At 50.5% G+C, this 125863-nt stretch overlaps 3 protein-coding genes across 5 annotated transcripts; 1 reads left to right on the forward strand and 2 right to left on the reverse strand.

Moving 5' to 3' along the window:
- Positions 1–7453: 7453 nt before the first annotated feature.
- LOC128337109 (sodium/potassium-transporting ATPase subunit alpha-2) lies at positions 7454–58432 on the reverse strand. Of its 2 annotated transcripts, none has more exons than XM_053277710.1 (23): positions 58169–58432; positions 40013–40117; positions 39529–39588; positions 37782–37985; positions 33571–33684; positions 31187–31321; positions 29841–29958; positions 28257–28525; positions 27090–27288; positions 26201–26310; positions 23879–24013; positions 21903–22092; positions 21572–21747; positions 19208–19344; positions 18765–18915; positions 17785–17953; positions 17317–17471; positions 16324–16447; positions 14674–14819; positions 13460–13590; positions 12133–12234; positions 10617–10708; positions 7454–8129 (listed from the first exon to the last, which is right to left on the reverse strand). In XM_053277710.1, the coding sequence occupies exons 1-23, from the start codon at positions 58256–58258 to the stop codon at positions 8101–8103; spliced, it is 3141 nt and encodes a 1046-aa protein (XP_053133685.1). In that variant the 5' UTR covers positions 58259–58432; the 3' UTR covers positions 7454–8100. The 2 variants fall into 2 exon arrangements, with proteins under 2 accessions (XP_053133685.1, XP_053133686.1); XM_053277711.1 differs by lacking the exon at positions 58169–58432 and adding an exon at positions 51334–51583.
- Positions 58433–79906: 21474 nt separating this feature from the next.
- IGSF8 (immunoglobulin superfamily member 8) lies at positions 79907–98556 on the forward strand. Of its 2 annotated transcripts, none has more exons than XM_053277999.1 (7): positions 79907–80262; positions 85198–85572; positions 87616–88095; positions 89397–89822; positions 92031–92435; positions 94131–94268; positions 94970–98556. In XM_053277999.1, exons 1-6 carry the CDS (start codon positions 80190–80192, stop codon positions 94244–94246), a joined length of 1875 nt encoding a protein of 624 aa, XP_053133974.1. In that variant the 5' UTR covers positions 79907–80189; the 3' UTR covers positions 94247–94268; positions 94970–98556. The 2 variants fall into 2 exon arrangements, with proteins under 2 accessions (XP_053133974.1, XP_053133975.1); XM_053278000.1 differs by lacking the exon at positions 79907–80262 and adding an exon at positions 81980–82134.
- Positions 98557–102415: 3859 nt separating this feature from the next.
- On the reverse strand, positions 102416–117390 carry KCNJ9 (potassium inwardly rectifying channel subfamily J member 9). Its single transcript, XM_053278001.1, has 3 exons — positions 117207–117390; positions 109039–110017; positions 102416–104790 (listed from the first exon to the last, which is right to left on the reverse strand). The coding sequence occupies exons 2-3, from the start codon at positions 109970–109972 to the stop codon at positions 104495–104497; spliced, it is 1230 nt and encodes a 409-aa protein (XP_053133976.1). The 5' UTR covers positions 109973–110017; positions 117207–117390; the 3' UTR covers positions 102416–104494.
- Positions 117391–125863: the final 8473 nt, after the last annotated feature.

Here is a 125863-nt window from a genome sequence, read left to right on the forward strand (position 1 = left end):
CCAGAGCACAAGAGGCTGGAGGCCTCCCACCCCCCTGCAAGCTTCGCGGGTCCCTCAGAGAACCCAGGTGTCCGGGCTCCCTCCCAAACTGAACCAAAGGAGGTAAACCTTCCAGAGATGCTGAGGAAAGCAAGGAGGATAGAGGCTGCAACCAGAGAAGGGGCCCGTGTTCACCCCTCTCCTCGGCAGCCCTTCGGAGTGAGGGAGATAATGAAGGGAATAGGGAGGGCTGGGGCTGGGGGGCTCTTAGGAATTGGGACCCCCAGGTTCTTTGAACCCATCTGCTCCATCATAGCGACACCTCTGGCTGCAACAATCCCACAACCCTGATAAACATGTGGTGGGCCTCTCCTTCTCCCAGCAATGACGCTCGCCTTTAAAATGTATGTGCACAAAAAGGGTGTTACGTGGACACACACACACACACACACACACACACACACACACACACAGTAAAGTAGCACTGCAACACGCATTGGGGGGGGCATAGCTCGGGGATGGGGGCCCAGCAGCTTAGCAGCAAGGCATCTACCTTGCATGCAGAAGGTTCCAGGTTCAAACCCAGGCTGGCAGCATCTCCAGGTAGGGCTGGGAGAGACTCCTGCTTGAAACCTCAGAGACCTGCTGCCAGTCAGTGCAAGGCAGTACTGAGCTAGATGGGCCAAGGGTCTGACTCAGTAGAAGGCAGGTTTCTATGTTCCCTGCAGTTTGCAAATTGGTGTCCCTCTGTGGACTAGATAATGCAAGCTGAATAAAAAGGGATGGCTGTTCTCCTTGGGCTCCCTTGCTTGTGGGCTTCATGGGGGCATCTGGCTGGATGCTCCTGGAAAGAGGGATATTGGACTAGATGGAGTCACCTTGGTCTGAACTAGCAAGGCAGTCCTATGTGTATCTCATTTTTATCCTGCATTAATATCCACCAAGGTGCAAATATTACAAGAATGTTCCAAGGAGGGCTGAGGTGAAAGGGTGTGTGCTTTGCTAAAGGGGACTTGTGGGGAGGCACACACACCTTCAGCAGTCTTTTAGGGGGGAGAGAGGCTGCAAACACGGTCGGAAGTGTCCCTCTCATTCTAAGTGAGGGCAAGAAGCAAGAAGTGTGCCCTCACTCGTAACTGACTTAATTATGTTGACGTAGCCAGATCTGTGCAGATCTGGCTGTGTAGCATCATCATATTGCCTGGCTGATTAAGCAATCCTTCATCGGCTGAGACCACCCTGTCTGTGTGAAGAAGCGAAAGGACTTCTTCACACAACGCATAAATAATTTGTGGAATTTGCTGCCACGAGATGTGGCGGCAGCCACTGGTTTAGATGGCTTTAAAAGGCAATTATTTATTTTATTTTTATTTATTCTCCTCTCCAACGTGGAGAGGAGAAGATGCCTAGCAACAGCTATTAGGAGTGAGACTGAACCAGAACCTCCATGTTCAGAGGCAGTCAACCTGTCAAGGCTGAGTGCTGGAGGACAGACAGTGAGAGAAGGTGGATTGCCTTAGTGTCTTGCTTGTAAGCTTCCTAGAGACATCTGGTTCACCGCTGTGGGCAAAAGGATGCTAGCCTAGATGGGTCTCTGGTCTGAGCCAACAGGCCTCATGTTAGGTTCTTACAAACAGCCACTGAGAAGCAGTAAGGATGGTGAAGGGGTGGAAGGAGAAGTTTTTTTGGTGCTCCTCCCACCAATAGTGCTATTTTTGCACGACAACCCAAACTCACACTCAGTCTCCAATTGTTCCCAGACAAACTGTATAGGCCCCAAAGCGGCACGCCACGCCCCTGCCTCTTAGGTCTACTGTAAGTTGCCACATTTGACAGCTGCCTAAAGGATGTGCGTGAATATGGGCACTTTTCAAAACCCTCCTTTTTTGGACTGGGAACGGAATGCATGTTGACAGTAGAGCCTGGCTGCAGTTTGGCGGATTTCCCCCCTAGCGGTTTTTGCAGAGTTCCTGCCACTCCACACAGGAGAGTCGTCCTGTTGGCCAAGAGGGGCCTTCACCAGACCACAGGAGCTGCATCGGGCCATGACTGTTCTGGAGAGAAAGGGGACCCCAACAATGCCACCAGAGAAAAGAAGGGACGCTCTCCATTTGATGCCCTTCACATCTAAACCCAGAGGCGCATATCACCCACTCTGAACTCTAGAGATGATGCTAGGGTTTGACTGAGCCATAGAGAGAGCACCAACTTAGCCAGTCAGCTCAGAAGCATGGGTGCCGGAGAAAGGATATGAAGATGGGGCTTTTCAGCACCATATAGATGGCTGGAGAGAAGCACCAGGAAAATGAGTGAAATCCATTCATGCCGTCTACCCCTTCAAATGCCTGGACATTTTGTATGCTGGCCATCGCTCAGCAGCAGAGCATCTGCTTGGCACGCAGAAGGTCCCAGGTTCGATCCCTGGCAGCATCTCCAGGTCGGGCTGGGGAAAACGCCTGCCTGGAACCTTAGAGAGCCCTTTGCTGTGGGGGGTCGTTCTGTCCTCTCCCAAATGGCTGCAGGTACGCCTTTGCTCATTTCGCTGACGGAGTTCTCATTTCAGTGATCAATCCGTTTCCCGGCATCACTTCGGCGTGTGTATGCTTTTTTTTGGCAGCAAAAGCCAGCCCCTTTAGACGCATCATCTCTCTCTGCCTGTCTGTTCTGCTGTTTAAATGCGGGAGCGTTTTTGTCCGGGTGTGTTTTGCGGAAGGATCAGCCGATTTCAGATGATGTAAAGAGCAGAAACGGGACTGGGTCCTCCTTTGCACATGACCACAAATGACTCCAATTTCTTCTCTTGTTTTGGTGTTCTTGGTGTCATTAATTAATTAATTACACGTATATCCCATCTTTCATGGTGGAGCTCTGGTAATCCTCCACCTGTTCACTACCAGACCAACCTAGCATTAGGCCTCTGATATCTTTAGATCATGCCCTGGATCTGTGTGGACCACGGAAGCCCCAGTCTTTTTCACTCGTGTGTGGTTCTCACTTGTTGAGAGTGACAAAGTTTGCATAAAACTGGTAGGGATATGTCTGGATTTTGAAAAGCCGACACTGTTAAAGGAATGGGTTGGTGGAATGCCAGTGCTGCAGTGATCTCAAAGGCTGCTTTCTCCAGCATCTTCTTTTGAGGCAGGTTTAACAGCTGCACTCATTGCCACATGAACAATGGATGCAACATCATAGGCTTCCGAGACACAGGCCTTCCCTGAGGAGCCATCCACACCCAAGAGGACCCATAGTGCAAGGACTTTGCCAGCAAAAGGTTCAGTCATTGGCTGCAATTCCCTCCATGTGTGTGTGTTTTTTAAAAACTCGGATGTATCCATCATTCTGAGTGAGAGCAAGAAGCATTGCCCTCACTCTGAATGGACTTCATGATGTTCCTGATTTTTTTATTTTAAAAAATTCGTTTTAAAAGGTCTTGGGTGGCAAGGCTAGCAAAGCCTCCGGAGAGCTACTGCCAGTCAGACAATACTTGGCCAGATCAACCAAGAGTCTGATTCCATAGAAAGTAGTTTTACATGTTCCCAGTTCCTGTGTCCAACCTAATCCTTCTGCTCTCCTATCCAGAGTGGAAAGTAGGTTACATGCTTTGCTTGCTCTCCGATAATGCAATGCTGGGACTCTGAGCTCAGTGATAAATGTGGACGGAAAATATTTGCTGACGTTTTGTTGGAACTCTTGCCTTGGTGAGTTCTTGCTGAGCTGCTGCTCCTGGCCACCCCTGCCTCCCTGCTAGCCACCACCTTTCCCACTCTACCCCCCCCCCACCACCACTCTGCCAGCCTTGTTATTCTCCTGGTGAGTGAACCCTTCCATGTGTTAGAGAGGGAAAGCATTTGGCCAGCGACACCCTGCCATGTGTACAAATAGATGCCTGTCGCTCCTGATTTATAACCTCCTTTGCGAGGTGCTCTTGGGATGCATGAAATAAAAGTTGTGTCTCCTTTAATCTCTCATTGGACGCCACTGAGTTCTGCACCTCCTTTTACCCATCGGATGGATAAGCAGGCGATGCCCTTCATCATGGAGGCTGGTGCATTTCAGCCGGGGAGTAACCAAGACTGGGTTCGGAACGTTAGACTCAATCACGTAACCTGCCTTGCGTCTGAGAGGTGCTCTGTGTACTGAAAATCCTCTCGGCAGAGCTATGGCTTTCTGCTCTCATCTGACAACCATGCTACCAGTCCTCATTGTGGAGGGTACTAATACCTAGGCAATGTGTTGGGCCATGTCCATTCCGGGTTTGGCGAGGCTTAATTGGGCTCGAGAGTTTCCATGGATTTCCGCCCTCCTCCACCTCATTTCTGACAATGATCCTCAACGAGGCCATCCTTTTCTAAGTGGCCACCAGGACGTATTGCTCATGCAAAGAGTTTGCCCTACCTTGGAGTAGAAGCCAGAACCAGAGATGATCAGGGAGTGAGTGCAGCCAGCCCTGATCCGGGGCAAAAGGCTCACCTTTGCCTTGCTTTAGGGACCCCTGGGGCAAGGGGGGGGCACGAGAGGGAGTCCGGGCAGAAGCCAGGCTCGCCTGTGCGATTCCTGCTTGCAGTAGCCTGTAAGGCAATCTATGCCCGGGGAGTCTATTTTTAACCCCGCGTTGCAGTGCTGGCCAGGACAGCTGCTGTTATTTTAATCAGTGCAAAATGCCGACTCGGGCCTGACAGCTTAAGTGAGCTCTGACACTATTTCAGCGTTTTCTGCTGACCGGGAGCCTTATTTTTAAACTGCCTTCCTGGCTCTTCTTACTCCCATTAGCAGTGGGGGCAGTTGAACGCCATCCTGGAGCAACAGCTCAGAAGGTGTGTGGGGGGCATATGTTCATGGGGTGGGGGTGGAGGGTAGGACAGACATCTGTAGGGAAGGGAAGCTAGCCTGGCCCTGGTAGGTAGGGGTGTGCCAGTGGGGTGAGAAGGTGGAAACTGGAGGTGCTCTCGCTTCATTGCCCTCGCTTCATTGCCTCCACTTTCCAGTGTGGAATTATTGGCCCCATCTCGAAGGTCCCTCATTCATTTGCCCACTAATCACCATCCTTCCTGCCCAGCTGAAAGGGTTAGGGTGGAGACTTGGTCAAAAATTGCAAGGAGAACTCGTCCCTCCTAGGACTTTTACACACAGCAGATTTTACCGCGAGTTCACAGGGAGGATTTACTGCGATCTCAAAGTTGTCCCCCCAAACCGACGCAAATAGTGGATTTTTTAACCCTGGATATAAATTGGGCTGCTTCTCTAACGTGCAGTAAAAAGCCTGAATTGTGTGTGAACCGTTCCCCGATAACTCGCAGGGACTTCGGGGTAAATCTGGCCGATATGTGAATGATATCCCCTCCATTCCAGAGGAGATGCGAGTTAAGACTTCCAGATGACACTGACCACCTCAGCTGGTTCAGGCAGGCCCGAATGGTACTAGAGGCCTATGGACAAGTGGCAGAACCTGCCCTGATTTGGGGAACGGAGAAGGGGCACCTGGGTACAGCAAGACAGGGCAACGTACCAAAGGGGCCTTGAAGATGCCTCTTTGGCAGAGCTTCTGAGGCTCCCTCTCTTGCTAGCTTTGGCCGCCTGCCCTCCTCCCCAGAGAGGAGAGCTGGTCTCGTGGTAGCAAGCATGAATTGTCCCCTTTGCTAAGCAGTCTGTTCTGGTTTGCATTTGGATGGGGTGTGAGCACTGTTAAGATATCCCCCTTCAGGGGATGGGGCCACTCTGAGAAGAGCATCTGCATGCAGAAGGTTCCAGGTTCCCTCCCTGGCAGCATCTCCAAGAGAGGGCTGGGAGAGACTCCTGCCTGCAACCTTGGAGAAGCCGCTGCCAGTCTGTGAAGACAATCCTGAGCCAGATGGACCAAGGGTCTGATTTGGTATGAGGCAGCTTCTGATGTCCCTGTGTTTCTATCCCTTGCCCAGCCACACAGCAAGAGACTAGAAATCAGAGGGTGAGTACAGACTAGAGGATGCTCTTTGCACATGAGAAGAAACCCACACATGAGAAACCCACGTCAAAAAAACAAAGCGCTGGACTAGGTAGGCCTTGGACCTGACCCAGCACGGCTCTTCTTATGTTCTTAGCAAGGAAACCAGGACTGTTTTCCAGATTTTTGCGTTGCATGAGCAAACACAGCAAGGAATCTCCTTGTAAAGGAATGCACCCACAGTTGCATTGATTCTGGCCTCTTCCCTGCCCCACCTCTCCCTGCCGGCTTCATGAAGGCCTAGAGAGCTTTGCTGCTTCCCAGATCTATGGGGCAAACAAACCCCCTTGAGACAGTGCTCTACACAAGACACAACCAGATCTTTACAATTCCTCTAACTCAGGGCTACACAACTTTGGCCCGCCTGAAGATGTCGGACCACAACTCCCATCATCTCTGACTACTGGCAACTGTGGCTGGAGGTGATGGGACTTGTAGTCCAGCAACAGTTGGCAGTCCGAAGTAGTGTAGATCTGCTATAATAACGCATGTATGAAATGCTGTTAGTGATCCATCCTTTCTTCCACTCCCACAGAGGATTTTTAACCTTCCCCGGATATGGGAAGGGTAAAAGGTGGTTCCCTAATGGTGCAGTGGGGAAATGACTTGCCTAGCAAGCCAGAGGTTGCCGGTTTGAATCCCCGCCGGTATATTTCCCAGACTATGGGAAACACCTATATTGGGTAGCAGTGATATAGGAAGATGCTGAAAGGCATCATCTCATACTGTGAGGGAGGAGGCAATGGTCAACCCCTCCTGTATTCTACCAAAGACAACCACAGGGCTCTGTGGGCACCAGGTGTCAACACCGACTCGACAGCACACTTTAAAAGGTGGCTCATTGCTTAGATGAACAGCACTGAAGATTCAGATGAATTAAAGAACTCCTAGAGAAATGACTGTGGCCTCACTGGTTCTTGATATATTACTGCTTCTTGTGTATGAAATTAGTTATGTGCAAACACTGAAGAAAACCTTTGTTGAAATGCAACCAGGGTTTCTCTCTCTCCTTCGAGTACATGTATTGAAGCTGATATTTGTATGTTTTGATATGGGTGTGTATGTTTGATTTGTTTGTTATATAACAGACCAAACGTTTCTTCTTTATTTTTCTGTTTGCTCAGGTTATATTGTGAGTAACGGGAAGTTTTTAATCCTGCGCTGCAGTCTTCTAAAGAACCATCCAAGCAACTGGCCACGGCCCTATCTTGTGGCAGTAGGTTCCAGAGGTTAATTAGGCATTATAAATCCCATCAGGACCTTCCGTCTCCTTGGACTCTGCACTCCCAGCCTAATCTTGCAGACCCATCACAGCTCTCCCCTCCATTAAAAAAATTTAAAAAAATTGACCTGTATCTGTTGCATTTTAAAATTCATTTCACGACAGGGCTTTCCTTTTGGTTTTCAAGAGGAAGAGACCTTCTCTGCCACCCAGCACTGGAGGGACCCAGTTCAATTATTTCTCTTAGGAATGGAGAGTGAGGCAGTGGGGAGAACTGGTTAAATTACTTTTATTGCATCTTTCCCAACACATCCAAGGTGCCATATGCTTGCGTCTCCTGTCCGTGGAGAGAACGCCGAGGTGAGCGGAAGGGACACAGGCCAAGGGGAAGGGCCAAGATTTCACCCCTGCTTCTGGAGTGTGCGCGAGGCGGAGGAAATGGGCTCAGCCCCCTTTCTGCCCCCCTCTCCTGGTGGCTCTTTTGTCCCACGTCAGGAACTCCCCCCAGATGAGACCTCCTCTTTCTCTCTCTCTCTCTCCCACAAACAATGCCAGCTTGCCTGATCGCTCTCCCCATCCCCTCACCCTGGCCTTCTGGCTTCCCTGGTGTGGGCCTGAGCGTGTTCCCACTTGGCGGTCAGTCTCGCCGCTTTCTCCCCCCCCCCCGGCTCAGCAACCCCGTCCATGTGCTCCCCGCCCCCCTCCCCGCCCCAGTGGGGTTAGTGCCTAATGGTGAATGGTTAAAGGTGAGAGCTATGTGAGTAGAGTGTGCATGAGTGTCTGGCCCCACAGACAAGACTCTCCCGCCCCGCCCCGCCCTGCCCCGCCCCACGCAAAGTCGACTACAGGTTCTAAGGGATGCCCAGGAGGTTGGCCCACAGAGCAACAAGGAGGCGCTGACCGCACTGCCGCCGGCGGCTCAGTAGTAGGTCTCCTTCTCCACCCAGCCTGGCAAAGGAAGGGAGAGGAGAGAGGCTGGTTAGGGGGGTGGGGAAGCGGTCGGGGTGGGGGGCAGGAGAGGGGAGAGAGACACCTTCCCTAGCTGGCCAAAGGGACTGGCTGATGGTTGAGGATGTTGTTTGTTATCGTTGTTGTTGTTTTTAAAGAGAGCCTTGTGAGCAAGATGACAGCCAACAACCTGGATGGCTTGAAGAGGGGTTTGGATCACTTCATGGAGGAGAGGTCTATCAACGGCTACTAGTCGGAGGGCTAGAGGCCACCTCCAGCCTCAGAGGCAGGATGCCTCTGAGTCCCAGTTGCAGGGGAGTCACAGCAGGAGAGGGGGCATGCCCTCAACTCCTGCCTGTAGGCTTCCAGGGTCACCTGGTGGGCCACTGTGCGAAACAGGATGCTGGACTAGATGGGCCTGATCCAGCAGGGCTGTCCTTATGTTTTTATGTTTAGGGCATGGCTGAAAAAAGAAACGGAAAAACTCTGCAAGCCAAGTTGCAGGAACTGTGTTTTATTTTGTTTAGGAAACTCTGCAAACAAGATGGCAGGGGATTCTCTCTCTCTCTCTCTCTCTCTTTCTCTCAAACTCGACAGGCAAGACTGCCAGAAACGGCTTTTCTTTTTAAAAGAAAGCTCCGCAAGCAAGGTTGCAGGAGGTGCGCACTGCTCTCTCCTCCGAATTGCAGCCGTTAGAAATGAAGCTCCCTTCAATTCAGATTTTATAGTCTGGTGGCTATAGGTCACCTCCAGCCTCAGAGGCAGGATGTCTCTCAATCCCAGTTGCAAGGGAGCAACAGCAGGAGAGAGGGCATGCCTTCACCTCTTGCCTGTTGGCTTCTCAGGGACATCTGGTGGGAAACTGTGTGAGACAGGATGCTGGACTAGATGGGCCTTGAGCCTGATCCAGCAGGGCTGTTCTTATGCCCTTATGATTATCTGCCAGACATGCAGTTTCTTGCTCCTGTAAACCACTGTGGTTTCCACAATACACACAACCGATAGCTGGGTAATGCTCATTAGGATAACATCTAAAATTAATTCCAGAACTGTAACATCCAGTTTGCTTCCTCTTCCTTCCGTTTATTGCATATTTCTCTCTACTTTGCATTCTCTGTGGGCAGGTGTGGCCCAAGGTGTAGTGGCGCTCGGGGTGAGGTATCAGATGCTGCCAAGCCCCCTTCATAACCAGACCTTGCAAGCTTTGGAGGAGGGCACGGGTGAGGGGCAGGGAGGAGGGAAGGTTGCCAGCAGCCTCCCCTCTTCTCCACGTGTGTCTTGCAGGCTTTGCAAAGATTGCAAGGTTCAGGTCAGTCCCAAAGAGCTGCTTTGATCTCGATGACAGCAGGGTCATCTTGCCACCCTGCTGGTGCCCTTATAATTTGCCACCTAAGGCGAGTGCCTCATCTAGCCCCATGAAAAGGCTGCCCCCCCCCCATCTGAGTGTGTTTATAAAACCCTGCAACAAAAGCAATCTTGCTTTGATTGTACCTCTGTCTGCAAGGAGAATTTTGTGTTGTGTGTCACTAATGTACCAAGTATTGGAAAAAGTTGATACAAACGTATGTGCAGTCAAGAGCACTTGTTTTAGCACAGAAAAAAAACCACACAAAAGAAGAGCCCTTTGGGACTCGTACGGGACAACCTCATTAATCGTGGATTCACTAGCCGCAGTTTTGCTAGCTGTGATCAGGTAATAGACACCTGACCTCAGTATACGTGGGGCGGGGGCGGGGGGGGTTAGATCTGCATATTTGCGAGTTGCAGGGTGGCCGGAAATGACCAGCCTCCATTTTGACATAGCGAGCCATTTTATGGCTCATTCTTTTAGAATGGGCAAAAATTTGTGAATTTTGACTGATTTTTGACTCCTGGGGGCACATTCCTGGACTTCTAGGGACCCGTGGAGCACACTAGGCCACCCACCTCACATTTCTAGGGCCATTCACCCCCATTTTTTTAAAAAAATGGGCAAAAAATGTGATTTCCGGCTGGTTTTAAACTCCTGAGGGGCATTTATGGACTGCTGGGGACCCTTAGAGCACATTAGGCCCCCCCATTTCTAGGTCCTTTTAGCCCCATTTTAAAAAGGGAAATGTAAAAATAAAATGGCGATTTCCTTCTCCTGGAACCTAACCCCTATGATCCCATTGTGGTTTCCATATCCGCAGTAGTAGCGGAGAATGGAACCCCCACAAATACTGAGGTTCGCCTGTATGTGTCACCATGACAAGACTGCTTCTTTGCAGTGTTTTGCTCATAAGCATGAATAGCAGAGGGGAGGAGGAAAGACGTGAAGGGATGGACAGCTCTGGAAAACTGCACAGACATTTGGAAATAAAAATGGGAATAGCAGAGGCTTCCCAATATATTGGATCCACTGCTGAGACCACAGCAATTTGGATCGTCAGAATTTGGCGGACCTTTGGAAGAGAACCCTGGAAGTGTCCCTCTGTGACAACACCACAGTGGAAAGTGGATACTCACCGCCTGGATACCGACGGAGGAGGAGTTTCCGGACCTCATCATAGATGAAGATCAGCAAGCTGTATGGGAAGGCACAGAACCACCAAGTGACCCTGCAAAGGAGACGGGGCAGAGTTTTAGGGAGGCAGAGTGGACCAGGAAGGGACTCGGGAGTGGGAGGCCGTGTTAAGGAGGTTGCCAGGTCCACTCGGAGGTGCTGCATGTGGTGTACGGGTCCACACGGGCAGGGAGTTTGGGAAAGGAGCAACGTGACCTTGGGATGTCAGGGGACGCGGAGTGAGACAGTATTAAGGAAACATGCTAGGAGTTTATAAAATTGTGCATGGTTTGGAGAACGTGGATAGGGAGAAGTTCTCCCCCCCCTCCCAACACTAGTTCTCCCCCACTCCCAACACAGGGGTCATTCCATGAAACTGGACCCTGGGAAATTTAGGACCAAGCAAAAGAATGGCTTTTTCACACTGCGCATAATTCATCTGTGAAATTCTCTGCCATGGGATGTGACAATGGCCACCAGCTTGGATGGCTTCAAGCGGGGCTCAAGCCAGTTCATGGAGGCCGAGTATCAATGGCTAGTAGCTCAAATAGCTATAGATTACCTCCATGTTCAGAGACAGAGGCCTCCAAATACCAGTTGCAGAGGAGGGCAGGCTCTAATCTCCTGGTTGTGTGGTCCCCAGAGGCATCTGGTGGGTCATTGCATCAACCAGGGACAGGGTGCCGGATTAGATAGGTTTTAGGACTGATCCAGCAAGGCTCTTCTTAGATTCTTATTACTTGAATCAGAAGAGGATTAGGGGGAGAGGAAGATGTGGGGGCAGAGCATGTATAAGGCAGTGTCACCAACAGTTCTGCAGGGGCTTTATTTATTCATCACTACTAGTAGCAGTACGACGACGACGACAACGAATATTTATGTACTGCTTTTCAACAAAAGTTCTCAAAGCGGTTTACATAGATAATCAATCAATCAATCAATCAATCAGATTGTGAGCCCTGTCCCAAGGGCTCATAATCCAAAAAGAAACACAAGATAGGCGGCATCAGCAACAGCCACTGGAGGGATGCTGTGTTAGGGATGGAGAGGGCCAGTTGCTCTCTCCCTGCTAAATAAAAAGAGTCACCACTTTTAAAAGGTGCCTCTTTGCTCAGTGATTTGTATACTGCTTAAACACTTGGTTTCTATATCAGCAAGACGTTCTAAGCCTTAACCCCCAGGGGACACTTTAAAGGAGAGGGGAACACAGTAGTGTGGCGTGCAGGGGTGCAGATCCCCGACCCCGCCACCGGATAGCATTTGTGGAGTCCCCCCTTCATTTTACTCAACTCCACCCCCCCCATGCCAAACCTAATGACTCATCTATCTCCCACACAAGTGTCACTCCTACCCTCCGAAAAACCTTTTAAGTGAGGAGTTGCTCCTCAGGCTTCCACTCTGTCTGCACCACTGGTGGCGTGGCCCTCCCCATGACCCCCCCCCGGCCTGCCACCCCCCCTCCCTGGGCGACACACTCACTTGAGCGGGTACATGCGCAAAGCTACCCCCATTCCAGGGCAGTACGACAGGAAGGCGGCCAAAGCGGTCTCCTCGAGAAGGCCAAAGATCAGGATTTTGTTCCTGGGGGAGGAAAAGGAAGAACAGTTCACAAGGGAGGAGCAAGGAACGGCATCCCAGAGGTCCAGGATGGGGGAGAGATGCACATGGGCGGCGAAGACCCCCGAAGCAATTCCTCCAAACGAGGTGAGCGGGCCACAAAATGGCGGCAGAGGAGCTTGAGTAGAAGTGTGACCCACGGGCAGCCCCGAATGGAGGAGCCGAGGAGAATCCCTGAAACGTGGAGGGCAAAGCATCCTTGCCAGCCACCGTGAGAGGGGCCGGGGGAGCTTTGGCTCAGCAGGACTCATGGGACGGACCACACCTGGACCCCCCCAAGGTGGGCCGGACTGGGCAAGGCCTTGTTTCCTGAAAGGGCCACATGGCTCCTATAAAAGAGGGAGAGGCCCAGGGGGAAGGGCTGGGCGAGGGGGAATCCGGAGTGAGGAGGATAAGGTTATTCTCCCTCCTGGAGGAGATCAGTTAAAGCCTGCGGCCACTGCGGCAAGCTTCCCAGGTCTAGAGAGGGAGACCGCCGCTGCTTCCTGTGCAGTGACCAGGGGTGGCCAGCCATAAGGATTCCGGGGTGGTTGGGGTGAAGTTACAGTACCCCTGGGGTGCTTGGGAACGACAGCCACAAAAAGGGTTTGGGCCTAAGGGCAGGGGGATTTGTGCTTGGTCTGTTGAAGGCAATTAAGAGTTCTGTTGGAAGCATCGATGACTGTTTCTCTGTGGGCCTGTGCGACCCGCTGATGCCCCAAACCCTTTCGGTATTGAGCTGGCGGTGGGAGTGGCATGGATGTTCCGGTAAGCAAATGTCAAGGGATACACTTGGGGATAAGAAAACCCACCAGTTTCCCCTCTAGGCAAAGGTGGCTCCGGAGGGGAGGCAAATGCCCCCTTAAGTTAAGCATTTTGCCCCCTGCTTGCCCCATATTTTTGCTTCAGAAATCTAATATGTGGGACACAGCTTGCCCACACGGCATTTACACACTGTACTTCATACTAGGGTCTGAGATGTTGGGGTCATGATCGACAGCTCGAGGGAATCGTCAACCCAGTGTGCAGCAGCTGTGAACAAGGACGGCTTCCGTGCTAGGGGGTACTAGGAAGAGGACAGGAAAAAGACCCGCTTGTGTGGTAATAGCCTTCTGAAAAGCGATGCTGCGGAATGGCTGTGTTCAGGCCACTCGGAATACTGGGGACAGCACTTTCCTCCGTTATTTGAGAGTTGGCGAAAGGGACTCACTTCATGCCCTGCTGGAAGACGGAGTTCCTCCTGGTCTTGCAGATGATGAGGTCAGCCCACTGCACCACCACGATGCTGGCAAAGAAGGCTGTGTGGCAGGTGAACTCAACCACCTTCCGCTGCTCGTACGTCTGCAGGGAGTGAAAGCAGAAGAGACTCTCAGGAGACGGGGCCGAAGCTCAGTGGGGGAGCAGCCAGGGCCGGTGCGACTATTAGGCCAACTAGGCAGCTGCCTAGGGCGCAGACCGCAGAGGGGCGCAGAGTGTAGAGTGTCGATGTGTTTGTTTAGGGCGCAAAATAGTCTGGCAGCTGCTTTGCATGGAGAAGGTCCCAGGTTCAATCCCTGGCAGCATCTCCTGGAAGTGCTGGGAAAGAAACCCGCCTGAAACCTTGGAGAGCTGCTGCCAGGCAGTGTAGACAATACTGAACTAGAGGAACCAAGAGTCTGACTCAGTATAAGGCAGCTTCCTATGCTTTATGTAGATGTGCCCAACCTTTTGTGAAGCTCCCAAGTGGGGTGAAAAAGAGATGACCAACCTCTAAGATTCACCCCAGTTTCTGGTACTCCGAGGCACAGCTTTGATGGTTACCAGTTTGCTTTCGGGCTAGATTCAAGGTGCAAGATGTGATCTTTAAAACCCCACACAGCTTAGGGCCAGGGATCTCATCCACCCATATGGACTTGTCAGGACCCTCCATTCAGCTTCTCAGGCCCTACCATGGCCCCGCCACTAACAGAGATCCAGCTGGTGGGGACAGGGCCTTTTCAGTTGTGGCCCCTCAGCTTTGGAATGCCCCCTTGGAAGAGCTTCGCCATGCTCCCTCGCTCGAGGTCTTTAAGAAACTATCAAAGATCCATCTTCTTAGAGCAGGGTTTCTCAACGTGTGGGTCCCCAGATGTAACTGGACTTCAACTCCCATAATTCCCAACCAAAGGCCACTGGGGCTGGGTATTATGGGAGTTGAAGTCCAATAACATCTGGGGACCCACACGTTGAGAAACCCTGTCTTAGAGAGTCATTTTAACTTAGCTTTTGAAAATTTGGTTTTAGCTAAGGCTTGTTTTTACATAGTCCCAGCTAATTTATTATCGTTTTTATAGCATAATCGCTTTGCTGATTTTGTGAGCTGCCTTGAGTATACTAGAGGGACAGGGTATACATATTTTAAACGAATAAATAATCGCCCCCAGTGGACCCCCGCCCCCCACTCACCCACTCCTGGCCATAGCTGTCCTCCAAGTCATTCATGGAGCGGTCGTCCCAGTCCAATCGGATTCCCAGCAAGGTGGTAGGAAGGAAGCCGTTTTCAGCCAGGATCACAAAATAGGTGAAGAAGCCACCCAGAGCCTGGATCATGCCTGCGGAAAGAGGGGCAGAAGGTCAGGCCTCTCCGGGTTGACCTTGACCATTTCTTGGCAAGGGGAACTGGCATGCCTCCGCGGCTTGTGCCTGCTGGGTAGAGGGAAGGCAGTTTAGGAATGCACTTTTGTGAAGCAAGGCTTTGCTCAGGTAGTTCAAGAGCTAGCGAGGAGCTTTGATCGTGGAGTTATGTGTTGCTCTCTCCCCAGAGGAACCGCCAGGATTTCTGTTTGGCCAGAGTGACAGCCGGGCTGTTGCGTTATAAGTTCACATGCTTGTGAAATGAGGCGCATACATAGGTAACTTTAACAGTGGGCCAGTTTGGCTAAAGTTGGACAGGACCTTGTGGGCAGGAATGTAGCAGGCTTAAGGACGCATTCTTGCCTTGTAATTCTTTTCCCCCCTGGGCCTTGGATGAGACATCTGTTGCTGTCGATTTATATCTTTATGGGTCAAAAAACAGAATAAGGCAGCATCTTTTAGACTAACAAGTGTTTTAGTACATGAGCTTTAATGGGTTATAACCCACTTCCTCAGATGCAGGGTGAAAGCAAGGACGGTCCGGTACAGCAGGTGGTGGCAAACATTCTGTGTGCATCTTAAAAGGCATTTACCCCACGTCAGAGTGGTTTTACACATCGACCAGGTAGCACAGGAGAGAAATGACAGGTGACGTGTCTCTACTGTGTGCATAATCTCTATTCAAAGAGAGACTGGCCCAATCCAATTTCACTACAGGTTCTTGTTCTGCTATTTCGTGTTCCAAACGTCCTCCTGGGCTTATTTTCTTAAGTACAGCTACCTTCAGGCCTGTGACCAAACTTGGCAAAGTGACTTCCTAGGAGTCGGACCCGACGAGTAACAGCGAGTACCCAGGGACCCCGACAACCACCCCTTTAAGTTTCTATAAACTGTTATTACAAGCCAAGCAATGCTGGGTACTTAAAGCTATAATATAATATAATATAATATAATATAATATAATATAATATAATATAATATAATATAATATAATATAATATTATACAGTGGACCCTCGACTTACGAACTACTCGACATCCGGTGTTTTCGACTTACGAACGACAAAAATGGCTACACGCTTACGAATTTTTCGAGCTACGAACGGAAACCGTTGGCGGTTTAGATGCGGTTTCCTCGACTTACGAATTTTTAGATGAGGCTTACTCGACTTACGAACTTTTTTAAACCTCCGTGGGTGCGCTTTTCGACTGACGAAATTTTCGACCTCCGAACGGGCATTCGGAACGGATTAACTTCGTAAGTCGAGGGACCACTGTATATCACAGTACATAATATTATATAGTATATTATTATACATAATAATAGGTATATATAATATTAATCGAAATGTATAAAATTGACTGACACGGCATAGATCACATTTATATTTCTGCCTTTCATGTGGTGGGGCAGAGGCTGACTGCTGGGAAACAAACCTCCTCCTTGGACTGTTACGTGGGCTGCCGGCGGGCTGGTACTCACCGATCTGCCCGTAGGCCATGCTGATGAGGCGTTCATTCACCAGCTTGTCCGTCTTGGAGTTGCGCGGCTGCCTCTTCATGATGTCACTCTCCGCAGCCTCGTAGGCCAGGGAGATTGCGGGGACCTGAAAGAGGAAGGGGCCATGGTGGGTTGTTAACCAGACTGCTGATCTCAGTCGTGAGGACCAGAAAACTGGGCAATGGGAGGGCTGTTTCGCCCGGGGCCGTAAAGATCACACTGATGCCCCCATGAAATGACTTTTATTGTATTTATATTTACTGACTGACTACGTTGATATCCTATGCTTCCTCCAAGGAGCCCAGATCAGTGTATATGGTTATAATTATAATAATGGGTTAGGCTGAGAGAGAGATGACTGGCCCAGAATCAGCCAGTGTGTTTCATGGCCAAATGGGGATTTGAACTCGGGTCTCCCCAGGCCTAGTCCAAAACTCTAACCACTACACCCCATTGGCATTTATATTGCTCAGTGCTGGCGACAGATCCAAGGAACTGCTAGCGTTTAGATTTCCAAAGAAATGGGGGGACAGCCATTGGTACTTCTTTGTCTTAGCTTTTGATATGACTCTTCAGGTATTTCCTGTTGAGAGTCAGAATCCCTTCCTTTCCTCTTAGAGAGCAGATGGAAACATTACTCTCTCCCTCTATCTATTCATTATGTAGTTCTGTAGATTAGGGTTAGGTCTTTCCTATCCAAAGTGTACTTCACCAATAAATACTTAGCATTTCGTTCTAGAAGAATCTCCATGTGCCTTCTCTAAATAGCTGCAACAACTAAACTCTGCAGCTGCTTTGTAACTGGAGTGGGTAGCTTCTTTAGTGCTCTGCTAATTAATCTGGGGGATAAAAATTACAACCCCCAGCATTTTTCTAATGCTGCGGAGGGAGGCACGTTTGTGGAAGAGAGAGTTTCCCAAGATCCACCTGGAAGGAGACTTTATCCTTCCTCTGTGTGCGGTTGGCAATACTCACCATGTCTGTGCCCAGGTCAATGCACAAGATGGTGACGGTACCCAGGGGCAGAGGGATGTTGGCGATGATGAACAAGAGGAAAGGAGTGATCTCTGGAATGTTGCTGGTTAGGGTGTAGGCGATGGATTTCTTCAGGTTGTCGAAGATCAGGCGGCCTGCCAGACGGAGACCCGGGCACAGAGGAGGTTAGGAGGTTAGGGAGAAGCAAACCCCAGGGGATTAGTGGTCCGGCTGGATGCCAGCCCCACCCCCTTTCACCACAGGAACATCAGAAGCTGCCTTCCAGTGAGTCAGACCATCAATCCGTCTAGCTCAGGATTGTCTACCCGGACTGGCAGCGGCTCTCTAAAGTCCCAGGCAGGCGTCTCCCCCAGGCCTCTCTGGAGGTGCTGCCAGGGATGGAACCTGGGGCCTTCTGCAGATGCTCTGCCACTGAGCTACGGCCCCATCCCACCAGCGGGCACCCACCTTCCTCCACGCCGGTGACAATGGAGGCGAAGTTGTCATCCAGGAGGATCATGTCTGCCGCCTGCTTGGAGACATCGGACCCGGCGATGCCCATGGCAATGCCAATGTCGGCCTTCTTCAGGGCAGGCGAATCGTTCACCCCGTCTCCCGTCACTGCCACAATGGCCCCCTAAGTGGCAGGAAAAGGTTATAGGCATGTTGGGAGGGGGTGTCACATGACCTCTGGCGGATGTCCTGGGTGCTTAGGAGGACAGGAGTCTCCGGGCAAGGCGAACGGAGTGCCCTCTTTCATCCTGTGGCGAGGGTGGGGAGAGGGTCCTCCGGTAAGGCTGGGCCCCTCAGCTGCCCAAGTCACCTGATCAAGGCCTTCAGTCCTTGATCACCTAGAAGGACGGCCCAAAGGGACCGCCCCTTCCAGCGTTTGGCTTCAACAGATGAGCCTGGGGTCCTAATATTGTGGGACAGAGACAAAATCCTCTCTCTTCTCTATCCACTTTATTCATGCTGTGCATAATCGTATGGTCATGAATTCAGAAGGCTTAAAAAGAAAACTCGACCCAGACCATCAGTCTGCCTGTCAGGGGTTATTTCACCCGAACCTCCAAATCCAAAGACAGTCTACCTCTGCATATCTGCTGCCGGGGGAGGCAACAACAGGGGAGAGCTGTTGGCCTCCTGCTCTACTTGTGGGCTTCCCGGAGGCATCTGATTGGCCACTGTTGGAAAGAGGGATGCTGGACTAAAAGGGCTCTTTTGGCAGTCTTACAAAAGCTGCCAGTAGGGATATTACAGAGAGTTTCTTCCCTATCAGGGCATAGAGTCAGCTTCCCAGAGAGGCTGCGGAATCTCCATCCTTTCTTGGACATCCTCCAAGAGAACACTTCTGTCAAGGAGGTCTTTGATTATAGGATGCTGGAGGAGGCTCTCTTGGCTCTCTGTAGCTATGACCCTATGACCTAGAAGAGCAAAGTTGCTCCTACCTGCCTCTGACAACCTTCCACAATGATGAGCTTCTGCTGCGGGGAAGTGCGGGCGAAGACAATCTCGGTGTGGTTCTTGAGGATCTCATCCAGTTGCTCAGAGGTCATGTCCTTCAGGTCCGAGCCATGGATCACACAAGCCTTGGCTTCCCTGGAAGCCGGGAAGGGAGAAGGGTGTGGTGGTTTGGGGAACCAATGAGGTGCTAAGCAGCTGCGGTCAGTGTCTCCCGGTAACAGGGATTCCCCGATATTGCTGATGGAAACTCCCATCACCCCATGCTGCAATGGCCTTTGGCTGGGGATTATGGGAGTCGTAGACAAGACAAGCCCTTTGGCTCATAACCAGTTGCGGCCGATGACGTCTGGGAACCGCCATTACAGGAGACCCCGGTTGTGGTAGAGGACAGGTGTGGAGCGGCTGAATGTTTAACAAGCAGGCCTACCTGGGATTGACCTGGTTGACGGGAATGTTGAGCCGCTCCGCAATGTCCTCTACAGTCTCGTTTCCCTCAGAGATGATGCCCACCCCCTTGGCGATGGCCTTGGCAGTGATTGGGTGGTCTCCGGTCACCATGATCACCTATGGAAAAGGGTCCGAGGCAACAGTAAGGACAAAGCAGGCAACCCATGTCAGACGTAAGTGAGGGAAGTCAGTGGTTTGGGGTTCTTATGGCTAGTAGGGATGAGCCCGGACTGGTCCGGAGGCCATTTTGAAGGCCTCCGAACCGGTCCGGACTTGAGGGCGGTCCGGCGGTCTGGCACTGCTGTGGGGGGCTCTTTAAGGCAGGGGAGGGTGTATTACCCCCCCTGTGTTTCCCCCACCGGCACCTTCGTTTAGTAAAGCTTTTGGGGCAGCAGGATACCTCCCTGCCGCCCCTTCCCCCAGTCGGTGGCAAAAGGCTTCACAAAGCCTTTTGCGCGTGCGCATGTCATGTCCCCGTGTCACGTGTGTGCACGTGTCGCAGAGACGTGACGTGCGCGCTGTGCGCAGGCGCAAAAGGCTTTGTGAATGTAGTTCCGTGCACATCCCTAATAGCTAGCAACTCCCTCCGGTGCAGCCTGAGTGGATGCATCCCGATACCCGCGGTGTGCTTCTTAGCTCGAGAGCTGCATGGCTCGGGTGGGGTGGTGACTTGGACCCTGCCATTGCTGCAGACACAATGCAGGCTTGGGCAACACGGTTCCCCCTGTGATTGCATCCCTCTGCGGCGCAGACCAAGGGAGATGCGTTGCACATAAGAACGCTCCTGATGTAGATTGGGAGCTGAAAGTAGGGCGGTTCACAGACCCTAAAGTATGAAGGAGACGAGGCCTACCCAGTTTGAGGAGCTGGGAGAGCTCCCGTTTTTTTGCTGGTGTGTGAGATAATAACAAGGTCGTCAACAGGGAGCTGGATCATCTGTCAAGCTCCAGCGGGGGAGGGCAGTTTTTCTGCCGACCTCATTCAGAAACTGGGGACAGGATCTGGGTAAGATGTGCTTGTCCTCCCCAGCTGGGGCCCGACAGATGATCCAGCTTCCCGCCTCCAAACCTGTTTTCATCTTACACATGATCACAAAACGGGAGCGCGCCCAGAACCCCAAACTGGGCCCGGATAATTTCCTACCCAGTTAATGGTCGCATGAGCTGTCCTATGATCTTGGGGAACCCGAGTTCCAAAACCCGTGTTTACTAACCTTGGCCCCCCATGTTGTCCTGCCCTTGTGTCGTCCTGCCCTTGTGGATCAATGTGACTTTTGAGTATCTGGGTCTGAGACACCCTAGCTGGGTTGAAGCATTCCATGGCAATGTGGGCTAGGAAATTTCAGGACGGGTTCTCACGATTGACAGATGGGAGGAGAGCTAGTCTTGTGGTAGCAAGCATGCATTGTCCTCGTGGCTAAGCAGGGTCCACCCTGGTTTGCATTTGGATGGGAGACTACATTTGCGTGCACTGTAAGAGATTCCCCTTAGGCGATGGGGCCGCTCTGGGAAGAGCACCTGCCCGCTTGCAAGCAGAAAGTCCCAAGTTTCCTCCCTGGCATCTCCAAGGTGGGGCTGAGAGAGATTCCTGCCGGCAACCTCAGAGAAGCCGCTGCCAGTCAGTGTAGACAATACCGAGCTAGAAGGACCAAGGGTCAGACTCAGTATATGGCAGCTTCCTATGTTCCTAAGATGTGTGCTCCTGAGAAACGTTCGTGTGTCGGCAAAAACCGAGGTTGGAGGAGGGGGCAGTGATCGTGTGCTAGCCGCAATCTAGGTTGGATCCGGAGGCAGCCAGGAAACAACGTGTCCCCAGCACTGTATTGAGGGTGTAGGAAAAGCACCCTCCGGCCCTGTCCGGCCCAGATTGCGGCTAGCACACGATCACTCCCCCTTCCTCCTACCTCAGTTTTTGCTGACACTTGAACATTTCTCAGGAGCACACATCTTCGGAATATAGGAAGCTGCCATATACTGAGTCTGAGCCTTGGTCCTGCTAGCTCAGTATTGTCTACACTGACTGGCCTCCGTTTCTGCCAAGACATGGCCGGTCCTTGGGAGCGTGATCAGGGTTTGGAGCCGTAAAAACAAGCCTCCGGGCTCACATGCTCTCCTCACTCCCCTCCTGGTCCGACATCCTGTCAACTAACAAGCTACGGTTCTCTGAGTCTGGGCACACAACAGGGTACCCTGGTTTGTATCAACCTGCGAAAGGAAGCTTTCGGTGATGGTCTCCTCCCCTTGTGCACGAATTGGAGAAGGGAGTGCACGAGCTCAGAACTATTGTTTGGAGCAAACGATGGCTGTTTCCTGTGTTCCCAGATCTCCATCCACTGAGATGTTACCTTAATCCCAGCACTTCGACATTTCCCCACGGCATCTGGCACGGCGGCTCGAGGCGGGTCGATCATGGACATGAGCCCCACGAAGCAGAGGTTGGTGATGGGGAAGTTGACTTCGTCCGCGTCGAACTTAAATCCTCGGGGGAACTGGTCTTCCGGGAGGTAGACGTGACAGAAGCCTAGGGGTGTCAGAGAAGGTCCACTGAAATGGCGTTTGCAGGCCTGGACACCCACCTTCCTCCAGTATCTGAACACTCTTGCACATTTCTTGAACATCTGGACCATTCCACCTCACAAACCCACCCTCCACCCTCCTGTCCTCCAGTTTCCTCACCCAGCACTCTTTCGCCGAGCCCCCCCAGTTCAAGGTAAGCATTCTGGAAGGCATCCCGCATCTCCTCGTCAAGGGGAACTTCTTGTCCTTGCAACAGGATGCTGGAGCAGCAGTCCAGGATCCTCTCGGGGGCTCCTTTCATCACTAGCATATAGCCATTAGGTTTTTCTTCGACTTCATGGATGGACAGCTGGGGGACAGAAGGGACATCATAGTGTGAAGACAGAACCGTACAGCGAAGACAGACATAAAATAAAAAGAGAGCTATTCTGGCTTGTATGAAGGAACTGCATGAGGAAGACAGAACCATATGGTGAAGACAGACATAAAATAAAAAAGAGAGCTATTCTGGCTTGCATGAGGAAGACAGAATCACATGGTGAAGACAGACATAAAATAAAAAAACAGCTATTCTGGCTTGCACGAAAGAACTGCATGAGGAAGACAGAACCACATGGTGAAGACAGACATAAAATTAAAATAGAGAGCTATTCTGGCTTGCATGAAGTAACTGCATGAGGAAGACAGAACCTTATGGTGAAGACAGACATAAGATAAAAAGGGAGCTACTCTGCTGCATGAAAGAACCGCAGAGGAAGACAGAACCATATGGTGAAGACATAAGCTAAAAAGAGAGCTACTCTGGCTTGCATGAAAGAACTGGAGTGAGAGTGAATACAGATGTGATGTAAAAAGGAATCCTCAGCAGCAAAGTGAGCTCAGCTTTCTCTTCGCACACTCCAGCAAACTTAACACGAGCTTAGCCCATGCTCATGCTGCCACCCCAAGTTCGAATAGGCTGACTGATTATATTTTTAAAAGCTCTGTATTAATTTCCATGCATTTATCCATTATTTTGTTGCCATATACATTTTTTTTTTAAAAATTATTTGCAAAAACGTTCCAGGAAATGGAAAGGGAGGTTTCATGGTTGATGTCACAGGCACTTGCCAATCAGCGCCATCCAAAACTGGATTTTGGCGCAAACTTGCAGAACGGTGTCTTTTTTCCAGAATTCGACCCTGGAGAGGAAAAGCCGTGTTTGGATCAAATGTGGTGAGGGCCCTTCCAGACTGGTTTCACTAAGCCGAGCCAAATATGTTTATCTTTACTATTAGGCTGTGCTATGGCGCCCTCTTGTGGATCCCCCCCAGCCCTACTCATGCAGTAAAGGCATGCTAAATAGATGTTTTTAACCTGATTCAGACAGCTGCCATGGGGGAAATCATGATTAGAGGCTCATTAATCCAGATCTTGTTTTATGGACTTCTTCTTTGGCATAGATTTTGAAGATGTCAAATCTTCAAAGATTTAGTTAGACCCTTTTAAGCTTTAGCTGAAGCAAAATATTATTTTATTTGCTCATTCTATATTTTTACCTCCACAGGATCCCTACGGTGGCTTACAAATTCTGAAATCCTGCAGTGCAAATACAATCCGAAACATATACAATACCCTTTACTTGTCTGATGGGGTGCTTGCCCCGCTTTGGAATCACCCTTGGTGGTAGAATATCTGCTTTGCATGCAGAAGGTCCCAGTTTCAATCCCTGGCAGCATCTCCCGTTAGGGTCGGGAAAGACCCCTGCCTGAAGCCTTGGAGGGCTGCTGCCAGTCAGTGTAGACGATACTGAGCTAGGTGGACCAATGGTCAGACTCAGTATAAGGCAGCTTCCTATATACCGTAATACATACAAAAAACATGCTCTTTCACACTGGACACGGATTGTAGTGTGCTTGCCCCAGAGTTCAGCCCACTGCGGTATATGCAAAGCTCCAACTGCATGCTGCATGAATCTCTGGCCCCATTGCCTAGGCGAAGCAGTCAGGACTACACCAAGATGGCTTCATCTTGTCCAGCATTCTGTCTCCCATAGGGGCCAACCAGACACCTCCAGGAAATCTACGGTCAAGGCCTGAAGGTCCACAAGCAAGGCCTCTTTCTCAAAGGGCTCTTATCCCCCAGCTCCTACCAACCTGGTACTTGTTGGTGGAGTTGAAGGGGATCTCTGTCACTTTGGGGTTCTTTTCCCGCATCTTCTTGACAGACCCACAGGACAACTGGATGCACTTCAAGAGGGCGGACTCAGATGCGTCGCCGGCGGTGTCCCTCTGACAAAGAGAGAGGTGAGGAGAAGGTGGGAAGGAGACAGTTGCAGAGCATTGCTTTATTCTTCATGTGTGTTAAAAGGGCTGCATTCACACAATCATAAGGATCCTGGTTAAGGCTCATTAACCAGGTTTAATGAGCCTGGTGGATCTGATGATGAGAACCCAGACTTTCAGGGCAATCCGCCAAATCGCTCCAGTTAATCAGCATTTAACCAGGATACATAACCAGGGTCCTGTTAACCAGCATTTAACCAGGTTAATTCTGATTAATCAGCATTTAACCAGGATAGATAACCAGGATCAGGTTAACCAGCTTTTAATCAGAATCCTGGTTATCTATCTTGGTTGTCCATCCTGGTTAAATGCTGGTTAACTGGAGCAGCTCGACCAGTATTGTCCTGAAATTCTGAGTTCTCACAACCAGCTCCGTAGGACTCACTAATCCTGACTAACTCTTTAACCAGGATCCTTGGGATTGTGTGAACCCAGCCAATGTATTTTACTTCACCCTACTTCTTTGGACAAGTAACTTGAAGTGCGTGACAGGAAATCAAATAAAGCCATACAAATGCAACAAAGAACACAGCAACAACAATAAAACCCGACTCATCAAAATTCAAACAATCAACAGCAGGGAGGGGGAAAAAAATCAGTGCCAACAATGATTTATGTCAGCTTAATTCAAAAGTTTCTAAACATCTTGGCCAGGCCTTTTAAGGTCTACTGTGAGGGAGCCAAACGGGCCGTCCGAAAGGTTCCCTGTTCCTAACAGAATCACACTGAAATCCGGTGGGTGGTGGAATTAAAAACCAGAGCATATGAGAGGGTATTCACAGAAGAAGTGGTCCTTCACGTCGCCAGGTCCCAGGCTTTTTAGGGCATTAAAGGGAAGATCTGGTTGAAAGCAGTTGATTGGGCTTAGCAGCTGCACAATTAAAAACTATACAGAAAGACAACAGCTGGGCAATGCTTATAAAGATGCCAGGATGAGACACCCCAGGTCAAGGCCTGATGCATAGGCATTGGGGGTGCGGTTGTTGCACCCCTGGATTGAACCGGTCCCACTGAACTAAACCGCCCTGAGCTATTTTGGAAGGGCAGTATATAAATCAATCAAACAAACAAACAAACAAATAATAATAATTCAATGGGGCTAATTCCCAGTAACCGGGTGTAGAATTGAAGGCTCCCCCCACCCTGAAAAAGTCCTGCGGATATCCATGGGTCTGGTGTTAGGGGCATTGTTCACACCCAGCTTCTGCTTCACAGCTGCAGGACTAGTTTCATTCCAGAACTTGCGCCAGGGGGAAAAGAGAGAGGAATGTTCAGGCTGAACATAGTGAGGGGCCTTCCAGACCAACTCTGCTGTTAGTTCTCTCTCTCCCCCAGACACACACTCTCTCTCTCTCTCTCTCTCTCCCTCTCTCTCTCCCCCCTCTCTCCCTCTCTCTCTCCCACCCCCTCTCTCCCTTTCTCTCTCCCACCCCCTCTCTCCCTCTCTCTCCCCCTCTCTCCCCCTCCCTCTCTCTCTTCCCCTCTTTCTCTCCCTCTCTCTCTCCCACCCCTCTCTCCCCCCTCTCTCCCTCCCCCTCACCCCCCTCTCTCCCTCTCTCTCCCCCACCCCTCTCTCCCCCTCTCTCCCTCTCTCCCCCTCTCTCTCCCTCCCTCCCTCTTCCTCTCTCCCTCCCCCTCTCTCTATCCCCCTCTCTCTCTCCGTCACCCCTCTCTCTCCCCCTCTTTCTCCCCCACCCCCTCTCTCCCCTCTCTCTCCCTCCCTCCCTCTCCCTCTCTCTCTCCCCCCTCTCTCTCCCTCCCTCCCTCTCCCTCTCTCTCCCTCTCTCTCCCACCCCCTCTCCCAGGGACCTCAGCTAACATTTTCCACGATGACATCTTTTTGGGGCAAGTAGCAGTGGTGCAGGCCACCTGGCAGTGACAGGGGAAAGGGCAGTGTCTGAGCTGGCAAGGGATGTGCGCAGCACGACCAGCAAGGGTGAGGGACGAAGCACAGAAGAGGTGGGGGGGGGCACGGAAGTAGCAGGAAGGTGGGGCAAAGCCTGCAGCGGGGTGAGCTACCCACACGCTCCACCTGAGGCCGTCCCCTCACATGGCCCCATGGCGAAGCCGCCCATGCCTTCACACGCCCGCCTGAGGCTCAGTCTAAGCTCCCTGGGCACGAGGCCGGCATACCTTTGAGATGGGGATGTTCTCCTGCCCCGCTTTGAAGACGGCCCTGTTGCACAGGCCTGCAATGCGGGCCAGGGCTGTCCAGGTGGGGGAGCGCTTGTCGAAGGTGGCCCCTGGGAACAGAACAGTGGTGGGTCAGGTAAGCGATTGGGAAGGGAATGCTGCAGCTTCCGCCTAAATGAGTCCCTTCCTCCCTGGGAGGAGCTGGTGCAGATTTGGCCCTGAGGTGTATCTAGCCTCCCCTCTACAGAGCTAGGAGAAGCGAGGGGCTAACCCTCCCCCACTCCAGATCTCTCCTACATTCATCCCTCCTGCCAACAGCACTTCCTGGGGAGTGGACACAAGTGCTCAGCTTGTGTCCGCTCTGCCCTTCTGCCCCCACCAAAAATGATCAAGTAGCCAGAACCTTCTGATGGCCACCCAGGGTGGCGGCAGCAATAATGCCCTCCCTTACAAGACTGTTGTACACAGATAGACAGAACGTATGTGATGCTCTTTGACCATGTAGAAAACAGTGAATCACCTTAAACATTTATTGTCAGAAGGAAGTGCTACCAGACCCATTTGGAAGATGGGGCCGTAGCGTAGTGGCAGATCATCTGCTTTGCATGCAGAAGTTCCCTGTTTTCTCCCTGGCAGCATCTCTATGTAGGGCTGGGAAAGACCCTGGCTTGAAACTTCGGAGAGCCACTACCAGACAACAGGGAGCTAGATGGACCAAGGGTCTGACTCAGTAGAAGGCAGCTTCCTATGTTCCTATTAATTCCTCCCACAGTGCTCTCTGGACCCTAGATCATCTGTGCCTTGATGCCTGAGGAGGTGGTGGGTAGCGTGACCTTCTCAGCTGCACAAGCAGCTCTTAGAGCAGGTAAGGAGAGGGGACAGATCTCACCCGATTGGTCCTCGGTGGTGTCTGCTTCGTGGATCTGGTTGTCAAACCACATGTGGGCAACAGTCATGCGGTTCTGGGTCAGGGTACCCGTCTTGTCTGAGCAGATGGTGGAGGTGGAGCCCAGTGTTTCCACAGCCTCTAAGTTCTTCACCAGGCAATTCTTACGAGCCATGCGCTTGGCGGTCAGGGTCAGGCACACCTGCCATGGTAGGGGGAGGAGGAGAAGCAAGTGAGAGGAAGGGAAGGGAGTGTCTGGGGGCAGTGGCGACAAAAGTGATGATGGAGAACAGCTTTCACACTTGGGGACAGTCTTTAACTACTAGGAATATTTATATACCACTCCAAAAACTAGAAGTTCAAAGGTTCAAACATTTTGTAAGCTCGAAAATTCAAAGGTTCAAAAGTTTGAAGTTCCTAAGTTCAAAGGTCCAAGGGTTCAAAATTACAAAGGTTCAAAGGTTCAAAAGTTTGAAAGTTCAAAGGTTCAAAAGTTTGAAAGTTCAAAGGTTCAAAAGTTTGAAAATTCTAAGGTTCAAAAGTTTGAAAGTTCTAAGGTCCAACGTTCATAGGTTCAAAAGTTCAAGGGTTCAAAATTACAAAGGTTCAAAAGTTCAAAAACCCGAAGGTCCAAAGTTCAAAGGTTCAAGAGTTCATAGGTTCAAAAGTTCAAGAGTTCATTATTTCAAAGGTTTGAAAGTTCGAAGGTTCAAAAGTTAGAAGGTTCGAAAGTTCAAAGATTTGAGAGTTCGAGTTTTAAAACTCGAAGGTCCAAAGTTCAAACCTTCAAGAGTTCATAGGTTCAAAAGTTCAAGGGTTCAAAATTACAACAGTTCAAAAGTTCAAAGATTCAAAAGTTCAGAGGTTCGGAAGTTCAAAGGTTCAAAAGTTCAAAGGTTCGGAAGTTCAAAGGTTCAAAAAGCTCAAAATACAAATCGGAATGGTTGACATAGTTTACGTAAAAAATAAATCACAAGCATATCGGTTCCCTGTCCCAAAGGGCCTCAAATGAGTAGCAGAAGACGTGCCCCAATCATCTCTTGGACATTCATTTAATTCATCTGGTTTCTCTCTTGCTATTCCTCTGGGGAATAGCAAGACCCTGCTTTGTGTTTTCCAACTGCAGCCCACCCATGCGCGCACTTACTGGGGCCAGCCGGAGCACCTTACCGTCACAGTGGCCAGGAGCCCTTCGGGGACGTTGGCTACAATGATGCCAATGAGGAAGACGACAGCTTCCAGCCAGGAATATCCAAGGATGAGGGAGAGGATGAAGAAAGACATGCCCAGGAAGACAGCCACCCCAGTGATGATACGGATGAAATGCTCAATCTCCATGGCAATGGGGGTGCGGCCCACTTCCAGGCCGGAAGCCAGGGAAGCGATGCGGCCCATCACAGTGCGGTCCCCCGTCGAGATGACAATGCCACGGGCGGTGCCTGTGGAGTGGAGATTAAGACATGTTCTAACTCATCTCTTAAGTAGGGATGTGCGAACCGGTTCGGATCCGAACCGGTTCGGATCCGAACCGAACCAGGGGGTGGTTCGTACAAAACCAAAACCGAACCACCCCCTCCTGGTTCGGACCCGGTTCGGATCCAAACCGAACCGGGCGAACCGGTTTTGTGCACATCCCTACTCTTAAGCACAAGAATCTAAGAATGGCCTTGCTGGATCAGGCCCAAAGCCCATCTAGTCCAACACTTAGTTTCATACAGAGGCCCACCAGATGCTTTGGGAAGCCGCCCAACCTGGAGATGAAGGCATGCCCCCTCTCCTCCTGCTGCTCCCCTGCAACTGCTATTCAGAGGCCTTCATGCCTCTGAACATGAAGGTGGCCTATAGCCATCGAGACTAGTAGCCATTGAAAGATCTGTCTGCCATGAATTTAAAGCCATCCAAGCTGGTGGCCAGTCACCACATCTCATGGCAGGGAATTCCACAGATTAATTTTGCACTGTGTGTAAAAGTACTCCCATTGGCCAGTCCTAAATTTCCTGTCAATTGGTTTCATGGGAAGAGCCCTGGTTCTAGTGTTGTGAGTGAGGGGCTGGCTTGGTAGAAGGCAGCTACCTATGTAGGCCGGACTGGCTAAGGTGGAAGGGCCTGACCTCCACCTCTTTCCAGACAAGAGTTAGGAAATTGCTTCATACTGAGTCAGACCATTGGTTTATCTAGCTCAGTATAGTTTACACTGACTGGCAGCAGCTCTCCCAGATTTCAGGCAGGGGACTCTCCCAGCCCTACCTGGAGATGCTGCCAGGGATTGAACCTGGGCCCTTTTCATGCAAGCCACTGAGCTATGACCCTATCCCCTAAGGGGAATATCTTACAGCACTTGCACATGGTCTCCCATCCAACAGCAACACAAGATGGATCCTGCTTAGCAAAGGGGACCATTTGTCCTATCCCAAGACCAGCTGTCCTGTGGTCTGAACCACAGGAGGATTCTATGGTTGCCAGCCCTTGAGGTGGCCTTGGACCCTCTCCTCTCCTCTCTTAATCTGTGCCTGGCTCACTGTGACCCACCCCCTTGCTTCAGTCCCAGGAGCTCACCCCCTGTGATGTGGCAGAGATGGATCTGACACAGAGCCAAGCTAAGCTCTCAGGAAACGAGGGGCAGGGGACCCCATGTTGCTGTGGCTCTGGGGCAGCAGGGCCGAGATCCTGACTTTAACCAACAAGCAGGGGCGGATCCATTCTTGGTGTCAGCGCTGGACGCGGGAGTCCCCCGCCCCCAGTTTGCCCTGTCACCTTCTACACAATTGGTGGAGAAGAAGCAGATGTTGCGCGTCTCTAGCGGGTTATCGTGTGTGAACTCTGGGGAACGGGTCTGGGGCTCCGATTCGCCAGTCAGGGAGGAGTTGTCCACCTGCACAAGGCAAAGGGAAAGAATGCCATGAAATAGGTCTGAGATAGACGGCAGCTTCACACAACTGTTGGCTCCATAAGCTGGGAACCCGCCAGTAAAATGTCGGCCTGAGAGCCCACTTCCGGCAGGCATGACATTCGACTGCCCAGGTCTGGTTCCCAGGCCAGAGACGCAAGACATTCCCTGCACGACCTGGCTTTGCGAAATGGTCTGTGGGGGCTCTGCTCCGGGTGCCGACAATGAGGGAGGATCAGCTGTCATGCAGGCAGGGCAGGGCCTTCTCAGTTGTTGCCCCCAGACCCTGGAATGCTCTCCCGGTGGCCAACTGCTCCTCAGTCTCCATCACAATTTTTAGAAAGCATGTAAAATATTGACTTTTAAGCCAGGCTTTTATATAATTGTCTCTATTGCTGCTGCTTTGTATTTTGTATGGTTCTATTGTGCTTGTTTTAAAATCCTTTTAAATCTGGCCTGTATTTTTATATTCTAGCTTAATATTTTAACTGTGTGTTTTTTAGAGTCTTGTTTGTACTTTTGCATGAACCACCTTGAGATTGTTTTAATGAAATTATTAATTTCATTAATTAATTAATTAGTAGTTCAAATTAGTTCAGAAACCACTTAGAAACCACTCAGATTGTGCTGTCGAGTCGGTGTCGACTCCCAGCGATCACATGCCATGTGATTTTCTTGGAAGAATACAGAAGTGGTTCACCAGTGCCTCCTCCTGCGTAGTATGAGATGATGCCTTTCAGCACCTCCCTATATTGCTGCTGCCCAATGTAGGAGACTAAAGTGTATTTACTAGGCACAGTCTGGGAAGCACATCGGTGGGGATTCGAACTGACAGCCTCTTGCACTCTAGGCAAGCTGCTTCCCTGCTGCGCCACTGCAGCTGATAGAAACCACTAAAGGCCAGGTTAAAAGATGGTTTTTTAGGGCTCCTTCAAAGGCTGGTGAAGATCTTAAGCCTCTAATGTCTACAGGGAGTGCATTCCACAGCCCAGGAGCAGCTACAAAGAAGTATTAAGAACATCATCAGGGAACACAAACTTGAGAACTCTGTCATAAAAATATTCATTTATTTCAAAGAAGTCTACCCCGCCTTTCTCATACAAGTCCAGGCAGTCTTATGAGAATACAATTGTATATTTTTAAGGATATCTTTGCATCCTAGATGCATATCCTCCGTCCACAGAGCCTGGTTTCCTGTCTTGGCCAGCTTCACCTTACAGCCATGGGAAGAGATAATCCTCAAGTCTGCGGGAACCCGGTCTCCTCCTTTCACTTCCACCAGGTCTCCCACCACCACGTTCTCAGCGTTGATTTGGATCTTCTCTCCTTCCCGGATCACCAGGGCTTGCTGTGGACGAGAGAGATGAAGGTTACCAATGAACACCATAATGCAGCTTCATCCTACTCGGCATCCCGAAAGCAAAGGCTTAAACCTGCAGAGGCATGAAGTCTCCTCTGCACTTACAATCAGTATGTGAAAAGGCTGGAGACAGAGGGCTCTTCCAGATGGTAACTTAGCCCAACTTCAGCTCAGATTCCAATGGGAGATGTAACGAGGCATCCAGATGACGTTCAAGGACGTCACATAAGTTCCTAGCGCCATCTGCTGACAGGCTGCGAAAGAGTCATATCTTTCAATACTACCTTGATTCTAACTTGAAAAAGGCACAGCTTTTTAATGGATCATTAGCAGATGGCACTAAGAAGTGAGGTAAATGAACATCATGTGGACAGCTTGTTATATTTCTAGTTGGAATTTGCACTGAAGTTGGAATAAATAAAATTACCCTTCGGAGAAGAGCAGATTACATCTATACTCTTCGCTGGAAGAGTATAGAACTCTCTCAAGAACTATTGAGAGAGCTTGTCCTAAGGGTAAATACCAAGCAGTACTGAATTTGGCTTCATGTTGGGAATTGCAAGGAATTCTAGGGAAGAGTATAGATGTAACATTTTTTGCACTTTAAAGAGTGCAAAAGATGGTGATAAGTGAATGGATACATTCAAGAATCATTTTTATTTATTTTTACATTGATATTCCATTCTTCCTCCGAAGAGCTCAGTTCAGTGCACATGGTTATATTTATCCCCTCAACAACAACCCTGTGAGGTTAGGCTGAGAGAGAGAAGTGACTGGTCTAGAGTCCAGCCACCCAGTCAGTTTCAAGGCTGAAAGGGGATTTGAACTCGTATATCTCTGGTCCTAGTCCTTTCATGTGTTACTTAATATATTTTTAAAAGGCAGATAACCTACCCCCAAAATAGGAGGAAAACCCAAGCTGACAGATGAGCCAATGTTTGATTTTCTGGGATGCATGTCTATCATTTCGATTTGCAAAACTGTGTTCATAGCTGATGGGTGCATCCACAGCAATTTCCCCCTTAAATCCGTCTTCCACCCCTAGACCTTTTCTCCTCTGCTGTAGACTTGATTGTGAAAAAAACTTGGGTGCAGCCTATGACTGCATCTTGTCTTGGCCACTAGAGGGCAGTAAAGCACACTCAACCATTTTGTTGCTCCTTTTCCAGTTTTCACTGCCGGAATCACTCCAACAGAACTGCCTAAACATTTCTTGCAAGCAGGGGTGTAGCTATAATTGAGCGGATGGGTTCAAAGAACCCGGGCCCCCCAGCTTCTGAGGGCTCCCCAGCAACATCCCTCCCCTATTTTCTCACCCCTGCTTGCAAGCATCTTCAGTAGAAGTGTCTGGTGTTCAGCATCTCCCTTTCTAACCAGCAGGATGCATCACTCACCGTGCAACTGCCTTGCAGAAAACGGATTGCAACCTTTTCTTCCCCCTCCCTGTTGCTGGCCCAACTCTTGTGCTATTAAGAGCAGCCTGCCACACTGAAATTAAAAAGGTAATGCTTCCCCTTGCAACTCCATTGGCAGCTGAAGGCCTCGGTGTGCCTGAGGCAGGGTGTCAAATGCCATCCCCCTTGTATGAACCCACCTCCTCTTCTTTCCCCCTTTTATAAAAGCAGGGGGGCTGGAGGACATCTTACCAGCTGGCTGGTGCCCTAGTAAATTGCTGCATGGTGCAACTGCCTCACCTCGCCTTATAGAAGGGCCGCCCCGGTCTCTTTTGCATGTCAGGAAAGCCGTCACCTGCTCAGTTTCAACGAAGGAGCTGGTGTGTGTGCAGGATTGCTGCATTTTCTTGGTTTAGTTTCTGTTTATGGGCTATATGAGTACTCCCTTTGCGGTTTTGTGTTGTGCTAATGGTCTTTGGCTATGACCAATAAATTGCCACTACTTACCTGCTAGAGTTCAGCCTGTCCAGTTGCCACTCATAGGCACAAGAGCAAGGCCAGTGAGAACAAAATATGCCCGTCCTAAATGGAAGTGAACACCCCAGCACATCAGCATATGACCCTGCAGATGCAGGAGAAGCAGGGGGCAGGATTTCTGTGATCCTGATCTGTTTGAACTCAGGCCCGGCAGGATGGGCCCAAGAAAATGTGCTACCAAGTGTCCTAACCTCATGAATCCAGAGGGACGTCCCAGAATCCCCATCGGTGCTGCATGGCAGTGTCCCAACTGGGCCTTCTGTCCCATGCCATGAGATGAGAGGGGTGTGTGTGTGCAGATTTTACCTGAGGCACCATATTTTTGAAGGATTCCATAATTTTGGAGCTTTTGGCCTCCTGGTAGTAGGAGAAACATCCAGTCACTATCACGACTGCTGCCAGCACCACACCCAGGTAGAGCTGGGGGAGAAAAATGGGGGGTGAGAATGCTTGAAAGATCCAAAGCAGGTGTATAACCAGCAAATACTGCCAATAAATTATCCATTGCCATAACCCCCACCCCATAATTCCTGACATTAGGCACTCTATCTATCTATCTATCTATCTATCTATCTATCTATCTATCTATCTATCTAACATTTAAATGATGTAAGTTTTGGGCGGTATAAAAATATGTAGAATAAATAAATAAATAAATTTATATCCCGCTCTTCCTCCAAGGAGCCCAGAGCGGTGTACTACATACTTAAGTTTCTCCTCACAACACCCTGTGAAGTAGGTTAGGCTGAGAGAGAAGTGACTGGCTCAGAGTCACCCAGCAAGTATCATGGCTGAATGGGGATTTGAACTCGGGTCTCCCCGGTCCTAGTCCATTAGTTGGCCCATAACAAATTGTTCTCTGGGCGGCTTACAACACAACATCAATTAAAAACATACCACACATGAAATCACAACACACACACACACACACACACACCCAACAAATATAAAATACTATAAAATATAAAATATATAAAATACTGATTTTGGGGGGTTCAAAATTTTCCAGAGGTTCAATTTGCTCATTCCTCTTGCTTATCTTTGGTGATTTTAAAGGATTCCAAGTGGTTTTGGACCATTTTCTTGTATTTTTTTCTTTTATTTTTCAGTCTATTTGTGACCACAGTTCCCCTAACCCTGTTTCCCAATGATTTCAGTTGTTTGCCAACAACAAATTTGCCTATGGCGAGGTTTCGCCGGAACGGAACCCTTATGGTTTGCGAGGGAAAACTATATATAAAAAAGAGCTATGCAGACATCTATAGAAGACCTCCATATAACATATACTCTGAGAGGATGCTCATTTCTAGTCACACAACCTCAGGCCCTGAGGGGAGATAGTTTTTACTAGAAAGGTGAGGTGAAAATGTGTGTTCCAGAAAGGAAAAATGTGTATGTTTGTTTTTTAGGGGAAGCTTGCTGAATAAACATCAAGAAGCCCTTGTTTTTAAAGGGAAGGCAGTTTTCCTTGATTTAGGAAGGTTTTGTAAAGAGACAAGGGATTTTTCTTTGAAAAGAAGGCAATTTCTCAGGAACCTGCCCCTTAGTTTCACAATGGCTACATCATTTTCTCTTCATATGTGCACAAGGTGGCTATAAAATGTATTCAGAGGGAAGGCTAGTTTCCAGTCACAAGGCATCAGCCTCTACTCTTCAGTATCTCTTGCACACACTCCTCATGACTTGAGGAGAAATGCAGTTGCAGCTCAAGAACTCTAGACACTTGAGGCAAGGCACCAAATGTCACAACCCTCCTCCCTATTCCCTCTTCCCTTTTTAAAGCAGGGGGCAGGAAGGAATATTGCCACCCCACTAGTGCCTCAATAATCTACCGCCTGAGGCAACCACCTCTCGCCTCATTGAAGGACCGCCTCTGTGGTTCCTAGCAGACAAATGACCAGGTGCTGAGTCATCATGATAGGCATAGTTTGCTCCTTTTGTGGGGGGGTCTTTAGTACATAAAACATGTTTCAATAAACTTAACAGAAGCCTGGAGGGACAAGATATGTGCTGCAGAAATCAAAAGGGATGGATGAGGAACATTTTGGACGGCATGCTGGCCTCATTGCTCCCTGCCTCGGGGTCCTCAAGGGCTTCATTGAGCCCTGGGATTAATTACTCCAGACTAATTATTATTCCTTGGCTCTGCCCTCACAAGACCAGTTGTTGAACCTTCTACTCTTCCTTTCAGCAGTCCTTGGAAAAACAGACCTCCTTTACTCTTCTGTCTAGCTGTCCTGATAAAGTGTGTGATGTAACGAATGCCTATTAAGGCTACAGGCGCATGCGCGTCTGATTTCTGTGTGGAAAAGCACACCACACTTTGCACATGGATTAGTCTGGAGTCACTTTGAGCCCTGCACTTTCTGTTTCCTTGCTGTGGGAGTGCAAAGGAGTGTGGGAAAGTGTCCCCACCATCCAGACAGCCTCTCCTCCCCCCGCATCTTCTGCACAGATGTCCTTGGCAAAGACCATGTGCTGTTTATATCTCCATTAGAGTGGAGGTCTCTGCTGAACTTTCTGGCACCTCCAGGGACTTCAGTCCAGGAAGGGAAGGCGGGAACAAGCTCATCTTACTTCAGTCCTCGTTTATGAAACTGGGTCAGGCTATTTTGGGGTCTGCCCTCCGGGCAGAGAAAAAGTAACACCTCTTTACCTCTCCAGCTAGACTGGAATCTGCTCTGATCTGTTATCCCGACAACTGGGATGCTGTTCAGGGTGGAATCTACCTAAATCCCCCAGGTTTTAAAGTCGAAAGGCCTTCACAGACCACTTTAGGCTCTGTCCTACCTCATTTCTGCTGCCTGTGTTAGCGAGACCAAATCTGGCCATTATTTTCAAGGTAGAGAATGTGTGTTCAGATGTCCTGCTGCACCATGTTTCAGGGGCTACATCAAGCCCTTTTCACATGTTATGTTCAACACTCTTACAATCTGTGTGCAGCCTACACAGATCTGCTCATGGGTGCAGTCATTCACACGTTATGTTGACCGCTGGTACAGCAGTTCTTGTCTGTATCATGCATTTGCAGGGCCTGTACCCAGATTCACTTTTAAAATGATTGCAGGTACGGGCATTCACACAAAAACATGTACCGTACATGTGTACAAGCATCTGAATGCAGGTACAACATAATGTCTGAATGCAGGTACAACATAATGTGGCTTCTGTTTTCAATCCTTTCATAAATTAGGAACATAGGAAGTGGCCTTATACCGAATCAGAACGCAGGAACAGCCCTACGGGATCAGGCCCAAGGAAGCCCATCCAGTCCAGCATCTTGTTTCACACAGTGGCCCACCAGATGCCCCTGAGAAGCCCACTGGCAAGGGCATGCCCTCTCTCTTGCTGTTGCTCCCCTACAGCAACTGGTATTGTAAGGAATCTTACTGCTGAGGCTTTAGGCGAGGTTATAGATCTTTGGTCCTTCTAGTTCAGTATTGTCGGGCAGCGCCTTCCCCAATATTTCAGGCAGGAACTTTTCCTAGCCCAAAGTGGAGCTCCAGAGATTGAACCTGGGACCTCCTGCATGCAAAGCAGATGCTCCACCACGGAGCTACAGCCCCAGCCCCACAGGTGGTGTGGGTCCCCCATCCAGGCACTGACCACACCCAGACCTGCTTAGCTTCTGGCAATGTGGCTGTCTTGTGTGCCCTTAGACCATGCTCTGAGGTGGTCAGGCTAAGATGGCATGTCCCGCCCAGGGAAAAGGTCTGTGGGGCTACAGATCCCATCCATGCTTGGCCCAGGTAGCTTGCCTCTCCAGCTATTCTTGAATGACAACTCCCACCTGCCCCAGTCTGGGGCTCCATCATCTCCTACCTATATAGAACCCCCTGCCTTATACCAACTCAGACCCATGGTCCATCTGGCTCAGTACTGTCTACACTGACTGGCTGCTGCTCTCCAACAAGGCTCCAGGCAGGAGTTTCCCCCAGCCTGACCTGGAGGTGTTGCCAGGGATCGAACCTCCTGTCTGAACCTCCTGCAAGCAAAGCCCAAGCTCCATCCACCCCCAGCCCAGCATCCCTCCAGTGGCTTCTGTAAGTGTCTTATCTACTGTTTGGGGACAGGGAGCCATTCATTCATTCATTCATTCACCCTCCTGCAAGCAAATTCAATCTTGCAAATTCAATCCTGAAAATTCAATCATTCACCCTCCTGCAAGCAAATTCATTCAACCTCCTGAAAGCAAAGCCCAAGCTCCAGCCATCCCCAGCCCAGCATCCCTCCAGTGGCTGTGGCGAGTGTATTATCTACTGTTTGGGGACAGGGAGCCATTCATTCATTCACATCTATGTAAAGCGCTTTGGGAACTGTGGTTGGAAAGTGGTGATACGGAAAGTGATACGGATACGAAAGTGATGATGTGGTGATACGAAAGTGGTGATATGGAATCACCACTTCCGTATCACCACTTCTGTATTGGCGGAAATACGGAATCCGCCATATTCGTATTCCCCCACTGAGCGGACGGCCCCCTCCCCATTTCCGCCCTCTTAGGTGACAGGACTTACATTGTCGTTGGCGACATCCTCCTCCATTGCCGCCTGGATGCCATAGGCCAGGAAGCAGAGGACGGCCCCAGTCCACAGCAGGATGGAGAAGCCCCCAAAGAGCTGCCGACAGAACTTGACCCATTCCGGGGTGGTCGGGGGAGGCGTCAGGGCATTGGGGCCATCTTGGGCGAGGATCTCTGCCGCCCGGACATTGGTCAGACCCTGCCATTGGGGGAGAAGAAAGAAGCAGAGAGAGAGGGAAAGGGGAGGGCATGGAAGGAGGGACACCTGAGATCAGGCCTGCTCAATACAGCCCCCAAACCCAGCTGTTTTTGGACTACAACTCCCATGATCCCCAGCCACAGTGGCCAAGAGCCAGGGATTATGGGAGTTGTAGGCCAACATCTGTAGGAGGGCCGAAGCTGAACATCCCTGCTTTAGAGCAAGGTGGTGAAGGGAGGCATGTGCAAAATGGTGCTGAGATGGGCAGCTGAGGGGAATTAGCCATTCTGCTCAGTTTCATAGGAACGCAGGATTATTTTAAATGTTAAGCTGGTCTAAGGACCGTAATAAATTTACTTACTTACTAGGAACACAGGAAGCTGCTGTCTACCAAGTCAGACCCACAGGTCCATCTAGCTCAGGACTGCCTACCCAGACTGGCAGCGGCTTCTCCAGGGTTGCAGGCAGGAGTCTCTCTCCCAGCCCTATCTTGGAGAGGCTGCCAGGGAGGGAACTTGGGACCTTCTGCATGCAGGTGCTGTTCCCAGAGCAGCTCCATCCCCTGAAGGGGAATATCCTACAGTGTTCACACAGGTAGTCTCCCATTCCGATGTCAACCAGACCCTGCTTAGCAAAGGGAACACTTCATGGTTGCTCTTAAGTGAAGTCTTTCCAAACGGCATCCGCTACGCCATGGGCTTGCTTTCCAGCCATGCCCGTGGAGATCTGAGACTCAGAGCAGCTGATTGCCTGCCTGGGAGCCCTCGCTCCGGCATGTCCCAGGGATGTCACTGGGGGGGTGATCTTCCCTCTTTTTCAAGCAGGGGCACCATGGCAAAAAATCCTCCCCCACTGTGCTGACCTCCACGCAGCAGTTGCTCGCTGTAACAGGTATTCCCTGCTGTGTGTGGGCTACAACTCCCATCAACCTTAGCCAAAGGCCATTGCAGCTGGGCATGATGGGATTTGTAGTCAACAACTTTGGGAATCCCTGTTACAAAGGAACACTGCCGCACCGTACTCAGTGTTTGGAGAGTCCTTTAAGAGAGAAGAAGCCCTCTCTGAAGAGCTCTAGGAGGAAAGCACCGGGAAGGCCTACCCTTCCCAGCATTCTGTGCATGCCTTCCAAGATGGCGCAGGGGTAGGGTTGCCATATCCTGGCTTTCCAAATCCGGGTGCCTAATTTGCATATTATGTAAATTGGCTTGAAAATAATTCTTGAGCAGAAGAGAGACTGCATGTTTTGCTCCATAACTCCGTTTCTACTAGGGCTTAGCTTTTTTTTAAAATGAAAGCTGAAATCAGGCCGAATCTGGGTGGGCTAAGCAATCTGGGTGAGTTGCTTAAAATCCGGGTGAAACCCGGAATTCTGGGGGGCATGGCAACCCTATGCAGGGGCTCAGGAAGGCTCTGCTTCCCTTCAAGGAGCCCCGCCAGCACTGGAGAAGGCACTGCACAGTGGGAATAGTCAGTGCTGGGCTGCGGGGTGGGTGGGGGGGTGGGGAAGGCGGCCAGGGAGAAGGGAAACCATCAGTGGACTCACCCTGGACAGATCCACTTGATACTTCCTGCTGAGTTCATCCAGAGACAGCCTGTGGTCATCCTGCCAAAAGAGGAGGAGTGTCAGAGGGAGGCTGTTAGTGGCATGCGAGCGGAATGTCCTGGAATCTAATCCAAAGGGCATGAGGCAAGCCGAGGTGATGCATCCCTCCCCCAGATTATTGGGGCCTCTGGCCATGGCTTCCTGAAGGCCTGTGAAGCATCTCGGAAGAGCTCTGCCAGATCAGACCAGAAGCCCAGCTTCTTCAGCATCCTGCTTCCCCCATCCTGGCCCACTAGATGCCCCTAGGAAAGCGCACAAGCAGGGGGTGAAGGCATGCCCCCTCTCTTATTATTGTATCAGAAAAAGAGACCTTCTGAGATTATGGAAGAAGAGGTATTCTGAGATTATGGAACAAGAGGCATTCCCGTTAAAGTGGCTGTTCCTGCTTTTCACTCCAAGACACCCAGCCTAGGGCTCCTCTTACCAGGTTCACTTCTTTTTTCAGTTCATCAAGTTCTTTCTCCTTCTGCTTCTTCTTCCCCCCTCCATTCTCGGCAGTGGCTCCTGGTGGGGAGTACTCCCGTCCTCCCTAAGAAAAGAGCGATGGCATTAGGCAAGCAAGCAAAAAAGAAAGAGAGCAAGCCCAGAGCAGGCAAGCCTAGGGGACTCTCAACCAGCGCAGAAACCAGTCCAGTTTCCCCCGAGGTCTGTTCTTGCTCGAAGTCACCCCTATAATTGCTCTGCAGTCCTGACAGCACACCTTCATAGGGACATAGGAAACTGCCATATGCTGAGTCAGACCATTGGTCTATCTAGCTCAGTACTGTCTTCACAGATTGGCAGCGGCTTCTCCGAAGTTGCAGGCAGGAGTCTCTCTCGGCCCTCTCTTGGAGAGGCTGCCAGGGAGGGAACCTGGGACCTAGATGCAGTTCCCAGAGTGGCTCCATCCCCTAAGGGGAATATCTTACAGTGGTCTCCTATTCATATGCAACCAGGGTGGACCCTGCTTAGCTAAGGGGACAAGTCCTGTTTGCTACCACCAGACCAGCTCTCCTCCCACTTCAACTTTATTATTAATGTATTTGTTATTTATTTATTTAGTACATTATTTATATAGTGCCCCCTACCAGAAAAGTTCCTGGACGGTTCTTTCCGAAAACTTGAAATCCACACAATAAACTTATCCCTTCCTTCCTTACAACATTTCGTTTCAAGAAACAGTAATAAAGTCTACTTTTGAATTGCACATGTATTTGGGGTCGTTCCAGACATCCAGTCGGAACCGACACACACACTAGCAAAGCTGTGAGATTCAGGGTGTCTTGGCTGGCTTGTCTTGGGGTGGTGATGGAGCAGGATTTCTCCCTTTGGGGATGTGGCTGTAGCTCAGTGGCAGAACATCTGCTTTGCATGCCCGTCAGAGCAGGCAATGTTGGGCTATGCACCAGACTCCGATCGGTACGAAGACAGCTTGACGTGCTCTTCCAAAATATCCGAGCTATAAAACTGCATCTCGCAACCCCAGGGCAGAGCAGCCTCCGCAAAGCCTGTCGTGCCCCCCAAAGGGGAACCTGAGCGACGCCTGATCCTGGCTCAGGCATAGCGCTGCCGCTTTCATCTTCGCCATCTCTGTAATTATTGCTATCGTTGATGAGCAGTTGATCCTATCCGGCTGCTCAAATACCAACACAGGCTATTACTGTCATGGCATTTCTGGACGGGAGCAGACAGAGGGAGGGCTAGGAAGCAGTAGGGAGTTGAAAGGTTTCTCCCTACCTCTTCAAGACTAAAAGTGGTTGATGTGATGTGTGTTTGTGTACAGTATATGTGTGTCCACGAGCACACACACACACACCACAGCTAGTGTATCTTTCCAGTGGAAGAAGGTGGGAGCCAAAACGTCCTGCGCACAGCTATCATAACTCTTATAATTTATATTTATTCTTTTTGATAACTGCATCCTCCCAGGATCTATATAATACTTGTACTGAATGCTGTCTGAAGCTTTTAAAAATGCGCTCGCTCTCTCTCTCTCTCCTGATGCTCTCTTTAATATTTATATACACGATCTTGGATGAAGGACATCATCCCTTAGGGGATGGGGCCGCTCTGGGAAGAGCACCTGTGTGCTTGCATGCAGAAGGTTCCAAGTTCCCTCCCTGGCATCTCCAGATAGGGCCGAGAGAGACTCCTGCCTGAAACCGCGGAGAAGCCGCTGCCAGTCTGTGAAGACGATACTGAGCTAGATGGACCAAGGGTCTGACTCAGGATATGGCAGCTTCCTATGTTCCTATGACACTGTTTAATTCAGAATTTTATATGAAACATACACACTGGTTTTATATTGACAGCTGACTGGAATTCTAGTCGGGTGACCAAAAAATATTGATCACCCGGTGGGCAAACACAAAATATTCTTGGTTGAGCTTAAGCCAGACAAATGGTCTGCCCAGAATTAGCAAATATATGTCCACAACTGATGGTTGTTTATCCTTTACTTCCACCTCCAACTCTGCCATTGGGAACGAAGGTTGCAAGGTAAAAAGCTGGCACCCTTTATATGAAATGCTTTCTTGAGGAAAGTCCCTCTGGGCATCTTCCCTAACAGCTTTCCAGCGAGCTGCTAAAATATTTGTTCTCCCAAGAGGCCTGTGGCACTGCATATGCTGAGATTGTTGTTGTTGTTGTTATTACTTCATGCTGTTGTTTTTAATTTTTGCTTTCATATTTTCTTGGTAACCCAGCTTGGTAGTTGAAGGAACATAAGGCAGGGTAGAAACTGGTTGGATTATAAGATCTCCAAAGTCTCTTCTAATTCCTAAAATTCTAATATATATATTTTTGCTTTTTATAATAAAACTTTAAAAAATCTGACAGAGGCTCTGTGCTATTAACTCTAGCTGTGTGACAGGCCAAAATCTAGCATGGATCTTCATAGAATGGAGATGCAGTGATGGGAAGAGCTCTGCCTGTTGGATTTCTACCTGGCATGCAGCTATAACAGGGCGCTTCCCAGATTACACCCTAGAACAGTGTCACAATGTGTCTGTTAAGTATACTTCCATACTGCCTGTGTTGCTACATTGCAGTCCCTGCACTGTCAGCAAGGTGCCGTTCACATTTCCGATGCCTTCTTTCGGGTTTTATCTTTGCGTTACAGTACTACAACATTGTTTTAAAAAATAGCTGCATTTTCCCATTGTATAGGGTTTGCGCAAACTAGAAAAGACTGCTCCCCCTGCTGGTGGCTTTGTGTAAGACTTCTTCTTCTTCTTCTTCTTCTTCTTCTTCTTCTTCTTCTTCTTCTTCTTATTATTATTATTATTATTATTATTATTATTATTATTATTTACAGTAAGACAATCCTGCCAAACCGAAATAAACTACCACTGATCAGTGTGTAATCTGGAAAGCGCCCTGGTATAGAGGGAAAGGCAGAAATCGTAAATTGGATTTCCCCTTTGGGTCTAGGGATTGTTTGAGTATGGCCAGAATCCCTCACACCTCTGTGATTTAGCGGCTTGGGTGTTCAAAAGAGCCAAGAATGAAGTCCACCCCTTGTAGAAGGGCTTGCATTTGCTTCCTGCCTTGCTCTGTTGTGCTCAGTGTTTTCTCTCATTCTTTTCATCTCTGTGCAGAATGAGTTTTGTTCTGGGCGGCAGGATCAAGGCAGTGTGCACACACCTGCATTCAGAGTGGGGCCTTCCTGATTCAACCTGAGTGGGATCTAAAATGAACTGAATGGACATCCAAAAAACTTGTGATCCCAGCCAGCGTGGTGTAGTGGTCAGAGTACTGGACTAGGACTGGGGAGACCCGAGTTCAAATTCCCATTCAGCCATGAGACTTGCTGGGTGACTCTGGGCCAGTCACGTATCTCTCAGCCTAACCTACTTCACAGGGTTGTTGTGAGGAGAAGCTTAAGTATGTAGTACACCGCTCTGGGCTCCTTGGAGGAAGAGCAGGATATAAAATGTAGATGATGATGATGATAATAATAGATATTGATAACTGATATTGCAATCCCAGGGGATAGACAAGTCGGTGAAAAACAACTGGAGAAAATAACTAAATACAAGGACCTTCGGATTGAAAATGAGCGGCTCTGGAAAAAGAAAACAGTAGTGGTGCCAATAGCTGTTGGTGCCTTTGGTGCAGTACCAAAAGAACTTGAACACCATCTCGACACCCTGGGCGTCCATAAAATGACAACACATTACGATTACAATTAAATTAAAATTACAATAAAATTACAACACATCAACTACAGAAGGCCACACTACTTGGGACAGCACGAATACTACGACACGATCTTTAATTTTGCTTTAGTTATTCTAGACCCTTGGAAAGGGCCCAAGAATTAAAGTACCAAATCCAGTTAATAATATCGGGTAGACTGTGTGTAAATGAATGAATGAATGAATGAATAAAATAATGTGTGCACGCCTTAGTAGGAACACTGGTTGTGCTGCACTGGCATTGCCATGGCAAACACTGGCAGCTCCTTTTATACCGGAGAGGAAATGCTGCAAGGGAGAGAGGTCGTTAGCACTCTGGACATGTCTCACGCTGGCTCAGCGGCGGACCCCAAAAAGAGCTACAGAAAAGGGCTGGCAGCTCAGGAGAGAGAGAGGACGCTGTTCCAGGCCTTGCTTATCCAGGCCACTGCCCTCCATAGAAAGGGCCCTCTATTCTGCACAGGAGGAGGGGCTGGCCCCTCCCTCCTTCCTGCTGCCCGGGGATCTTGGCTTTGGATGGGTCTCCCTCTGGCCTCTGGCGACAGTGAGAAGCGTTTCTTCCCTGGCTTGAGAAGGGGCAGAGGAATTCGGACAAAGCTCTCCCCTCCTAGTAAAATCAATCGGGCGGGCTGTACCACAAGCAAACAGCAGGCTTTACCGCAGGTTCACTGTGAGTTTGAATTGGTCAAAAACGGCAACAGCAAAAAACCCTGACACAAAACGTGGATTTTTTCTTTTAACCCTAGACACAAATCAGACTAGGCTCTAACGCGCAAGGAAAAATCGAATCATGTGTGAAGTCCTCCCCAATATTTCCCACAGACTTCGGTGCTAATCCAGCCAAAGTGTGGATGCGCACCCTCCATTCTGAGCTAAGAGTCCCTTCTGGAAATGCTCCAGGAGCCAGAGAAGATTTCGCAGAGGATGGGTGGGCAGGGACCCAGCCTGTGGCACTCAAGGTTGCCGTCCACACTGTGCCACATTTCCAGAAATGGACCAAGCAAGACCCAGCTCTTCAAGATGAAGTCCCAGCTCTTCATTTCCAGTTGACTGTCTACAGTGTGCCCCAAAGAGAGAATTGGGCCAAGGAAGACCCAGCTCTCCAAGATGAAGACCCAGCTCTTAGTTCCCAGTTGACAGTCTACGGTGTGCCCCAAAGAGAGAATTGGGCCAAGGAAGACCCAGCTCTCCAAGATGAAGACCCAGCTCTTCGTTTCCAGTTGACTGTCTACGGTGTGCCCCAAAGAGAGAATTGGGCCAAGGAAGACCCAGCTCTCCAAGATGAAGACCCAGCTCTTCGTTTCCAGTTGACTGTCTACGGTGTGCCCCAAAGAGAGAATTGGGCCAAGGAAGACCCAGTTCTCCAAGATGAAGACCCAGCTCTTCGTTTCCAGTTGACTGTCTACGGTGTGCCCCAAAGAGAGAATTGGGCCAAGGAAGACCCAGCTCTCCAAGATGAAGACCCAGCTCTTCGTTTCCAGTTGACTGTCTACAGTGTGCCCCAAAGAGAGAATTGGGCCAAGGAAGACCCAGCTCTCCAAGATGCTGAGTCCTGATGGTTCAGAAAGCTCAGCCAACTGAGCCAAGCTGCGCAGAGAGGCATCACAGCATCCAATCAGGGGCCAGAGTGAGACACAGGAAACGAGCATGTGTCCACTACAGGAGCGGTGATAACTCCAGCACGCTGCCTGCAGCTCACATGAAAACTGTCTTCTCTCTCGGAGTGTGGACAGGGCTGGGCACATGGACTTTTGTGGGGGGTAGGAAGGCCGGATCTCGCTGTCCTCTCCCCACCCCCCCACCCCCCCACAGCCACGTTTCTGCACCCATCCAGAAAGGGATGGGCAGACAGGAAGCAGAGGGCAAGAGAGGAATGCAGAAACTTCCCCAGCAGTGCCAGCCTCGTAAAGCCAGTGCTACCATCCTGATGTGTTTTTTTTTTCCTATTTATAAATGGGGGGAAATGTGTAAGGGTCAAGTGAAGCAACCAGGGAGTCTATTCCTGCCTGGAGGTGAACTGAGGCCACAAGGCAAAGATTCACGCAAGAGGGCGAAGGAGTTGGGTCGCCCGAGGGCCTTAGTCTGGCTTTCAGGGGGACTAGTGGCATTTCGTCTCCCCTCTTCTCTCCCTGCCTCCCCACACCTCACCCCCTAGGTCTCTGTAATGTGACCCCTTGCAAAGAGCAGTTGTTCTTGGCAAAGGGGTGACTTTTTCCATGAGTGCCAGCGATGAGGTCCTCTTTATTTTCTGCTACTGAATAAACATCTGCATTTCCCTGGCCGGCTCTTGCGATCTCCACAGTCAGCCCGGAATCGACCAAGGAGCAGCAGCTGAGTCCAGTCTGGGAAGCTCAGGTCCCAGGGTTTTTTTTGAAGATGTGTGTCAATTCTGTATGATGAAACCAAATTACGTACACAGGAACATAGGAAGCTGCCGTATACTGAGTCAGAACATTGGTCCATCTAGTTCAATGTGGTCTGCACTGGCTGGCAGCATCTCTCCAGAGTTTTAGGCAGGGTCCGAGATTGAACCTGGGACCTTCTGCCTACAAGGCAGATACTCTGCCACTTAGCTACGGCCAATGCACAATCTATCTATCTATCTATCTATCTATCTATCTATCTATCTATCTATCTATCAGATTTGTACACCACCTCAAATGTTCGTCTCTGGGCGAAATAACATCAAAAACAAGTTAAAAACATGCCCCAAAACATAAAACAATTTTAGATAATTTAAAATCAAACACAGATTAAAAGCTAAACAATTTAAAAAGCTGAAAAAGCTTGAGTGAAGAGGTGGGTTTTCAAGAGCTTTTGAGATGGGGAGGATTGTATTTCAGTAGGGAGTGCATTCCACAGTCTTGGAGCAGCAACCGAGAAGGCCCGACCTCGAAAGCTGCCATTTCACTATTGGTCAGACTATTGGTCCATCTATGACTGTCAACAGCTCTCCAGAGTTTCAGGCAGAGGTCTCTCCCCGTCTGACCTGGAGATGTTGCCAGGGATTGAACCTGGGACCTTTTGAATGCAGGGCAGATGCTCTGCCACTGATCTACGGCCTCATCTTCAAAGGGGACTATCTCGCAGCAGACAGCGCTCATGTGTAGCGACCCATTCAAATGCAAACCAGGGTGGACCCTGCTTAGCAAAGGGGACAATTCCTGCTTGCTGCCACAAGACCAGCTCTCCTCCTTTTGTGCAAGAGCTGGCGGTATGGAGCTACTCAGGAACCCAAAGAGTTCTGGCGAAAAATCCTGCCCCTATCCAAACCGGATAGGTTTGGATAGGGGGAGACTTTGGTGCTAGAGAAGACTTTTGAGGAGACCATGGACAGCCAGAAAAACAAATGAATGGATCACAGAACAAATCAATCCAGAATTTTCACTCGAGGCACAAATGACCAGGCTCAAACTATCATACTTTGGACACATTATGCGAAGACCCAGCTCCCTTGAGAAGTCCAAAATGCTGGGGAAAGTTGAAGGAAAGAGAAAAAGAGGACGACCAGCAGCCAGGTGGATGGACTCGATGACGACAGCAATGAATGCACCACGGAGAGACCTTCAAGGCCAAGTTGAAGAGAGATCATCCAGGAGAGAATCTAACTATGTGGTCGCTAAGAGTCAACACCGACTTGTCCGCACTCACTCACTCACTCAGTCAATCAATCCAAACTGGAGGGAGATGTCTTCTGAATGGGCCAACCAGAAGCTTTTCTAGACAGCAGGCTTTACTGTGAGGCGTTAATGCAAACTCAAAGTTGTCCCCAAAACCTGATGCCAAAAGCGGATTATTATTTTTTCACCCTGGATATAAATCGGGCTACATTCTAATGCACAGTGAAAAACCCGAATTGTGTGTGAAGTGCTCCCCCATAGTTTGCAGGGACTTCGGGGCAAATCTGGCCGATAGGTGAATGTACCCCCTCCATTCCAGAGGAGATGCGAACCCTGTGTGAAAAACGCCCCACAGACAGTTCCCACTGGTGTATGCTGCAGAAAGACCTTGCCCAACCATTTCTTCCCCGTATAGATTGTGTGAAGAAGACAGTGCCCACAAAAGTGCCTGTCTTAGGACAGAACAGCCTGTCCCTGGAGACAATGGCCGTGCCTTGGCAGAACAAGAGATGCTGGAGGTGAGAGACAGTCTCTGGGAGAGGGATGAACCTTGTCCCCAGTGATGGAGTTGTCTGTGAATGGATCAAGGCTCCCCCTGAAGAAGGGGATGTCTCCATGACCACCCCAAAGCGGAGAGATGTTAGGAAAGAAGGTCAAGTCTATGCCTGCTTGCCTTGCCAGCGGACTGTCTGTGGCGAATGGGTCAGCTGAATCAGGACAGAGATCGCGTGTGGTTCTGAATCCCCACCGCGGGGAATGCCCCTGTCCACACCTGGGTTCTTTTTGTGCTGGAGCAGTATATGAGGTGAAACAGGGTTTGTGCAGCAGCACTGAGGTGGAACAGCACCCCAAACCTGCCAGTTCTTTACCCTGAAAGGGTTCAGTGCAGAGTGCACATTACTCCAGGGCAGAGATGTGGGTTTTTTGGGAAATTTTGGATTCCCCCCCCCGGATTCCCCCCCCCTCCTGGAAAAGTTCCCCATGCAATTCTCCCATCATTTGCATACAATTTGCATTATTTTGCCTTTTAAAAAACACACACACAAAAAAAAACACCACAATTTTCCTGATGCCCTAAATAGATTCTGATATGGTTGGGCATGTTCTTTGACCTTTTTATACTGTTTTAAAAAATCACTCCACCATATTAATTTCCCCTCACTGTATCACAAAATGTTTTCCAAGAAGCCAAGTAGAAACGTTAGAAATGAAAGATTCCCCATGCTATGGGGAATTTTCCAGAAAAAATTCCCATCCCACATCTCTGCCCCAGCAGGGATGATTCCTTCTTTTCCCCACTGTAGCCTGTGGCTGGAGATTCTGTACTACAGTAGATGACATTCTGCCCTTCTGGTCAAACAGAAATGCAGAAAACCTCTTGAGGCTTGGACCCAACAACCCTAAAAATGACACCAAAGAATCTTGCTTCTTTTGGAAGTTGTGTCTGTTATGGGGCAAGCAAGTCAGTTAACCTGAACTCTGTTGCACTAAAGTTAGGAGGCTGAAGCAGCCCCATAACCTTTGCCAATTCTCCCTGCATCCTTTCCCCTCGGGTAGGAAAGAAAATGGTACCCGTGATGGGCCAAGAGGCTGGAATTTCAGTCGCATAAGAAAGAGGGGCTGGTGGTTAGGGTAAGTAAGATGGGGATTGGGATGAGCCGCTCAATATTAGGAACTTCTGCTGACTCCTTGTAAAGTGCCAGCAAGTGGTATTTAACGCCTGCCATGCGTCAAGGCCTTTCCTTCAAGGATGTTTACGTTTCTCGAGCATATCCTTGGCGGGTGCAAATGCTTGAAACCCATCTGGCCTGGCTCAGAAGTTCAGAACCCAAACAAAGATTCCTTGCCGATTATATTCACTTTCCCAAATCGCAGTCTGAAAGGTTGCCCGAGTGCACAACTCCACTCCGGTTGGATTCTAGTTTACCAGTCTGATTTTTAAATCCACTTTGGACGCTGACATGGATTCCGATCCCCTGTGGAGGCAAGGTCTGTATAATCTCCCATCTCCTCGAAAAATATGGGTGCTCCACAGTGCATGGTGTGTTTATCACATGCACTTTGGTGTGTTTATCACATGCACTTTGCTTTCTCCTGTCCTCTATCCTTGAGTGCTGACAATCATTGCCAGGGGGAAAGATAAAGTGAGAGGTCCATGGATGCAGTGAAACCTCGTTTCGGAGGCACAGAGGAGGGTACACACATTTCCAAGAGGAGGAGAACTGGTCTTGTGGAAGCAGGCATGAACTGCCCCCTTTGCTAAGCAGGAACCACCTTGGTTTACATTTGGATGGGAGACTATGGGTTAGCATTGTACGATGGGGCAATTCAGGGGATGGGGCAATTCAGAGATTGCTCCATGGAAGAGCATCTGAGGCCCTATGGTTCACTCCCTGATATCTCTGGGTAAAGCTGGGAGAGAGATTCCTGCCTACAACCTTGGAGCTAGATAGACCAATGATCTGACTCACTATAAGGCAGCTTCCTGTGTTCCTATGTTCCAAGTTACTCAAAACCTTGCGCCAAGATTGAAATGCCTGATGAGGAATTTATGTGCAAGTTGGAACTCCGCACATGCCTACATTAGCTTCCCCCCATTTCTTTTATCTTCTGTGAGCCCAGAATGTCACAGAAAGGGCCAGGTTTAATAATAATAATTTTTTAACAGCATTTCATACATTATTCTTCCTCCTGACTAATGTCTCACAATTTCTGACAAATTTGTCTTACAACGGTGAGCAAGCAGATGAAGGCTTGCATGCTGGACGAGCCTGGGGAGCAGATTCGAATCTGCGTGTCTCATGCTCACGCAGGCAACCGCACATGCACAGCATGGCCGCACGAAAGCCGAGAGCGTGATGTGCCTCCATCAGTCGGGGTGGCAGGTTTCACCAGTGATGATGTCACGAAATGTTCAAAGTGAAGGCGACGAGATGCAAAGCAAGACCACACATACCTCGGCTGAACCCACGTTCCTGGCCAGACTGAAATCCGCAAGGGCTAAAGCAGTTCTCCAGAAACCCCCTCCTGCTAAACACAGCGAAAAGGATGGAGAAGGGGCACACGAGAGGACCAGCCAGTGAATTTCAGCGTCAGAAAGAGAATCCAACATCACCTTCAGTGGCACAGCGGGGAAATGCTTGACTAACAAGCAGAAGGTTGCCGGCTCGAATCCCTGCTGGTGCTATATCGGGCAACAGCGATATAGGAAGGTGCTGAAAGGCATCATCTCATACTGCGCGGGAGGAGGCAATGGTCAACCCTTCCTGTATTCTACCAAAGGAAACCACAGGGCTCTGTGGGCGCCAGGAGTCGAAACTGACTTGACAGCACACTTTACTTACTTTAAAGAGAACCCAGCTTCTGCGGGCAGAGCCACAGGGCCTCTGGGCTTGGGTCTGTGTGCAATTGTACAATAATCCACGGATGCGAGGGATTTTATAAGTCGCCTCGCTCCCTCCAAATGCTCCTGCACTGGCCGCACCCTAACAATCGACTTCTCCCAGCAGCCTTCCTTAGTGTGGCGATCGTCTCTCCTGGGCTGTTTTCCCACAGTCTGCTTTGGGGTGCCAGCAGGAGCTATGGAAAGAATTCTTCCCAGCCAAGTACAGCTCTGCTCTCCCCATGGGATCTCCAGCGGGGTGGCCCCGTCAGGCTGCCCAGCTGCACAAACAAACTTGGACTGGACCTCTTTCCCTTCATTCCTGCTTCTCTCTCTCTCTCTCTCTCTCTCTCTCTTTGAGAGGGGGTGGTGGTGGGGATTGGTCTCTTCTGCTTGCCTTTGCCCAAAGAACCCCAGAAACCGGTCCTTTCTGTTCCACAGTGGCACCCCCCTTTCAGACACCCGCAGCACTTCTGAAGGCCCCCAATTTAAACACACACACACCCCCAAAAAACACCCTCCAAAGAAAGAAAGAAAGAAAGAAGCTAGAGGCATCCGTACTTACCCCTCTGCCCATCTTGGCTAGAGCAGGAGAGGAACAGGATCGGGGTGGGGTGGGGTGGGGTGGGGATTTAAGAGAGCAGCAACAAACCCGGGACTTCGAGATTACATGTGCCGAATAGAGATGGGAAGGGACGGCTCCTGTCTTATCTTTAAATAGATTGCTGGTTTGCTTCTCTCCTTCTCTGGGCAGCAGGAGCACTTGTTGAAACAGGATCTTGAGTGGAGGGGAAACTCCTCCCTAAGCCCTCCTCCTCCTCCCCCCCCCCACATGCTTTCTCTGCCCCCTACCCAACCCTCTGCCTCTCCGCTCTGCTCCCTTCCCTCCCAGCCTCCAGCCACCGGGATGGTTCTGCCCACCAGCCGTCTGGGCTGTGCTTTTCCCTGGGCTGCACCCAGCCACCCCCATTCCCTGGGCTGAGAAGGGCTCCCTTGGAAACGTCTCCTTCAGCAGGATGAAAGCCCCTTTCTGCCCCCGAGGGTTGTGTGAGGGATGAATTCTCTTTGAATCCACTTCCGGAGGAGAACAGCACACACACACACACCGCTTTCTTGTGCAGAGGCCAGGCCATAAATCTGGGAGCTGCCATGATATGCCTGCCTGTCCAGGCACAAACTTTTAACAATGTGCATCTGTTCCTTCTCCGGCTCTGTTCCTCCCTAGCACAAGGCCTGAACTGCCTGCTGGGGGCTTCACGGAACGCACAGAACGCCGCGTCACACGGGCAGTCTGCCACTGGGGCATCTCGCCCACGGCAGTGGCCTCCTTGGACTGGTCACAGCCTGCAGGAGTCCTTCCCAGCCCGATCAGATACCGGACCTGGAGATACTGCCAGGGATTGAGCCTCGGAGGTTCTGTGTGCATAGCCTGTGCCTGCCGCTGAACTAGTTTGGCCTCACCCTCCAAAGAAGCCGAGGGACATGGGAAGCTGCCGTTTATACCAAGCCAGAGACCCTGGGTCCATCTAGCTCAGGACTGCCTGCACTGAACTGGCATCGGCTCTCCAAGGTTCCAGGCAGGCCTCTCTCCCAGCCCTACCTGGAGATGCTGCCAGCCCGGGATTGAACCTGGGACCTTCTGCATGCAAAGCAGATGCTCTGCCAGTGAGCTGCGGCCCCGTCTCCTAAGAAGAACATCTGACAGCAGACAGTGCTTACCGGTAGTCACCCATTCAAATGCAAACCAAGGCAAGCCCTGCTTAGCAAAGGGGGCAGTTGAGGCTAGCTACCGCAAGACTGACTCTCCGCCTCATCTGATTCTGACTCTTTTTGGAATCTTAGCCACGTGGGCTTGAACCATAGGAACATAGGAAGCTGCCATATACTGAGTCAGACCCTTGGTCCATCTAGCTCAGTATTGTCTACACCAGGGATTCTCAGTGTTGGGCCCCCAGATATTATTGGACTTCGACTCCCATAAACCCCAACCAAAGGCCACTGGGGCTGGGGATTATGGGAGTTGAAGTCCAACAACATCTGGGGACCCACATCTGGGAATTGTTGTTGAAGTCCAACAACATCTGGGAATCCCTGGTCTACACAGACTGGCAGCGGCTTCTCCAAGGTTGCAGGCAGGAGTCTCTCTCAGACCTATCTTGGAGATGCTGCCAGGGAGGGAACTGGGAACCTTCAGCTCTTCTCCATCCCCAAAGGGGAATCTCTTTCAGTGCTCACACTTCTAGTTTCCCATTCATATGCAACCAGGGTAGACCCTGCTTAGCTAAGGGGACAAGTCCTGCTTGCTACCACCAGACCAGCTCTCTTGGTCTGGGAGACCAGTGAAAGCCCAGCAGATCTCAGGGGCTTCAGATGGGGCTGTAAGCCAGAGGCTGGCCAGAATACTGGTAGCAGAAAGTTCACTCTGTTGTGCTGAGCAATTAGGCAGAATCTTGCCGGCACGTTTCTTTTTACGGCCTGATAGAGGCATACTTTTAAAAAACGGAAGTTGGAAAAGTAGGGAAGCCGCACAATGGAAAAGTTGGGAAAGTCCGCAAGCCACACAACGGAAGTGAAACAAAATGGATGCCTTCACACAAACGGTGTAAGGAAAGAAACTGCAGACTAGCCGGGTGAAAAGCACAGAACATTGCTCTCTTCAAGCTGAACAAGCAACCCAAATGTCCTCCAGATGCAGCCTTGGGCCGGCCGCTATCTCTCCACTTCCCCCTCCCATTTTCTTCCAAAGAAAGGGATCGGATTTGCAGTGACCTTTCTCCCAAGGTTGTGGCAAGATAAAGGACATTTGCCCAGGGAGAGCCTGACCCTCAGCGCAGCCGGGGTGAAGTAACAGAGTGCAAACAGACTTGATCCCACTTAACAGGGTCAAGAGTCCGGCTCTCTGCAAACGGGCAATTCTGGACGATGGCTGATAAGTTTGCAAGGCGGCAGGAACTTGGGAAAGCGAAGGGAGGCAATGGCTTGTTTCCGCAGGCCCCCCAGCTCATGATCCCTGGAGGAAGCTCGTCCGAAGGCAGAGAGAGGAGAAGGGGACGGACTAGAGACCGGAGACTAGCAGGTGGAAACAACAGCAAAGAAACCTGGAGGACCGATGGCGAAGATGGAGCTTCAACCAGTGCATCAACAATATAGGAATTAAAGCTGTAGGGATAACTTTCCTCTTGCCCATGAAAGCTGATACCACAAGCCAACGTGTTAGTCTGTAGAGGTAAAGTGTGCTGTCAAGTTGATTCCGACTCCTGGCGCCCACAGATCCCCTGTGGTTTCCTTTGGTAGAATACAGGAGGGGTTGACCATTGCCTCCTCCCGCGCAGTGTGAGATGATGCAGGGGCATAACTATAATAGGGCAAGGGGAGACAATTGTCTGGGGGCCCACTGCCTTGCCCCCCCCAGGCAAGTCACATGACTGACTCCCCCAGCCGCGCATCCTCCCGGGCATCCTTCGGTTGTATTCATCCTCCGAAATTGATGTGGGTATGAAGACCTGGAGCTACCAGAATAGCACGTCTTTCTCTAGTACCATTAAATGACTTGCATCGTCCGCAATTCACAACACCTTTTTAAAAATAATTCAGCCTCATTTAAGATTTCTTTTCTTCATGAGCTGAGCTTCAGTGAGTGGGGGGCATTTTAAAATCTTGTCTCTGGGCCCACTCCCACCTTGCTACGTCCCTGAGATGATGCCTTTCAGCAACTTCCTATGTCGCTGCTGCCGGTTATAGTACCAGCGGGGATTCGAACCGGCAACCTTCTGCTTGTTAGTCAAGCATTTCCCCGCTGTTAGTCTGTAAGGTGGTCAAAATATGTCCCTGGGTTTTTTGGCAACAGACTAAGATGGTGGTGACCCTCTGGGTCCCTCGCTCCAACCCGAGTGTCCAAAAGAGAGGATGGGTTTTAAAAGTGAATGATCTACTTTGTAATTCACGAGAATTTTCCCAGGGGAACGGCACAACAAATCCAACAAAGGGTGGAATGCACAATTTAAAACGTCCACAATGAAATCATAACAATTACTCCAGTCACAGGGAAAACTTAAAAACAAGCTCCCGGCATATTAAAGATTGTTAAACGCTTGACTAAATCAAAACATTGTAACAAGCATGCCGAAATGAACTTGAAATCAAACATTGTAACAAGCATGCCGAAACGAACTTGGACGCGATGGATAGATTCGCAGACACGGCACCATGAGCGAAAAAGCTCTGCTAGCTGTTGCAGAGTGTGGCCACCCGTGGCGGCAGCACTCATGATGGAGACTTGTGACTGGGGCAGCTCATATGGGAACAAATGGACACCAGTGAGCTGGTCCTTGCGGGATTAGACCAAAGTTCTATCCATTTGATCGCAATGGCCAGCCAAGTGCCTTAAGGAACACAGGAAGCTGCCTTATACTGAGTCAGATCATTAGCCCATCTAGCTCAGTACTGCCTACACAGGCTGGCAGCATTTCTCCGAAGTTTCAGGCAAGGGTCTTACCTGGCCCTACCTGGAAATGCCTTGGACCTGACACATTCCACATGCAAGCAGATGCTCTGAGCGACAGCCCCACCCCCTATGGGGAATATCTTACAGTACTCTCATGTAATCACCCATCCAGATGAAAACCATGGTGAACCCTGCTTAGCTAGGTGGACAATTCATGCTCACTGCTGCAAGACCAGCTACCTAATGGCACAGCGGGGAAGTAACTTGTCTAGGGAGCAAGAGGTTGCTGGTTCCAATCCCTGCTGGTATGTTTCCCAGACTATGGGAAACACCTATATTGGGCAGCAGCACTATAGGAAAGTGCTGAAAGGCATCATCTCATACTGTGCGAGAGAGGGCAATGGGAAACCCCTCCTGTATTCTACCAAAGAAAACCACAGGGCTCTGTGGGTGCCAGGAGTCGACACCGGCTCCAGGGCACAACTGCAAGACCAGCTCTCCTCCCCTGGGGTTCAGAGGCAGATAGACTACCCCTGGATATGGTGTTTGTTTCTATTCAGCTGTCATCATAGGTTATTGATAGACTATCCTCTAGCAGCCCTCTTTGGAAATCCTGGACCCTGGCCATATAGGGCTTTTTAGATATGAACCTGCGCCTTAAATTCAGCCCAGTACACATTGGTGATAGCAACCAGTCACACTGTTTTATGAGATGTCGAGGCTACTTAAATCCCATGCCTATTTATGGGATGGAAAGACCCCTATTTTGGGGTCTTTCCATACAGAGGCCTTTTCTGTGACCGTCATCTGGACCGCCTACAAAATCTGCTGTAAGAATCAGAGGTCACGTTGGAATAAACAAGAGCCTGGGGGAAAATAAAAAACCTCCTGGTTCCCCATTTGAAGGATAGAAGAAGAGGGGGAGAGGGGGAAAAAAGAGACCCCCACACCTTGGGAAACAAAGTCTCCCTGACTTTAATGAAAGTTGATCTCCCCTGCTGGTCTAGAGGGAATTGGCTTCGAGGTATGTGGAGCTGGGTTCTTTCTTTCCAAATCTCTTTTTAATATGTGTTTTTTGTTGAGAAAACAAGAAATCCCTCCAGTAATGAGTCTCTTCGGGGTAGGGGTCCAGGTTAAGAGTGTTCCATTCTTTTAACCACCATTCTAGTTAAGCCAGGAATGCCAGTTAAGCTTTTCAAGCACGGCTGTCCCCATCTCCACCCAGAAGTCCCCCAAACAGCTCCAGCGCCCTAATCACGCTCCCCCCGCCCCGCCAATATCTCAACAAAGCCTCTTCTTTATCGTGTGAGTAAAGTCCCACTTATCTTAGTTGGACCCCTCCCCGCAAATGCTCTGTTAATAAACACTTGCTGTGTTTCTTGCTTAAAGCACTTCTGGCGCCACGGCAGCCTCTCTGTTGGTGGATGCCCACAAAGCCAATGTTTACACTGTGTGGAAGCCTAAGCTGCTTTCAAACTGGATTAAGTGTCATGGCGTCCACTCCAAGGAATGCTGGGAGTTGTGGTTCTAGGAGAATGGGGGTGGACGTAAGAACATCAGAACAGCCCTGCTGGATCAGGCCCAAGAAGGCCCATCTAGTCCAGCATCTTGTTTCGCACAGTGGCCCACCGGATGCCGCTGGAAGCCACAGGCAGGAGTTGAGGGCATGCCCTCCCTCTCTCCTGCTGTTCCTCCCCTGCAACTGGGACTCAGAGGCATCCTGCCTTTGAGGCTGGAGGTGGTCTAAACCCTCCAACTAGTAGCCAATGATAGACTCTTCCTCCATGAAGTTATCCAAACCCCTCTTCAAGCCATCCAGGTTGTTGGCTGTCACCACATCTTGTGGCAGAGAATTCCACAAGTTGATGATGCGTTGAGTAAAAAAGGACCTCCGTTTGCTGGTTCTAGATTTCCTGGCAATCAGTTTCATGGGATGACCCTTGGTTCTGGTGTTATGTGAGAGGGAAAAGAATTTCTCTCTCTCCACTTTCTCCACACCATGCATGATTTTATAGACCTCTTATCATCTCTCCCCGCAGTCGTCTTTTTTCTAAACTAAAAAGCCCCAGGTGTTGTAGCCTTGCCTCATAAGGAAGGTGCTCCAGGCCCCTGATCATCTCAGTTGCCCTCTTCTGCACCTTTTCCAGTTCCACAATGTCCTTTTTTAGATGTGGTGACCAGAATTGTATGCAGTACTCCAGGTGTGGCTGCACCATCGTTTTGCATAAGGGCATGATAATATTAACAGTTTTATTTTCAATCCCCTTCCTAATGATCCCTGGCATGGAATTGGCCTGTTGGGGTGAAGAAGACAGTTTCTGTGTTAACACAAACATTAAAGCGAGGAAGGGGTGGCGGTGAAATTGTTTCCGGGCAGCGGCGGCGATGTTGACCTGCTGGTGGCACACGATTATAGTAATTCAGACCTGTTTGACAGCCTCCCCACTCCGTCCTTCAAGGGCCCAACTTATAGTGTCTCCCCCAGAGGCGTAACTATAGGGGGGCAGGGGGGGCAGGTGCCCCGGGCGCCATCTTTTCTGGTCACGTGGGGGGCGCCGCCATGACAAAAAATTTTATTATTAATTTTTTTTATTTTTTGTTAATACAAATGTTTCCTGCTCAGTGCAGCAGCGCTGCAGCAGTCAAGGGAGCGCGTCGGCACCCCCTCCCCCACGAGCGGTCCCTTCTGCGCCACCCGCGCCCCCCCATTGCTTTGCTGGCGCCTGGCGGCCAGTCAGTGGCCTGGCTTGGCGGCGGCGGGCGCTTGTGAGGAAAAACCTAAGTATAATGTAGTATGTTGGGGGGCGGGGGGGCGCCGGGGGGCGCCATTTCAGTGCTTGCCCCGGGCGCCGTTTTCCCTAGTTACGCCTCTGCTCCCCATATTTTCTCCCTCCCTCCTTCTGATGTCCCCCCCCCCAGGAACCACATTTTTCGGTCCCCTCCAAGCCCGCCCTACCTTCCAGCAGCAGGGCGAGAACCGTGCTAGGCACCTCTGACAGCATGTCGGCGGCTTCCGAGCTTTTCCTTTTACCACCTTCTTCGACATATCAGGGGTCGTATTCCTCGGGCCAGCCCCCTTCTCCGGCTCCCCTTGCTAGTGGCCAATGATGGCGCTTATGGAGGTGGGCAAGGAAGAGGGGTACAGATGATTGCGGGGAGGAGGCACCAGGGAAAGGAGGTTTGCTGGGGCCCCAGGGGAGCGGCCGCCTTGGGCCCTCCCTGCCCCAGACACGGAAATTCCTCCCAGTACTTTACTTTACTCCAGTACAGTACTGGAGTAAAGTACTGTAGGTGGACAGCAGGCTGAAGATTCCATTCATGGAATATACCAGCCAACACTTCAAAGGGGAAAAGACAAAGAGAGGCTCCACCCCCAGCAACCAATCACATTTCCATCTCTTAGCAACCGAGGCCCCTCCCCTAGCAACACAGGCCCCTCCCCTTCAACGCCGCTATCACATTCCGTGGTAACCGGTCCAGCCCTGTCATCTAGCAACCCAGGCCCCTGGTGCGATCACTCTCCCTGGCATCCGACCGTGCCCTGTTTCCTAACAAACTCCCGCCACCCAAAAGTCGTGCTATAATGCCCCTGGCAGCAAACCACGGTCCTGTCTCCTAGCAGCCAGGACCCCGCCTCCCAAAGTTGTGCCTGGCAATGAGCTCTGCCTCTGTTTCGAAGCAACCACAGTCCTGCCCTCCAATGCCTCTACCCAACCAGAAAAGGCCCCGCCCCCGACCGATGCTACAATGCCCTCTGGCCACCAATGGCAACCCTGCTTGCTAGCATGCAGGGCCCTGCCAACGTATCTCCGTCCACTAGGCCAGACTTTCCAAGTTGGCTTCTATTGAATTTTGTTTATTATTATTATGTTTATTATTATTACATTTATATCCCTCTCTTCCTCCAAAGAGCCCAGAGCGGTGTACTACATACTTGAGTTTCTCTTTCACAACAACCCTGTGAAGTAGGTTAGGCTGAGAGAGAAGTGACTGGCAGCCCAGAGTCACCCAGCTAGTCTCATGGCTGAATGGGGATTTGAACTCGGGTCTCCCCAGTCCTAGTCCAGCACTCTATCCACTACACCACACTGGCTCTCCAGTTACATCGTAGTTACAGTGAGGGAAATAAGTATTTGATCCCCTGCTGATTTTGTCCGTTTGCCCTCTGACACAGAAATGACCAGGCTATAATTGGAATGGTAGGTTTATTGTAGCTGTGAGAGACAGAATAACAACAAACAAACCCTCAAAAGCCCAGTGCCCAAAAGTCAGCGATGGATTTGCATTGTAGTGAGGGAAATAAGTATTCGATCCCTTCACAAAAGATGTCTTAGTACTTGGTGGCAAAACCCTTGTTGGCAATCACAGAGGTCAGACGTTTCTTGTAGTTGGCCACCAGGTTTGCACACAACCCAGGAGGGATGTTGTCCCACTCCTCTTTGCAGATCCTCTCCAAGTCAGAAAGGTTTTGAGGCTGATGTTTGGCAACCCGAACCTTCAGCTCCCTCCACAGATTTTCTATGGGATTAAGGTCTGGAGACTGGCTGGGCCACTCCAGGACCTTCATGTGCTTCTTCTTGAGCCACTCCTTTGTTGCCTTGGCTGTGTGTTTTGGGTCATTGTCATGCTGGAATACCCATCCACGATCCATTCTCAATGCCCTGGCTGAGGGAAGGAGGTCCTCACCCAAGATCTGATGGTACATGGTCCCGTCCATCGTCCCTTCGATGCGGTGAAGGTGTCCTGTCCCCTTAGCAGAAAAACACCCCCAAAGCATAATGTGTCCACCTCCATGTTTGACGGTGGGGATGGTATTCTTGGGCTCATAGGCAGCATTCCTCCTCCTCCACACACAGCGAGTTGAGCTGATGCCAAAGAGCTCGATTTTGGTCTCATCTGACCACAACACTTTCGCCCAGTTCTCCTCTGGATCATTCAGATGTGCATTGGCAAACTGCAGACGGGCCTGTACATGTGCTGCCTTGAGCAGGGGGACCTTGCGGGCACTGCAAGATTTCAGTCCTTCACGGCGTAGTGTTACCAATTGTTTTCTTGGTGACTATGGTTCCAGCTGCCCTGAGATCATTGACAAGTTCCCCCCGTGTAGTTCTGGGCTGCTTTGTCACCGTTCTCATGATCATTGCAACTCCACGAGGTGAGATCTTGCATGGAGCCCCAGACCGAGGGAGATTGACAGTTATTTTGTGTTTCTTCCATTTGCGAGTTATCGTGCCAACTGTAGTCACCTTCTCACCAAGCTGCTTGGCGATAGTCTTGTAGCCCAGTCCAGCCTTGTGCAGGTCTACAACCTTGTCCCTGACATCCTTCGACAGCTCTTTGGTCTTGGGCATGGTGGTGAGTTTGGAAGCTGAGTGATTGCTTGCTTCTATGGACAGGTGTCTTTTATACAGGTACTGTAACAAGCTGGGATTAGGAGCAATCCCTTACAGAGGGTGTTCCTCATCTCAGCTCGTTACCGGCATATAGTGAAAAGACACCTGGGAGCCTGAAATCTTACTGGTTGATAGGGGATTGAATACTTATTTCCCTCACTACAATGCAAATCCATCGCTGACTTTTGGGCACTGGGCTTTTGAGGGTTTGTTTGTTGTTATTCTGTCTCTCACAGCTACAATAAACCTACCATTCCAATTATAGCCTGGTCATTTCTGTGTCAGAGGGCAAACAGACAAAATCAGCAGGGGATCAAATACTTATTTCCCTCACTGTACATCGATTCTCTTTGCCAGGAACAAACCCTATTTCTTAGAACGTGTCTGTGGTCAAACTCTGTCCCCGTTTTGCCTTTATATCGGTGTCTGGATTGAAATGCCTATATTTGATCAAAGAGCGCAATAAACTGAACTGAACGGAACAGCCTTTGCAGGGGAATCTTGGTATCTAGAAGCGAAGTAGCTGAACGAGGGGCAAACATAGGTCTACTCTAGTGCAAATGCACGTCTATGCCTCAGAATACCAGTTGCAGGGGAGCAACAGCGAGAGACAGGGGCACGCCTTCACCTCCTGCTGTTGGACTTCCCAGAGGCGTCTGGTGGGCCACTGTGGGGAACAGGATGATGGATTAGAGCGGAGAAATAGTAGCCTTTCTTTGTCAGGTCCCAAATTCTGACCTGGTCCCCTGCTCAATGAGCAAAGGGGCACCTTTTAAAAGTGGCGATTCTCTTCTTATAACAGGGAGAGAGCAACTGGCCCCGTCCATCCCCAGCACAACATCCCTCCAGTGGCTGTTGCTGGTGTCTATCTTATATTTCTTTTTTAAGATTCTGAGCCCTTTGGGGACAGGGAGCCATCTTTATGTACCTATATCGGTAAACCACTTTGGGAACTTGTGTTGAAAAGTGGTATATAAATATTCGTCATATTCGTATTCGTCGTAGGACAAAACCCTAGTGACGAGACCCATTCCTCACCAAGCCTGCAACCCAGCTGCTGCCTCCAATATCCAACCCCCTCCTTACTCATCTTCCCTTATAAGTTTTACTCCAGTTTTAGAACAGACCTGTGAGGCCTCAGATAGCTCTCTCCAAACACACCCTTAAGATCTGGAATCTGCTCCTTCAAGATATGGGCCTGGTCTTGGCTCTCAGTTGGCTTTAGAAGGAATTAGATGCATTCTTGGAGCAGGGGAACACAGGAACACAGGAAGCTGCTGTTTACTGAGTCAGACCATTGCTCCTTCTAGCTCAGGACTGTCTACTCTGACTGGCAGTGGCTCACCAGGGCTTCAGGCAGGAATCTTCCTCAGCCCTACTGGAAGTTTTTCACACCTGGCTTTTAGTTCGCATCTCCTCCGGAATGGAGGTGTGCGTTCACATATCCGCCAAATTTACCCCAAAGTCCCTGTGGGCTATCAGGGAGCATTTCACACATGATTTGGGTTTTTAATCACACATTAGAGTATAGCCCAATTTATATCTGGGGTAAAAAAAATCCACTTTTTGTGTCGATTTTTGGGGGCAACTTTGAACTCGCAGTAAAGCCTCATAGAAAACCTGCGGTAAAACCCGCTGTCTGGGAAAGTTCATGGAGATGCCAGGAATTGAACCTAGCAGATGCTCCATGTTAAGCAGATGTTCCATGCTAAATGGAGCCTCCACAGTCAGTGGCAGTGGGCCTTTGAATACCTGTTGAACAGCAGAGCAAGGTGGTGGTTCTCATGCCTTTCTTATCAGTTTCCCAGAATTCTTATGTTGGACACTGGCTGGGAAAAGGATGCTGGACCTGTCTTGGTCTGATCCATCATGGCCGCACTTATGTTGCCAGGGGTGTTCCAGGACATTTTGTTGCCTGATGAGAAGGACAATGTGATTCACCCTTCAGCTATGGGTGGGTGTTCAGCATTCTCAGCCCTTGCTTTCGGGGCTGAGTCACAAAGCTGGGCAGAGGTGTACAGTAGGGTGTTCCTAGCTCATGTTGGGGAAAGAAGAAGCAAGAGAATAAACAGCACAGCATGCCTCCGTGGGTGAGGAACAGCAGCAGCGGATGGCGGGATGATGTAGACCTTTTTGTTCACTCACGCTTTTGTCTGTTTTGTGTTATGTGTTTTAACTGGATGTTGTTGTGAGCTGCCCAGAGAACAATTTGTTATGGGACAGCTAACAAAGAAAGTTGTTGTTGTTACAACTTCCATCGTCCCTAAGTATGTTGACTAGTTGGATTACAGCTCCCATCAACTGACCCCTTGTTGGACTACAGCTCCCATCAATTGACCCCCTTGTTGGACTACAGCTCCCATCAACTGACCACTTGTTGGACTACAGTTCCCATCAACTGACCCCTTGTTGGACTACAGCTCCCATCAACTGACCCCTTGTTGGACTACAGCTCCCATCAACTGACCCCTTGTTGGACTACAGCTCCCATCAACTGTACATCACCTAGAGATATGCAGGCAGTATAAAAATAAGATAAACAAAAGCAAACAAACAAATAAACTGAGCCCTTGTTGGACTACAGCTCCCATCAACTGAGCCCTTGTTGGACTACAGCTCCCATCACCTCTGACTGTCACTGTGGCTGGGGATTATGGGAGCTGTAGTTAGGGTTGCTAGGTCCAGATGGTGAAAAAAGTCAATATCCATCACACCAAAAAAAAGTAGAAATAGAGGACGCTTTTCACCCCCAAAGGCTCCATTTTGCATTAAATGTGCACATGGTATTATATATGCATATTTTGACAAAAATTGGGTAATTTGAGAATCAGTACAGCTCAACACTGTGAAGGTGATTGCCAGGAGCTTTCCCAGACGGCAGGCGTCATCACGCGTTTTCTGCGAGGCTTTACTGAGAGTTCAAAGTTACCCAGAAAAAAAGACCCCAAAAGCGGATTTTTAAAATGCCGGATATAAATCGGGCTACACTCTAACGTGTGATGAAAACCCCGACTCGTGTGTGACATGCTCCCCAATAGCTCGCAGGAACTTTGGGGTAAATTTGGCCGCTATGTGAACGCACACCTCCATTCCGGAGGAGATGCAAACTAAAAGCCGGGTGTGAAAAACTCCCTGGTGAGCTGTATGTCTACTGAGTCTGCTGTCAGTGCAGGGACTGATCTCTACGACTACAACATTTATATACAGCTTTTCAACAGAAGGTTTCACAGTGGTTTTCGAAGAAAAATAAATAATAAGATAAATAAATGATGGGGGGGGAGTCATTTGCCCCCCCCCAATAGTCGCCTGTCCTCTGTAAAAGTCCCTAATTGGCAACCCTAGTTGTACCAGGGCTTCTCAACTTTGGCCCTCCTGCAGATGTTGGCCGACAACTCCCATAATCCTTGCTGATTGGCCACTGTGGCTGGGGATTATGGGAGTTGTAGTCCAAAAACAGCTGGGGGCCTCAAAGTTGAGCAGCCGGGATTAGACTCAAGGGGTATCTCCTCAGGCCAAGAACATCTTTCGCAACTCATTCACTGAGAAACACAAGTACAAAAATAATATTGTATTTACCTGAATCCAAGACTAGGTTTTCCCCAAGGTCTTTGATGTTAGAAATTGGAGGAGCATCTTAAATTCCATTTGTTCCATTTGGGTAAATGGGTATAAACCGAACTTAATCTTTGTTTTTAAAGGGGTCGTCTTAAATTCAGAGTCCTCTTCTATTCGGGTAAATATTCTCCTTGGGCTTTCGTCCCTGGGTAGCAGGAGGTCTTCAGGCTTTTTCCATGGAGCGAGCGCGTCCTGGAGCCTTGTAGCTCCAGGAATTCCCCCGTGGAAATTAATCGGGCATTTAGTCTGTGCTGAAGCCTTACCAATCTTGCAAGAACAGCAATACCTCCTTGCAGCCTCTTACCATGTCTATCTTTTTTTGTTGTTTTTGACTGTCCAGACTGAGGGTTCTGTGTGACCCGGAAGCTAGCCCATTTGTGTAGCAGGTATTAATTAGCCCTATTTAAAAGGCCTGGCGTTTCAGTGGCTTTGTTCCTCATTGCCTCTCTGTCAGCGGAGCACAGCAAGGGACCTCTGCGGCAGAGGAAGGCTAATCAGGAAGATGTTGGTGACGATAATTTCCCAAGAGTAACTGGGTTCCTGGAATTAGGGTGTTGTTGTGGCCACAAATGGGGCCCTCTTCTGAGTGTGCAGTCGAAACTGGTAATGCCCAAAGACCCCCTAAGGATCAAAGCTTTGGTTTCCGGAGTTACGCAACTCCAGGGGCTGACTCCCCCAAGGTTGGTCCAGGGACCCGGAGGGGGAATCAAGGCAGAAAACCCGTATCTGTCTCTGCCACCCACTCTCCGGCTGGTCTTGTGTGTGCGTCTCTCTTTCTCTTTTATTTAGACTTGATTTCTCTTTTTCTCCCTCCAGCTTTAGAATAAATTGCTCAGTTTTTTACCTTGAAGACCTTTGGCAAAAATCTCTCACCTCCTGAGTTCCAGCTGCTTTGGAATTAACAAATACCAGCAAGGCCTTGACATTTCGGCCAGGGAGGCTTTGCAGATTGCTTGGCTGGGGGAAGGGGAGAATTTCCAAAAAGTCCTTCTCTGGATAGGCTTGCCGATTCGCGACATGAAAAATCTTAGTCTGGGGCAGACCTCCCTGGATCTGGGATGGAGGCAAAAGGAGGCCCTAGTGCAACCTGGTGGGCTTGTTGTGTTGTGTTGTGTTTCATTGTGTTTTGTTTTGTTTTTGCCCTTCATCCTAAGGCCCCAGGGCAGTAAACAATGTTAAAAACAATAATAATGTTTACGTTGTTCTGTATGTTCAATAATTGCTGGTTTATGACTGTAATAAATTCCATTCCATTCATTCATTCATTCATATTGCAATTAAAGCATCCTTAAAATAAAACAGGCACAGGTAGAGATGTGGCCTGGGGGGTGAGGGTAGAACTGGGGGGAAACATTTCCCCCCAGAAAAAAACAAAAGAAAAAACAAAACCAAGCTGTGTTTTTCAATCCCTCCCGCCATTTCCCCACCCCCACCACAAGGCCTTCACATCTCTAGGCACAGGCGCAGCAACAAAAAGGAGAGCCAGGGGCTACTAACTGGCCAAAATACCTGGATAAAAAGGGCAGTCTTCAGTCTTTTTGGAAAGACTGGGAGTAAAGGAGTCATATGGATCTCATTCAAGAACCAGTTCCACGGCCTGGGGGAAATCACTGAGAAGGCTCCGTTCCTGTGCTCTGGGGGCAGTCACTGAGTAGGCTCCGTTCCTCTGCTCTGGGGGCAGTCTCCGAGAAGGCTCCGTTCCTCTGCTCTGGGGGCAGTCACCGAGAAGGCTCCGCTCCTCTGCTCTGGGGGCAGTCACCGAGAAGGCTCCGTTCCTGTGCTCTGGGGGCAGTCACCGAGAAGGCTCCGTTCCTGTGCTCTGGGGGCAGTCACTGAGAAGGCTCCGCTCCTCTGCTCTGGGGACAGTCACCGAGAAGGCTCCGTTCCTCTGCTCTGGGGGCAGTCACCGACAAGGCCCCCTTCCTTGTGCTCAACAAAAGAGCTTCAGCAGGATGTGGGTATGTGGAACAGTGCCTTTATAATTGCTTGGTTTGTTTGGCTTTGTATTAATATGGGGGGGGGCCCTCTTTGTTTCAGCTGGCAAACCTCTCAGGAACTGAGTAGGTTAAAAAGCGTGTATCGGTGATTTTAAGATAGTGAGTCCTGAAGCTCACCCTGTGTGAACACTCATGTAAGTCCACAGACCTGGGGTAGCTTTTGCTTTAGTCTGCCGCTGTCCCTCGCTGCCCTTGGGACGGGGAGAAAAACACGCAGCTCCTGGTGGGCACACTCTTTGGTTGTGTTACTAAAGAGCAAGGGTGTTGCTAAAATTAGCAGTGGTAGGTTCATCCCGGGAGTCTGTTTACATGTCCCTCACTTCATGCCTGGCAGGCTGGCTTAAAGAGCCAGGTGAGATGGAGATGGCCGAGGAACATGAGCCCCTTAGGAGAGCACTACCAAGCTGATCCAGAGCAAGCTTTGTAGGAAGCTGCCATATACTGAGTCAGACCCTTGGTCCATCTAGCTCAGTACTGTCGACACTGACTGGCAGCAGCTCTCCAAGCTTTCAGGCAGGAGTTCCCCCCTGTCAGCCCTACTGCCAAGAAGTGAACCAGGGACATATGCTCTTAGGAACATAGGAAACATAGGAAGCTGTCGTATCCTGAGTCAGACCCTTGGGCCATCTAACTCAGTACTGTCTACCCAGACTGGCAGCAGCTTCTCCAAGGTTGCAGGCAGGAATCTCTCTCAGCCCTATCTTGGAGATGCTGCCAGGGAGGGAACTTGGAACATAGATGCTCTTCTCAGAGCGGCTCCATCCCCTGAGGGGAAGATCTTACAGTGCTCACACTTCTTGTCTCCCTTTCAGATGCAACCAGGGTGGACCCTGCTTAGCTAAGGGGACAAGTCCTGCTTGCTACCACCAGACCAGCTCTCCTCCCTGAGACCAGCTCCCACAAGACCTGGAAGCAAGTGCTGGGAACAGCATACATTTTGTCCAGTTGATAAGAAATCCGTGGAACTTGGTATATTCATGTTACCCAGGCTCTTGAATGCAGAACATTATGAGTACAGAATCCAGGTAAGGAAACACACATAAAGGCTGTTCACACGAGCACCCCTCCCTGAGCTGCGACCCCACCTATCTTACAGCTATCATGTGAGTCTCTCTCGGTCCTATCTGGAAATGCCAGGGAGGGAACCTAGAACATTCTACATGGCAGCAGGGAGGTGTTCTTCCCAGAGCAGCTCCATCTCCTAAGGGGAATCCCTTACAGTGCTGGCACATGTCGTCTCCCATCCAAATGCAAACCAGGGTGGACTCTGCTTAGCAAAGGGGGCAATTCATGTTTGCTACTGCAAGACCAGCTCTCCTTGGCGTACCAGATGCTGGGGAGCAAAACCGAGGGCCATGCACTGCTTGTTGACTTATCTTTGGATACTGTTGGGACAGCAACCTTTTGGTTGATTGCTGTCACAATAATAATTCACCGGACTTTGGGGATGGGGCCACCCGTAGCTCAGTGGGAGAGCATCTGCTTGGCAACACGCAGGAGGCCTGAGGCAGCATCTCCAGGTAGGACTGGGAGTGACTCCTGCCCGAAAACCTTGGAGAACCGCTGCCAGCCAGTGCCGACGATGCTGAGCCAGACGGACCAAGGGCCTGACTCAGTAGACGGCAGCTTGTTATCTTCCTTCGAATTGCCTTCCCTTGGGGACTACGGAACCCAATGGGTTGCTTTAAAAAGAAGGCAGATCTTGAGCTCGGGCGATTCAGTCAAAGGGTGTCAGCCCCAGTCCCAGTTTTGAAGCTTCTCTACATGGACCTCTAAAGTGCAGGACTTTGCCGGGGGGAAAGCTGGGAGCAGCAAAGCTCCTGGCCGTAAGCTGCCTCTGGAGTTGTGCCTGGCTTTTGAGCTGCTCTCCTCCTCTCGCCTCCTCAGCCTTACCGACAGAGCTGATGGCCGGCTCCCGCTTCCTACGGAACGGGCCCGCTGGCTGTACCGCCGGTGCCGGACACCAGCTGGAGTCCGATCCCCAGGGTTCCCGGTTTTCCATGCCGGAGAGATACTGGACCTCATTGTTGGGCTGCAGACCTGCCGTGTCAGCAGGAAAAAAGGGGAAAGGGAAGGAAACAAAAACAAAAACAAGAGGCCGTGCAGAGAGGCCAGGAATGGTTGCATAAACGGCTGCTGCGTCGCACACACATTCCCCTCGGCCGAGGCTGCCAGCAGCTCAGTGTGGACCCAATTATGACCACAGACCAGCTCTGTAGGGCCGAGGAGGTCCGTTGATGCGATTGGGGCACACCTGCGGAGATCAAAGCCCAGTGTGACCCCGGGGCAGGTGGACAAAACACAGCGGGGCCCGAGCTGTACAGCAGGGCATGTCATGCTCCTCGGACGAGGACCCCGGCCACATCCACCCCCCGCTGATTAACCCAGAGCCAGTCCAGCCTGAAAAGAGAAAGCAGGCGGGGATGAGTACACTGTGCCCTACAAGGTACGGGTACATACCAGGCCATACTGATACGTCCAAGAACTGGCCTTCTGGTCAAGTCAAGTGTGCCGTTGAGTCGGTGTTGACTCTTGCTGACCACAGAGCCCTGTGGTTGTCTTTGGTAGAATACAGGAGGGGTTGACCATTGCCTCCTCCCACGCAGTATGAGGTGATGCCTTTCAGCATCTTCCTAGATCGCTGCTGCCCGATATCGGTGTTTCCCATCGTCTGGGGAACATACCAGTGGGGATTTGAACTGGCAATCTCTAGGCAAGTTACTTCCCTGCTGCGCCATTAGGTGGTAGCAAGCGTGAGTTGCCCCCTTTGCTAAGCAGGGTCCACCCTGGTTTGCATTTGAACGGGACACTCCATGTGTCAGCACTGTAAGGCATCCCCCTTAGGGGGTGGGGCCCCTCTGGGAAGAGCATCTGCCTGCTTGCATGCAGGAAAGGCCCCAAGTTCCTTCCCTGGCAGCATCTCCCAATAGGGCTGGGAGAGAAACTCCTGCCTGCAGCCTCGGGGAAGCCGCTGCCCGTCTGTGCAGACAATACTGAGCCGGATGGACCAAGGGTTTGACTCAGTAGAAGCCAGCTTCCTATGTCCCTAAGGAGATGAGCTTTGGAGCACACAGGCCACAGCCAAAGAGTACAGTGTGTGATCACTAGCCCAGTTATCTTTGCTGTTTTCCACTATGGCAAAACATTCAGTGTGGGAGTCATTTCCCACTGTGCTGAACTCCACACTTGTCTCAGTGGTGGGAGGACCCTTAAGGAAGAGGAAGCCCCCTCTCTTAAAAGCTCTGTGGGGTGAGTGCCGAGAAGGGCTACACTTTTCAGCATTCAGTGCATGCCTTCCAGGGGCTCAGGAGGGCCCTGTTTCCCTCCAAGGAGCCCCAGTTCACTCCCTAGCAGCATCTCCAGTAGGGCTGGGAGAGAGATTCCTGCCTGAAGCCTTGGAGGAGCTGCTGCCAGTCAGTGTAGACCCTACTATGCTAGATGGAGCAAGGGTCTGACTCAGTAAGTGGCAGCTTCCTGTGTAATGACTTTTAGTCATAACTAAGCAGGACCTCCGTTTTGGAGGCAGTTTGTCTGTAAATGCCAACGGATGCCAGGGGCAGTGGGAATAGACTCTTGCCATCGGGACCTGCTTGTGAGTTCCCCAGAAGCCTTTGATTGGCCCCTGTGGGAAACAGGATGCTGGTCGTTGATGGCCCTTTGGTCTGACCCAGTGGAGTTCCTCCTGACGTCCTTATCAACCATGCTAAGGTGGAACCTCCAGGTTCAGAGACAGTCTACCTCTGAATATCAGTACTGCCCTGTGTGTGGGTTTCCTGGTTGGCCATAGCAGGAAGCAGGATGTGCAGCTAGACTGCGCTTTACAGTCTGATCCAGCAAGGATCCGTCAACTGCTATAGAAACAATAGGTATATGGGAACATAGGGTCCTGATTGCCTCACATAGCATAACACTGTAGGGTTCAGGGCATCACAATGGCTACGCCAGGAGAGGAGAGGCTGTGAGCGGCCCGTCATCCCTTAGGAACACAGGAAGCTGCCATATACTGAGTCAGACCATTGGTCTATCTAGCTCAGTATTGTCTACACAGACTGGCAGCGGCTTCTCCAAGGTTGCAGGCAGGAGTCTCTCTCAGCCTGATCTTGGAGATGCTGCCAGGGAGGGGACTGGGAGCCTAGATGCTCTTCCCAGAGCGGCTCCATCCCCTAAGGAGGGGAATCTCTTCCAGTGTTCACACTTCTAGTCTCCCATTCATATGCAACCAGTGTGGACCCTGCTTAGCAAAGGGGACAATTCAAGCTTGCTACCACAAAACCAGCTCTCCTTCCCCTTGTAAAAGGGGAACCCTCTAGCCACACCAGAAAAGCGGAAAATTACTTGTCTTTGCAAAAAAAACCCAACCCCACCTTTCTTTCCAAGGTTCTTTGCCCCCATTCTATAGAAAAACAAACCAGGACAAAGCTTTCCCCCCACTTCCTGCTTGACCCACATTATGAGACCTAAGCTATCCCATGGGGTGTGTGGGGAGGGGAGAGAAACAGGAGCTTAGGGGGAGCTTAATTGTCATTCATGGGAGGGAAATGCATGGAAAAAAGGAGGTGGGGGGAACGGGCAAGAGTCCTAATTTCAGGCCACCGTCCTTCATGTGCCAGAAACACATTTAAAGCAAAGGGAAGTTCTCCTTTGCCAAAGTCCTTGAGCTGTGGACAGAATCATAAGATGCCTCTCAGCTCTCATTTCTCCTCGGAGTCGGGGCATTTAAAATTAAGCACTTCCGAGCCCCAGACTGGGAACAGCTTGACTGGACTCGGGAGGAAGAAAAACAGGCATTGCCCACAACAAGCCCACCAAATCCCAAACGGCGCACTCAGAATTGGTACATGCCTCTGCTTTGGCCCAGGTGTATAGTGGTGTCATGCACGTTTCTCGCTGACTGGATCGCTTGCTCCGGCTTGCTCCTTATTATGCCCTTGGTGGCTGTGGGTTATAATCCGGGGGGGCAGGATCTTTTCCCAGGTGAGGAACACAGGAATCTGCCTTCTGAGTCTGACCCTCGGCCCATCTAGCTCAGTACCATCTACACTGACTGGCAGCAGTCAGTCCAAGGTTTCAGGCAGGAGTCTTCCAGCCTTACCTGGAGATTGAATCGGAGGGGGTTGAATCGGGGTTGAATCGGAGGGGGTTGAATCGGGGTTGAATCGGAGGGGGTTGAATCGGGGTTGAATCGGAGGGGGTTGAATCGGGGTTGAATCGGAGGGGGTTGAATCGGGGTTGAATCGGAGGGGGTTGAATCGGGGTTGAATTGGAGGGGGTTGAATTGGGGTTGAATCGGAGGGGGTTGAATCGGGGTTGAATCGGAGGGGGTTGAATCGGGGTCGAATCAGGGTTGAATCGGAGGGGGTTGACCTTCTCCATGCAAGCAGATGCTCTGCCACTGAGCAACAGCCCCATTCTCTAAGGGGAACATCTGACAGCGGAGAACGGCTCACGTGGAGTTGCCCATTCGAATGACACTTGCCTGTTACCTTGGAGAAGCCAAGGCAGAGAAGAGGTACATGCAAGGGTGGTATCGGGCAGCGTGCCTCAGAGTTCATGGAGTGGCCCGTGGGCTCTGCTTCGACAGGAGCAGAAACCTTCTGCCGGCAACGTTGGCTTGGGACGGAACTTCTCCAAACGGAAGCTCTCTGCCGGCGTCTCCTCTTCGTCTTTGCAGCCCCCAGCCCGAAAGAATCAAGCGGGCCGGGCAGGGGCATAGCTATAATGGAGCGAAAGGGTTCAAAGAACATGGGCCCCCAGCTCCTGAGGGCCCTCCAGCTTCATCCCTCTCTGTTTTCTTCATTATCTCTCTCACTCTGGAGGGCCGACAGAGGGAGGGATGAACACGGGCCCCCTCTCCCCTAGCTACGCCCCTGGGGCCGGGCCTTGGAGAGGAGAGCTGGTCTTGTGGTAGCAAGCATGACTTGTCCCCATAGCTAAGCAGGGTCTGCCCTGGTTGCATTTGAATGGGAGACTTGATGTGTGAGCACTAGAAGATATTCCCCTCAAGGGGATGGAGCCACTCTGGGGAAAGCAGAAGGTTCCAAGTTCCCTCCCTGGCAGCATCTCCAAGATAGGGCTGAGAGAGATTCCTGCCTGCAACCTTGGAGAAGCCGCTGCCAGTCTGTGTAGACAATACTGAGCTGGATAGACCAATGGTCTGACTCAGTATGTGGCAGTTTCCTATGTTCCTATGTTCTTGTTGGCTTCCAATGTTCTTTGACCTGCTCCCTGCAGAGTTGAGCTGGCTTAGTCTCCACAGAAACAGACCCGCGCACAGCCCTGCCAGTGAGCCAAGGAACGCCACAGCATCCTAGGCGGTCAAGGAGGAAAGATGGCCCCCGCCTGAGAAAGCTGCAGGAAAAGATCTGGAGGGATTGGGGCCATGAGATATGGGACAAAGAGGAACAGTCTGTCCTGAGGATTTCAGGGTAACGTCCGCTGTGTACGAGGTCTGCAGGCAGAACGGGGGAAGGGGGAAGCCCCAAATTTTATTTTTCAAAATGGGTATTCCGTCTTGTGTGAAACCGAATGCTGCTTCTGAGGCACAGCCTGCCAACCACTGATTTTTTGTTTTAAAAAATCATATTAGAAATTATTTATTGCATTTATATCTCCCTTTTCTTCCATCACGAAGCTGGAGACTCCATCCAAGTAGCAACCCAACCCAACCCTGCTTAGCTTCAGCATGTTTTCTCAGTCCAGGCCTATTAAAAAGAAAAGAAAAGTGGTTGATTAATGACAGATGCCTTCTGAGTCAACGAAAAACGGTCTTAATCTCGTAATCGAAGTGATCGACTGATTTAAAGGCTGCAGCCCTACACAAAACACACCCACACACACACACACACACCCCTAATTGGGACAGATCCTTCTTTTGACCTGTTTGTCAGTATTTCACGTGACACATACCAGTGCTGGCAATCAGTGGCACCATTCCCTGGACTGCAGGCTCAGGCAGGCAAGATTATTATGCCCCCAGCCATCACCATCGGATGAGCTCCTCAGGATTGATCTGGCAGGAGCATATAAGCACAGCTCTGCTGGATCAGGCCCAAGGAGGCCCACCTAGCCCAGCGCCCTGTTTCCCACAGTGGCCCACCAGATGCCTCTGGGGAGCCCACAGGCAAGAGGTATGTGTATGCCCTCTCTCTTGCTGTTGCTCCCCTGCAAATAGTATTGAGAGGCATTGCAAACTTTGCAGGCAAAGCCTCTCCTCGTACTCCTTTTGAAGCCTGCATGAAGCCCACGGAGAGACGTGGAGGGTGCTGCTAACCTTCCTTCCTCTCTGCCCCCCACACCACTTAGGGTCGGTTTGGAAAGGGGGCTAAGCGTAGCATTTTTCACCTTGCCTCGGGGCCCGTCACAATCCTTGGGCTGCCCCCTGCGGGCAGGGATATACGAATACGCTGAATATTTATACACCACTTTTCAACCCAAGTTCCCAAAGCGGGTAGATAGATAGATAGATAGATAGATAGATAGATAGATAGATAGATAGATGGTCTCCCTGTCCCCAAAGGACCCACAATCTAGAAAAGAAACATAAGATTGACGCCTGCCGCAGCCACTGGAGGGATGCTGTGCTGGGGATGGATAGGGCCAGTCGCTCTCCTCTTGCTACAGACAAGCAAACCGCTGCTTTTAAAAGGTGTCGCTTTGCTCAGTTAGCAGGGGACTGCTCAGTTTTAGCCTATGTGTGCATGTTGTAGGCACAACAGGGCTGGGTTTTTGGAGGGGCTGACATAAAGGGACACTGGATCCCGTGGGCCTCCTTTTCTCGGCGAGGCTGCAACCTTTCCAGATTTGGCGGCAGCTAGGGATGGCTTCGAGAGCTGGCTCGAAGCTCACAGAGGCCACTGGAGGCCACCCGAAGTCTTGTTGTCCCACATCGGCAACCCGGGAAACGGAACAAGGAGTGGGAAACGTATCCAATGAGCCTCGGAAGGAAGATGGATGTTTATCAGCACCGCTGCCCTCAACACCCGCAAAGCTGCGTAAATAGACGGTGCCGGAGCAGGACTGCCAAATCCTCCACAGGGAAGCCGCCTCGCCGAAGAGGCCAAGGCTGCCCGTCTCTGTCGGAAGGAACAGCAGCCCGCTGGGGCTGGAAGGGGGCCCCCTAAGCTGCAGGAGAACAGTGTGGGGCAGTTCTCTGATGCAAGAGGTGACCCCCCAAATTCAGGGCAGCCGGCAAGGAGGCCTCCACCCCGCCGTGGAAAGAATGCCGTTGTGTTATCCCAGATGGGGGAACGGCGGAGGACGTGACCCGGGCCGCACAGCATGTCGAGGACGTGGAAAGAAGAAGCAAGCAACAAGCCCCAAGCCCCATAGTCTCCTGCCTTCCCTCTTAATGACAGATTCACGTGGGTTGCTGGAGCTGGGAAGAACTCAAGAATGTGGCTGGGATCTAAGGTCACAGCCTCATCCCTCTGGAAGGAGCAGGAATAGGAGTAGAAGCACAATTTGGAGGGGGACGGGCCCTCAAGCAAAGGCTCCCAAGACGGGGTGCTTAGTTCTAGGTGCGGGGTTGAGTTCAGGAGTGCCATTCACTCTTCTGAGAAGGTAACGTGAAGCCGGCAATCCGCCCTCAGCTTCTGCTTTCCTTGCACTTAAAACCATCACATTGATCGATCAAGTTTTTCTGACGTTGCTGAAAAGACAATGACTACCCACTTGGAACGAGAGCGGGTCTGGTGGCAGCAAGCAGGACTTGCCCCCTTAGCTAAGCAGGGTCCACCCTGGTTTGCATTTGAATGGGAGACTAGAAGTGTGAGCACTGGAAGAGATTCCCCTCAGGGGATGGAGCCGCTCTGGGAAGAGCAACTAGGCTCCAAGTTCCTTCCCTGGCAGCATCTCCAACGAGACAGGGCTGGGAGAGAGACTCCTGCCTGCAACCTTGGAGAAACTGCTGCCAGTCTGTGAAGACAATCCTGAGCTAGATAGACCAATGGTCTGACTCAGTATATGGCAGCTTCCTATGTTTCCTAATGTGTTTAGAGCTACAGTCCCCATCTTTTTGTGAAGGCACTCGGCTTTTTGGATAGCGCTGAAAATGAGTACAAATAGTCATACTGAGATTGTAGTGATGCAATTCTCTTCTCAACTCAAAGCAGGAAAGCAACAGCTAGGAGCACTTCCGGACGTATTCTTTGTAGCATCACCCAATCTGGTTTTTGTTTTTTTAAAGTGCATGTTTTATTCTCTTGATTTTAAACGTTTCTGCGGTTAGGGTCTCTGTTAGGTTCATGGGGACTGTAGGAGGAGAGAAAGAGAGGAGGTTCTGAAGGACGGAATTTGAAGAGCAGGTGCTTAAAATGATGATTGCCTTAAAGTTCACCAGTGACTATTCCGGATTCAGGTTTTTGGGGCACCTGTATCTTTATCCGTGATGAAGAAGCAGCATTTTCAGGAAGTGAAGCTTGTCCTGCAGAAGAGAGAGAAGCTGCATTGACAGAAATTCTCTCTTCGGGCACTTAAGAGTTTTTGCATCTGACTGCCTCATTCCCATGCCTCAAAGCACACAGGGTTCCCAGCTACAGGAGTTTGTGTGTGTGTGTGTGTGTGTGTTTCCTTGTTAGACACTTCCCTCCTTCTTTACTGATTGCATTGGAGTGGTGGCGAGAAGCCAAACTCTGGCCAAGAGATCTACAGGGCAGTTGCCAAATGTTCCAAATGTTCCTCCCTCCCCGACTCTGAATTCAGCTCACGCTGGCGTTCTTGGGTATCCAGTGACTTCCCCTGGGTGGAAAGGAGGAGTCCTGGCGGGGGGGCAGAGCAAGCGAGCATGGTTTCCCTGGGTGGGAGGGGAGCGGATTCCGTGAGGGTCCGCACACACTCTCTCTTTGAGTCCCGAATTCCACCCCTGGCCTGCGTGGGCTCCAGGAATGAGCGGATTTCTATGAGAGCAGTGTCCACAATGCTTTCAGCCGAGCTCAATACAGCTGTGTTGTGGGGGGGGGGAGGCCTCATTTGGAACGGCTGCTTCCTCTGGGCTCCGGAGAGGCCGGCCTGGATCCTGCCAGGTGACGGTCAAAGCAACAGCATAGACTTCCTCCTCCGTCCTGGATGCCTTCTCACATGCAATGCTCCCTCCTTCGTGTGGAATTCCGGGCCAGAAGCTCGGAGGACAACTGGTCTTGTGGCAGCAAGCAGGGCTTGTCCTCTTAGCTAAGCAGGGTCTGCCCTGGTTGCCTATGAATGGGAGACTTGATGTGTCAGCACTGGAAAATATTCCTCTTCAGGGGATGGAGCCGCTCTGGGAAGAGCAGAAGGTTCCAAGTTCCCTCCCTGCCAGCATCTCCAAGATCAGGCTGAGAGAGACTCCTGCCTGCAACCTTGGAGAAGCCGCTGCCAGTCTGTGAAGACAATCCTGAGCTAGATGGACCAATGGTCTGCCTCAGTATATGGCAGCTTCCGATGTTCCTAAGTGCTTTCATGTTCTTCAAGCAGGGTGTGCCCCCCCTCCCCCGGTTGCTTGTTCCTAGCAATTGATATTCAGAGGTAGACTGCCACTGACCCTGGAGGGTTTGCACAACCCCAGAAATGGAATGGTGGAAGCACCGTCCTGCCAGCCACACAACTCTGCAGTTGGAAAAAAAGCAGATCCCTTGCAACTAGCTGATCAGCTGCAACTGCTGCCAGCCAAGAGAACCCCCCTCCACAGGGGAATCTATTCTTTTGGGGTTATGGGGACACATGGTGGCTGCTGTGGGAATTGCTGCCTCTCGAGCATGTGCTACTATGCATAGAGATGAACACTCCGCATGTTGTCAGGCGGGGCCGTTTTGCATGCTTCTCCCAACCTAGGCAGGACCCCACGTGTTAGAAGATGCAACATCTGAAAGCGGCTTTTCTCCTTCCCTCTTCTTTGAATTCTCATTTCTTGTTATTCCTTCCAAATTGAGCCAGTGCAAACCTGCTCACAGTGTTGCTCTTGACCAATTCGGAAACCCTTTGCCTGTTTATGCATCTGGTGAGTCCTCCTTCCTTTCAATATAAGAAATATACGGAGGAAACTGTCTGAAGCAGCCACACATGGAAGCATTTCTTAGGAGTCTGTGTAGTCCACGAATGGGGGAAAGTGTGTGTGTGTGTGCTGCTGCGAGAGATGGACATGGAATCCAACACCCCCTGATGCGGTGATGGCAACTAGCTTGGATGTCTTTAAAAAGGGCTCGGACAAATTCATGGAGGACAGGTCTATCAAGGGCTACTAGTCTACTAATCTAGGACCAGCAAACGGAGGTACTTTTTCACACAACCCATCATCCACTTGTGGAATTCTCTGCCACAAGATGTGGTGACAGCCAACAACCTGGATGGCTTGAAGAGGGGTTTGGACAAATTCGTGGAGGAGAGGTCTGTCAACGGCTACTAGTCTGAGGGCTATAGGCCACCTCCAGCCTCAGAGGCAGGATGCCTCTCAATCCCAGTTGCAGGGGAGCAACAGCAGGAGAGAGGGCATGCCTTCACCTCTTGCCTCACCTCGAGAGGAGAGCTGGTCTTGTGGTAGCAAGCATGACTTGTCCCCGTAGCTAAGCAGGGTCTGCCCTGGTTGCATCTGAATGGGAGACTTGATGTGTGAGCACTGCAAGATCTTCCCTTTCAGGGGATGAAGCCACTCTGGGAAGAGCATCTAGGCTCCAAGTTCCCTCCCTGGCAGCATCTCCAAGATCGGGCTGAGAGAGACTCCTGCCTGCAACCTTGGAGAAGCCACTGCCAGTCTGTGAAGACAATACTGAGCTAGATAGACCAATGGTCTGACTCAGTATATGGCAGTTTCCTATGTTCCTATGCCTGTGGGCTTCTCAGGGGCATCTGGTGGGCCACTGTGTGAAACAGGATGCTGGACTAGATGGGCCTTCTTGGGCCTGATCCAGCAGGACTCTTCTTAGGTTCTTATCTCTTAAGCGTAAGAAATGAGTTAGAACATTTCTTCATCTCCGCTCCACAGCTACCGCCCGGGACGGACAGGGACTACTCCGTGGTGGCACCGGGGTGTCTGGGAACCTTCTCCAGACACACTGGCTTGGAGTCAAGTCTGATGTCTTTTGCCATTTAAGAAACAAAACTGCCCAAGCCTTTTGACATTTGGCATAGCTAGTCAGTTGGGTTTGGGGTGACTTCTGCTGGATTTTAGGAGTTTATTTGCAGCCAAAGTCAGACTTCTACATGGGGCAGTTTGTAGGGATTATATGGTGTCTGATTGTATTTTGAGGCGTTCCTTTCATGGGACTCTGACCTAGGGGTCTTGCACTGAAAGGAAGGGCCACCAACCCTCCAGGGACAGCTGGGAGGTCTCCAGAAACTGGCATCCATCCCGACATGATTCTTGAAAGCAGTCTTGGATATTTTAAAGGCTCGGGATTGTGAATGAATATTGGGAGTGGGGGGAGAGGTGGGTGGGTGGGAGAATCTGTAAGAATTGCCTCTGGCAGAAAGGGCAATCCTACTGAAAGGTGGCCCGAAAATTGTACTAAGCCAATAAAATTAAAAGGACTATAAGAATAGCTTCAGTCAGATTCAGAATGGGCAATCCTACCGGCCTGACCATGTTATTCCGCAGATAAAATAAATAATGACATCCACTTGCCCCCGTCAGTGTGTGTTTTTCATTGGGCAGTTTTAATCTCTTCTGGAGGACTAAAAGAGAAAAGAAAAAGAAGCAGCATATTGGCCTTTTGAACTGGGTTTTTTCATTGCCACTTTAATCCAGTTTGAAATGGGCAGTCCTTTGACTTGGATCGTCATTTGGATATATTATGATGATATTTGTGCTTGGGTTTTGTTAGGGGTGTGCGTGCATGCATGCGTGCAACCAACCTTGCATGTTTTCAGAACGACGATGCCTCTGAGCATACACAGAGTCCTCACATTCCTGCCAAAGCGTGCCTGTGTCCTCCCTGCAAAAATGTTTGCCTGCCCCCATCGCTGTGTGCTTCTCGGTGGGCGGTTAAGATTTTCTCTCTTCTGGTGGACTTTTTAAGCCTTTTGAATTGAGTTCCCCCAGTTTGAAATAGTCATTCCTGCTGGATTGTCATTTTGTATACCTTCTGATGATATCTGCAGTTGATTTTTGTTAGCAGCATGGGTGTGTGTGAGAGAGAGCGCGAGAGAGAGCCGTGTGAAGTCAGAGGGGACAGAAATGGGCTGGATGGATGAATGGCCAGACTCTCTAAAATCTCGGCCTCCCTATTTCTTCTCCCAACCCTTCTCTTCTCTCTCCCACCTTCTTTGCTCAGATGCATTAAAACCTCCTCCCTCTACCTGGGTAATGTTCCGAGAGAGACACCCCTACGAACTGAGCAGAGAGACACCCTGTTAAAGTGGTGCTTCTCTTCTATTTAACCCGGGGAGAGCAACTGGCCCTATCCATCCCCAGCACAGCATCCCTCCAGCGGCTGTCGGACGCTGGGGTCTACTTCATCGGCTCTCTTTCTAGCGTGTGAGCCCTTTGGGGACAGGGAAACCACCTTATTTATGTATTATTTTTCTATGTAAACCGCTTTGGAAACCGGTTGAAAAGCGGGATATAAATCGCCGCCGTCCGAACTTGCAACCAGCAGCAGCCCGGCGAGTCTGCAGGCTGGAAATGCCTCTGAGCATGCGCAGAGTCCAGGCCTGCCTGCCAAAGCAATCCAGGGTCCTCCCTGCAAAGCCAGCCCCCGCCAGAGACACGCTCCTTTCCTCCCTCCTTCCCCGCAGCAGCAGCAGACATCTGCCTGGCAGTGGCAGGCAGGAGGCGGCGGAGGGGGGCCGCTTGCAGCCGGGGAGGGAGGCGTGGCGAGCCAGGGGGAAGCAGCGGGCTACCTCTCTCTGGGGCCGGGCGAGCGTCCAGGAGGAGCCGCTCTCGCTCCTGCTGCTGCTGCTGCTCCGGGGCGGCGCCTGCTGGCCCCGATCCGAGGAGGCGCCTTTGCCTTGCGCACCTCTCTCTCTCCATCCGCGCCGCGCCACTTCCACCGCCGCGGATCCCGCCATGGATGCTGCTACGGCCCGGGCGCAGCCGCCCCTCCTCGGCTTCCCTCTGCGGCTGCTGCTGCTGCTGACCGGTGTGTGTGCGTTGCAGGGCGCGCGCGAGGCGGCGAGGTGCTGTCCAGGGCAGGCAGGCGCTGCGTGCGCGGGTTGGAGGAGGGTGTGTGTGGAGGGGGGGGTCTTTCCCTGCAGAGCTGGCCAGGCCTGCAGGCAGCATGGGAGCGGGCAGGATTGGTCCCACTTCCTTGATCCTAGATTGGAGTCTCAGAGGAGGGAGGTGGGGGGCCCTTCGCCAAGCCCCACCCCGGCTCCCTCCCCCCCTTCCCAATTTGAGCCCGATCGCGGTCCCCCCTCTCCTTGCCCCCTCCCCAAAGCATCTGGAATGGGGGGGGGGCCGCTGGGATCCAAGAGCCGGGCCAAATCCTGTGCTTCCAGTGTGCTGGGCGCGTGTTGATGCTTTTCCTGGGCTTTGGCTGGCCTGGGCCACGTGGTGGGGTGGGGCAGGGGGTGGTGGTGGCTTCTTTGAATGCCCCCTTCTCACTGCCAGGCCCAACCCGAGGAGTGGCATCAGCAGCAGGGAAAATTCTGCCCTCCACACCCCCATATTTCCCCCCTGGTGGGGAGACTTGCCGGCCTCCTTGAAAACCCCTAAAGGATTGGGGGTGGGTGCGCTGATTGTCCATTTGTGCCTCCCGCATCCCTTCTTGCTCTCTGCTGCCCGGGTGTGCATGCAGTTTTTCACCTAGCTAGTTGCAAAGTGAGGGTGAGCTATCCCTTAAGATTGTGGGCAATTGACAGCAGCCCCCTGGGGAAAACAATCTGGGCGCTATCTTTGGTGTTTTTTGTTTCTTTGTTTTGGACACATTTCAAGGCTAGTGCAGTTTCGTTCCTGGCTCCATGGAGAGGCTTTTTCTTCAGGCCTGACTTGGCTGAGCTGTGGTTTTCGAGGGAAAAGCATTTCCTGACTAGGAGAATTTTAAAGCTTCAGAATGGGGATTTAAAAAAAAAAATATATATATATCAGAGTGGAAGAGAGCCGGGTATTGTCTTACCCTGGTTTGTGGAATGCAAAAGCAGGCAGTCACAAGATTTGTGGGCCTTCCAGATCTGGATGTCTGGTTTCTGCCTTTTGCAATCCCCTGATAACGTCCCCCTAATCTGAAACTGGCTTGGCGTTTTGGATCGACAGCTGGGGAGATGGGGGGGGGGTGAGAGAGGGACAGATGGGGGGGGAAAGGGAGGGGTGTTTGCTGGTGGCAGCTGGGGATATGTGGGGGAGACTGAACTGTAAGTGAAATCTGAAGGCCATATAGATAGAGCGCTGACTGAATACCATTCAGTATAAATTTGGGGTTTCTTTCCTCCATTTCTTTGGCAAGTCTCTTGGTTTTAGTTTTAGTGGGTTTTTTTTTGCAAACTCAGGATCCAGCTAGTCTAGCTTTCTGACAATGGATGCCTCTGGGAAGCCCTTGACACTAGGTTTCTGCTGCTGTCACTCCCTGCAAATGGCACTCGGGGGTAGACTGCCCTTAAACATGGAGGTTCTGTTTTGCTGTCATGGCTAGTCACCATCAAGAATACCGATTTTTGATTATAAATCTGCCGTAAGAAAAGGGGTTGGGGGACACTTCTGCCCCAAGCCGTTCCTGAATGCTGCTTTGCTGATGATATTGTGAACCGTATATAGAGTTCTGATGCTGCTTTGCTGATGATACTGTGAACCGTATTTCTGCCCTGCTCTATAGAGAAAGCAGGGCAGAAATATTTTAAACAAACAGGTACAATTTAAATAGGCACGGCTGCGTCTCAATCCTAACCATCTTTTATTTGAATTTGCTTTAATGAATAATTCCTTGACCATGACACCCAAGTGGGATACAGCCTTATTCATTGATTCCAAGAGATAATGGAGAGGAATGGAGTTTTACAGATAATTCCTGGGAATGTTGGTGAGGATTGCAACCTTTTAAATAATTTTTATTTATTTATCTAATTTTATATTGCGCCTGACTGACTCCACAGGCTCGAGGCGGTTCACAAAAATAAACACAAGAAAAACAAAATAAAACAAACTATTTTAAAAACAGCAATTGAAATTGCTGAAAATAATAATAATAATAATAATAATAATAATAATAATAATAATAATAATAATAATGTAAAAAATAAGAACATTCAGAGAGTACTAAAAGCCTGGCTGAAAAAAAATGTGTGTTAAACCACGGATTTCTATAGGGAGAGCACCCCACAGCCTGAGAATGAAATACTTCTTGGGAATAATGCTGAGCATTGCAACCTTGCAAATAATTCCTGGGAATGATGGTGGCGATTGCAGCCTTTTAAAGACTTCTCAATAAAACCCAGAGGATTGCTGCCTTCAGCACTGGAGAATCGGTTTGCAAAACACTCTCCGTTTGCAAGGATGACATCTTTGTTTCCCCCGGAGTGCGGCCGTGATGGACTGACCTAGATCTCGCTCTGGCCCATGCGCGACCCAGATACACACGTGTCTGCGTTCGCAGCCGCCGCCTTCCGGAGAAGAAAGGACCTTTGTGTTTTTCCACACTGCCGTCGGCTGCCCCACTGGGTGCTGTGTTTGTGCTTCGGGGCATATTGGCACGGGGGATATGAGCATCTCTGCGCAACCCTGCACGGAGGTATTCTCCTCTTCTCTGTACTCCTGCAGGGCTCTGGCTTCCCTCGCCCCCGGCCTGGATTTTCATAAAAAGGCTTATTTATTCTCCCTTGTTTTTCCCATTGGAGAGGATCTTTCCGCCAGTTGTTGTTGCGGAGGACGGGGGACACTAGGGAGTGGTGAGAGGTTTGTGCCTGCTGTTCTCAGAGCCTGGGTCCCCAGGCAGACTCATTTTGCTTAATGAGACTGTTGTGGAATTAACGGCTTTTTTCTTTCTTTCCATGGGCGAGAGAGGATTGATTTGATTCCCTGCATGAGCTGGATTGGAGTTGGGGCGGGGAAGGCCTATAGTTGTTTTTCTGGGGTGTGCAATTTTAAAAAAATGTACTAGACACACTATGATCACTCATATAAAAATCAAATAAATAAATGGGAACAGTGCACAGCTTAAACAATGCACAACTTGGCTTGAAGCAGGAGAAGGGTATCCACCCCAGCTTGTCAGGTCTGGGGCTGTAGCTGGTGAGGTCCCAGGTTCAATCCCTGGCAGGCTCTTCTTGTAGGGCTGGGAAAGACTTCTGCCCAAAACCTCGGAGAGCTGCTGCCAGTTGGTGTTCGCAATACTGAGCTAGATGGAGCAAGGGTTTGACTCTGCATAAGGCAGCTTCCTGCCACCTCTGTTGAATAGCTGTCTAATATTCTACGACAGTGTTCCCTCTCACAGGGATTCCCAGATGTTGTTGTCGACAACTCCCATAACCCCCAAGCAAAGATTGTTGCAGCTGGGGGTGCTGGGAGTTGTAGTCAACAACATCTGGGAATCCCTGTGAGAGGGAACACTGATTTTAGGGCAGTTATTTCCAGGTTTTTGCCCTTCGAGGGGGCCTTTCCCGCTGCCAGCATCTCTGCTGTGGAACCCCTAGTGTGTTGCAAAAGATTCCGGGGAATGTTCTGAGGTTGCACACTCCACTCAGACGGAGTGCTCATTGTCGCCCCAGATGAATTGATCATACCTGAAATCATGGCCAGCACTTCCTCCACAGCTGCATGGTACAGGCAGAGACGACCCTGATGGGGGCTAGTCCCCTTTCCAAAACCTACCCTTGCAAGCTGTAAAAATGGCCCAGAGGTGGGGAGAACTGGTCTCTGGGAAGAGAGCTGGTCTTGTGGCAGCAAGCATGACTTGTCCCCTTAGCTAAGCAGGGTTCATCCTGGTTGTATATGAATGGGAGACTTGATGTGCGAGTACTGCAAGATATTCCCCTCAGGGGATGGAGCCACTCTGGGAAGAGCATCTAGGTCCCAGATTCCCTCCCTGGCAGCATCTCCAAGACAGGGCTGAGAAAGATTCCTGCTTGCAACCTTGGAGAAGCCGCTGCCAGTCTGTGTAGACAATACTGAGCGAGATGGACCCATGGTCTGACTCAGTATATGGCAGCTTCCTATGTCCCGGTGAGGGCAGAAAGTTGCCCGTTTCTCTCTTTTTGTGCTTCTTGCCAGCTTTGCAATGAGTTTGAGGAGGAGCTTTCCCAGTAATCTGCCGCTTGAGGTGACTGCCTTGCCGTGCCTCGTGAAAGCGTCGCCCCACAGGTACAGGGACTCAGCAAGGATGGACAGGCTGTCCATCAGAAAAGCCATGACTGATCCTTCTCCTGGAGGCTCCTTATTGGGAAAACCCCATTTACTCCTGAAGAACCTTCTAGGATTGCCCAGAACTCCCAGAACGGGGAGAACCAGAGTTTAGGGCGCTTTCCAGATTAACCCTTACCCCAGAGACACTACGGACTGGCAAAGTGTGCTTCCGTATCGCCTGTGTATCGACATTGCAATCCCTGCACTGTCAGCCAGGTGCCGTTCACATTTCTGATGCCTTCTTTCGGGGTTTATTGCTGCATTACAGTCCTACAACGTTGTTTTAAAAAAAGAAAGCTGTATTGTCCCATTGTAGAAGTTTAGAAAAGACTGTCCCTACTCCCTTGCTGCTGGCTTGGCGCGACATCCTCTATTTACGGTTTCAATACGATTCTGTCTTACCATGTAATCTGGAAAGCACCCAGTAGAGGATTGACTGGGGGTCCTGTTCCTTTGGGGTGAATAATATAACCTATATTTAACACATTTTTTTAAGGGGGTTGTCTTGAGTTCAGGGTTGTCTTCGATTCGGGTAAATAGTGGTTTTCAGCAGTCAGCAAAACAGTGGAATTGTCCCAGTGCTTTCCCTGCTGCCGCCTTACATGACCTGTTTTCCAATTCTATCGAGTTGTTAAAACAATTAACCTAGGGCTTGGGGCTGATGTGCAATCCCATAATTTTGCTTGCTCGCAGGTGGCACGTCCCTGGCCCCCTCTCGCTAACCCCATGTCCTCTTTCTGCACAGCCCTGAGCAACGCAAGGGAGATCCATCTTCCGCCGGGGCCTTTGTACCGCGTGGAGCGCACGGCCATTTCCATCCCCTGCAACGTCTCTGAATACGAGGGGCCCACCTTCCAGCATTTTGAATGGTTCGTGTACCGCCCGGCGGCTCCTGACATCTCCATCGGCGTGATCAGTACCAAGGACCCCAAGTTCCCCTACGCCATCTTCGGGCCCCGGGTGCAGACAGGGGACGTGTCTGTGAGGCGGGTGCGAGGCGATGCGGTGGAGCTGCGTATCAAGGAGATACGGGCAGAAGATACGGGCATCTATGAGTGCTACACCCCCACCACTGACTCAAAATACCACGGCAGCTACAGCAGCAAAGTGGAGCTTAAAGGTATACCCGGCAGCCTCTTTTCTCCATCATTTCTTTCTTCTGTTGTCCTCCCAGATCAGGTTTTGAATGTAAGTAATAAGAACAGCCCTGCTGGATCAGGCCCAAGGCCAGCATCCTGTTCCACACAGTGGCCCAACAGATGCTTCTGAGAAACCCACAGGCAAGAGGTGAGGGCATGCCCTCTCTCCTGCTGTGACTCCCCTGCAACTGGGACTCAGAGGCATCCTGCCTCTGAGGCTGGAGGTGGCCTATAGCCCTCCGACTAGTAGCCACTGACAGACCTCTCCTCCATGAAGTTATCCAAACCCCTCTTCAAGCCAGGTTGTTGGCTGTCACCACATCTTGTGGCAGAGAATCACCACTTTTAAAACGGTCCCCTTTTGCTCAGTTAGCAGGGGGCTAGGTCAGAATTTGGGACCTGACAAAGAAAGGCTATGATTTCTCAGTGGCCGAGGCTCTCCACCCCACAGGGCGGGGAACCTCGAAGCAGCTTTTCGTTTCTCTTCTTAAAAATGTATTTAAATATTATCCTCTCCGTTTTTACAAATCCATAAATTCACAGTCAGTAATAAGGAAGGCAATAACACTTTTATCTTCTTCCTGACAGATGCCTAAATACGTCCTTATGGCACCAGTATAGCTGCCAGATATGCACTGTTCATGTGCTATTCTTTATTTTGGAAAATGCATAATAGGTCATGCAATCATTCATCAAGGTTTCAGGCAAGAGGCTTTCTAGCTACCCAAGATGCTCTTCCACCGTGCTCTGTATTTAGCTGCCTGCAGGAGGCCAGGAGCAGCCAGAGTCCCAACTTGGAGTGCGTTCTACAATTTAGGGCCACAACCAGGGTTCCCTCTAATGGGGACTCCCAGATGTTGTGGACTACAACTCCCAGAATCCCCAGCTATAATGGCTTTTGCTTGGGGATTCTGGGAGTTGTAGTCCACAACATCTGGGAATCCCTGTTGGAGGGCACACTGGCAACAACAGAGAAGGCCAACATTATTCCAACAAGTGGAAGAACAGCTTTTGTTTCCCATAAAGTCCCTTGATCTTCTTTAATTTTCTTCTTCCTTCCCCAAATCTGAGTACATTTCATGTAGCTCAACCGAGCGCAGATGCTCTTGAAAAGACCAACGTGTAGTTAAGCCCCTGACTTATCTGTGTCTGTGTGGCATGCAAACACTTTACATAACCTCGGACTGGGATTTATTGTAGCAACGGTGGTGATTTGGAGGTTGTCATCGGTGTCCTCCTCACCGCAGACGTTCTTGTATACGGGGAGAACTAAGTTAATCCCTTCAACAGGTGGGAAGAGCAGATGGCTTCGGAAGCCAGCTTTGTCGGCTAGCCAAGAGCTGGCAAGTGGATGCCCACTGGACCGGGCATTTGGAGGATGTCATGGGGAGGGGCAAATGGAAATGCTCATATGTGGCGTGGGCTTTTTTGGGCGGGGCGTAGCTCAGTGGAAGAGCATCTGTTTTGCAAGCAGAAAGTCACAGGTCCCCTCCCTGGCAGCATCTCCAAGCTAGGGCTGAGAGAGACTCCTGCCTGCAACCTTGGAGAAGCCGCTGCCAGACTGTGAAGACAATACTGAGCTAGATGGACCAAGGGTCAGACTCAGAATATGGCAGCTTCCTATGTTCCTAAGTTTAATGGTTTAATGGTTTTTTAGGAAGTGTTAATTGATGTTTATATTTCTATTTCTGTTTTAATTGTTATTGGTTTTAACGGTTTCTGTTTTAATTGTAAACTACCCTGAGCCATTTTGGAAGGGCGGTATAAAAATCGAATTAATAAATAAACAAACTCCCAAGTTCCCTCCCTGGCAGCATCTCCGAGATAGGGCTGAGAGAGATTCCTGCCTGCCTGCAACCTTGGAGAAGCCGCTGCCAGTCTGTGTAGACAATATTGAGCTAGACAGACCAAGGGTCTGACTCAGTATATGGCAGCTGCCTAGGTTCTTATTTGTATGTTGAAAATGGCCCCCGTTGAAATCTGTCAAGGACGGCCGCCGATCCCCTTTCTGTGTCCTCCCACAGTTATTCCCGACAAGCTCTCGCTTTCCGCTGCTTCTCCTTCCGTTGCCAAGCCCCATTTCCGGACCCACGGGGCCCCAAGGGCTTCCCCGCCGCAGGTGACGCTTTCCGAGAGCCAGGATCTCCAGCTGACGTGCAGCGCCGTGAGCGAGACCCGCCAGCACACCCACCTCTCCCTCTCCTTCGGCTGGTCTGCTCCCGAGGCCCCGACAGACCCCCAGCCTTTGCAGGAGGTGATCGGGGTGCGGCGCGACTTCGCCGTGGAGGCCGGCGGGCCTTTTGCGGAGCGGCACCGGGCCCGCGAGTTGTCCGTCGCCAAGCTGGGCGACCGGCAGTACCAAATGGTGTTGGGTTGGCTGAGGCCCGAAGACTCCGGGACGTACCACTGCACGGCCGCCGAGTGGATTCAGGACCCGGACGGCAGCTGGCAGCAGATCGCCGAGAAGCGGGTGGCGCTGGCTCAGCTCACGGTCCGGACCGTAGGTGAGTTGGGCTCGCTGGGAAATGTCCCCGGGGGAAATCTCCTCTCTGGTTTTTAGAGGGAGAAGCGTCTCTGGCACCGTCTTACCCGCCATTTTGCTGTTCAAAGGGGCAGATAGACACCTCCCGGGCAAGCAGCGTCCTTCATAGTCCTTCATAGGGAAGAGAGCTGGTCTGGTGGCAGCAAGCATGACTTGTCCCCTTAGCTAAGCAGGGTCCGCCCTGGTTGCATATGAATGGGAGACTAGAAGTGTGAGCACTGGAAGAAATTCCCCTCAGGGGATGGAGCTGCTCTGGGAAGAGCATCTAGGCTCCAAGTTCCCTCCCTGGCAGCATCTCCAAGATCGGGCTGAGGAAGATCCCTGCCTGCAACCTTGGAGAAGCTGCTGCCAGTCTGTGTAGACAATACTGAGCGAGATCGACCAAGGTTCTGACTCAGTCTATGGCAGCTTCCTATGTTCCTATAGTCCTGTGGAAGCAATGGAGGGAACATTCCGGCACATTCTGGCGAAACCATTCTGACCCCATAAGCTCTTGTAGCCTGACCTCTCCCAGCTATCATTGACGAAGGGCAGTCTCTCATAAAGAAGCACACTTTCTCAGTGATCCCCCCCATTCCTCCTTGCTGCCAGAATTTGTTCCAAACATTTCCCTCCTGCCTCAACCTTCTTCCTGGTTGTGGCTTCTCTCGCCTTCCTGCCCATAAAAAGCTGGTTCTTGGCTACCATCCTGGGTGTCGTGGGTCCTTCCGAAACCTGGCGGGCGCCTCGTCCCTTCTGGACAGCTCCGAACACAGGACTGGGGCTGAATCAACGTATGGCAGTAGCCACTTTGGTTTATGGGCCAAATACTCTTTGGCCCTCAGCAGACGGTCTGTCGAATTGGCTATGAAAAGGGTTGGCGAGCTGGTCTTGGCGGAAGGGAGCATGAGTTTTCTCAGCAGGGCCTGCCCTGGTTTGCATTTGGATGGGTGACAGCATCCATGCATGAGCACTGTCTGCTCTATCGTGTTCCCCTTAGGGGCTGGTGCTCAGTAGTAGAGCCTCTGCTTTGCAGGCAGAAGGTTCCGGGTTCAATCCCTGGCAGCATCTCCAGGTAGGGCTGGGAGAGACTCCAGCCTGCAACTTTGGAGAGCCGCTGCCAGTCCGTGCTGACAATACTGAGCCAGATAGACCAATGGTCTGACTCAGTATGAGGCAGCCTCCTGTTTCCTTATGACCCACGGAGGACTCCGTCTCCTTTGTCCAGCCCATTCCGCTGATAATCCGGCCTCCTGCTTTTCTGCCTCTGTGCTCTGCTTCCAGCCAGCCAGCTGGCCGTGTCAGTGAGCCCCGCCAAGGTCCGGGTCAGCTCCGGAGAAGCCCTGGAACTCCTCTGCAATGCCTCGGGCGTGGATCCGCCTCCTTCGCCCCACGTGGCCTACTCGGTGGGCTGGGAACTGAAGAGGGGAGCCGCCGAGGAGGGGCGTCTCGTGGCCCAGCTGGAGGCGGACGGAGCGGTCGCTGTGGGCCAGAGCTACACCAGCCGGGACGTGGGCAACCGACACGTCTCCCTGCAGAAGCTGGGGGCTCCCCCGGGCACCTTCCAGCTGCGGGTCGAGTCAGCCCAGCCCGGGGACGTGGGCACGTATCAGTGCGTGGTGCAGGCCTTTGTCCGCTCCCCTAGCGCGGAGCTGCGCCAGGTGGCCAGCAGCAGGTCTGAGGCCTTGAGGGTGGACATGAAATCGGAAGGTATGTTCCGCACGGCAGCGCTCGCTCGGGCTCCCACCGATTTCCCTATAGGGGTGTGTGTGTGTGATAATTAACCCCTGTAAACACAATTCCTGCTGCTAGACCAATTGGGCGAACTGTGATTGGGATTGCTGACTGTTGAGGGACTTCATCTGGAGGTCAGCCATTCTCCCCCCCGCCCCCGGCAAGCATAGAATTGTAGAGTTGGAAGGGACCTTAGCGGTCTTCTTCCCCTCTGCTCAGTGCAGGGAACTGCGACAGGATCCCTGACATCCCAAGCCGCCCCAAACCTCCAGCGAAGGAGGGCCTGCCACTGCATGAGGCGGGCTGTTCCACTGTCTAACAACTTTCACAGTTATGTGACCTAGACCCACTTCCTCACAATTTCCACCCGCTGGTTCTAGTCCTGCCTTCAGGAGCTAGTCTGCTCCTCCTCCAATATGACTGCCTTTCAGATATCTGAGGATCCTTGAGGCTCTCCTCTCTCCCCTTCGCCTTCTCTTCTCCTGGCGAAACAAATCGAGCCCCTTCGATGGCTTTTCATCTAATTCCTAGAACTCATCATGGTTTTAAATTGTTTTTGTCTTTTAGTTTTTTACTTTAGCCTGTGTTGTCTCATTGTAAGCCATTCAGAGCCGTAAGTTTTGGGCAGTATATAAATATGCTAAATCAACAACCACAGCTTGGTTTCCAGGCCTATTATTTCTTGTTTACACAGTCAGACAGGTGTTATTGATTGACTGGTTTGTTTTATCCAGACATCGGAGGCGTTCCCAAGGACCTGGGATGGCTGAATTTTATTATCAATATTGTTATTGTTATAGCTATCGTCGCAAAATATAGGCTGCTCCCAGTAAAGTTGCTTTTTGTAATTGGCTGGTGGTGATTTCTGTGGCCCCGATGGTGTTGAGGTGCTCTTCAAGGTCTTTTGGAACTGCACCCAGGGCGCCAGTGACCACTGGGATTATTTTGGTCTTCTTCTGCCACAGCCTTTCAATTTCAATTTGTAGATATTGCTATGTCGATTATTTTGACTCGTTTTCCTTTCTTCTCAACTACAGTTATGTCTGGTGTATTGTGTGGCAGATGTTTGTCTGTTTGTAGTCAGAAGTCCCATAATATTTTTGCATCTTCATTTCCAACAACTTTTTCAATTTTATGGTCCCACCAATTTTTGGCTACAGGTAGTTTGTACTTTTTGCAGATGTTCCAGTGTATCATCCCTGCTGCCTTGTCATGCCTTTGTTTGTAGTCAGTCTATGCGACATCATCATCATTATTATTATTATTCATTCAATTTCTATACCGCCCTTCCAGAAATGGCTCAGAATGGTTTACACAGAGAAATAATAAATAAATAAGATGGATCCCTTCCCTGTCCTCAAAGGGCTCACAATCTAAAAAGACACATAAGATAGACACCAGCAACAGTCACTGGAGGTACTGTGCTGGGGGTGGATAGGGCCAGTTGCTCTCCTCCTGCTAAATAAAAGAGACTCACCACCTTAAAAGGTGCCTCTTTGCCAAGTCTGGGTTGCCCTGCCCTGAACCTGTTCCCATTTCACAATGTCCTCCTTTAAATGTGGGGCCCAGAACGGGAAATACTTTTGAACAGTGTCTCCTTGGTGTTTCAGTGTCGCCCCCAAACTTTTTACACCCAGTGCCATTTTACGGGACACCTTCTCTTGTGGGCGAGAAGGAGCCTGCCAATTTCAGGGTGTTTTTCACATAGCAGGCTTTGCTGTAATAAATAAATCATCACCAATAACCGTAATGTAATAAATAAATAAAAAATACTGCATGTTCAAAGCTGTCCCCCCCCCCGCCAAAAAAAGACGCAAAAAGTGGATTTTTTTTTTAACCCCGGATATAGACCGGGCTACCCTCTTAACGCGCAATGAAAAACCCGAATCGTGTGGGAAGCGCTCCCCGATCGCTCGCAGGGACTTCGGGGTCCGTCTGGCTGATATGTCCCCTCCATTCTGGAGAGAGCTGTGTGAAAAATGCCCGAGTGTGTGGTGGGGACTAATCTACCAGTCTCAGGGGAGCAACAGCAGGAGAGAGGGCTTGGGCTTCTCAGAGGCCTGTGGAGGGCCACTGTGGGGAACAGGATGCCGGACTAGTCGAGAGGCCTCCTTGGGCCCGATCCAGCAGGGCGGTCCTTCAATTCTGGTTCTCTGAGTGCTTCTCTTGTTTCCCCCTCGGCAGCAGTGGAGCTCCAGGCCACGGCGTGGCTGCCCACCCCCACCATCTACCGCGGGGACACGGCCGAGCTGCTCTGCAACGTCTCCGTGGAGTCCACCCAGGCCGTCCACTTGGCCCTCAGCTGGTGGGCGGAGCTGCCCGGGCGGGAGGTGGAGCCGCAGGGCCTCGCGCTGGCCTCGGTGAGCCGCGAAGGCGTGGCCGAGCTGGGCCGCCGGCCGTCGGGCGGCCCGGTGAGCGTGGACAAGGTGGGCCCGCTGAGCCACCGGCTGCGCCTCCACGGGGTGCAGCCGTCGGATGAAGGGAAATACCACTGCGCCGTGACGGCCTGGATTCGCTACCCTGACCGCAGCTGGTACAGCGCTGGATCGGTGAAGTCCAACGTGGTCACCGTGTACCCCTATATGCAGCGTGAGTCACATGTTCGTGGGTGGGCTGAGGCAGCACGAGTCCAAGCGACACTTCTGTAGGGGCTCTTTAATGCTCCACATCAGCAGCAGTGCTCCCTGGAACAGGGGTGGCTGACTACAACACCCATCATCCTCAACTGCAGAGGGTTATTTCTTTCTTTCTATCTATCTATCTATCTATCTATCTATCTATCTATCTATCTATCTATCTATCAGCTTTGTATACCGCCTGATATGTATATCTCTAGGCGGTGTACAAAATGTAAAATATTTAGAAGTCACCAATTAAAATACACGCCGGTAAAAACAATAGAATAAAATTATTAAAAAGTTTTTTCAAAAATTACTAAAAGGATTAAAATTATTTCTAACTATAAGCCTGAGAGAATAGGAGGGTTTTGAGGTTCTTCCTGAAAACAGAGACGGAGATGCTCTTATTTCAGCAGGAAGCTTATGCCAAAGCCCAAATTTATTCTTTATTATTCCTTACTCCCAAATTATGGGAGTTGTAGTCAGCTTTATCTGGTAATCCCGGTTACAGGGAACATTGACCAGGAGCCATCTTAGGAAGAGGCATTCCTTCCCTCCTGTGTGGGAGTCAAGGGGAAGGCCTCTTTTGAAATTGTGCCTGCCAGCCGCAGGTTTTATATACACTTCCTTTAAAAATAATCAACCTATATTTGAGAAAAGAAGTGTTGCCCAATTAATCAAGAGAGGCCTTTTTGGTCAATAACAAAGGCCAACAAAAGCACTGTTTTTGATGAGGATAGTAATTATTAATTATAATACTTATTATTAATGATCGACATCCTAGCGAACGGCGTGCTTGCAGAAAGACCTAAGAACATAGGAAGCGGCCTTATACTGAGTCAGACCCTTGGTCCATCTAGCTCAGTATTGTCTTCACAGACTGGCAGCATTTCTCCAGGGATTCAAGCAGGAGTCTTTCCCAGCCTTACTTGGAGATGCTGCCAGGGATTAAACCAGGACCTTCTGCATGCAAAGCAGATGCTCTATCACTGAGCTGCGGCCCCATCCACAACATAGGAAGCTGTCATTAGCCCTATTCACATGTGTCCAGCACTCATACAAATGTACAGCGTACACAGTATAGTTTTTCACACATTATGTTGAACACAGGTACAGCAGCACACTTCCTGTCAGTGCATTTGAGGGGCATGTACTTTTCACTCTTAAAACCAGAGCATCAGAAGCTGCCCTATACTGAGTCAGGCCCCTTGGTCTATCTAGCTCAGTATTGTCTACCCAGACTGGCAGCGGCTTCTCCAAAGTTACAGGCCGGGGTCTCTCTCAGCCCTATCTGGGAGATGCAGCCAGGGAGGGAATCTTGGACCTTATGGATGCAAGCAGGCAAATGCTCTTCCCAGAGCGGCCCCATCCCCTAAGGATATTATTGTACAGTGCTCACTTTATGTTTAGCCTCCCATTCAATTGTAAACCAGGGTGGGCCCTGCTTGGCAAAGGGGACAATTCATGCTTGCTACCACAAGACCATCTCTCCTCCCTAAAAGAAGGTAGGAACAGCCATCCACACACAAACGTACGAGTGTTCAGACACCTGTACAGTCGTACAACCTAATGTCTGGATCCTCCTTCTCCTTTATTAGCTAGATTAAAGCTTTCTTGGTTCTCATACTGTGTCTGATCAGCCTCTTCTCTTCCTTCCTCCCGCCAGCCTTGGACACTTTGTTCATCCCCCTCGTGGCAGGCATTTCCAGCGCCCTTTTCATGGGCATCACCGTCCTTGTTTCAGTTACCTGCTGCTTCATGAAGAGGCTCCGTAAGAGGTGAAGGCTGCCGGTCCGGGCTGGAGGTGAGCAAAGGGGGCGGAATGAAGTCTAGTTGTGGGGCTGATGGAGAATAGGAGCTTGTTGGGGGAGAGTCGGCGGCATCCTGCATTCCTTGGCAACCTGCCCTTCACTGCATCCTTCATTCCAGCCAAATGTTTGTGGACGGAGAGAGACTGTTAGAACAATGCATTTTCCCTTCGCAATCCTCTGGGCATGTAGACCTTGAATATTCACCACATATTTGATATCCATATTTGGTTACTTCAGTATCACCTGACAGAATTGCTAAGCCGGCATGCAATGGCATTCAGTATCTGATGGATGACATGTAGTGGTATGTAGTATTTAACAGCTTGCAGACGATGAGATGTTACTATTTGATGATGGCCCAAATCGAAACAGCTAGAGAGACCGTTTCATCTTAAATTACATAAGGCATTCTGGATGCACATTTTGCTTCTGACGTTCTGTAGTTGGGATCTGGTCAAATCTGAAATGCTGCTGATACATTTTCCTTGGCCCCCCCCATGCCTCATTTATTTGGTTTGTCTCATTTTGAGTTCTCCCAAATCATGCACGAAATGGTCCCATTTGGGGCTGTACAGAGCTCTCCCATGCGTGGCTGCTCAGAAATCGTATTGGCCTGTGAATGCCCAGGATTTAATGTGAGGGAGAGATTTTCCACCAACTGACCTCCTCTTTCTTCCTTCCTTTCTTTCTGCAGGCACTTCCTCCATGGTTACTTCTTCGGCGACCCTGTTTTCTAATTGTTAAAAACTGTGATCTGCTTTGTCCTGCCTCAAACAACTCTCCGGGGGCGCTGGAAGCCTTCGCCCCTGTTTCCTCCTTGGATTGATTGCTAACTCTTGCCAGGACTCGTCTGCAGCCGGATGGGCTGGGGTGGGCGGGCTCCTAAGCAGAAAGCCCCCCCGCCCGCCCGCCCCAAGCTCTAGCTATTTGGAACGGCAGCGTTCTCCTCTGGATGACAAATGGCGTTACCCTTCCCTTTTGTTTCTGTAATGGAAAGTCCTTTGGTTGGCTGGTGTGTGCGTGGAGGGAGGCTAGACTCTCAGTCCTGGCATCTTTTTCAAAGACGGCTCTCAGTCCCAGGCGAAGCATTTTCTCTTGATGTGTGAGCACTGTCGGATCTTCCCCCGAGGGGATGAAGTTCTGGGAAGAGCATCTAGGTTCCAAGTCCCCTCCCTGGCAGCATCTCCAAGATAGGGCTGAGAGAGACTCCTGCCTGCAACCTTGGAGAAGCCGCTGCCAGTCTGTGCAGACAATACTGAGCTAGATAGACCAATGGTCTGACTCAGTATTTGGCTGCTTCCTATGTTCTTTCCTGTCCTCCTCCCCAGCCTGGTTGTCCACCTTTGGACAGTTTCGTTCACTGCCAAGCCCCTTACCCTCCTTTCCACCTTTTTCAGAAACTGAGCTGTATTTCTAGTTTAGGTGGAATCCATCCTTTTCAGGATGGTTAGGACACGGGGTGGGCGGGGTCGGGCGTCTCACTGGACACCTGAGATCCTGCCGAATGACACAATTCCGTGCGCATTCCATCCTCCCCCTTTTTAAAAGCAGGGGGTGCAGGAGGGCATTTGGGCACCCCGCTGGTGCCCCAGTAAATTGCCGCCTGAAGCAGCCGCCTCACCTCGCCCCAGGGAAAGGCCTCCTCCCTCTGCCTCTTTTTTGCAGAAGATTTCAGAGGTCTCCTTCAAAGGCGTCTCCCCCTCTGAAGCCGTGGTGAGCTGGTCAAGCCTCAGGTGGACGTCGCCTCTCAGAGGGGAGATAACTTGTGGCCCAAGTGCTTCGGGTTTAAGCAGCGGCTGGCAGCAGACCCGCAATCTACCGAAAGGGTTAGAGAACACGAGCGGGAGGCATAGCCCTGGGCTACCCAATGAGGAGGTCGTCGAGGTTGGCAGCCCCTAGATATGGGGGAGGCCACAGTAGGGAGAGAAGTGGGAGAAATCTCCATTGTGCCAAATGAGCTGGTGTGTTTGGGGGGGGCACAGATCACTGTGAGCTGCAGCCCCCCCGTCTCCAGAGCCCGGGGGGGGGGGTTTGAACCTCCTCCCCCCCCCCCCACCTCCCGGTCTTAGTTTCCCGGCAGCCGAAGCTGCCTGCAGGGACATTTCGGAGGCATCGCACTGAGCCGTCTTCGCAACGGGACCCGCCTTGTTGGCCCCAGCGAGGCTGATTCCTCCCCAGGCGCCAGGGACGGAGCAGAGAGACCCCACGGAAGGACCCTTTGGCCAGAGCTGGACTCGTGTCTATTTTTGTAACTCGGTTGCGGAAGAAGAGCTCTTTCTGCATCCCTGTTCCCCCAGCAGGCTGTGGACCCAGCTCCAGTTGTGAGTGTGATGCAGAAACCTCGGACACGGAAAGCCAGTGTTCGGGGCTGTTGCAGTCCTCTGGAAAGGGACACAGTGGTGTCACCAAAAACCGTGTGTGTGTGTGTGTGTATGTATGTAGACTTTTTTTGTTTACATCAGTGATGTAAGGACGTCACTGTCCTTATATGTGCATGTTTACATCAGTGATGAAGGCCCCATCAACTCTCAGTGTGGTTACCTAACTACATAATGTTCATGCCGCTTGTTTGGGCTGAAGCTGATAATACTCGGGATGGTTCCCCTGCCCTGACACCTTGTAGAGATGGCCCTTCTCGCTGTGCAGTGCTGTGCTTTGCCCAGCTCTTGGTGGGGGTGGGGGCTCCTTAAAGAATAATTATAATTAATTATAATTATTATTAAACTTTATTTGTTAGCTGCTCCATAACAAATTGTTCTCTGGGCGGCCCACAACAGAGGATGGATACATACAATAAAGACACACAACCCATTAAACCCTAACAGGCAAAAAAAAAGGTGACTACTAAACACAACACAAAGCAGCATCAAAAACTCATTTTTAAATTAGTTAAAAATCAGATAAAACCGGAAACGCCAAATTTGAAAACCCGAATTTAAAAGGCCTGGGTGAAGAAAAAGTTTTTACCTGGCGTCCAAAAGAATAAAGTGACAAAGCCAGGCAAACCTCGCTGGGGAGGCTATTCCATAAACTGGGTGCCACCACCAAGAAGGCCCTCTGCCTGGTAGCCACCTACCTGACCTCATTTGGCAGGGATACCTGGAAGAGGGCCTCCAAAGAAGATCTTAAGGTACGGGTAGGAACGTGTGAGGCAAGGCGCGCTCTCAAGTAACCCGGCCCCAAGCCATTTAGGGCTTTCAGGGTTAAAACCAGCACTTTGAACTGGGCCCGGAAGTGGACTGGAAGCCCGTGCAGCTGACAAAGCCCTGGCATGATATGATCGAAACGTTCGTCTCCTCTTCTTGAGCCCCTGCGCCATCTTGGAAGATGTGCACGGAGTGCTGAGAAGCCCTTCCCAGCGCTTTCCCCAGAGAGCGCTTGGGAGAGGATTCAGCCCCTCGTCGAGGGCCCTCTCAGCACTCAGACGAGTGCGGTTCTGTGCAGAGGACAGCGTAGTGGGAAATGGCTCCCCCATTGAGGTGGGGTGTTTTTGGTTTTTTTTGCCAAAGGGGCTTGGAAAAAAAGCAGAGCTCTCTGGTAAGATAGATAGATAAACTCTTGCAGTCTTTGACCAGTACAAAGATCACTGGTTTGCACTTTTTCTATCAGTGTGTCTTAGCATTTGTGGCAACCAGAAGCCATCTTAGTGAAGTTTGTGTGTGTGTGGATGGAGGCGTGCGTGCGTGTGTGTGTGTGTGTGTGTACCCCTTTCCGTCCCTGCTGCATGCAATTGACCGTTCCTGCAAGGGGGTGCCCCCTTCTCCTTCTCCCCTCTCAGCTGCATTGCTGCCGAAGGCGGCTAATGGAAGGAATGCGGGCCCTTTTCGGGGCAGCTGTCCCAGGCGATCAGCTCTGTGACACACCGGTGGAGACAAGCGGCAGACACCCAGGACCGCCCGTTTCGCCGGGCCGAGAATCTACCCAGAAACCGCATGGTTATTTTCTGACCGCCGGCGTTTATTTTTAGCTGTGTTCCGATACAGAACTCGGCAGGGGAAGGGGATGAAATCATGCCGAGTGGGAGGCACCGCCACATGTCCACGGGGATCTGTGGGCAGCAGGCTGCGCTCGCAGCAGCGGAGGCTGGCTGATGGCGTGGGCAGAACCTCGCAAGGCTCTCCTGGGCCTGTGGCTAGAAATATTGGCGTGGGGAGGAAAGCAACCACGACAAGATGCACTCAAGAGGGGCGGCATTGCCAGTCTGGTGAAGGGTGGTGGTTTACCAAGGGGTTGGATGCACATTTGTTCAACAATTTTAATAAAATGTAATTTTTCATACCATTGGACAGTGAAATGCTCAAGTGATTTTACCATTGAACCATTCAGTGGGGTGAAGGAAGGACAAATGTCCTTGGGCCCTTGATGGAAGAAGGGGTCCCACTGGCTCTTTGGGAGCTTGTTTTCTGTTCTCTCTCTCACACACACCTCTCCGAAGAAGGGTTACAAGGCCCACTCCAACTTTGCTGCCCCCCCCCAGAAGTCACCCTAGTGTCGGGGAGGATAGCATGTGGTAGCAGGCATATTACTGAGGGGGCAAGATCGTGGGGGATGGCTACAGCCAAGCCCTTTGGGAAAAGCAGGATGGAGAAAGAAGAGGATCTGGGAGACGGAGGATATTGACCATCGCAGTACAAGCACAATCTGGTCTCTCTGAGAAGCCCCAGAGACCAATCTGGCTGCTGCCTTTTGAACTAACAAGCTTCCAAACAACATACAAAGGCAGTCCCACATACAGCACATTTTCCGTAGTCAAGCCGAGAAGCAGTGAGCAGCACCCGTTTTGAGACCTTTCGGAGAGGAGAGCTGGTCTTGTGGTAGGAAGCATGACTTGTCCCCTTAGCTAAGCAGGGTCCGCCCTGGTTGCATATGAAAGGGAGACTAGAAGTGTCAGCACTATAAGATCATCCCCTCGGGATGGAGCCGCTCTGGGAAGAGCAGAAGGTTTCAAGTTCCCTCCCTGGTTTCTCCAAGATGGGACTGAGAGATTCCTGCCTGCAACCTTGGAGAAGCCGCTGCCAGTCTGTGAAGACAAATACTGAGCTAGATAGACCAATAGTCCGTATATGGCAGCTTCTTATGTCCCTATGAGATCATTATCTTCAAGGAACGGATGCAGCTGTCATATCAACCGCAGTTGATAGAAAGCACTCCTGAGGGTGATGGATCTAGCCACTAACTTAAAAAATATTAAAGAGTGCTGTTAAGTCGGTGTCGTCTCCTGGCGCCCACAGAAAGCCCTGTGGTTTTCTTTGGTAGAATACAGGAAGGGTTTACCATGGCCTCTTCCCATGCAGTCTTAGATTATTCCTTTCAGCATCTTCCTAGATCGCTGCTGCCCGATATAGGTCTTTCCCATAGTCTGGGAAACATATCAGTGGGGATTCGAACCGGCAGCCTCTGGCTTGCTAGACAAGTCATTTCCCGGTGGCTTAAAAATTATTAAGGCACTGCAAATGGCAAAAATAGAGATGAAAAGGGGACAATAATTTACAAGCACCAGAAAATTAATCCACCCTGATTATAAATAGAGGATGAATATAGATACTAGCTTTCTTTTAAGTCAAGAAGATTTACACAGAAGGTTTTTTTGCAAAACTGAGCCAAAGAGACGGACTTCCCAGTCCTTGGTTTGGGATGCTAATTGCTGAAATCTAATTGCTGGGCATCTTTTTGCCACAGGCAATATGCCTGCTGGAATTGCTGTTGCCTGGTCTCCACTGCCCTCTAGAGGCAGAGAAGGAAATAACAGGTATTATTTAATCTATTTGGGGAAAGGTCCAGCTTTTATCTGATCCACAAAAGCTTATGCTACCGTAAATGGGTTCGTCTTTAAGATGCCGCACGATCCTGCTGTTCTAGAAGAGTCACCCCTGTGACCTTGTAGCAAAAGCAGCTGAGAGACTGCAGTCGCTTTAAATAAGAATAAATGCTAATGAAGCTGGAGATTTCTCTCTCTCTCACTCAGTACAAGAATATGTTGCCTCAAATACATTAAGAGGACAGCAAAAGTGCTGGTTATTATATATGCAGATATTGGTGATAGTGGGAGAGGACCTCAGTGCAGTCAGGCTTCTAAATCACCTGTGGCAAACAAAATTCAACTCCAGGGAACCAGGCAGGGAAACTTTGCAAAAGTATTTTTATTTTAGTTTATTTATATCCCTTAGGAATATAGGAAGCTGCTTCATACCGAGTCAGTTCCTTGGTCCATCAAGCTCGGGATTGTCTGCTCTGACTGGCAGCAGCTCTCCAAAGCTTCAGGCAAGAGTTTCCCCCAGGCCTACTTAGAGATGCTGCCAGGGACTGAACATGGTATCTTCTACAAGCAATGCAGGTCATCTGCCACTGATCTACTGTGACCCCTTTCCACCTTGCTTTCCTGTTAAAAATTCAAAACCAATCTAGTAGCAAAAATTAAACTAAAACATCAACCATCCAAAATGAGTAAAGAAACCCTAACAGCTTTATCCAAGCTTTTGTTGATGGATGGTTCTTGTGTTCTCTGTAGTGGTGCTATTTTATTTTATTTTATTTTTAAAACTAGCATTGACTGGTTGATGTTTCACTTTGCATCTTGCTTTTGCTTTGCTTTTTGTTAAACTTATAAAAAGTCTCTCTCTCTCTCTCTCTAAGAGAGAGAGAGAGAGAGAGAGAGAGAGAGTATCTATAAATGTACACAGACTGTTTGTAATGGCACTGGCAAATTAAATTTAAATGTATTGCCAGCCTGACAGGAAGCTGAATAAACCTAGGGGTTTAAAAAGTGGTATGCCGAAAATTAAAATGTGAACAAAAGCGTCACTTGAAAATGAAAGCACAAGTTCTCATTCAGTGTGCAGCCTCTGTTCATGAAGGCGGAACGTGTTGCCGGCAAAATCAAAGCAAGGCGGTTCAGGCAGATATTCAGACTGGGTACAGTCCTGCTGAAAAACTGATTAATGGAGGCAAACACCAGTGTCTGATCTGCAGTTTAGAAAAGCAGCCAGAAAAGCCATCTCCTGGCAACCTTGTTTTTCTGCTTTCCAGCTGGAAATACCTAGCAGATGCTATTTTGCAGGTGTGTTGACTATGATCCGTCTTGCTCATGCGGCGGATGCTGAGGAAGTCACCCGTGGTGGACGTGTTTTGCTCTGGTTCCTCCTCCTCATTCACCTGCATTCCTCAAGCCCAGAAGCCAAGTGGGTGTTTCAGCATCTTCTCTCGGTTATCTCCTTCTTCAGCCCTCTTGGCTCTAATCTGCATCTCGGAGCCTGCTATAATTCTGCGTGGGCTCTGCCACAGCCTGATAACACGCTTTCTTGTCATATCAGCTTGAACTAGAGTGTGATCAGCAAAGCTTAAGCCCGAGCTAAGCTAAGGAGCCGAGGGCTTAAAGTGCTGGCTTAAAGTTAAGCCTCGGCTTAAGACCTTTGTGGGTTATCTGCCCTGGAGGGCTTCCCTCTTTTTTGGTTCTCCTCTGCACCAGAATTTGACGTATTTTGGGTGGCATATTCCTTGCAAGCCAGCCGGAGAAAAAAATTTCCTTATTTTCTAGAAAGAAGAAAGCACTGCCGTAGCACTTGGGGAAGAAGTGGAAAGTTCTCTCTGACTTTTCCAAGCTTTTTGGACAGCGTTTTGAACAAATAAGTACTGTAAATGCAGTGGAACTCAAATGGTACACAGTATTGCCTCCTAAATGTAAAAACAGGGAGCCTGGGTTGCAGGGCAAGGGCTAATTAAACATCTGGAGCATATTGATGGGCCATGCTGCTAGTCCTCATGGAGGTCGCTTACTCCTTTGCTTCCATCTGCTCAGAACTGGAGGATATGGAAAGGAGGATCAGGATCACCCCACATTTGATGCTGAAACCAGTGTTTGCCTTTTCTGTGGTGGCTATCATTCTAATGCAATGTCTACACTGCTTTTTATCCTGCACCAACATTCACAAGCAACACCTTCCAGGTTAAAAGGCATATTTGAAGGAATAAAGGGCAGATGCACACCACCCTGACCTCCATGGTGGGATAGAAACATTAATAAATTATTATAAAGAATAACAATATATAAATGCTTACACAAACGGGAGTCTGCAAATATATGCAGAGGCGTGTTGGGTTTGGAGAAGGTGGAGATGCTGTATTAACAACATTCACAGGCATACCCATTTCAAAACCTCTTTTTTTTATTAAGACAGAGATTGAGAGAGAGGGAGAGGGAGAGGGAGAGGGAGAGGGAGGAAGAGACTGCTCATGTGTGAGGAGATTGTGCAAGATTCAGGAACTGTGAGAAGAAGGAAAATAATGCATGTCACCACCATTTTGAGGGCTATCCAACCGACTTGCTCTGCCGTCTTATCAATTTGTTCCCTTCCCCTTGGCCGCTGCCTCCTGAGCCGAGTCCAGGCTAGAATGTCAACCTTGCCACGAGTTGGGCCCAGGCAGGCAGCAGTCAGATCAGGCGTGGAGGGTCAGCTGCACCCAACCAAACCATGAAACTGGCTTGATCCCGAGCTTTGTCAGTTCGTATCGGAGAGCCAGGCGCTCAGTGGAGCTGCTTTGGTGATGTGGGATTCGGCCCATGCTAAAGGAAAGATGGAGATCGGGGAAAGTATGCAAGGCTAGCGACTGACCTGGCTGCTAATTCATCTCCCCTCGTGCTGTCTCCGTGAATGGTGCAGAAACAGGGTCAGGAGAGGAACAGGCCGGAAATGTTTTATTCATTTCTTTAAATCGGGAATGGTGCAAGGGAGATTGGTGGCTGTGAATCCTCTGACTTCAGTCTCTGGATCCCAGCTAGCAGAAACAAAAGTGGGGAGCCCCACTCAGCAGTGGGGGGGGGAGCGGACTTCAGGAACCCACCCTAGTGCCAGGGGAGCGGGGAAGAGTAGGATGTTGACATCTTTCCCCAGAAATAATGTCTACCCTTTTAAGAATGATTATTTTTCTCAGAGGCAGGTTCCTGTAGTAGATTGTATCAACGGGTTAATTGCATGAGTTTCAGTTGACAGACTGATATTTCAGCTGACGGACTGATATCTTTCACTGATATTTTTTAATCGGTCAATATATTTCTCCAAACAGTTTACCACCCAGTTTGCGGCTGTAGGTGCCGTCTCTGGTCTTTGTTTGCCCCCGCCCCCAATTCAGCTCAGAAAGGGTCAAGCCACTCCTGAATCTGCCCAAGTGAGGAGCTGTCCAACAATCCAAGTCAGAGGAATGCCTATTTTAAGGCCGATCCATGTAAACGCTTTTCTCCCTGTGATTATGTGGCATTGGGCATTAAACCCCCTTTTTAAAGAAGGGATGGATATTAAGGGCTGTGAATCTTGTGGAGACTTCAAAATGTGCCTCAAACTCACCTCCCTCATCCATCAGGTGTTCTGAAGGCCTCTCAGAGCTTTCGGTGTGAATAGGACCATTGGAAGGACACGTCTAGAGAGTCAACGATGGACGGTTGACTTGACCACACCGAGGTCATCACGCCAAGGTGGTGGGGATCACCTTTTTGGCTGCCCCACAGCTGGAAGGAAACAGCATGCATGTGGGCAAAGAGGCCAGCACTGCATGGGGTAGGGGTGATGAACAGGGCAAGGGGTCAGACTAGACGAACTTGAAGGTCCGAAGAATCATAGAATAGAGCCATAGAGTTTGAGGATTCTAGAACTCATAGGAAGGTTCCATTCCAGCTCTAAAATTCTATGATTCCAAAAGTGGCAGCCTTCTCCTAACCTGAGCCCTTGATGCACTTTTTCTGTCCATCCTCTCCTGTGCCCCCACATTGCCCCAAACTTGCCCTACTAGTAATTTTTGTATTGCATATGTGTCTCCTCCCCATTCCTCTGTCCCCCCATCACTGACCCCTTCACGCCTTTCCGCAATCTACAGGCTCCCTCTTAAAATCCCGCCTTTGCCTATTTATTGCCGAAGCCCATTGCCTATCTGTATAGATATAAATATAAATATAAATATATATATATATGTAACGCGTGGGTGTTTTAGGAATATCCTCATAACTTCCACATTAAGAAACCCTTCTGCGTCGGCTCTCCCCAGCAACAGAGCAGTGGCCGCTATGAAACCCAGGACCGTCCATCAACTCTCCAGATCCCCAGTCTCTTGGTCACCCCTTGGCTTGATCTCTTGGTCACGTCCCTCCTTTTCTTCCCCGTCTCCACCTCCTCCTTCCTTGGCACGAACTGGGCTGGCTTCCGATCCAAGGCCGGCTTTGTCCACCTCCTGTTTAGACCTTGGATTCGCTCTCGGTGCTGGCGAGGTTACCGTTCCTCTCTTTGCCCCCTTCCTCCGCCTTCTCATCCAGCTGGCTCGGGATGGACCAATAGAGGTGGGCGTCCATGCGAGCCGTGGCCTCCGCCATCTCCTGGGCACTACAGCTGGGCGTGGGGACCTCGAAGGTCTGATGGAAGCTGTTGTAATCCACCTCGTAAAAGCCGTCCTCCAAGGAGAGGACAGACATGAAGCGGTGGCCCCAGAGGACCTCATCCATCAGGTAGGAGCTCCGGGCTTGACACGTCATCCCTGTGTGGGAAGCAGAGTATTAGAAATTAGAAATTAGAATAGCACAACCCATTGGGATTAAAAAAAAAAATTAAATGCTTTTATTAGTATTATAGGTAGAAACAGAAAGGTTACATCTCTGAGAATCCAACAAAACCAAACAAGTTTACATACAAGGTCTTATCCATCAAACCAAAACATAAGGAAAAAAAATACAATAGTATTGATTGTGTCTAAAAGGTCCAAAACTAGGCAACAGGCATCAGTAACTATCAATAAAGAATCTTGAACCCCTCAAGGGAAAACTAAAAAAGAAAAAGTCTACCTCATCATCATCATCATCATTACATTTATATCCCGCTCTTCCTCCAAGGAGCCCAGGAGTACTACAAGGAGCCCAGGAGTACTACATACTTGAGTTTCTCTTTCACAACAACCCAGTGAAGTAGGTTAGGTTGAGAGAGAAGTGACTGGCCCAGAGTCACCCAGCTAGTTTCATAGCTGAATGGGGATTTGAACTCGGGTCTCCCCGGTCCTAGTCCAGCACTCTAACCACTACAATCCTCCTACTGTCAGGCAGTCTAAAGAGGAGAGGACCAACCCAACTATGACATATAAAATAGAAATAGTACAAGTAATTCGAACGCAGAGCAAAACAATGCTCTGTGGTTTGAGCACCACAAGCTCAAAAAATGTTAAGTATTAATGATTAGATTCTGTATTCTATAGGAGAGAGAGTATAAGTTCCTGTGCTCTAATTTTATCCTACATCTGATTTGAGAGCTGTATAAATAATAATAAAAAAAGAAATTTATTCAAAAACTTTCATTGAGTGGGTTAACTGAGTCTTATTATGTGTATGTTTCATAAAATATGTTTTGTTATGTATTACTCTCCAATACTAAAAAATCTTGGATCTTCTAGTCTTTTCTGTCTCAGCTGCATTAAATGAGAGATATAGTATACTATCTTATATGTTAAGCTGATGGACTGAGAAAATCTAAAACAATCAAAGGACATCCATGATTCTAGCCAAACCAAAAATGAATTCAGAGAATTTTAAATTCCTTGTTCTATCAGATAACCCATTGGGATTTTAATCCATGAGCCACGTCCGCAAATTTTGGACACATTTTGGCAAGCAAGGCCTTCCTGATAGCTCCTATGAAGCTGCTTCCGACGGAATCAGACCCTTGGTCCAGCTAGCTCAGTATTGCCTGCACTGACTGGCAGGGACTCTCTGGGGTTTCAGGCAGGGCTCTTTCTCAGCCCTACTAGCCCCTGAAATAGGACCACAAATTTTAGACATCCATCCCATCTCAGGTACCATCTAATGCACAGCGGGGAAATGATGTGACTAGCAAGTCAGAAGTTGCCAGTTTGAATCCCCACTGGTATGTTTCCCAGACTATGGGAAAGACCTATATCGGGCAGCAGCGATCTAGGAAGATGCTGAAAGGCATCATCTCATTCTGCGCGGGAGGAGGCAATGGTCAACCCCTCCTGTATTCTACCAAAGAAAACCACAGGGCTCTGTGGGCGCCAGGAGTCAACACCGACTCGACGACACACTTTACTTTACCATCTCAGGGGACAAAAGCTCATAGTGGTTTTTGGCAACAGCTAGAGATGGAAAAATGAGTAACAGCATCGCTCCTCTTACAGCTTGCTTCTTTATCCCTGCCCCTAAATGATTAGGGTGCATTTTGGTGCAGAGGAGAGGGTCAGGGTATCAGTGAATATATTGCTGTACTCTCTCAGTGGAGTAATTTTGGGAAGACGTTCCTGCCCATTTCTGCAGCACCGCTTCCAAATGGACAAACTCTCTAATGGTAGATTTTTTAAAACCGGTCTTCCAAGACTGCTGATGGCAAAACATTTAGCCTGGCCATGGCGGGTGGGGAGGGAATCAACCAATCAAACTTTATTTCAGTCTCTGACCAGCAAAAAGAAAAGAAAAAAGAAAAGAAAAGAAAAGAATAGACAGAAAATCTTCTGACAGATAACCCCAAACTCTGCATGATTAACATATACAAATCCATCATAAACTTAAACCCATCGAACAAGTATTGTTAGACACTCACTTCGGTCTAATTCTCTTAGCTACCACACAAAATTTAGCCACTTTATATGAAACATCGGAATCCTGATCAGAAGATGAGGAGCCACAAGAACAAAAAAGCTTTCCTATACTTAGGGATATTTAATGTTGAAATATATAATATTTAATGTTGAAATATAATAATATTTAATGTTGAAATATAATGTTGAAATATTGAAATAAAGCAGCTTTAGGTTGTAAACCAAACATATAACAGTGAACAGACCCCACTTGCAGAAGCAATGCTGGATGTGGGATCTCCACATCCCTGACACATCCTCTCCCCACCCCCACCCCCAAATTTGCCTGGTCTCCTTTTAACACCATCTAAGCTAGTGGCCGTCACCACATCTTGTAGCAATGAGTTCCACAGGTTAACCTCCCACCATGTGAAGAAGGCCTTCCTTCTGCCTGTCCTGAATCCAGGGCCAGAGTTCTAATATTATGGAAAAGGGAGAAAAGGTTATCCGTGTCCCTTGCTCTGCATCATGCATGATTTCATAGGCCCTGAATATCTCTCGCTGTTATCGTCTGCCATTGCTTCCCAAACTCCAGACCACGGCTTGTGGCTCAAAAGCTGGTCATCCACTGCACACACAAAAATCTTCCCGCACAGAATCTCAGCTCGTTGCTGTGATGATGAATGTGGCACTGATAGAGAGGCTTATGTAACAGCACATGGGGTGCAAAGAGCAGAGAGGGGGGGAAGAGAGAGGGAGGGGGAGGGAGGGGGGAGGGAGGGGGGAGGGAGGGGAGAGGGGAAGAGGGGGGAGGGAGGGAGGGAGAGGGAGAGGGAGGGAGGGGGAGGGAGGGGAGAGAGAGGGAGGGAGGGGAGGAAGAGAGAGGGAGAGGGAGGGGGAGGGAGGGGAGAGGGGAAGAGGGGGGAGGGAGGGAGGGGAGAGAGAGGGAGGGAGGGAGAGGGAGAGGGAGGGAGGGGGAGGGAGGGGAGAGAGAGGGAGGGAGGGGGAAAGAGGGAGGGAGAGGGAGGAAGAGAGAGGGAGGGAGGGAGAGAGGGGTGAGAAAGAGAGGGAGAGAGAGGGAGAGCAGGGGAGAGAGCGGGGGAGAGGAGGAGGGGGAGGGGAGGAGGGGGAGGGGAGGGGGGAGGGGAGGGGGAGGGAGAGAGAGGGGGGAGGCTGTTCAAACATGCTTCTCTTTTGATGCCAGTAGGTAAACAGGTGTCAGTCGGTAAGAATCTTGGAGCCATGTGAGCAAAACACAGAAGTCCGATTGTTACTCGGGACTCTGGCTGGGACCCACCTGGGGGGCTGCCTCCTTGGTGTGTCTCCTCCGGAGAAACATTACCACTACTAAAAGTCCCTGGCGCATAGTATGAGCCAGGAAGGCCTGGTGGTGGGGGCGCAGCTCAGAGGTACAATCCCTGGCAGCATCTCCTGGGAGAGACCCTTGCTTGGAACCGTGGGGAGCTGCTGCCAGTCGGGGTTGACAGGGCCCAGCTAGCTGGACCAAGGGTCTGACTCAGCGTAAGACAAGGGCAGCTTCCTATGTCCCTGTGTGGGCGCGTGGAAAAGCAGACCCGGGGATGGGGATGGGGCTCCATGGAAGAGCATCTGCTTTCAGTGGTGGCACCAGAGAAAAAATGGAGGGGTGGCTCAGAAGGGGCAAAGTGCATTTGGGGTGGGCGAGCAGAGTCCCAAATATTAGATGGCTGGTGGTGGGGAAGCCACGTGGGGGGCGCTTGCCCCCCATGGATCCCTTGCGGAGTTGCCCTTGTCTACTTTGCACGCAGAAGGTCCCAGGTTCCGTTTTTGGCAGCATCTCCAGGTAGGGCTGAGAAAGACTCCTGCCTCAAGCTCTAGGGAGTTGCTGCCAGTCAGTGCAGACAATACTGAGCTGGATGCACCAAGGGCCTGACCCAGAATGTGGACGTTACTTATGGGGGCTGGGGCTATATCTCATTGGAAGAGCATCTGCTTTGCATGCAGATGGGCCCAGATTCAATCCCTGGCAGCATCTCCAAGTAGGGCTGGGAAAAACCCCTGCCTGAAACCTCGGAGAGCTGCTGCCGGTCAGTGCAGACGATACTGAGCTAGATGGACCAAGGGCCTGACTCGGTAAGGCAGCTTCTTTTGTGCCTATGGCTGCCCTTTGACGACTCCACAACAAAGATAAAAAGTGAGAGCCCATGTTCCGAATTGGCGAGACGTTACCTGTGGCCTCCACCATCCCTTCCAAGATGACGACGATCTCAAAGTCGTCCTTCGCCAGCTGGTCTTTGGAGACCTCCCAGAAGGGGCTGTGCTCATTGATTTCGTGGCTGATGATGAGAGGGGAGACCAGGAAGAGGCGGTCGTCGCCGGTCTCGAAGCCCACGTTGATGTCTGTCTGGTTGAGGGGGATGAACTCCCCCTCCTGGGTCTGCTTGGACTTGATCAGCTTGACCCGGATCGAGGCCTCCACGATGTGGGAGTTCCGCAGGTCCCCCACCCGGAACATGAGGCACAGGCGATCGTCCCTCAGCGAGATCACCGCGTGGGTGGAGAAGACCAGCGTCTCCGCCCGCTTGTTGGGCTGGGAGATCTTGACGAACATGCAGCCCACCATGAAGGCGTTCACCATCGAGCCCAAGATGGCCTGCAGCAGCAGCAAGATGATCCCCTCCGGGCACTTATCGGTGATGACTCGGTGCCCGTAGCCGATGGTGGTCTCCGTCTCGATGGAAAAGAGGAAGGCCGAGACGAATCCGTTCAGGTTGTTGACGCAAGGCGTCCAGGTACTGTCCTCGAGGTGGTCCAGGTCGCCCCGGCAGTAGGCGATGAACCACCAGATGAGGCCGAAGAAGAGCCACGTGATGGCATAGGCCAAGATGAAGACCAGCAGGCTGAAGCGCCACTTCAGGTCCACCAGGGTGGTGAAGATGTCGGTGAGGTAGCGGTAGGTCTCCCGCACGTTGCCATGCTGGACGTTGCACTTGCCGTCCTTCTCCACGTACCGCTGGCGCCCTCGTTTCTTCTCGGCCTTCTCGGGCTCCTCACCCAGGCGTTTCAGGGCCGCCGATTTGACCGGGCGGGAAGCGATCGGCGCCTTCGGTTCCGATACGGGGGTCTCGGGGATGGTGGAGAAGGCCGAGTTTTCTTTTGCCATGTTAGCACCTGTGGGGCCGGGTGCCCCAGAGCAGCTCCTTCAACTCTGTGGGGAGAGATGCAGCGGATTAACGAAAGGGGACAACGGGATATCGGGAGTGGTCTCATTCCGAGTCCGGCCATTGGTCCTCCAAGCTCAGTAGGGCCTACGGCAGGGCTGCTCAGCTTCGGCCCTTCTACAGATGTTGGCCTAGAACTCCCACAATTCCTGGCTATTGGCCACTGTGGCTGGGGATTCTGGGAGTTGTAGTTCAAAAATGGCTGGGGAGGGCAAAGTTGAGCAGGCCTGGTCTACACTGACTTGACTGGCTGGGGGTTGTAAATCAGCCACAGCTGGTGGGCCCCACTGCTGCAGAGAGTGGGGTGGGGAGGGGTGGAGTCTGAAAGAAAAAGGGAAAGGGAAAGGAAAAAATGGAGTGGTTCCTGAATAAACCCTTAGTCAAATCTACATAACGTTACTTGGCGTTTATGAGGGAAGCAGCTATAAAACAGAGCCTTGGGGATCAGGGAGCCTGTTTGTTTTTTTTACTTACATTTAGCAGGGGGAGATCAACCGGCCCTATCCAGCCCCAGCCCAGCATCCCTCCAGTGGCTGTTGCTGGTGTCTATATTATGTTTCCTTTTTAGATTGTGAGCCCTTTGTGGACAGGGAGCCATCTTTATTTATTTCTCTATTATTTCTCTATATAATCTGCTTTGGGAACTTCTGTTAAAAAGCGGTATATAAAATATTCATCGTAGTAGTCGCCATTTTGGAAGGGCGGTATATAAATCAAATAAATAATAAATAATAATAGTAGCAGCTAAGCAGCCAAGTTGCATCTTATGGATTTGCTATTTATTTTTTCTACATAAACTGCTTTGAGAACTTCTGTGGATAAGCCGTATATACACATTCTTCATAGTAGCAGTAGTAGTAATAATAGTAAAGTAAAGTAAAGTGTGCCGTCAAGTCGATTTCGACTCCTGGTGCCCACAGAGCCCTTGTGAAACTGAAAAATTCAGTTTCAGCCTGTGGATTTCAAAAACTTAACCATACGATTAATCCCTGCATCTAGGAGAGACTCCTGCCTGAAGCCTTGGAGAGCTGCTACTGGTCAGTGTAGACAATACTGAACTAGATGGACCAAGGGTCTGACTCCGTTTGACTCCGGCTTCCTATGTTGGGGACTGACCCTCGTTTCCAGATTACGTGCTGTTCAGCGGTAAAATGCTTCGACTTGGCAGGATCGTTTTGAAAACAGAAATAGCTTGCGCAACCCGCCTCCAACGGGAAAATACAGCTATTTTGTTTGTTTGTTTTTGCAACGCACATGCAACGTTGTGGGACTAAAACACAAGGGTAAAATCCGAAAGACGACATCAGAAATGTGAACGGCACCTGGCTGACCATGTTGAAACACAGGCAGTATGGAAGCACACTTAACGGACATGTAGTGACACTGTGGTAGCAGGTAGTCTGGAAAGCCCTGGTAGGAAAATCTGCCCTGGTAGGAAAAGAGCATGTGTGCCAGGAAGGGGAGAAGACAGTTTTGAATCTAACCAGAGAACAAGTCCAAGATTTCAGTCTGGCGCTTAGAAAAAGGTTAGAGGGGCAGCACTGGGTTTCGTCTTGGCCTACAAACATGGTCCAGCATATGTCCTGGTCCCTTGCTCCTCAAAACAAGTCACGGAATATGGCACCTGAAAATGCAGAGGACCACATTTCCTAATGGCTTGTTGGTCTGGTGGCAGCAAGCATGACTTGTCCCCTTTGCTAAGCAGGGTCCTGCTTGCACTTGAATGGGAGACTACTTGGGTGAGCACTGGAAGATATTCCCCTGAGGGGATGGGGAATTGCATCTGGAAAGAGCATCTTCATGCATGCATACAGAAAGTTCTCTCCCTGGCTGCATCTCCAAGATAGGGCTGAGAGAGCTTCCTGCCTGCAACCTTGGAGAAGCCGCTGCCAGTCTGTGTAGACAATACTGAGCTTGATGGACCAATGGTCTGACTCAGTATATGGCAGCTTCCTATGCTCCTAGTTAGTATGTGGGAGAAGCTGAGAGGCTTTTGCGATAACAATAAAAGCAGATTAGTAGGAGAAAAAGGTTTCAGATAATAAGGAGTCTAGTGAAGGCCCAGACACGTGGCCAGAGTGTGGTGTATCCCCACCTGGAAGATTAAATCTGTCAGTCAAAGAAAAATCTTTGGGGAAACTCCTTGGCACTCTGGCTTTGAACTAATTAGTCCAGGGATTTAATTGATTTCAAGTGGACAAACAGACTCCGAGAATGTGGGTTGTACATGAGCACACCCAGAATGCTCTCCAGGCAGGAGAGGGGATTTTAGGCTTCTTTTGCAGGTATTTGGGGGGGATATATTAGGCCCTTGTGGGCACCTTAAAGACAAACATTCCGTGCAGCAGATGCTTTGGTGTGCTCTCTCAGCTGAAATCACAAATCTGTGAATTTTTAGGGTATGCATAAACCGTTTGGGTTGAAATGTTCGTCCATTACAGCACAGCCATGCTCTTGACTGGAAAATACAATCTGTCTTCCTGAGCTCTCTGGGAAGAAAGACATGTATTTGTTTTCCTTGAATGTGGGCGAATCTTTCCTAATGAATGCCTTCACCACCAGCCCCGGGGACCCCTTCAGCAATCAGTCATGGCCCCTGAATAATCCATCCCTCATCCTGGGTCCTTTAAGACAAAAGACCATTTCCTTGAGAGGGGACAACCGATGTCCCCAAACGACGAGAATCACTGAATCTGCTGCTGCCACCCCCAGAAGCTTTTCCCCCAGAAGCTTTTTCCAGCTGGGGGGAGAAAGCAAGTTGCTCTCTGCCAGCCTGGATGATATGGCACAGCACACCCTTGGAGCCCTGCAAAGCACCAATTTTAATTTGGAAGGGCAGATGTGTATTCACAGATTGTCCAGATTTACGTCGAAGTCCCTGTGAGTTATCAGGGAGCACTCTGGACGTGGTTCGGGTTTTTCACTGCACTTTGGAGCATAGCCCAATTTATGTCCGGAGGGTAGGAAAAAAATTGCACTTTTTGCATCTTTTTGGGGTGTGTGTGTGTAAATGTGAAATATCCAATATGCCCCGTAACTCACAGTATTTCGCCCCTCTTAATCCAGTGATAAAGCCTGCTGTCTGGGCAAGGCCCTTCACAAAGCAGAGATGGCTACATATTCAGGTGGCCTTATTAAAGATGACCCAGCTCTCCAGGTAAACGCAGGGAAGAGGAGAGGGAAACCTGAGGCTTATGTAACAGCTTCAGCCACACTGATCGTGAGAGAGGCTGGGACCAAGAACCAGAGGAGACCGACACAGGGGGGTTGCACCTGGTGAGTTTGCGTCTGAAGAACATTAAAATAAATAAATAAAGCCCCACTGGATCAGGCCAAGGGCCCATCTTGCTCCACGCCAGCGGGGGAAAGCGGGCAAACCACCCCCTCCAGTTGGTGGGGAATGACATGACTCTGGACTCTGGCTGGAGTCCAGCTCAGCCTTTCCGGCCTCATCCTGGCCTCTCCTTTCCTTGCCGAATATGCAGCAGGACCGGCCCTCGTATTCACTGACCTTGTATTCTGGCACGAGGGTGAGCACACTGGATGTGTAGGAAGTGGGCAGAGAAACCCAGATGGCTTGTTCTGTGAACCAGAGCTCTATTTTTAAATGGTGTCCTCATGGCTAATTGATTGAGTACACTGAATAAATGGGCAAAAGCATCCCCTGCTCCCAGTAAAGCTATTAATAGACGGCGTTTAGGGAAAAGGTGCCACCGCCATCCTCGGAGAGAAGCAGCTCTTCGGAGTTTGTTCAGGAATATCTGGCCATGTCGGAAGATGGGACATAGGAACCTAGGAAGCTGCCTTTTACTGAGTCAGACCCTTGGTCCCTCTAGCTCAGTATTGTCTACCCAGACTGGCAGCGGCTTCTCCAAGGTTGAAGGCATGAGTCTCTCTCAGACTATCTGGAGATGCTGCCAGGGAGGGAACTTGGAGCCTTCTGCATGCAAGCAGGCAGGCGCTCTTCCCAGAGTGGCCCCATCCCCTAAAGGGAATCTCTTCCAGAGTTCACACATGTAGCCTCCCATCCAAATGCAAACCAGGACAGACCCTGCTTAGCAAAGGGGACAATTCAAGTTCGCTCCCACAAGACCAGCTCTCCTCCCAGAGAGGTTTATGAATTTAAAAATTTGCTGAGTCTCTGCAGGCTTCCTGCTGGAGTCTTGTACCCCTTTGAACGAAGGGCTTTTTATCGGGGCCTCTCAGAAGGCACATAGGTGCTTTTCAGCAAGAAGACTTGGTCTTTAGCAGAGGACATCGGCTTCTGGTAGGTGGCCCGTGTCAATCTGTTAGTCCGTTACCATCAGAATAACAGAGGGCACCAACTCTGTAAGCTTTTAAGGTGTCACAGGACACTTGGTTGCAACAGGGAGGGACTCAAACCCTGCAGGGCACGACCCACCCAGCACTCACATGAGTGGCTTGGAATAATTTCCCTGGTGGACTGTGCCTTTGGACAGTGCTGCTGGCATAAGAGCCAGTGTGGTGTGGTGTGGTGGTTAGAGTGCTGGACTAGGACCGGGGAGACCCGAGTTCAAATCCCCATTCAGCCATGAGACTAGCTGGGTGACTCTGGGCCAGTCACTTCTCTCTCAGCCTAACCTCCTTCACAGGGTTGTTGTGAGGAGAAACTTAAGTATGTGGTCCACTGCTCTGGGCTCCTTGGAGGAAGAGCAGGATATAAATGTTAATAATAATAACAATAACAACAACAATAATAATAAATGATGCATGTCTCTTACAGAAGATAGCGGGGCTACAAACAGAAGCTACAAGTGGAGAGCATTTTGCGTCAGATCAGACCATCTCAGACCCTGTCCACGGCCCACCGGTGGCCCCACGGCAGAATCTAACCCAGCCCAAAACCAGAGCAATAGACCTTGAATGGAGGGCAGAGCTTTCACACATGCATGTAGGAAGATTTCAGATCGAGAGCATCCTTAGCAGCGAACAACTGGATGGCCTTGTCTCCTGCATGCAATGCCTAGTTCCCCTGAGTTCTGTCCATGGTCCTGACACCCAGACACCCAGCCATCCCGATTTATCGTCCTGCTCCCTGCCTGCCAGTACATAAAGGTATGCTCCCTTAGCCATAACGCTGTGGGGAGAAGTGCCATTCTGGGTCAAGCAAGGTGGGCCCCATTTAACCCAGCATCCTTCTCCCCATAGCGGCCAGTCAGATATCTCAGCAGGAAGCTCAGAAGCAGGGCAGGAAGGCAAACGCAGTCTCCCATGGTTGACCTCCCAGCAACTGGAATTTCATGGTATACTGCTCCTGAAGCTGGAGGCATGGGGATTCAGAGTCAGTGATAGACCTCTCCTCCCCTTCCTCATATTGGTCTCAACTCACTGGTAAAGCCATCTAAGACCGTGGCGACCCTCCCAAAGGGCCCTCCACTAGCAGAGCTAGGAATGGGGCAGGAGGAAGAAAGGGGGAAGAGCCAGAAAGGCTGGGGCCTACAGGCTGAGCTCTCAGTGCCCCAAAGAGATGGGGCCACCTGGAGTCAGGTGGGGCTGGGAAAGACCCTGAAGAGCTGCTGCCGGTCCGTGCGGGCAATGCTCAGCTAGACAGACCAGCAGCCTGACTCCGCAAACGAGTGTCGGTTGGAGATGTGACGAGGAGGCTAATTATTCTAGCTCCAGGAGACGCCATCTCTGTGGCTACCCAAGGGCCACCGAAGGCTGCAAGTTCTTTCATGCCCTGATGCGCGGAGCTCAGCGGTGGTTTTTCACCATCCGACAAACAGCATCGCGTAGATTCTGGTTGCAGTCTGTGCAAGCAAGAATCTGGCTCCTTTGTTGCCTGGGAGAGTTTGCCCCCACCCTCCACTGCCAGGCCTTTCGAAGAAACACCTACTCCAACCCCAATACAAGAACACACAAATCCCTGATTGATTAAACACACCCTGCCCCCTTCTTGTCACAATCTCTGCCTTTGTCCTCAGCTCCCCTAAAACCTGCATTTTGACCCCCACCCCCCCCTCTTCCCTTCCTTCCTTCCTTAAAAAACAACAACTTCCTTCTCAAAACCCAGCATTTTACAGGGAAACTGCTGGTTATGGCGGGGAAGGTGAACTGGTCTTGGCGCCGCGAGCATGAATGGTCCCCTTTGCTAAGCAGGGTCTGCCTTGGTTTGCATTCTGATGGGAGACTACACAGGAGAGCACTCAGAGATATTCCCCCTTCGGGGATGGGGCCGTATCTCAGTGAGAAAGCCCCTGCGTGTGTGCAGAAGGTTCCCAGCTTCACTCCACGGCATCTCCAGATATGGCAGGGAAAGACTCCTGCTTGTAACCTTGGGGAGCTGCTGCTGCCAGTCAGAGCAGAAGTCTGAGCGAGATGGATCAGTGGGGCAAGGCAGATCCCTATGTTCCTGCCCACCACCCCTCTGCCCACCGTCCTGTCGCATAGGCCTTGTTAAGACTGTGGGTTTGGAGATCCAGGTCTGACTCCCCAATATCCCATAAAGTTCAGAAGTGAGGGCACCTCTCTCCCCCCCCCCTTCTGCTCCCTCTCAAGGGCACAGCAGGTTGGAATGGGTCCCAGGATGGAAAGCAGAAATGGGACCCGGCTTTCCCACCTTCCTCCTGAGAGAGGCAAGAGGCGGAGAGAGAAGCGGAAGCTGCTACCCATCCAGAAGCCCCCCCCCCGCTCTTCAGTGCCCCCCCCCCACTCAATTATAGCCGTGCCCCTGCTCCCTCTTAAAACTACCTACTCTACCTTGCAGGGTTGTCTGTCCTAGAGAGAAGGTTATTTACAGGAAGCGACTCCAGTCTGAATCCCAAATTCGCCACGCCGACTTCCCAAGAGGCAGCCTTCTTCCACCCCCCACCCCCCCATCCTACCTCACAAGGTTGTTATTCTCCGCAGAAGTTTACACATTAATGGGGGCGGGGCGGTGCATATATAATACAAGACTACAAGAGTCTCGCTTCCCACCACACAGATCTCCTCCGGATCTCTCTGGGCATCACTGAGAGAGCTGCCACAGACCCCTTCAGCTGTTGAAGGGGGGAGAGGTGTGTGTGTGTAGCTCGGAGCCCCCCTCCCCAACGGAGGGAGCCCCCACCACCCTGCCACCCCCCCCCCCAGGAGATCTGCAGCTCCCCCCACCCAAGAGCGGGATGCAACGTCTCTCCGCCCAGCGGGGCCGGTCCCCGCGGGAGCTGTCCCCACCTGGTGGTGCTGAAGACGTCCCGCCCGGCTGTCCCTCGCTGGCGTCGCCCATCGCGGCTGGAGGAGCCCGCATGACATCCCCACCGGCGGGCACGGGCGATGCACCAAGCCCCAGCGCACCCTCCGGCGTGCCGCCTCCGACTAAATTTAGCTGCAGCTCGCAACCCCGCCGGAGCCTATATATGTGTCATACCCCCTTCCCAAGCACCCCTGCTTCCCCGGCGTTGCCAAGGCAACCGGTTTGGACGTCCTTTGGCTGGGATGCCGGGCTGGGGGGTGGGGGTGGGGAGATCTCCTCCGGATCTCTTTGGAAACCATGGATCCGCACCCTCGGCCAGCAGCACCCGGGCCTCCTCCCAGCGCCTGCGGAGGCAGGGTTCGCTCGCTGCAGGCGGGCCGGGCACATGTGGCTGCAGGAGATGGCACTTTGCCTCCCACCTACCCACCCCCGCCCGCCCTCCAGCATCGCGGGCTGGTTTCAGGTTTCTCTTAAAGCGCTGATGCTAGCCCGCCTTCCTCGCCAAGGCGGCTCACAGCCCCAGGCCAGGCCAGGCAGTGGGAAGGCAGGCGAATGCGATAGAAAAATCGGCCCTGATGATGATGATGATGATGATGATGATGATAAAATCAGCCCAAACAATCAAAGGATGGCTGTGGAGAGGAGAGCTGGTCTTGCGGTAGCAAGCACGACTGGTCCCCTTAGCTAAGCAGTGTCCACCCTGGTTTGTATTCGGATGGGAGACTACATGTGTCAGCAGCACTGTAAGATAATCCCCTTAGGGGATGGAGCCACTCTGGGAAGAGCAGAAGGTTTCAAGTTCCCTCCCTGGCTGCATCTCCAAGACAGGGCTGAGAGAGATCCCTGCCTGCAACCTTGGAGAAGCCACTGCCAGTCTGTGAAGACAATACTGAGCAAGACAGACCAATGGTCTGACTCAGTTTGTGGCAGCTTCCTGTGTTCCTATGTTTATCTCAGTGATAGAACCCCCCCCCCCCCGGGTTTATCCCTCGCCTCTCCAGGCTGGGCTGTGGGGGAGACTCCTGCCTGAAATCCCTGGAGAGCTGCTGCTGCCAGCCAGTGCAGACAATGCTGAGCTGGAGGGGTGGACTAAGGATCTGACTCAGCAGGGGGCGGCTTGCTGTGTTCCATGGGCAACATCTTCCCCTCTCCCAAAGGCCAATGAAAAGGCCACGTCTGAGCTTTGGATCCTTCACATCATCATTCTGTCAGGGGCCAAAAGGCCTCCAGCAAAGGGCACGCTGCAGTCTGGGAGGTTGCAATTCTCTGCCTCCCAAATGGGAAACATGAGAGAGAGAGAGAGAGAGAGAGAGAGAGAGAGAGAGAGAGAGAGAGAGAGCTATTTGGCTGCAGGTTCAGAACAGGCAAGAAGAAAATCACTTCTTCACACAGTGTGCTATTAGCTTGAGGAACTCACTGCCACAAGATGGCTCTGATGGCTTTAAAGGGGGACTGAGTGAATCCAAGAAGGAGGAGAGGCCTATCAGGGGTTATTCATCATGATGACTCTATGGAACCTCCCTGCTCTGAGGCAGTCTACCTCTGAATGACAGATACTGGGGGTGGCAACAGCAGGGGAGGGCCGTTGACTCCATGCCCTGTTCTTGGACTTTACTGAGACATTGTTTTGGAAGCAGGATGCCTGACTAGGCGGACCTGAGTCCAGCAGAGCTCTTCTTATGTCCCTATTAGCCATGATAGCTAGGATTGGGACTTCCATGACCAGGAGCAGTCTACCTCTGCACCAGATCTTGGGGACATTCAAAGGGGAAGTGCTGTTTCTTCTTACCGTCTTTGCCTTTGAACTTCCTGGAAACACCTCATTGGCCATTGTGGGCATGTAAGACTAGACGGACTTAGACTAATTCATCAGGACTCTTCTTATGCACTCGGCACGCAGTGATAAATACTTCTAAGGATAGCCACAGTCTTGGATGCTTTAAAAAGGGACTTTGAGAGAGCTCTTGAAATGGAGAGCTGGTCTTGTGGTAGCGAGCATGAATTGTCCCCTTTGCTAAGCCAGATCTGTCCTAGCTTGTATTTGGATGGGCAACTACTGTACATGTGAGCGCTGTAAGATATTCCCTTTAGCGGGTGGGGAATAGCTCAGTGGTAGAACATCCGCTTTGCTTGCAGAAGGTCCCAAGTTCAATCCCTGGCAGCATCTCCAGGTAGGGCTGGGAAAGACGCCTGCCTGAACCTTGGGAGAAGCTGCTGCCAGTCAGTGCAGACAATACTGAGCTGGCTGGACCGATGGCCTGACTCTGTATAAGGCAGCTTTGTTTCTATGTTCCTAAAAAGGGAGATTAGATGAAAGTGCAGAGGAAGAAAGGTGTTTCCCTTTGATCCCATATTTACCTGGATCCAAAATCAGTTTTTTCCAAGTTCTTAGAAATTGGGTGCTTATCTGAAAGGCAGAGGTCTCTTCCTTTGGGGCAAATACAGGTATAACCTGTATTTCACCACTATATCTTAGGGGGTGGGGGTGGTTTCCACCTTAAATTCAGAGTCGGCATCTATTTGGGTAAATGCGGTAGCTCGTATATCTAAATCCCAGACGCTTGGACCAATCAGCAGGGAGGGCTCCAGCAGTGACTTGTGGGCTTCCCAAAAGCATGTAGCTGACCCTTGTTGGAAACAGGGCGCTGGGCTAGAGCAAGATGACCTCCCCAGGCCTGCAGAGTCCAACCTTTCCCCAGAGCTCGCTTCCCTGCATGTGGCAGGGAATGGAGCAGGCCAGGGAGGCCGCCCAGCCCAACAGAGCCTCAGTTTCCGCCCCCCAGCAAGGCTGTGCATGAACACAGCTCTTGCCCCCCAAGCGTACGTGGATGGGGCCGCGCTGGCTGCAATGCTCTGCCTGCGTCTGGTAAGGGAAAGAGCAGAGTCCAGGCCTTGCGTAACCCCCCAGAGTTTAATTAATAATGCGTTGCTGGCCAAGTTTGCACGGCAGAAATAATCCATGTACAGCGAGGAGGTTTTTTTTTTAATGAATGTGAAAACGCAAGGTGGGAGAGAGCCAAAGAAATAGGAAGGCCTCGATTTTAGAGAGTCTGACAGTTCCTCCATCCAGCTCATTTCTGTCACCTCTGACTTCACCCCCTCCACACACACACTTTACTCTTCACAATTAGCAACATAGGAAGCTGCCTCACCGAGTCAGACCCTTGGTCCACCTAGCTCAGTATTGCCTACTCTGACTGGCAGTGGCTCCCCAGGGTTTCAGGCAGGGGCCTTTCCCAGTCCTACCTGGAGATGCTGCCAGGACTAACCCTGAGCCTACAAGGACACACACAGTGGTATTGTGGAATGCCTGAAGAAGGAATAGGAACATAGGAAGCTGCCATATACTGAGTCAGACCATTGGTCTATCTAGGTCAGTATTGTCTACACAGAAATGGCAGCGGCTTCTTCAGGGTTGCAGGCAGGAATATCTTTCAGCCCTATCTTGGAAATGCTGCCAGGGAGGGAACTTGGGACCTTCTGCTCTTCCCAGAGTGGCCTCATCCCCTAAGAAGGGGAACCTCTTACTGTGTTCACACATCAAGTCTCCCATTCAAATGGAACCAGGGTGGAGCCTGCTTAGCTAATGGGTCAAATCATGCTTGCTCCCACAAGACCAGCTCTCCTCAGTAGTGAGGCGACCGGGATTTGGCAAGTGGATTGATACTTGGCATTTCGGTGGTTCAAGAACTTTCTGCAATCAAGAGTGTGATTATTACGGAGAGGATTTACTGTGCTAGTTTTTCTCATTTGCCTCAATCTGCTGTAGCGGTCGTCTCCACAGGCAGCAACAAGCGGCACAAATGCACACACAGAGACAATAGCCACAAAAGCGGCAGAGATCTGGCCGCCTCTTCTCCCCAGCGTCTGGCAAACTCTTCCTGTGTGAGCAGCTGCGAGGATGGAACTCGAGGGTGGAACTTATTTCAGCCCAGTGAATGTGTAATTAAGGATTATTTAATTGAGAGGACAAGGCAGCGACGAATTCTGGGTGTCGGGCGCCCACCTTGGCCTGTTCCTCCCTGCCCTGGGTTAGGGTTGTTGTGGGATGTGGATTTGGATGCTTGACAGATTGGTGGGGGGGGGGTCAAGGAGAGGAAGGGGAAGGGGAAAGGGAAGAAGCAAATTCATATACAAGCTGAGCAGGTAGCAAGCAAAGAAGCACTCGGGCCATCCTCAGGGATCTCAGATCTGTTCTCTTGTGAGAACAGCTAAATGGAGCCTCCATATTCAGAAGCAGTCTACCTCTGTATAACAGTTGCTGATGAGCAATCAAGAGGAGTGGGCTTCTGCCTGCCTTCCTTCCTTCCCCTTTCTTTTTCTTTCTTTCTCCTTCCTTCCCCTTCCTTTCTCTCTTTCTTTCTCCCCCTAACAACAACAAATCTCTAGGTGCTTGTGAACTTCACTAGGGCATCGCACAACAGACTTTTGAAGAAGTATCTTGCTGGCCACTATTAAAAACAGAATGCTGGCCTGGATATGGTTTTTACAACAGCTAAGAATGGAACTTCCATGTTCTGGTGCAGCGTACCTTTGAATTCCAGTTGTTGGGGGGGTAAACAGCAGGGGAAGCTTCACATCCCACTTGTGGACTTCTGGGACACCTAGCTGGTCATGTTGGCAACAGGACGCTGAGCTAGACGGACCTTCTGTTCTGATCCAGCAAGGCACTACCTGCACTGCTTAACAAAGCCTCCATGGACAGAGGTAATCTACCTTTGAGTACCAAACCACAGAGAACGTCCACCACCCTTCCCACCCAGCTGGTGAGCTGTCCTCTGTTGGAAGCACTGGGCAAGATGGATGCCGGTCTCTCATTCAGCAACGCTCTTCTTCTGAGGCCTTTCTGAGAACAAATCAGATGAAAATGGACAAACTGGCTTTACAATACATATTTTTGCTTGTCTATGAGTATATGGCAGGAGTTATCAAACCCGGGTCCCTAGATGTTGTTGTACTACAACTCCCATTATCCCCTGTGGCCAGGGATGATGGGAGTTGTAGTCCAGCATATGAAGACTCAAGTGTGCGAACCCCTAAGGACTTAAGCTGCCCACAGAGCAAGGTGGCCGAGACTTCGACACCCCTGCATTTCAGATGCCCACATTGAAAAGGCGAGCCGTTTTCTTATCAAGATCCTGCCCTGCACGATAAAGCGAAAACCACCGAGGCTCAAAGAGACGTCGAGGAGGCCCTTTTCTCCAATGCACCCAGGCCCTGGGAGAAATCCAAATGGCGAAGAACAAGGGACGTTTTGTTTCCGGCCCAGCAATTGAGAGCTGCTTGTCTCCGAGAAAGCTGGCTGCTCTCGCCTGCAACTGAGCATCACGGCCAACAAACTGCCCCCCTTTGGATCAGTCTTGGATCTTCTGACAGGTATCTCTCTTGACAGGAATGGCTGGTGCTCACTGGTGCTTTTATATTTATTTATTTATTTATTTTGCAAGCTGACAGCAGAAGGGACGAGGAGACAGAGGCCAAACGGCAAAACAGGCAGGCAGGTGGAATCTTCCACTGGTGTCCTGAAGACTCCAGTGCCAGTCCGATGACATCCTTAGGCACATAGGAAGCTGCCATATACTGAGTCTGACCCTGGGTCCATCTAGCTCAGTATTGTCTACCCAGACTGGCAGCGGCTTCGCCAAGGTTGCAGGCAGGCAGGAATCTCTCTCAGCCTGATCTTGGAGATGCTGCCAGGCAGGGAACTTGGAACCCAGATGCTCTTCCCAGAACTTGGAACTTAGATGCTCTTCCCAGAGTGGCCCCATCCCCTAAAGGGAATCTCTTCCAGTGCTCACACATGTAGTCTCCCATTCAAATGCAAACCAGGGTGGACCCTGCTTAGCAATGGGGACCATTCCTGCTTGCTACCGCCAGACCAGCTCTCCTCCTATGAAGATCCTGGCTGGCCGCTCCTGCCACCCAGATTTTGGCCGTGAAAATGGGCCCGCAGAGTAACGGATTATATCCTTAGCAAAGCTTAATGGAGAAGAGGAACAGCCAATCAGGTGCGTCTTTTCCCAGCGTGGAGGAAACTTAGCAGACAATGCTCAGGTGTGCTAGATTGCTTTGCTTGTTGCGTCCTTGCGCACGGACAATAGCCACCTCATCGGAGTAGCCCCTGGCTTTCCCAAAAGGTAGTGCACCTTCCGGCCATCTGGCTCCGTCTCTTTCACCAAAAGGGCCTCAGATTTCCAGCCGCATCATGGCCAAGAGTTCTGGGCAAAACAACTCTCGGGAAATCCCACTGGGACCAGAGGGGAATGAACAGACCTGTCCGTGGTCACCGGATACCCTTCTCCAGCTCTTTGTCACCTGCGTTGCTGCAAAGGTCACGTCTTTCAAGGGTTCTGGGTAGGTTTCCCAGGACATCGGGTGTTGCTTTTAAGCTCTGGCCTCCGGGCGAAATTTGTATGGCTCTGGTGTTTAGGGAGGGGAGGAAGAATACCTCTCTGGTTCATTGAAACTGCATCACTGAGAAGCAGTGGCAACCTGTGGAACTGGCCTCACGGCTTGATTGCAAGCTCCTTCTACAAATCAATATCAGGACCATTGCTGTCACTACCCCGGGGCGATGCAGGATATGTCAGGAGAGGGAGAAAGCCGGCTTTCATTACAATCATAGACACCCCTGATCGGATTGTCATAGACAGCATCAACACATTAAAAGGTGCCTCTTTGCCAAGTTAACAGGGGTTAACTCATCATCACCTGCCTTGGCTTTAAATGCCCCAGGACATTGCTGAGAGGGTATATCTTACAGAGCTCACCTGTAGTCACCCTGACCCATCCAAATGCAAACCAAGGCAAACCTGTTTAGCAAAGGGGACCTGCTTGTGATCTTTAAATGTGGGTTTAGCTTGATCTTTTGACTTTCTCATTTGGTTAGTTCTTTAATTGTTGTATAGTGCGTCTAATTTTTTAATGTTGTGAACTGCCCTGAGCAATCTTATACTGGAGGGACAGGGCGTAAATGTTCTCAGTAAACGAACGAACGAATATTAAACAAATAAGCAAATAAATAAACAACTGGCTACAAAATGCAAGCAGCCTCTGCTGCATTCTCTCCGGAAATAGCATCTGCGTGTGTCTGATTTATTGTCCTGGAACGAAGGTGTCGTCCGCCCACCGAAAGGGGTGCAGTGATGAACATCAACAGTCCTAAATTGCTGTCGTCTTTTCTGTTGGAGTCACTGAGAGACACCCCTCTCCGCCCACCCCAATGTCCCCAACTAAGCTGCTCAGACATCTGGATTCCTGTGGTCACAGGTCCCTCTTTGGCAACAGTGAGGCCTTTATTGGGAAAGTTGTCATTTACGGCAAGGGTGACAATATATCTTCACAACACGGATTATATCCTCAGCAAAGGTTTTGCAACCTGGGTGGAGATGGGTTTGGCTTGTATTCATGCGCATAAGCAACTCCCCCCCCCATCTCAAACGGAAAAATTCAAAAATCCAGGGCCTCATCCTGACTGCATGTCCTCCGAATGGCCTGTTGAATGGCCACATGGGGCCATACCACATACAGTCAGCTCTTGGCTTAAGATGCTCCGTGTTTAGACGAACGGAACTTAAGACAATTGATTGCCACTGTGTTTCAACTTCATTGGAACTTGGGAATATAGGAAGCTGCCATATGCCGAGCCAGATCCTTGACCCATCTAGTTCAGTATCACCTACACTAACTGGCAGCACCTTTTCCAAGTTTACAGGCAGGAGTCTCTCCCAGGTTTCACAACACTTGCCACCAGAAAGGAGGCTCTGGCTGAGACGGCGAAAGGATTGGCAGGTCTGCCTGTCCAAGATGTTTCTCCTCCACCACCAAAGGGATTTCCTCGCTTCCAAAGCCATTTGACAGTGGAACAGCTGATGGATAATAATTTTATTTGCTTGCGAACAAATTGTTCTCTAGGCAGCTCACAATAACACAATAAAAACACCCCATTAAAACACATAACACAAAACAAACATGTTACAATTTAAAAAATACAAAATACAAAGCAAAACATTTAATTTTTTTTTTTGAAGATCAATTTCAAAAAGCCTGAGTGAACAGAAAGGTCCTGCCTGGTGTCTAAAAGAACAAAGTGACAATGCCAGGTGGGCCTCACAGGGGAGGCTGTTCTAAAGATGGGGTGCCATCACTGAAAAGGCCCTCTCCCTAGGAGCCAACCACCTCAACTCGTCTGGGCGCTTTCCAGACTAGACCCTACAATGGGTGCTTCCACACTTCCTGCATCGTGACACCGCAGTCCCTACGGGGACAGCAGGGTGTCGTTCACATTTCCAGTGCCTTGTTGAGAATTTAATTGCTGCAATATAGAGCAAGGATGGCATGAAAAGGTTCCTGTTTTGACGGGTTGTAAGTTGCTGCGAGACTGCTCCCTCTGCTGTTTACGTTCCAAATGCGAGTTGCCCAAACAGAGGCATTTTGCGAGCCGGGACATAGAGTGCAAAGCACTCTCTCAGGTAATCTGGTCCCAAGCCGCTTAGGGCTTTCACATTTGAAACTTTCTATTGGGCCTAGAAATGGATGGACAGGGAGATGAAAGACGACCAGTGCAGGGACCGGATTTTTCACAGAGAGGTCAAAAAGGGAGGGCCGTATTCTTGCAACGTTGCAATCGAGAGGGGCT

Source organism: Hemicordylus capensis, chromosome 14 (genome assembly GCF_027244095.1).
Source record: "Hemicordylus capensis ecotype Gifberg chromosome 14, rHemCap1.1.pri, whole genome shotgun sequence".
Lineage (NCBI taxonomy): Eukaryota > Metazoa > Chordata > Lepidosauria > Squamata > Cordylidae > Hemicordylus > Hemicordylus capensis.

Coding starts and splice junctions, on each gene's coding strand:
- LOC128337109 (XM_053277710.1), bottom strand. CDS start 58,258: ATGTCGAAGAAGGTGGTAAAAGGAAAAGCTCGGAAGCCGCCGACATGC. Junction 27,289..28,256: donor GGCTCCTGGCCACTGTGACG/GTAAGGTGCTCC, acceptor CTACCATGGCAG/GTGTGCCTGACCCTGACCGC. Junction 10,709..12,132: donor TTGCGCATGTACCCGCTCAA/GTGAGTGTGTCG, acceptor TCTCCTTTGCAG/GGTCACTTGGTGGTTCTGTG.
- IGSF8 (XM_053277999.1), top strand. CDS start 80,190: ATGGATGCTGCTACGGCCCGGGCGCAGCCGCCCCTCCTCGGCTTCCCT. Junction 89,823..92,030: donor GGTGGACATGAAATCGGAAG/GTATGTTCCGCA, acceptor CCCCCTCGGCAG/CAGTGGAGCTCCAGGCCACG. Junction 92,436..94,130: donor CGTGTACCCCTATATGCAGC/GTGAGTCACATG, acceptor TCCTCCCGCCAG/CCTTGGACACTTTGTTCATC.
- KCNJ9 (XM_053278001.1), bottom strand. CDS start 109,972: ATGGCAAAAGAAAACTCGGCCTTCTCCACCATCCCCGAGACCCCCGTA. Junction 104,791..109,038: donor AGGGATGGTGGAGGCCACAG/GTAACGTCTCGC, acceptor CTTCCCACACAG/GGATGACGTGTCAAGCCCGG.